Below are 144,179 nucleotides of genomic sequence, written 5' to 3'. Positions count from 1 at the left end.
AAATATAATTAATGTAGTTTTTGATAGTTTATTTACAGTATATATAACACATATTTGGTGTACTTTTTGATATTTTATGTACAGTATGTAATATATATTTACTGTAATTTTTGATATTTTATTTACATTATATAAAATGTATTTGGTTTACTTTTGGTTAATATTATATGTTCAATATATGAAATATATTTACTGTAATTTTTGATATTTTATGTACAGTATAGAAGATATATTTGGTGTCCTTTTGATATTTTATGTAAGTTATATAATATATATTTGGTGTAGATTGTGATATTTTACATAGGGTGTGTAAGATATATTTACTGTACTTTTTGATATTTTATTTACAGTAAATAATATGCATTTGGTGTAATTTTTGATATTTTATGTACAGTATATTAAATATAATTACTGTAGTATTTTATAGTTAATTTACAGTATATATAACACATATTTGGTGTACTTTTTGATATTTTATGTACAGTATGTAATATATATTTACTGTACTTTTTGATATTTTATTTACAGTATATAAAATGTATTTGGTGTACTTTTAGTTAATATTATATGTACAATATATGAAATATATTTACTGAACATTTTGATATTTTATGTACAGTATATAAGATATATTTTTGTCCTTTTGATATTTTATGTAAATTATATAATATATATTTGGCGTAGATTGTGATATTTTACTTAGGGTGTGTAAGATATATTTACTGTACTTTTTGATATATTATTTACAGTAAATAATATACATTTTGTGTAATTTTTGATATTTTATGTACAGTATATTAAATATAATTACTGCAGTTTTTGATAGTTTATTTACAGTACATATAACACATATTTGGTGTACTTTTTGATATTTTATGTACAGAATGTAATATATATTTACTGTACTTTTTGATATTTTATTTACAGTATATAAAATGTATTTGGTGTACTTTTAGTTAATATTATATGTACAATATATGAAATATATTCACGGTACTTTTTGATATTTTATGTACAGTATAGAAGATATATTTGGTGTCCTTTTGATATTTTATGTAAATTATATAATATATATTTGGTGTAGTTTGTGATATTTTACATAGGGTGTGTAATATATATTTACTGTACTTTTTGATATTTTATTTACAGTATATAATATACATTTGGTGTAATTTTTGATATTTTATGTACAGTATAGTAAATATAATTACTGTAGTTTTTGATAGTTTATTTACAGTATATATTACACATATTTGGAGTACTTTTTGATATTTTATGTACACTATGTAATATATATTTACTGTACTTTTTGATGTTTTATTTACAGTATATAAAATGTATTTGGTGTACTTTTAGTTAATATTACATGTACAATATATGAAATATATTTACTGTACTTTTTGATATTTTATGTACAGTGTATAATATATATTTGGTGTCCTTTTGATATTTTTTGTGAATTTTATAACATATATTTGATGTAATTTTTGATATTTTCCATAGGGTGTGTAATATATATTTACTGTAATTTTTGATATTTTATTTACAGTAAATAATATACATTTGGTGTAATTTTTGATATTTTATGCACAGTATATTAAATAAAATTACTGTAGTTTTTGATTGTTTATTTACAGTATATATAACACATATTTGGTGTACTTTTTGATATTTTATGTACAGTATGTAATATATATTTACTGTAATTTTTGATAATTTATTAACAGTATATAAAATGTATTTGGTGTACTTTTAGTTAATATTACATATACAATATATGAAATATCTTTACTGTACTTTTTGATATTTTATGTACAGTATAGAAGATATATTTGGTGTCCTTTTGATATTTTATGTAAATTATATAATATATATTTGGTGTAGTTTGTGATATTTCATAGGGTGTGTAATGTGTACTTACTGTACTTTTTGATATTTTATTTACAGTATATAATATACATTTGGTGTAATTTTTGATATTTTATGTACAGTATGTTAAATATAATTACTGTAGTTTTTGATAGTTTATTTACAGAATATATAACACATATTTGGTGTACTTTTTGATATTTTCTGTACAGTATGTAATATATATTTACTGTACTTTTTGATATTTTATTTTCAGTATACAAAATGTATTTGGTGTACTTTTAGTTAATAATATATATACAATGTATGAAATATATATACTGTACTTTTTGGTATTTTATGTACCATATATAAGATATATTTGGTGTCCTTTTTATATTCTATGTAAATTATATAATATATATTTGGTGTAATTTTTGATATTTTACATATGGTGTGTAGTATATATTTACTGTCCTTTTTGATATTTTATTTACAGTATTTAATTTATATTTGGTGTAATTTTTGATATTTTATATACATTACATTGAATATGATTACTGTAGTTTTTTATATTTACAGTATATATAACACATATTTGGTGTACTTTTTGATATTTTATGTACAGTATGTAATATATATTTACTGTATTTTTGATATTTAATTTACAGTATATAAAATGTATTTGGTGTACTTTTAGTTAATATTATATGTACAATATAGGAAATATATTTACTGTACATTTTGATATTTTATGTACACTATATAAGATATATTTGGTGTCCTTTTGATATTTTATGTAAATTACATAATATATATTTGGTGTAGATTGTGATATTTTACATAGGGTGTGTAAGATATATTTACTGTACTTTTTGATATTTTATTTACAGTAAATAATATATCTTTGGTGTAATTTTTGATATTTTATGTACAGTATATTAAATATAATTAGTGTAGTTTTGATAGTTTCTTTACAGTATATATAACACATATTTGGTGTACTTTTTGATATTTTATGTACAGTATGTAATATATATTTAGTGTAATTTTTGATAATTTATTTACAGTATATAAAATGTATTTGGTGTACTTTTAGTTAATATTATACGTGCAATATATGAAATATATTTACTGTATATTTTGATATTTCATGTTCAGTATATAAGATATATTTTGTGTCCTTTTGATATTTTATGTAAATTATAAAATATATATTTGGTGTAGTTTGTGATATTTTACAAAGGGTGTGTAATATATATTTACTGTACTTTTTGGTATTTTCTTTACAGTAAATAATATATATTTGGTGTAATTTTTGATATTTTATGTACAGTATATTAAATATAATTAGTGTAGTTTTGATAGTTTATTTACAGTATATATAACACATATTTGGTGTACTTTTTGATATTTTATGTACAGTATGTAATATATATTCACTGTAATTTTTGATATTTTATTTACACTATATAAAATGTATTTGGTGTACTTTTAGTTAATATTATATATACAATATATGAAATATATTTACTGTACCTTTTGATATATTATGTACAGTATATAAGATATATTTGGTGTCCTTTTGATATCTTATGAAAATTATATAATATATATTTGGTGTAGATTGTGATATTTTACATAGGGTGTGTAATATATATTTACTGTACTTTTTGACATTTTATTTACAGTAAATAATATACATTTGGTGTAATTTTTGATATTTTATGTACAGTATATTATATATAATTACTGTGGATTTGACAGTTTATTTACAGTATATATTACACATATTTTGTGTACTTTTTGATATTTTATGTACAGTATGTAATATATATTTACTCTACTATTTGATATTTTATTTACAGTATATAAAATGTATTTGGTGTACTTTTAGTTAATATTATATGTACAATATATGAAATATATTTATGGTACATTTTGATATTTTATGTTCAGCATATAAGGTATATATGGTGTCCTTTTGATATTTTATGTAAATTACATAATATAAATTTGGTGTAGATTGTGATATTTTACATAGGGTGTGTAATATATATTTACTGTACATTTTGATATTTTATTTACACTATATAAAATATATTTGGTGTACTTTTAGTTAACATTATATGTACAATATATGAAATATATTTACTGTAATTTTGATATCTTATGTACAGTATATAAGATATATTTGGTGTCCTTTTGATATTTTATGTAAATTATATAATATATATTTGGTGTAGATTGTGATATTTTACATAGGGTGTGTAAGATATATTTACTGTACTTTTTGATATTTTATTTACAGTAAATAATATACATTTGATTTAATTTTTGATATTTTATGTACAGTATATTAAATGTAATTACTGCAGTTTTTGATAGTTTATTTACAGTATATAAAACACAAATTTGGTGTACTTTTTGATATTTTATGTACAGAATGTAATATATATTTACTGTACATTTTGATATTTTATTTACAGTATATAAAATGTATTTGGTGTACTTTTAGTTAATGTTATATATACAATATATGAAATATATTTACTGTACATTTTGATATTTTATGTACAGTATAGAAGATATATTTTGTGTCCTTTTGATATTTTATGTAAATTATATAATATATATCTGGTGTAGTTTGTGATATTTTACATAGGGTGTGTAATGTATATTTACTGTACTTTTTGATATTTTATTTACAGTATATAATATACATTTGGTGTAATATTTGATATTTTATGTACAGTATATTAAATATAATTAATGTAGTTTTTGATAGTTTATTTACAGTATATATAACACATATTTGGTGTACTTTTTGATATTTTATGTACAGTATGTAATATATATTTACTGTAATTTTTGATATTTTATTTACATTATATAAAATGTATTTGGTTTACTTTTGGTTAATATTATATGTTCAATATATGAAATATATTTACTGTACTTTTTGATATTTTATGTACAGTATAGAAGATATATTTGGTGTCCTTTTGATATTTTATGTAAGTTATATAATATATATTTGGTGTAGATTGTGATATTTTACATAGGGTGTGTAAGATATATTTACTGTACTTTTTGATATTTTATTTACAGTAAATAATATGCATTTGGTGTAATTTTTGATATTTTATGTACAGTATATTAAATATAATTACTGCAGTGTTTGATAGTTTATTTACAGTATATAAAACACAAATTTGGTGTACTTTTTGATATTTTATGTACAGAATGTAATATATATTTATTGTACATTTTGATATTTTATTTACAGTATATAAAATGTATTTGGTGTACTTTTAGTTAATATTATATGTACAATATATGAAATATATTTACTGTACATTTTGATATTTCATGTTCAGTATATAAGATATATTTGGTGTCCTTTTGATATTTTATGTAAATGAAATAATATATATTTGGTGTAGTTTGTGATATTTTACATAGGGTGTGTAATATACATTTACTGTACTTTTTGGTATTTTCTTTACAGTAAATAATATATATTTGGTGTAATTTTTGATATTTTATGTACAGTATATTAAATATAATTAGTGTAGTTTTGATAGTTTATATACAGTATATATAACACGTATTTGGTGTACTTTTTGATATTTTATGTACAGTATGTAATATATATTCACTGTAATTTTTGATATTTTATTTACACTATATAAAATGTATTTGGTGTACTTTTAGTTAATATTATATGTACAATATATGAAATATATTTACTGTACCTTTTGATATTTTATGTACACTATATAAGATATATTTGGTGTCCTTTTGATATTTTATGTAAATTATATAATATATATTTGGTGTAGATTGTGATATTTTACATAGGGTGTGTAAGATATATTTACTGTACTTTTTGATATTTTATTTACAGTAAATAATATACATTTGGTGTAATTTTTGATATTTTATGTACAGTATATTTAATATAATTACTGCAGTTTTTGATAGTTAATTTACAGTATATATAACGCATATTTGGTGTACTTTTTGATATTTTATGTACAGTATGTAATATATATTTACTGTACTTTTGATATTTTATTTACAGTATATAAAATGTATTTGGTGTGCTTTTAGTTAATATTATAAGTATAATATATGAAATATATTTACTGTACATTTTGATATTTTATGTTCAGTACATAAAGTTTATTTGGTGTCCTTTTGATATTTTATGTAAATTACATAATATATATTTGGTGTAGTTTCTGATATTTTACATAGGGTGTGTAATATATATTTTCTGTACTTTTTGGTATTTTCTTTACAGTAAATAATATATATTTGGTGTAATTTTTGATATTTTATGTACAGTATATTAAATATAATTACTGTAGTTTTGATAGTTTATTTACAGTATATATAACACATATTTGATGTACTTTTTGATATTTTATGTACAGTATGTAATATATCTTCACTGTAATTTTTGATATTTTATTTACCCTATATAAAATGTATTTGGTGTACTTTTAGTTAATATTATATGTACAATATATGAAATATATTTACTGTACTTTTTAATATTTTATGTACAGTATATACGATATATTTGGTGTCCTTTTGATATTTTAGGTAAATTATATAATATATATTTGGTGTAGATTGTGATATTTTACATAGGGTGTGTAATATATATTTACTGTATTTTTGATATTGTATTTACACTATATAAAATGGGTTTGGTGTACTTTTAGTTAATATTATATGTACAATATATGAAATATATTTACTGTACTTTTTGATAATTTATGTTCAGTATATAAGATATATTTGGTGTCCTTTTGATATTTTATGTAAATTATATAATATATATTTGGTGTAGTTTTTGATATTTTACATAGGGTGTGTCATATATATTTACTGTACTTTTTGATATTTTATTTACAGTAAATAATATACATTTGGTGTAATATTTGGTATTTTATGTACAGTATATTAAATATAATTACTGTAGTTTTTGATAGTTTATTTACAGTATATATAACACATATTTGGTGTACTTTTTGATATTTTATGTACAGTATGTAATATATATTTACTGTAATTTTTATAATTTATTTACAGTATATAAAATATATTTGGCGTACTTTTAGTTAATATTATATATACAATATATGAAATATATTTACTGTAAATTTTGATATTTTATGTACAGTATAGAAGATATATTTGGTGTCCTTTTGACATTTTATGTAAATTATATAATATATATTTGGTGAAGTTTGTGATATTTTACATAGGGTGTGTAATATATATTTACTGTACTTTTTGATATTATATTTACAGTATATAATATACATTTGGTTTAATTTTTGATATTTTATGAACAGTATATTAAAAATAATTACTGCAGTTTTTGATAGTTTATTTACAGTATATATTACACATATTTGGTGTACTTATTGATATTTTATGTACAGTATGTAATATATATTTACTGTACTTTTTGATATTTTATTTACAGTATATAAAATGTATTTGGTGTACTTTTAGTTACTATTATATGTACAATATATGAAATATATTTACTGTAGATTATGGTATTTTATGTACACTATATAAGATATATTTGGTGTCCTTTTGATATTTTATGTAAATTATATAATATATATTTTGTGTAGATTGTGATATTTTACATAGGGTGTGTAAGATATATTTACTGTACTTTTTGATATTTTATTTACAGTAAATAATATACATTTGGTGTAATTTTTGGTATTTTATGTACAGTATATTAAATATAATTACTGCAGTTTTTGATAGTTTATTTACAGTGTATATAACACATATTTGGTGTACTTTTTGATATTTTATGAACAGAATGTAATATATATTTACTGTACGTTTTGATATTTTATTTACAGTATATAAAATGTATTTGGTGTACTTTTAGTTAATATTATATGTACAATCTATGAAATATATTTACTGTACATTTTGATATTTCATGTTCAGTATATAAGGTATATTTGGTGTCCTTTTGAAATTTTATGTAAATTATATAATATATATTTGGTGTAGTTTGTGATATTTTACATAGGGTGTGTAATATATATTTACTGTACTTTTTGGTATTTTCTTTACAGTAAATAATATATATTTGTTGTAATTTTTGATATTTTATGTACAGTATATTAAATATAATTAGTGTAGTTTTGATAGTTTATTTACAGTATATATAACACATATTTGGTGTACTTTTTGATATTTTGTGTACAGTATGTAATATATATTCACTGTAATTTTTGATATTTTATTAACACTATGTAAAATGTTTTTGGTGTACTTTTAGTTAATATTATATGTACAATATATTACAGCATATAATATATATTTGGTGTCCTCTTGATATTTTATGTGAATTTTATAATATATATTTGGTGTAGTTTTTGATATTTTACATAGGGTGTGTAACATATATTTACTGTAATTTTTGATATTTCATTTACAGTAAATAATATGCATTTGGTGTAGTTTTTGATATTTTATGTACAGTATATTAAATATAATTACTGTAGTTTTTGATAGTTTATTTACAGTATATATAACACATATTTGGTGTACTTTTTGATATTTTATGTACAGTATGTAATGTATATTCACTGTAATTTTTGATATTTTATTTACACTATATAAAATGTATTTGGTGTACTTTTAGTTAATATTATATTTACAATATATGAAATATATTTACTGTACATTTTGATATTTTATGTACAGTATATAAGATATATTTGGTGTCCTTTTGACATTTTATGTAAATTATATAATATATATTTGGTGTAGATTGTGATATTTTACATAGGGTGTGTAAGATATATTTACTGTACTTTTTGATATTTTATTTACAGTAAATAATATACATTTGGTGTAATTTATGATATTTTATGTACTGTATATTAAATATAATTACGGCAGTTTTTGATAGTTTATTTACAGTATATATAACACATATTTGGTGTACTTTTTGATATTTTCTGTACAGAATGTAATATATATTTACTGTAATTTTTGATATTTTATTTACAGTATATAAAATGTATTTGGTGTACCTTTAGTTAATATTATATGTACAATATGTGAAATATATTTACGGTACATTTTGATATTTTATGTTCAGTATATAAGGTATATTTGGTGTCCTTTTGATATTTTATGTAAATTACATAATATATACTTGGTGTAGACTGTGATATTTTACATAGGGTGTGTAATATATATTTACTGTACATTTTGATATTTTATTTACACTATATAAAATGTATTTGGTGTACTTTTAGTTAACATTATATGTACAATATATGAAATATATTTACTGTAATTTTGATATTTTATGTACAGTATAAAAGATATATTTGGTGTCCTTTTGATATTTTTTGTAAGTTATATAATATATATTTGGTGTAGATTGTGATATATTTCATAGGGTGTGTAATATATATTTACTGTTCTTTTTGATGTTTTATTTACAGTAAATAATATACATTTGGTGTAATTTTTGATATTTTATGTACAGTATATTAAATATAATTACTGCAGTTTTTGATAGTTTATTTACAGTATATATAACACATATTTGGTGTACTTTTTGATATTTTATGTACAGAATGTTATATATATTTACTGTAATTTTTGATATTTTATTTACAGTATATAAAATGTATTTGGTGTGCTTTTAGTGAATATTATATGTACAATATATGAAATATATTTACTGCACATTTTGATATTTCATGTTCAGTATATAAGGTATATTTGGTGTCCTTTTGATATGTCATGTAAATTATATAGTATATATTTGGTGTAGTTTGTGATATTTTACATAGGGTGTGCAATATATATTTACTGTACTTTTTGGTTTTTTCTTTACAGTAAATAATATATATTTGGTGTAATTTTTGATATTTTATGTACAGTATATTAAATATAATTAGTGAAGTTTGATAGTTTATTTACAGTATATTGAACACATATTAGGTGTACTTTTTGATATTTTATGTACAGTATGTAATATATATTCACTGTAATTTTTGATATTTTATTTACACAATATAAAATGTATTTGTTTTACTTTTAGTTAATATTATAGGTGCAATATATGAAATATATTTACTGTAATTTTTGATATTTTATGTACAGTATATAAGATATATTTAGTGTCCTTTTGATATTTTATGTAAATTATATAATATATATTTGTTGTAGATTGTGATATTTTACATATGGTATGTAATACATATTTACTGTATTTTTGATACTTTATTTACAGTATATAAAATGTATTTGGTGTACTTTTAGTTAATATTATATGTACAATATATGAAATATATTTACTGTACATTTGGATATCTTTTGTACAGTATAGAAGATATATTTGGTGTCCTTTTGATATTTTATGTAAATTGTATAATATATATTTGGTGTAGTTTTTGACATTTTACATAGTGTGTGTCACATATATTTACTGTACTTTTTGGTATTTTATTTACAGTATATAATATACATTTTGTGAAATTTTTGATATTATATGTACAGTATATTAAATATAATTACTGTAGTTTTTGATAGTTTATTTACAGTATATATAACACATATTTGGTGTACCTTTTGATATTTTATGTACAGTATGTAATATATATTTACTGAAATTTTTGATAATTTATTTACAGTATATAAAATGTATTTGGTGTACTTTTAGTTAATATTATATATACAATATAAGAAATATATTTACTGTACATTTGGATATTTTTTGTACAGTATAGAAGATATATTTGGTGTCCTTTTCATATTTTATGTAAATTATATAATATATATTTGGTGTAGTTTTTGATATTTTACATAGGGTGTGTCATATATATTTACTGTACTTTTTGATATTTTATTTACAGTATATAATATACATTTGGTGTAATTTTTGATATTTTATGTACAGTATATTATATATAATTACTGTAGATTTGATAGTTTCTTTACACTATATATAACACATATTTGGTGTACTTTTTGATATTTTATGTACAGTATGTAATATATATTTACTGTAATTTTTGATAATTTATTTACAGTATATAAAATGTATTTGGTGTACTTTTAGTTAATATTATATGTACAATATATGAAATATATTTACTGTACTTTTTGATATTTTATGTATAGTATAGAAGATATATTTGGTGTCCTTTTGATATTTTATGTAAAGTATATAATATATATTTGGTGTAGATTGTGATATTTTACATATGGTGTGCAATATATATTTACTGTACTTTTTGATATTTTATTTACAGTAAATAATATACATTTGGTGTAATTTTTGATATTTTATGAACAGTATATTAAATATAATTACTGTAGTATTTCATAGTTTATTTACAGTATATATAACACATATTTGGTGTACTTTTTGATATTTTATGTACAGTATGTAATATATATTTACTGTTCTTTTTGATATTTTATTTACAGTATATAAAATGTATTTGGTGCATTTTTATTTAATATTATATGTACCATATATGAAATATATTTACTGTACATTTTGATATTTTATGTACAGTATATAAGATATATTTCGTGTCCTTTTGATATTTTATGTAAGTTATATAATATATATTTGGTGTAGATTGTGATATTTTACATAGGGTGTGTAAGATATATTTACTGTACTTTTTGATATTTTATTTACAGTAAATAATATACATTTGGTGTAATTTTTGATATTTTATGTACAGTATATTAAATATAATTACTGCAGTTTTTGATAGTTTATTTATAGTGTATATAACACATATTTGGTGTACTTTCTGATATTTTATGTACACTATTTAATATATATTTACTGAAATTTTTGATATTTTATTTACAGTATATAAAACGTATTTGGTGTACTTTTAGTTAATATTACATGTACAATATATGAAATATATTTACTGTACGTTTTGATATTTTATGTACAGTATAGAAGATATATTTGGTGTCCTTTTGTTATTTTATGTAAATTATATAATATATATTTGGTGTAGTTTGTGATATTTTACGTAGGGTGTGTAATGTATATTTACTGTACTTTTTGATATTCTATTTACAGTATATAATATACATTTGGTGTAATATTTGATATTTTATGTACAGTATATTAAATATAATTACTGTAGTTTTTGATACTTTATTTACAGTATATATAACACATATTTGGTGTAGTTTTTGATATTTTATGTACAGTATGTAATATATATTTACTGTACTTTTTGATATTTTATTTTCAGTAAACAAAATGTATTTGTTGTAATTTTAGTTAATAATATATGTACAATGTATGAAATATATACTGTACTTTTTGATATTTTATGTACAATACATAAGATATATTTGGTGTCCTTTTTATATTCTAAGTAAATTATATAATATATATTTGGTGTAATTTTTGACATTTTACATAGGGTGTGTAGTATATATTTACTGACCTATTTGATATTATATTTACAGTATTTAATTTATATTTGGTGTAATTTTTGATATTTTATATACAGTACATTGAATATGATTACTGTAGTTTTTGATATTTACAGTATATATAACACATATTTGGTGTACTTTTTGATATTTTATGTACAGTATGTAATATATATTTACTGTACTTTTTGATATTTTATTTACAGTATATAAAATGTATTTGGTGTACTTTTAGTTCATATTATATGTACAATATATGAAATATATTTACTGTACTTTTGATATTTTGTGTACTGTATAGAAGATATATTTGGTGTCCTTTTGATATTTTATGTAAATTACATAATATATATTTGGTGTCGTTTTTGATATTTTACATAGGGTGTGTCATATATATTTACTGTACTTTTTGATATTTTATTTACAGTATATAATATACATTTGTTGTAATTTTTGATATTTTATGAACAGTATAGTAATTATAAATACTGTAGTTTTTGATAGATTATTTACAGTATATATAACACATATTTGGTGTACTTTTTGATATTTTATGTACAGTATGTAATATATATTTACTGTAATTTTTGATAATTTATTTACAGTATGTAAAATGTATTTGGTGTACTTTTAGTTTATATTATATATACAATATATGAAATATATTTACTGTATTTTTCATATTTTTTGTACAGTATAGAAGATATATTTGGTGTCCTTTTGATATTTTATGTAAAGTATATAATATATATTTGGTGTAGTTTTTGATATTTTACATAGTGTATGTCATATATATTTACTGTAATTTTTGATATTTTATTTACACTATATAAAATGTATTTGGTGTACTTTTAGTTAACATTATATGTACAATATATGAAATATATTTACTGTAATTTTGATATTTTATGTACAGTATATAAGATATATTTGGTGTCCTTTTGATATTTTATGTAAATTATATAATATATATTTGGTGTAGATTGTGATATTTTACATAGGGTGTGTAAGATATATTTACTGTACTTTTTGATATTTTATTTACAGTAAATAATATACATTTGGTGTAATTTTTGATATTTTATGTACAGTATATTAAATATAATTACTGCAGTTTTTGATAGTTTATTTACAGTATATATAACACATATTTGGTGTACTTTTTGATATTTTATGTACAGAATGTAATATATATGTACTGTACTTTTGATATTTTATTCACAGTATATAAAATGTATATGGTGTACTTTTAGTTAATATTATATGTACAATATATGAAATATATTTACTGTACTTTTTGATATTTTATGTACAGTACATAAGATATATTTGGCGTCCTTTTGATATTTTATGTAAATTATATAATATATATTTGGTGTAGATTGTGATATTTTACATAGGGTGTGTCATATATATTTACTGTAATTTTTGATATTTTATTTACAGTATATAATATACATTTGGTGTAATTTTTGATATTTTATGTTCAGTATTTTAAATATAATTACTGTAGTTTTTTATAGTTTATATACAGTATATATAACACATATTTGGTGTACTTTTTCATATTTTATGTACAGTATGTAATATATATTTACTGTAATTTTTGATAATTTATTTACAGTATATAAAATGTATTTGGTGTACTTTTAGTTAATATTATATGTACAATATATGAAATATATTTACTGTACATTTTGATATTTTATGTACAGTACAGAAGATATATTTGGTGTCCTTTTGATATTTTATGTAAATTATATAATATATATTTGGTGTAGATTGTGATATTTTACATATGGTGTGCAATATATATTTACTGTACTTTTTGATATTTTATTTACAGTAAATAATATACATTTGGTGTAATTTTTGATATTTTATGTACAGTATATTAAATATAATTACTGTAGTATTTCATAGTTTATTTACAGTATATATAACACATATTTGCTGTACTTTTTGATATTTTATGTACAGTATGTAGTATATATTTACTGTACTTTTTGATATTTTATTTACAGTATATAAAATGTATTTGGTGTATTTTTATTTAATATTTTATGTACCATATATGATATATATTTACTGTACATTTTGATATTTTATGTACAGTATATAAGATATATTTCGTGTCCTTTTGCTATTTTATGTAAGTTATATAATATATATTTGGTGTAGATTGTGATATATTACATAGGGTGTGTAAGATATATTTACTGTACTTTTTGATATTTTATTTACAGTAAATAATATACATTTGGTGTAATTTTTGATATTTTATGTACAGTATATTAAACATAATTACTGCAGTTTTTGATAGTTTATTTACAGTATATATAACACATATTTGGTGTACTTTTTGATATTTTATGTACAGAATGTAATATATATTTACTGTATTTTTGATATTTTATTTTCAGTGTACAAAATGTATTTGGTGTACTTTTAGTTAATAATATATGTAGAAGGTATGAAATATATATACTGTACTTTTTGATATTTTATGTACAATACATAAGATATATTTGGTGTCCTTTTTATATTCTAAGTAAATTATATAATATATATTTGGTGTAATTTTTGATATTTTACGTAGGGTGTGTAGTATATATTTACTGTCTTTTTGATATTTAATTTACAGTATTTAATTTATATTTGATGTACTTTTTGATATTTTACTTACAGTACATTGAATATGATTACTGTAGTTTTTGATATTTACAGTATATATAACACATATTTGGTGTACTTTTTGATATTTTATGTACAGTATGTAATATATATTTACTGTAATATTTGATAATTTATTTACAGTATATAAAATGTATTTGGTGTACTTTTAGTTAATATTATATGTACAATATATGAAATATATTTACTGTACTTTTTGATATTTTATGTACAGTATAGAAGATATATTTGGTGTCCTTTTGATATTTTATGTAAATTATATAATATATATTTGGTGTAGATTGTGATATTTTACGTATGGTGTGCAATATATATTTACTGTACTTTTTGATATTTTATTTACAGTAAATAATATACATTTGTTGTAATTTTTGATATTTTATGTACAGTATATTAAATATAATTACTGTAGTATTTCATAGTTTATTTACAGTATATATAACACATATTTGCTGTACTTTTTGATATTTTATGTACAGTATGTAATATATATTTACTGTACTTTTTGATATTTTATTTACAGTACATAAAATGTATTTGGTGTATTTTTATTTAATATTATATGTACCATATATGAAATAAATTTACTGTACATTTTGATATTTTATGTACAGTATATAAGATATATTTCGTGTCCTTTTGATATTTTATGTAATTTATATAATATATATTTGGTGTAGATTGTGATATTTTACATAGGGTGTGTAAGATATATTTACTGTACTTTTTGATATTTTATTTACAGTAAATAATATACATTTGGTGTAATTTTTGATATTTTATGTACAGCATATTAAATATAATTACTGCAGTTTTTGATAGTTTATTTACAGTATATACAACACATATTTGGTGTACTTTTTGATATTTTATGTACACTATGTAATATATATTTACTGTAATTTTTGATATTTTATTTACAGTATATAAAATGTATTTGGGGTACTTTTAGTTAATATTACATGTACAATATATGAAATATATTTACTGTACTTTTTGATATTTTATGTACAGTATAGAAGATATATTTGGTGTCCTTTTGTTATTTTATGTAAATTATATAATATATATTTGGTGTAGTTTGTGATATTTTACATAGGGTGTGTAATGTATATTTACTGTACTTTTTGATATTCTATTTACAGTATATAATATACATTTCGTGTAATATTTGATATTTTATGTACAGTATATTAAATATAATCATTGTAGTTTTTGACAGTTTATTTACAGTATATATAACACATATTTGGTGTACTTTTTGATATTTTATGTACAGTATGTAATATATATTTACTGTACTTTTTGATATTTTAGTTTCAGTATACAAAATGTATTTGGTGTACTTTTAGTTAATAATATATGTACAATGTATGAAATATATACTGTATTTTTGATATTTTATGTACAACACATAAGATATATTTGGTGTCCTTTTTATATTCTAAGTAAATTATATAATATATATTTGGTGTAATTTTTGATATTTTACATAGGGTGTGTAGTATATATTTACTGACCTTTTTGATATTATATTTACAGTATTTAATTTATATTTGGTGTAATTTTTGATATTTTATATACAGTACATTGAATATGATTACTGTAGTTTTTGTTATTTACAGTATTTATAACACATATTTGGTGTACTTTTTGATATTTTATGTACAGTATGTAATATATCTTTACGGTACTTTTTGATATTTTATTTACAGTATATAAAATGTATTTGCTGTACTTTTAGTTCATATTATATGTACAATATATGAAATATATTTACAGTACTTTTGATATTTTGTGTACAGTATAGAAGATATATTTGGTGTCCTTTTGATATTTTATGTAAGTTACATAATATATATTTGGTGTCGTTTTTTATATTTTATATAGGGTGTGTCATATATATTTACTGTACTTTTTGATATTTTATTTACAGTATATAATATACATTTGTTGTAATTTTTGATATTTTATGAACAGTATAGTAAATATAAATACTGTAGTTTTTGATAGATTATTTACAGTATATATAACACATATTTGGTGTACTTTTTGATATTTTATGTACAGTATGTAATATATATTTACTGTAATTTTTGATAATTTATTTACAGTATGTAAAATGTATTTGGTGTACTTTTAGTTTATATTATATATACAATATATGAAATATATTTACTGTATTTTTCATATTTTTTGTACAGTATAGAAGATATATTTGGTGTCCTTTTGATATTTTATGTAAAGTATATAATATATATTTGGTGTAGATTGTGATATTTTACATAGGGAGTGTAAGATATATTTACTGTACTTTTTGATATTTTATTTACAGTAAATAATATACATTTGGTGTAATTTTTGATATTTTATGTACAGTATATTATATATAATTACTGTAGATTTGATAGTTTATTTACAGTATATATAACACATATTTGGTGTACTTTTTGATATTTTATGTACAGTATGTAATATATATTTACTGTACTTTTTGATATTTTATTTACAGTATATGAAATGTATTTGGTGTACTTTTAGTTAATATTATATGTACAATATATGAAATATATTTACTGTACTTTTTGATATTTTCTGTACAGTATATAATATATTTGGTGTCCTTTTGATATTTTATGTGAATTTTATAATATATATTTAGTGTAGTTTATGATATTTTCCATAGGGTGTGTAATGTATATTTACTATAATTTTTGATATTTTATTTACAGTAAATAATATACATTTGGTGTAATTTTTGATATTTTAGGTTCAGTGTATTAAATATAATTACTGTAGTTTTTGATTGTGCATTTACAGTTTATATAACTCATATTTGGTGTACTTTTTGGTATTTTATGTACAGTATGTAATATATATTTACTGTAATTTTTGAAAATTTATTTACAGTATATAAAATGTATTTGGTGTACTTTTAGTTAATGTTATATATACAATATATGAAATATATTTACTGTACATTTTGATATTTTATGTACAGTATAGAAGATATGTTTGGTGTCCTTTTGATATTTTATGTAAATTATATAATATATATTTCGTGTAGTTTGTGATATTTTACATAGGGTGTGTAAGATATATTTACTGTACTTTTTGATAATTTATTTACAGTAAATAATATACATTTGGTGTAATTTTTGATATTTTATGTACAGTATATTAAATATAATTACTGCAGTTTTTGATAGTTTATTTACAGTATATAAAACACAAATTTGGTGTACTTTTTGATGTTTTATGTACAGAATGTAATATATATTTTGTGTACATTTTGATATTTTATTTACAGTATATAAAATGTATTTGGTGTACTTTTAGTTAATATTATATGTACAATATATGAAATATATTTACTGTACATTTTAATATTTCATGTTCAGTATATAAGATATATTTGGTGTCCTTTTGATATTTTATGTAAATTATATAATATATATTTGGTGTAGTTTGTGATATTTTACATAGGGTGTGTAATATATATTTACTGTACTTTTTGGTATTTTCTTTACAGTAAATAATATATATTTGGTGTAATTTTTGATATTTTATGTACAGTATATTAAATATAGTTAGTGTAGTTTTGATAGTTTATTTAGAGTATATATAACACATATTTGGTGTACTTTTTGATATTTTATGTACAGTATGTAATATATATTCACTGTAATTTTTGATATTTTATTTACAGTATATAAAATGTATTTGGTGAACTTTTAGTTAATAGTATATGTACAATATATGAAATATATTTACTGTACATTTTGATATTTCATGTTCAGTATATAAGATATATTTGGTGTCCTTTTGATATTTTATGTAAATTAAATAATATATATTTGGTGTAGTTTGTGATACTTTACATAGGGTGTGTAATATACATTTACTGTACTTTTTGGTATTTTCTTTACAGTAAATACTATATATTTGGTGTAATTTTTGATATTTTATGTACAGTATATTAAATATAATTAGTGTAGTTTTGATAGTTTATTTACAGTATATATAACACATATTTGGTGTACTTTTTGATATTTTATGAACAGTATGTAATATATATTCACTGTAATTTTTGATATTTTATTTACACTATATAAAATGTATTTGGTGTACTTTTAGTTAATATTATATGTACAATATATGAAATATATTTACTGTACATTTTGATATTTTATGTACAGTATATAAGATATATTTGGTGTCCTTTTGATATTTTATGTAAATTATATAATATATATTTGGTGTAGATTGTGATATTTTACATAGGGTGTGTAATATATATTTACTGTACTTTTTGATATATTATTTACAGTAAATAATATACATTTGGTGTAATTTTTGATATTTTATGTACAGTATATTAAATATAATTACTGCAGTTTTTGATAGTTTATTTACAGTATATAAAACACAAATTTGGTGTACTTTTTGATATTTTATGTACAGAATATAATATATATTTACTGTACTTTTGATATTTTATTTACAGTATATAAAATATATTTGGTGTACTTTTAGTTAATATTATATGTACAATATATGAAATATATTTACTGTACATTTTGATATTTCATATTCAGCTTATAAGGTATATTTGGTGTCCTTTTGATATTTTATGTAAATTATATAATATATATTTCGTGCAGTTTGTGATATTTTACATAGGGTGTGTAAGATATATTTACTGTACTTTTTGATAATTTATTTACAGTAAATAATATACATTTGGTGTAATTTTTGATATTTTATGTACAGTATATTAAATATAATTACTGCAGTTTTTGATAGTTTATTTACAGTATATAAAACACAAATTTGGTGTACTTTTTGATGTTTTATGTACAGAATGTAATATATATTTAGTGTACATTTTGATATTTTATTTACAGTATATAAAATGTATTTGGTGTACTTTTAGTTAATATTATATGTACAATATATGAAATATATTTACTGTACATTTTAATATTTCATGTTCAGTATATAAGATATATTTGGTGTCCTTTTGATATTTTATGTAAATTATATAATATATATTTGGTGTAGTTTGTGATATTTTACATAGGGTGTGTAATATATATTTACTGTACTTTTTGGTATTTTCTTTACAGTAAATAATATATATTTGGTGTAATTTTTGATATTTTATGTACAGTATATTAAATATAGTTAGTGTAGTTTTGATAGTTTACTTACAGTATATATAACACATATTTGGTGTACTTTTTGATATTTTATGTACAGTATGTAATATATATTTACTGTAATTTTTGATAATTTATTTACAGTATATAAAATGTATTTGGTGTACTTTTAGTTAATATGTATACAATATACGAAATATATTTACTATAATTTTTGATATTTTTTGTAATGTATAGGAGATATATTTGGTGTTCTTTTGATATTTTATGTAAATTATATAATATATATTTGGTGTAGTTTTTGATATTTTACATAGGGTGTGTCATATACATTTACTGTACTTTTTGATATTTTATTTACAGTATATAATATACATTTGGTGTAATTTTTGATACTTTATGTACAGTAAATTATATATAATTAGTGGAGTTTTGATAGTTTATTTATAGTATATATAACACATATTTGGTGTACTTTTTGATATTTTATGTACAGTATGTAATATATATTTACTGTACTTTTTGATATTTTATTTACAGTATATAAAATGTATTTGGTGTACTTTTAGTTAATATTATATATACAATATATGAAATATATTTACTGTATTTTTCATATTTTTTGTACAGTATAGAAGATATATTTGGTGTCCTTTTGATATTTTATGTAAAGTATATAATATATATTTGGTGTAGTATTTGATATTTTACATAGTGTATGTCATATATATTTACTGTACTTTTTGATATTTTATTTACACTATATAAAATGTATTTGGTGTACTTTTAGTTAACATTATATGTACAATATATGAAATATATTTACTGTAATTTTGATATTTTATGTACAGTATATAAGATATATTTGGTGTCCTTTTGATATTTTATGTAAATTATATAATATATATTTGGTGTAGATTGTGATATTTTACATAGGGTGTGTAAGATATATTTACTGTACTTTTTGATATTTTATTTACAGTAAATAATATACATTTGGTGTAATTTTTGATATTTTATGTACAGTATATTAAATATAATTACTGCAGTTTTTGATAGTTTATTTACAGTATATATAACACATATTTGGTGTACTTTTTGATATTTTATGTACAGAATGTAATATATATTTACTGTATTTTTGATATTTTATTTACAGTATATAAAATGTATTTGGTGTACTTTTAGTTAATATTATATGTACAATATATGAAATATATTTACTGTACTTTTTGATATTTTATGTACAGTACATAAGATATATTTGGTGTCTTTTTGATATTTTATGTAAATTATATAATATATATTTGGTGTAGATTGTGATATTTTACATAGGGTGTGTCATATATATTTACTGTACTTTTTGATATTTTATTTACAGTATATAATATACATTTGGTGTAATTTTTGATATTTTATGTACAGTATTTTAAATATAATTACTGTAGATTTTTATAGTTTATATACAGTATATATAACACATATTTGGTGTACTTTTTCATATTTTATGTACAGTATGTAATATATATTTACTGTAGTTTTTGATATTTTATTTACACTACATAAAATGTATTTGGTGTACTTTTAGTTAACATTATATGTACAATATATGAAGTATATTTACTGTACTTTTTGATATTTTATGTACAGTATATAATATATATTTGGTGTCCTTTTGATATTTTATGTGAATTTTATAATATATATTTAGTGTAGTTTTTGATATTTTCCACAGGGTGTGTAATATATATTTACTGTAATTTTTGATATTTTATTTACAGTAAATAATATACATTTGGTGTAATTTTTGATATTTTATGTACAGTATATTAACTATAATTACTGTAGTTTTTCATTGTTTATTTACAGTATATATTACACATATTTGGTGTACTTTTTGATATTTTATGTACAGTATGCAATATATATTTACTGTAATTTTTGATAATTTATTTGCAGTATATAAAATGTATTTGGTGTACTTTTAGTTAATATTATATATACAATATATGAAATATATTTACTGTACCTTTTGATATTTTATGTACAGTATAGAAGATATATTTGGTGTCCTTTTGATATTTTATGTAAATTATATAGTATATATTTGGTGTAGTTTGTGATATTTTACATAGGGTGTGTAATGTATATTTACTGTACTTTTTGATATTTTATTTACAGTATATAATATATATTTGGTGTAATATTTGATATTATATGTACAGTATATTAAATAAAAATTACTGTAGTTTTTGATAATTTATTTACAGTATATATAACGCATATTTGGTGTACTTTTTGATATTTTATGTACAGTATGTAATATATATTTACTGTAATTTTTGATAATTTATTTACAGTATATAAAATGTATTTGGTGTACTTTTAGTTAATATTATATGTACAATATATGAAATGTATTTACTGTACATTTTGATATTTTATGTACACTATATAAGATATATTTGGTGTCCTTTTGATATTTTATGTAAATTATATAATATATATTTGGTGTAGATTGTGATATTTTACATATGGTGTGCAATATATATTTACTGTACTTTTTGATATTTTATTTACAGTAAATAATATACATTTGGTGTAATTTTTGATATTTTATGTACAGTATATTAAATATAATTACTGTAGTATTTCATAGTTTATTTACAGTATATATAACACATATTTGCTGTACTTTTTGATATTTTATGTACAGTATGTAGTATATATTTACTGTACATTTTGATATTTTATTTACAGTATATAAAATGTATTTGATGTATTTTTATTTAACATTATATGTACCATATATGATATATATTTACTGTACATTTTGATATTTTATGTACAGTATATAAGATATATTTCGTGTCCTTTTGCTATTTTATGTAGGTTATATAATATATATTTGGTGTAGATTGTGATATTTTACATAGGGTGTGTAAGATATATTTACTGTACTTTTTGATATTTTATTTACAGTAAATAATATACATTTGGTGTAATTTTTGATATTTTAGGTACAGTATATTAAATATAATTACTGCAGTGTTTGATAGTTTATTTACAGTATATATAACACATATTTGGTGTACTTTTTGATATTTTATGTACAGAATGTAATATATATTTACTGTATTTTTGATATTTTATTTTCAGTGTACAAAATGTATTTGGTGTACTTTTAGTTAATAATATATGTACAATGTATGAAATATATATACTGTACTTTTTGATATTTTATGTACAATACATAAGATATATTTGGTGTCCTTTTTATATTCTAAGTAAATTATATAATATATATTTGGTGTAATTTTTGATATTTTACATAGGGTGTGTAGTATATATTTACTGACCTTTTTGATATTATATTTACAGTATTTAATTTATATTTGGTGTAATTTTTGATATTTTATGTACAGTATATTAAATATAATTAATGTAGTTTTTGATAGTTTATTTACAGTATATATAACACATATTTGGTGTACTTTTTGATATTTTATGTACACTATGTAATATATATTTACTGTAATTTTTGATAATTTATTTACAGTATATAAAATGTATTTGGTGTACTTTTAGTTAATATTATATGTACAATATATGAAATATATTTACTGTACTTTTTGATATTTTATGTAGAGTATAGAAGATATATTTGGTGTCCTTTTGATATTTTATGTAAATTATATAATATATATTTGGTGTAGATTGTGATATTTTACGTATGGTGTGCAATATATATTTACTGTACTTTTTGATATTTTATTTACAGTAAATAATATACATTTGGTGTAATTTTTGATATTTTATGTACAGTATATTAAATATAATTACTGTAGTATTTCATAGTTTATTTACAGTATATATAACACATATTTGGTGTACTTTTTGATATTTTATGTACAGTATGTAATATATATTTACTGTAATTTTTGATATTTTATTTACAGTACATAAAATGTATTTGGTGTATTTTTATTTAATATTATATGTACCATATATGAAATAAATTTACTGTACATTTTGATATTTTATGTACAGTATATAAGATATATTTCGTGTCCTTTTGTTATTTTATGTAAGTTATATAATATATATTTGGTGTAGATTGTGATATTTTACATAGGGTGTGTAAGATATATTTACTGTACTTTTTGATATTTTATTTACAGTAAATAATATACATTTGGTGTAATTTTTGATATTTTATGTACAGCATATTAAATATAATTACTGCAGTTTTTGATAGTTTATTTACAGTATATATAACACATATTTGGTGTACTTTTTGATATTTTATGTACACTATGTAATATATATTTACTGTAATTTTTGATATTTTATTTACAGTATATAAAATGTATTTGGGGTACTTTTAGTTAACATTACATGTACAATATATGAAATATATTTACTGTACATTTTGATATTTTATGTACAGTATAGAAGATATATTTGGTGTCCTTTTGTTATTTTATGTAAATTATATAATATATATTTGGTGTAGTTTGTGATATTTTACACAGGGTGTGTAAGGTATATTTACTGTACTTTTTGATATTCTATTTACAGTATATAATATACATTTGGTGTAATATTTGATATTTTATGTACAGTATATTAAATATAATCACTGTAGTTTTTGATAGTTTATTTACAGTATATATAACACATATTTGGTGTACTTTTTGATATTTTATGTACAGTATGTAATATATATTTACTGTACTTTTTGATATTTTAGTTTCAGTATACAAAATGTATTTGGTGTACTTTTAGTTAATAATATATGTACAATGTATGAAATATATACTGTACTTTTTGATATTTTATGTACAATACATAAGATATATTTGGTGTCCTTTTTATATTCTAAGTAAATTATATAATATATATTTGGTGTAATTTTTGATATTTTACATAGGGTGTGTAGTATATATTTACTGACCTTTTTGATATTATATTTACAGTATTTAATTTATATTTGGTGTAATTTTTGATATTTTATATACAGTACATTGAATATGATTACTGTAGTTTTTGATATTTACAGTATATATAACACATATTTGGTGTACTTTTTGATATTTTATGTACAGTATGTAATATATATTTACTGTACTTTTTGATATTTTATTTACAGTACATAAAATGTATTTGGTGTATTTTTATTTAATATTATATGTACCATATATGAAATAAATTTACTGTACATTTTGATATTTTATGTACAGTATATAAGATATATTTCGTGTCCTTTTGATATTTTATGTAAGTTATATAATATATATTTGGTGTAGATTGTGATATTTTACATAGGGTGTGTAAGATATATTTACTGTACTTTTTGATATTTTATTTACAGTAAATAATATACATTTGGTGTAATTTTTGATATTTTATGTACAGCATATTAAATATAATTACTGCAGTTTTTGATAGTTTATTTACAGTATATATAACACATATTTGTTGTACTTTTTGATATTTTATGTACACTATGTAATATATATTTACTGTAATTTTTGATATTTTATTTACAGTATATAAAATGTATTTGGGGTACTTTTAGTTAATATTACATGTACAATATATGAAATATATTTACTGTACTTTTTGATATTTTATGTACAGTATAGAAGATATATTTGGTCTCCTTTTGTTATTTTATGTAAATTATATAATATATATTTGGTGTAGTTTGTGATATTTTACATAGGGTGTGTAATGTATATTTACTGTACTTTTTGATATTCTATTTACAGTATATAATATACATTTGGTGTAATATGTGATATTTTATGTACAGTATATTAAATATAATCACTGTAGTTTTTGATAGTTTATTTACAGTATATATAACACATATTTGGTGTACTTTTTGATATTTTATGTACAGTATGTAATATATATTTACTGTACTTTTTGATATTTTAGTTTCAGTATACAAAATGTATTTGGTGTACTTTTAGTTAATAATATATGTACAATGTATGCAATATATACTGTACTTTTTGATATTTTATGTACAATACATAAGATATATTTGGTGTCCTTTTTATATTCTAAGTAAATTATATAATATATATTTGGTGTAATTTTTGATATTTTACATAGGGTGTGTAGTATATATTTACTGACCTTTTTGATATTATATTTACAGTATTTAATTTATATTTGGTGTAATTTTTGATATTTTATATACAGTACATTGAATATGATTACTGTAGTTTTTGATATTTACAGTATATATAACACATATTTGGTGTACTTTTTGATATTTTATGTACAGTATGTAATATATCTTTACGGAACTTTTTGATATTTTATTTACAGTATATAAAATGTATTTGCTGTACTTTTAGTTCATATTATATGTACAATATATGAAATATATTTACTGTACTTTTGATATTTTGTGTACAGTATAGAAGATATATTTGGTGTCCTTTTGATATTTTATGTAAATTACATAATATATATTTGGTGTCGTTTTTGATATTTTACATAGGGTGTGTCATATATATTTACTGTACTTTTTGATATTTTATTTACAGTATATAATATACATTTGTTGTAATTTTTGATATTTTATGAACAGTATAGTAAATATAAATACTGTAGTTTTTGATAGATTATTTACAGTATATATAACACATATTTGGTGTACTTTTTGATATTTTATGTACAGTATGTAATATATATTTACTGTAATTTTTGATAATTTATTTACAGTATGTAAAATGTATTTGGTGTACTTTTAGTTTATATTATATATACAATATATGAAATATATTTACTGTATTTTTCATATTTTTTGTACAGTATAGAAGATATATTTGGTGTCCTTTTGATATTTTATGTAAAGTATATAATATATATTTGGTGTAGATTGTGATATTTTACATAGGGAGTGTAAGATATATTTACTGTACTTTTTGATATTTTATTTACAGTAAATAATATACATTTGGTGTAATTTTTGATATTTTATGTACAGTATATTATATATAATTACTGTAGATGTGATAGTTTATTTACAGTATATATAACACATATTTGGTGTACTTTTTGATATTTTATGTACAGTATGTAATATATATTTACTGTACTTTTTGATATTTTATTTACAGTATATGAAATGTATTTGGTGTTCTTTTAGTTCATATTATATGTACAATATATGAAATATATTTACTGTACTTTTTGATATTTTATGTACAGTATATAATATATTTGGTGTCCTTTTGATATTTTATGTGAATTTTATAATATATATTTAGTGTAGTTTATGATATTTTCCATAGGGTGTGTAATGTATATTTACTGTAATTTTTGATATTTTATTTACAGTAAATAATATACATTTGGTGTAATTTTTGATATTTTAGGTACAGTGTATTAAATATAATTACTGTAGTTTTTGATTGTGCATTTACAGTTTATATAACACATATTTGGTGTACTTTTTGATATTTTATGTACAGTATGTAATATATATTTACTGTAATTTTTGAAAATTTATTTACAGTATATAAAATGTATTTGGTGTACTTTTAGTTAATGTTATATATACAATATATGAAATATATTTACTGTACATTTTGATATTTTATGTACAGTATAGAAGATATATTTTGTGTCCTTTTGATATTTTATGTAAATTATATAATATATATCTGGTGTAGTTTGTGATATTTTACATAGGGTGTGTAATGTATATTTACTGTACTTTTTGATATATTATTTACAGTATATAATATACATTTGGTGTAATATTTGATATTTTATGTACAGTATATTAAATATAATTAATGTAGTTTTTGATAGTTTATTTACAGTATATATAACACATATTTGGTGTACTTTTTGATATTTTATGTACAGTATGTAATATATATTTACTGTAATTTTTGATATTTTATTTACATTATTTAAAATGTATTTGGTTTACTTTTGGTTAATATTATGTGTACAATATATGAAATATATTTACTGTAATTTTTGATATTTTATGTACAGTATAGAAGATATATTTGGTGTCCTTTTGATATTTTATGTAAGTTATATAATATATATTTGGTGTAGATTGTGATATTTTACATAGGGTGTGTAAGATATATTTACTGTACTTTTTGATATTTTATTTACAGTAAATAATAAGCATTTGGAGTAATTTTTGATATTTTATGTACAGTATATTAAATATAATTACTGTAGTATTTTATAGTTTATTTACAGTATATATAACACATATTTGGTGTACTTTTTGATATTTTATGTACAGTATGTAATATATATTTACTGTACTTTTTGATATTTTATTTACAGTATATAAAATGTATTTGGTGTACTTTTAGTTAATATTATATGTACAATATATGAAATATATTTACTGTACATTTTGATATTTTATGTACAGTATATAAGATATATTTGTTGTCCTTTTGATATTTTATGTAAATTATATAATATATATTTGGCGTAGATTGTGATATTTTACTTAGGGTGTGTAAGATATATTTACTGTACTTTTTGATATTTTATTTACAGTAAATAATATACATTTGGTGTAATTTTTGATATTTTATGTACAGTATATTAAATATAATTACTGCAGTTTTTGATAGTTTATTTACAGTACATATAACACATATTTGGTGTACTTTTTGATATTTTATGTACAGAATGTAATATATATTTACTGTACTTTTTGATATTTTATTTACAGTATATAAAATGTATTTGGTGTACTTTTAGTTAATATTATATGTACAATATATCAAATATATTCACTGTACTTTTTGATATTTTATGTACAGTATAGAAGATATATTTGGTGTCCTTTTGATATTTTATGTAAATTATATAGTATATATTTGGTGTAGTTTGTGATATTTTACATAGGGTGTGTAATATATATTTACTGTACTTTTTGATATTTTATTTACAGTATATAATATACATTTGGTGTAATTTTTGATATTTTATGTACAGTATAGTAAATATAATTACTGTAGTTTTTGATAGTTTATTTACAGTATATATTACACATATTTGGAGTACTTTTTGATATTTTATGTACACTATGTAATATATATTTACTGTACTTTTTGATATTTTATTTACAGTACATAAAATGTATTTGGTGTACTTTTAGTTAATATTACATGTACAATATATGAAATATATTTACTGTACTTTTTGATATTTTATGTACAGTGTATAATATATATTTGGTGTCCTTTTGATATTTTTTGTGAATTTTATAATATATATTTGATGTAGTTTTTGATATTTTCCATAGGGTGTGTAATATATATTTACTGTAATTTTTGATATTTTATTTACAGTAAATAATATACATTTGGTGTAATTTTTGATATTTTATGCACAGTATATTAAATAAAATTACTGTAGTTTTTGATTGTTTATTTACAGTATATATAACACATATTTGGTGTACTTTTTGATATTTTATGTACAGTATGTAATATATATTTACTGTAATTTTTGATAACTTATTAACAGTATATAAAATGTATTTGGTGTACTTTTAGTTAATATTACATATACAATATATGAAATATCTTTACTGTACTTTTTGATATTTTATGTACAGTATAGAAGATATATTTGGTGTCCTTTTGATATTTTATGTAAATTATATAATATATATTTGGTGTAGTTTGTGATATTTCATAGGGTGTGTAATGTGTACTTACTGTACTTTTTGATATTTTATTTACAGTATATAATACACATTTGGTGTAATTTTTGATATTTTATGTACAGTATATTAAATATAATTACTGTAGTTTTTGATAGTTTATTTACAGTATATATAACACATATTTGGTGTACTTTTTGATATTTTCTGTACAGTATGTAATATATATTTACTGTACTTTTTGATATTTTATTTTCAGTATACAAAATGTATTTGGTGTACTTTTAGTGAATAATATATATACAATGTATGAAATATATATACTCTACTTTTTGATATTTTATGTACCATATATAAGATATATTTGGTGTCCTTTTTATATTCTATGTAAATTATATAATATATATTTGGTGTAATTTTTGATATTTTACATAGGGTGTGTAGTATATATTTACTGTCCTTTTTGATATTTTATTTACAGTATTTAATTTATATTTGGTGTAATTTTTGATATTTTATATACAGTACATTGAATATGATTACTGTAGTTTTTTATATTTACAGTATATATAACACATATTTGGTGTACTTTTTGATATTTTAGGTACAGTATGTAATATATATTTACTGTATTTTTGATATTTAATTTACAGTATATAAAATGTATTTGGTGTCCTTTTAGTTAATATTATATGTACAATATAGGAAATATATTTACTGTACTTTTTGATATTTTATGTACACTATATAAGATATATTTGGTGTCCTTTTGATATTTTATGTAAATTACATAATATATATTTGGTGTAGATTGTGATATTTTACATAGGGTGTGTAAGATATATTTACTGTACTTTTTGATATTTTATTTACAGTAAATAATATATCTTTGGTGTAATTTTTGATATTTTATGTACAGTATATTAAATATAATTAGTGTAGTTTTGATAGTTTATTTACAGTATATATAACACATATTTGGTGTACTTTTTGATATTTTATGTACAGTATGTAATATATATTTAGTGTAATTTTTGATAATTTATTTACAGTATATAAAATGTATTTGGTGTACTTTTAGTTAATATTATATGTGCAATATATGAAATATATTTACTGTACATTTTGATATTTCATGTTCAGTATATAAGATATATTTTGTGTCCTTTTGATATTTTATGTAAATTATATAATATATATTTGGTGTAGTTTGTGATATTTTACATAGGGTGTGTAATATATATTTACTGTACTTTTTGATATTTTCTTTACAGTAAATAATATATATTTGGTGTAATTTTTGATATTTTATGTACAGTATATTAAATATAATTAGTGTAGATTTGATAGTTTATTTACAGTATATATAACACATATTTGGTGTACTTTTTGATATTTTATGTACAGTATGTAATATATATTCACTGTAATTTTTGATATTTTATTTACACTATATAAAATGTATTTGGTGTACTTTTAGTTAATATTATATATACAATATATGAAATATATTTACTGTACCATTTGATATATTATGTACAGTATATAAGATATATTTGGTGTCCTTTTGATATCTTATGAAAATTATATAATATATATTTGGTGTAGATTGTGATATTTTACATAGGGTGTGTAATATATATTTACTGTACTTTTTGACATTTTATTTACAGTAAATAATATACATTTGGTGTAATTTTTGATATTTTATGTACAGTATATTAAATATAATTACTGTAGTTTTGATTGTTTATTTACAGTATATATAACATATTTGTTGTACTTTTTGATATTTTATATACAGTATGTAATATATATTTACTGTAATTTTTGATAATTTATTTACAGTATATAAAATGTATTTGGTGTTCTTTTAGTTAATATTATATATACAATATATGAAATATATTTACTGTACATTTTGATATTTTATGTACGGTATAGAAGATATATTTGGTGTCCTTTTGATATTTTATGTAAATTATATAATATATATTTGGTGAAGTTTGTGATATTTTACATAGGGTGTGTAATATATATTTACTGTACTTTTTGATATTTTATTTACAGTAAATAATATACATTTGGTTTAATTTTTGATATTGTATATACAGTATATTAAATATAATTACTGCAGTTTTTGATAGTTTATTTACAGTATATAAAACACAAATTTGGTGTACTTTTTGATATTTTATGTACAGAATGTAATATATATACTGTAATTTTTGATATTTTATTTACAGTATATAAAATTTATTTGGTGTACTTTTAGTTAATATTATATATACAATATATGAAATATATTTACTGTACATTTTGATATTTCATGTTCAGTATATAAGGTATATTTGGTGTCCTTTTGATATTTTATGTAAATTATATAATATATATTTGGTGTAGTTTGTGATATTTTACATAGGGTGTGTAAGATATATTTACTGTATTTTTGATATTTTATTTACAGTAAATAATATACATTTGGTGTAATTTTTGATATTTTATGTACAGTATATTAAATATAATTACTGCAGTCTTTGATAGTTTATTTACAGTATATAAAACACAAATTTGGTGTACTTTTTGATATTTTATGTACAGAATGTAATATATATTTATTGTACATTTTGATATTTTATTTACAGTATATAAAATGTATTTGGTGTACTTTTAGTTAATATTATATGTACAATATATGAAATCTATTTACTGTATATTTTGATACTTCATGTTCAGTATATAAGATATATTTGGTGTCCTTTTGATATTTTATGTAAATGAAATAATATATATTTGGTGTAGTTTGTGATATTTTACATAGGGTGTGTAATATACATTTACCGTACTTTTTGGTATTTTCTTTACAGTAAATAATATATATTTGGTGTAATTTTTGATATTTTATGTACAGTATATTAAATATAATTAGTGTAGTTTTGATAGTTTATTTACAGTATATTGAACACATATTTGGTGTACTTTTTGATATTTTATGTACAGTATGTAATATATATTCACTGTAATTTTTGATATTTTATTTACACTATATAAAATGTATTTGGTGTACTTTTAGTTAATATTATATGTACAATATATGAAATATATTTACTGTACCTTTTGATATTTTATGTACAGTATATAAGATATATTTGGTGTCCTTTTGATATTTTATGTAAATTATATAATATATATTTGGTGTAGATTGTGATATTTTACATAGGGTGTGTAATATATATTTACTGTAGTTTTTGATATATTATTTACAGTAAATAATATACATTTGGTGTAATTTTTGATATTTTATGTACAGTATATTAAATATAATTACTGCAGTTTTTGATAGTTTATTTACAGTTTATGAAACACAACTTTGGTGTACTTTTTGATATTTTATGTACAGAATATAATCTATATTTACTGTACTTTTGATATTTTATTTACAGTATATAAAATATATTTGGTGTACTTTTAGTTAATATTATATGTACAATATATGAAATATATTTACTGTACATTTTGATATTTCATGTTCAGTATATAAGGTGTATTTGGTGTCCTTTTGATATTTTATGTAAATTATATAATATATATTTCGTGTAGTTTGTGATATTTTACATAGGGTGTGTAAGATATATTTACTGTACTTTTTGATAATTTATTTACAGTAAATAATATACATTTGGTGTAATTTTTGATATTTTATATACAGTATATTAAATATAATTACTACAGTTTTTGATAGTTTATTTACAGTATATAAAACACAAATTTGGTGTACTTTTTGATGTTTTATGTACAGAATGTAATATATATTTACTGTACATTTTGATATTTTATTAACAGTATATAAAATGTATTTGGTGTACTTTTAGTTAATATTATATGTACAATATATGAAATATATTTACTGTACATTTTAATATTTCATGTTCAGTATATAAGATATATTTGGTGTCCTTTTAATATTTTATGTAAATTATATAATATATATTTTGTGTAGTTTGTGATATTTTACATAGGGTGTGTAATATGTATTTACTGTACTTTTTGGTATTTTCTTTACAGTAAATAATATATATTTGGTGTAATTTTTGATATTTTATGTACAGTATATTAAATATAATTACTGTAGTTTTTGATAGTTTATTTACAGTGTATATTACACATATTTGGTGTACTTTTTGATATTTTATGTACAGTATGTAATATATATTTACTGTAATTTTTGATATTTTATTTACAGTATATAAAATGTATTTGGTGTACTTTTAGTTAATATTATATGTACCATATATGAAATATATTTACTGTACATTTTGATATTTTATGTACAGTATATAAGATATATTTTGTGTCCTTTTGAAATTTTATGTAAATTATATAATATATATTTGGTGTAGATTGTGATATTTTACATAGGGTGTGTAAGATATATTTACTGTACTTTTTGATATTTTATTTACAGTAAATAATATATATTTGGTGTAATTTTTGATATTTTATGTACAGTATATTAAATATAATTAGTGTAGTTTTTGATAGTTTATTTACAGTATATATAACACATATTCGGTGTACTTTTTCATATTTTATGTACAGTATGTAATACATATTTACTGTAATTTTTGATATTTTATTTACAGTATATAAAATGTATTTGGTGTACTTTTAGTTAATATTATATGTACAATATATGAAATATATTTACTGTAGATTTTGATATTTTATGTACACTATATAAGATATATTTGGTGTCCTTTTGATATTTTATGTAAATTATATAATATATATTTGGTGTAGATTGTGATATTTTACATAGGGTGTGTAAGATATATTTACTGTACTTTTTGATATTTTATTTACAGTAAATAATATATCTTTGGTGTAATTTTTGATATTTTATGTACAGTATATTAAATATAATTACTGTAGTTTTTGATAGTTTATTTACAGTATATATTACACATATTTGGAGTACTTTTTGATATTTTATGTACACTATGTAATATATATTTACTGTACTTTTTGATATTTTATTTACAGTATATAAAATGTATTTGGTGTACTTTTAGTTAATATTACATGTACAATATATGAAATATATTTACTGTACTTTTTGATATTTTATGTACAGTGTATAATATATATTTGGTGTCCTTTTGATATTTTTTGTGAATTTTATAATATATATTTGATGTAGTTTTTGATATTTTCCATAGGGTGTGTAATATATATTTACTGTAATTTTTGATATTTTATTTACAGTAAATAATATACATTTGGTGTAATTTTTGATATTTTATGCACAGTATATTAAATAAAATTACTGTAGTTTTTGATTGTTTATTTACAGTATATATAACACATATTTGGTGTACTTTTTGATATTTTATGTACAGTATGTAATATATATTTACTGTAATTTTTGATAATTTATTAACAGTATATAAAATGTATTTGGTGTACTTTTAGTTAATATTACATATACAATATATGAAATATCTTTACTGTACTTTTTGATATTTTATGTACAGTATTGAAGATATATTTGGTGTCCTTTTGATATTTTATGTAAATTATATAATATATATTTGGTGTAGTTTGTGATATTTCATAGGGTGTGTAATGTGTACTTACTGTACTTTTTGATATTTTATTTACAGTATATAATACACATTTGGTGTAATTTTTGATATTTTATGTATAGTATATTAAATATAATTACTGTAGTTTTTGATAGTTTATTTACAGTATATATAACACATATTTGGTGTACTTTTTGATATTTTCTGTACAGTATGTAATATATATTTACTGTACTTTTTGATATTTTATTTTCAGTATACAAAATGTATTTGGTGTACTTTTAGTGAATAATATATATACAATGTATGAAATATATATACTGTACTTTTTGATATTTTATATACCATATATAAGATATATTTGGTGTCCTTTTGATATTCTATGTAAATTATATAATATATATTTGGTGTAGTTTGTGATATTTTACATAGGGTGTGTAATATATATTTACTGTACTTTTTGATATTTTCTTTACAGTAAATAATATATATTTGGTGTAATTTTTGATATTTTATGTACAGTATATTAAATATAATTAGTGTAGATTTGATAGTTTATTTACAGTATATATAACACATATTTGGTGTACTTTTTGATATTTTATGTACAGTATGTAATATATATTTACTGTACTTTTTGATATTTTATTTACAGTATATAAAATGTATTTGGTGTATTTTTATTTAATATTTTATGTACCATATATGATATATATTTACTATACATTTTGATATTTTATGTACAGTATATAAGATATATTTCGTGTCCTTTTGCTATTTTATGTAAGTTATATAATATATATTTGGTGTAGATTGTGATATTTTACATAGGGTGTGTAAGATATATTTACTGTACTTTTTGATATTTTTTTTACAGTAAATAATATACATTTGGTGTAATTTTTGGTATTTTATGTACAGTATATTAAATATAATTACTGCAGTTTTTGATAGTTTATTTACAGTGTATATAAAACATATTTGGTGTACTTTTTGATATTTTATGAACAGAATGTAATATATATTTACTGTACATTTTGATATTTTATTTACAGTATATAAAATGTATTTGGTGTACTTTTAGTTAATATTATATGTACAATCTATGAAATATATTTACTGTACATTTTGATATTTCATGTTCAGTATATAAGGTATATTTGGTGTCCTTTTGAAATTTTATGTAAATTATATAATATATATTTGGTGTAGTTTGTGATATTTTACATAGGGTGTGTAATATATATTTACTGTACTTTTTGGTATTTTCTTTACAGTAAATAATATATATTTGGTGTAATTTTTGATATTTTATGTACAGTATATTAAATATAATTAGTGTAGTTTTGATAGTTTATTTACAGTATATATAACACATATTTGGTGTACTTTTTGATATTTTATGTACAGTATGTAATATATATTCACTGTAATTTTTGATATTTTATTTACAGTATATAAAATGTATTTGGTGTACTTTTAGTTAATATTTTATATAGAATATATGAAATATATCTACTGAACTTTTTGATGTTTCATGTTCAGTATATAAGGTATATTTGGTGTCCTTTGGATATACTATGTAAATTGTATAATTATATATATGGTGTAGTTTCTGATATTTTACATAGGGTGCGTAATATATATTTACTGTACTTTTTAATATTTTATTTACAGTAAATAATATATATTTGGTTTAATTTTTGATATTTTATGTACAGTATATTAAATATAATTAGTGTAGTTTTGATAGTTTATTTACAGTATATATAACACATATTTGGTGTACTTTTTCATATTTTATGTACAGTATGTAATATATATTTACTGTACTATTTGATATTTTATTTACAGTATATAAAATGTATTTGGTGTACTTTTAGTTAATATTATATGTACAATATATGAAATATATTTACTGTACATTTTGATATTTTATGTTCAGTATATAAGGTATATTTGGTGGCCTTTTGATATTTTATGTAAATTATATAATATATATTTGGTGTAGTTTGTGATATTTTACATAGGGTGTGTAATATATATTTACTGTACTATTTGGTATTTTATTTACAGTAAATAATATACATTTGGTGTAATTTTTGATATTTTATGTACAGTATATTAAATATAATTACTGTAGTTTTTGATAGTTTATTTACAGTATATATAACACATATTTGGTGTACTTTTTGATATTTTTTGTACAGTATGTAATATAGATTTACTGTAATTTTTGATAATTTATTTACAGTATATAAAATGTATTTGGTGTACTTTCAGTTAATATTATATGTACAATATATGAAATATATTTACTGTACATTTTGATATTTTATGTACAGTACATAACATATATTTGGTGTCCTTTTGATAATTTATGTAAATTATATAATATATATTTGGCGTAGTTTGTGATATTTTACATAGGGTGTGTCATATATATTTACTGTACTTTTTGATATTTTATTTACAGTATATAATATACATTTGGTGTAATTTTTGATATTTTATGTACAGTATATTATATATAATTACTGTAGTTTTGATAGTTTATTTACAGTTTATATAACACATATTTGGTGCACTTTTTGATATTTTATGTACAGTATGTAATATATATTTACTGTAATTTTTGATAATTTATTTACAGTATATAAAATGTATTTGGTGTACTTTTAGTTAATATTATATATACAACATAAGAAATATATTTACTGTTCTTTTTGATATTTTTTGTACAGTATAGAAGATATATTTGGTGTCCTTTTGATATTTTATGTAAATTATATAATATATATTTGGTGTAGTTTTTGATATTTTACATAGGGTGTGTCATATACATTTACTGTACTTTTTGATATTTTATTTTCAGTATATAATATACATTTGGTGTAATTTTTGATATATTATGTACAGTATATTATATATAATTAGTGTAGTTTTGATAATTTATTTATAGTATATATAACACATATTTGGTGTACTTTTTGATATTTTATGTACAGTATGTAATATATATTTATTGTACTTTTTGATATTTTATTTACAGTATATAAAATGTATTTGGTGTACTTTTAGTTAATATTTTATATAGAATATATGAAATATATCTACTGAACTTTTTGATGTTTCATGTTCAGTATATAAGGTATATTTGGTGTCCTTTGGATATACTATGTAAATTGTATAATTATATATATGGTGTAGTTTCTGATATTTTACATAGGGTGCGTAATATATATTTACTGTACTTTTTAATATTTTATTTACAGTAAATAATATATATTTGGTTTAATTTTTGATATTTTATGTACAGTATATTAAATATAATTAGTGTAGTTTTGATAGTTTATTTACAGTATATATAACACATATTTGGTGTACTTTTTCATATTTTATGTACAGTATGTAATATATATTTACTGTACTATTTGATATTTTATTTACAGTATATAAAATGTATTTGGTGTACTTTTAGTTAATATTATATGTACAATATATGAAATATATTTACTGTACATTTTGATATTTTATGTTCAGTATATAAGGTATATTTGGTGGCCTTTTGATATTTTATGTAAATTATATAATATATATTTGGTGTAGTTTGTGATATTTTACATAGGGTGTGTAATATATATTTACTGTACTATTTGGTATTTTATTTACAGTAAATAATATACATTTGGTGTAATTTTTGATATTTTATGTACAGTATATTAAATATAATTACTGTAGTTTTTGATAGTTTATTTACAGTATATATAACACATATTTGGTGTACTTTTTGATATTTTTTGTACAGTATGTAATATAGATTTACTGTAATTTTTGATAATTTATTTACAGTATATAAAATGTATTTGGTGTACTTTCAGTTAATATTATATGTACAATATATGAAATATATTTACTGTACATTTTGATATTTTATGTACAGTACATAACATATATTTGGTGTCCTTTTGATAATTTATGTAAATTATATAATATATATTTGGCGTAGTTTGTGATATTTTACATAGGGTGTGTCATATATATTTACTGTACTTTTTGATATTTTATTTACAGTATATAATATACATTTGGTGTAATTTTTGATATTTTATGTACAGTATATTATATATAATTACTGTAGTTTTGATAGTTTATTTACAGTTTATATAACACATATTTGGTGCACTTTTTGATATTTTATGTACAGTATGTAATATATATTTACTGTAATTTTTGATAATTTATTTACAGTATATAAAATGTATTTGGTGTACTTTTAGTTAATATTATATATACAACATAAGAAATATATTTACTGTTCTTTTTGATATTTTTTGTACAGTATAGAAGATATATTTGGTGTCCTTTTGATATTTTATGTAAATTATATAATATATATTTGGTGTAGTTTTTGATATTTTACATAGGGTGTGTCATATACATTTACTGTACTTTTTGATATTTTATTTTCAGTATATAATATACATTTGGTGTAATTTTTGATATATTATGTACAGTATATTATATATAATTAGTGTAGTTTTGATAATTTATTTATAGTATATATAACACATATTTGGTGTACTTTTTGATATTTTATGTACAGTATGTAATATATATTTATTGTACTTTTTGATATTTTATTTACAGTATATAAAATGTATTTGGTGTACTTTTAGTTAATATTTTATATAGAATATATGAAATATATCTACTGAACTTTTTGATGTTTCATGTTCAGTATATAAGGTATATTTGGTGTCCTTTGGATATACTATGTAAATTGTATAATTATATATATGGTGTAGTTTCTGATATTTTACATAGGGTGCGTAATATATATTTACTGTACTTTTTAATATTTTATTTACAGTAAATAATATATATTTGGTTTAATTTTTGATATTTTATGTACAGTATATTAAATATAATTAGTGTAGTTTTGATAGTTTATTTACAGTATATATAACACATATTTGGTGTACTTTTTCATATTTTATGTACAGTATGTAATATATATTTACTGTACTATTTGATATTTTATTTACAGTATATAAAATGTATTTGGTGTACTTTTAGTTAATATTATATGTACAATATATGAAATATATTTACTGTACATTTTGATATTTTATGTTCAGTATATAAGGTATATTTGGTGGCCTTTTGATATTTTATGTAAATTATATAATATATATTTGGTGTAGTTTGTGATATTTTACATAGGGTGTGTAATATATATTTACTGTACTATTTGGTATTTTATTTACAGTAAATAATATACATTTGGTGTAATTTTTGATATTTTATGTACAGTATATTAAATATAATTACTGTAGTTTTTGATAGTTTATTTACAGTATATATAACACATATTTGGTGTACTTTTTGATATTTTTTGTACAGTATGTAATATAGATTTACTGTAATTTTTGATAATTTATTTACAGTATATAAAATGTATTTGGTGTACTTTCAGTTAATATTATATGTACAATATATGAAATATATTTACTGTACATTTTGATATTTTATGTACAGTACATAACATATATTTGGTGTCCTTTTGATAATTTATGTAAATTATATAATATATATTTGGCGTAGTTTGTGATATTTTACATAGGGTGTGTCATATATATTTACTGTACTTTTTGATATTTTATTTACAGTATATAATATACATTTGGTGTAATTTTTGATATTTTATGTACAGTATATTATATATAATTACTGTAGTTTTGATAGTTTATTTACAGTTTATATAACACATATTTGGTGCACTTTTTGATATTTTATGTACAGTATGTAATATATATTTTCTGTAATTTTTGATAATTTATTTACAGTATATAAAATGTATTTGGTGTACTTTTAGTTAATATTATATATACAACATAAGAAATATATTTACTGTTCTTTTTGATATTTTTTGTACAGTATAGAAGATATATTTGGTGTCCTTTTGATATTTTATGTAAATTATATAATATATATTTGGTGTAGTTTTTGATATTTTACATAGGGTGTGTCATATACATTTACTGTACTTTTTGATATTTTATTTTCAGTATATAATATACATTTGGTGTAATTTTTGATATATTATGTACAGTATATTATATATAATTAGTGTAGTTTTGATAATTTATTTATAGTATATATAACACATATTTGGTGTACTTTTTGATATTTTATGTACAGTATGTAATATATATTTATTGTACTTTTTGATATTTTATTTACAGTATATACAATGTATTTGGTGTACTTTTAGTTAATATTTTATATAGAATATATGAAATATATCTACTGAACTTTTTGATGTTTCATGTTCAGTATATAAGGTATATTTGGTGTCCTTTGGATATACTATGTAAATTGTATAATTATATATATGGTGTAGTTTCTGATATTTTACATAGGGTGCGTAATATATATTTACTGTACTTTTTAATATTTTATTTACAGTAAATAATATATATTTGGTTTAATTTTTGATATTTTATGTACAGTATATTAAATATAATTAGTGTAGTTTTGATAGTTTATTTACAGTATATATAACACATATTTGGTGTACTTTTTCATATTTTATGTACAGTATGTAATATATATTTACTGTACTATTTGATATTTTATTTACAGTATATAAAATGTATTTGGTGTACTTTTAGTTAATATTATATGTACAATATATGAAATATATTTACTGTACATTTTGATATTTTATGTTCAGTATATAAGGTATATTTGGTGGCCTTTTGATATTTTATGTAAATTATATAATATATATTTGGTGTAGTTTGTGATATTTTACATAGGGTGTGTAATATATATTTACTGTACTATTTGGTATTTTATTTACAGTAAATAATATACATTTGGTGTAATTTTTGATATTTTATGTACAGTATATTAAATATAATTACTGTAGTTTTTGATAGTTTATTTACAGTATATATAACACATATTTGGTGTACTTTTTGATATTTTTTGTACAGTATGTAATATAGATTTACTGTAATTTTTGATAATTTATTTACAGTATATAAAATGTATTTGGTGTACTTTCAGTTAATATTATATGTACAATATATGAAATATATTTACTGTACATTTTGATATTTTATGTACAGTACATAACATATATTTGGTGTCCTTTTGATAATTTATGTAAATTATATAATATATATTTGGCGTAGTTTGTGATATTTTACATAGGGTGTGTCATATATATTTACTGTACTTTTTGATATTTTATTTACAGTATATAATATACATTTGGTGTAATTTTTGATATTTTATGTACAGTATATTATATATAATTACTGTAGTTTTGATAGTTTATTTACAGTTTATATAACACATATTTGGTGCACTTTTTGATATTTTATGTACAGTATGTAATATATATTTTCTGTAATTTTTGATAATTTATTTACAGTATATAAAATGTATTTGGTGTACTTTTAGTTAATATTATATATACAACATAAGAAATATATTTACTGTTCTTTTTGATATTTTTTGTACAGTATAGAAGATATATTTGGTGTCCTTTTGATATTTTATGTAAATTATATAATATATATTTGGTGTAGTTTTTGATATTTTACATAGGGTGTGTCATATACATTTACTGTACTTTTTGATATTTTATTTTCAGTATATAATATACATTTGGTGTAATTTTTGATATATTATGTACAGTATATTATATATAATTAGTGTAGTTTTGATAATTTATTTATAGTATATATAACACATATTTGGTGTACTTTTTGATATTTTATGTACAGTATGTAATATATATTTATTGTACTTTTTGATATTTTATTTACAGTATATAAAATGTATTTGGTGTACTTTTAGTTAATATTTTATATAGAATATATGAAATATATCTACTGAACTTTTTGATGTTTCATGTTCAGTATATAAGGTATATTTGGTGTCCTTTGGATATACTATGTAAATTGTATAATTATATATATGGTGTAGTTTCTGATATTTTACATAGGGTGCGTAATATATATTTACTGTACTTTTTAATATTTTATTTACAGTAAATAATATACATTTGGTGTAATTTTTGATATTTTATGTACAGTATGTTAAATATAATTACTGCAGTTTTTGATAGTTTATTTAGAGTATATAAAACACAAATTTGGTGTACTTTTTGATATTTTATGTACAGAATGTAATATATATTTACTGTACATTTTGATATTTTATTTACAGTATATAAAATGTATTTGGTGTACTTTTAGTTAATATTATATGTACAATACATGAAATATATTTACTGTACATTTTGATATTTCATGTTCAGTATATAAGATATATTTGGTGTCCTTTTGATATTTTATGTAAATTATATAATATATATTTGGTGTAGTTTGTGATATTTTACCTAGGGTGTGTAATATATATTTACTGTACTTTTTGGTATTTTCTTTACAGTAAATAATATATATTTGGTGTAATTTTTGATATTTTATGTACAGTATATTAAATATAATTATTGTAGTTTTGATAGTTTATTTACAGTATATATAACACATATTTGGTGTACTTTTTGATATTTTATGTACAGTATGCAATATATATTTACTGTAACTTTTGATAATTTATTTACTGTATATAAAATGTATTTGGTGTACTTTTAATTAATATTATATGTACAATATATGAAATATATTTACTGTACATTTTGATATTTTATGTACAGTATATAATATATATTTGGTGTCCTTTTGATATTTTATGTAAATTATATAATATATATTTGTTGTAGATTGTGATATTTTACATAGTGTGTGTAATATATATTTACTGTACTTTTTGATATTTTATTCACAGTAAATAATATACATTTGGTTTAATTTTTGATATTTTATGTACGGTATATTAAATATAATTACTGCAGTTTTTGATAGTTTATTTACAGTATATAAAACACAAATTTGGTGTACTTTTTGATATTTTATATACAGAATGTAATATATATTTACTGTACTTTTGATATTTTATTTACAGTATATAAAATGTATTTGGTGTAGTTTTAGTTAATATTATATGTACAATATATGAAATATATTTACTGTACATTTTGATATTTCATGTGCAGTATATAAGATATGTTTGGTGTCCTTTTGATATTTTATGTAAATTATATAATATATATTTGGTGTAGTTTGTGATATTTTACCTAGGGTGTGTAATATATATTTACTGTACTTTTTGGTATTTTCTGTAGAGTAAATAATATATACTTGGTGTAATTTTTGATATTTTATGTACAGTATATTAAATATAATTAGTGTAGTTTTGATAGTTTATTTACAGTATATATAACACATATTTGGTGTATTTTTGATATTTTATGTACAATATGTAATATATATTTACTGTAATTTTTGATAATTTATTTACAGTATATAAAATGTATTTGGTGTACTTTTAGTTAATATTATATATACAATATATGAAATATATTTACTGTACATTTTGATATTTTATGTACAGTATAGAAGATATATTTGGTGTCCTTTTGATATTTTATGTAAATTATATAATATATATTTGGTGAAGATTGTGATATTTTACATAGGGTGTGTAATATATATTTACTGTACTTTTTGATATTTTATTTACAGTATATAATATACATTTGGTGTAATTTTTGATATTTTATGTACAGTATATTAAATATAATTACTGTAGTTTTTGATAGTTTATTTACAGTATATATTACACACATTTGGTGTACTTTTTGATATTTTATGTACAGTATGTAATATATATTTACTGTATTTTTGATATTTTATTTACAGTATATAAAATGTATTTGGTGTACTTTTAGTTAATATTATATGTACAATATTGGAAATATATTTACTGTAAATTTTGATATTTTATGTACACTATATAAGATATATTTGGTGTCCTTTTGATATTTTATGTAAATTATATAATATATATTTGGTGTAGATTGTGATATTTTACATAGGGTGTGTAAGATATATTTACTGTACTTTTTGATATTTTATTTACAGTAAATAATATACATTTGGTTTAATTTTTGATATTTTATGTACAGTATACTAAATATAATTACTGCAGTTTTTGATAGTTTATTTACAGTATATAAAACACAAATTTGGTGTACTTTTTGATATTTTATGTACAGAATGTAATATATATTTACTGTACATTTTGATATTTTATTTACAGTATATAAAATGTATTTGGTGTACTTTTAGTTAATATTATATGCACAATATATGAAATATATTTACTGTACATTTTGATATTTCATGTTCAGTATATAAGATATATTTGGTGTCCTTTTGATATTTTATGTAAATTATATAATATATATTTGGTGTAGATTGTGATATTTTACATAGGGTGTGTAATATATATTTACTGTACTTTTTGATATTTTATTTACAGTAAATAATATACATTTGGTTTAATTTTTGATATTTTATGTACAGTATATTAAATATAATTACTGCAGTTTTTGATAGTTTATTTACAGTATATAAAACACAAATTTGGTGTACTTTTTGATATTTTATGTACAGAATGTAATATATATTTACTGTACATTTTGATATTTTATTTACAGTATATAAAATGTATTTGGTGTACTTTTAGTTAATATTATATGTACAATATATGAAATCTATTTACTGTACATTTTGATATTTCATGTTCAGTATATAAGATATATTTGGTGTCCTTTTGATATTTTATGTAAATTACACAATATATATTTGGTGTAGTTTGTGATATTTTACATAGGGTGTGTAATATATATTTACTGTACTTTTTGGTATTTTCTTTACAGTAAATAATATATATTTGGTGTAATTTTTGATATTTTATGTACAGTATATTAAATATAATTAGTGTAGTTTTGATAGTTTATTTACAGTATATATAACACATATTTGGTGTACTTTTTGATATTTTATGTACAGTATGTAATATATATTTACTGTAATTTTTGATAATTCATTTACAGTATATAAAAGGTATTTGGTGTACTTTTAGTTAATATTATATATACAATATATGAAATATATTTACTGTACATTTTGATATTTTATGTACAGTATAGAAGATATATTTGGTGTCCTTTTGATATTTTATGTAAATTATATAATATATATTTGGTGAAGATTGTGATATTTTACATAGGGTGTGTAATATATATTTACTGTACTTTTTGATATTTTATTTACAGTATATAATATACATTTGGTGTAATTTTTGATATTTTATGTACAGTATGTTAAATATAATTACTGCAGTTTTTGATAGTTTATTTAGAGTATATAAAACACAAATTTGGTGTACTTTTTGATATTTTATGTACAGAATGTAATATATATTTACTGTACATTTTGATATTTTATTTACAGTATATAAAATGTATTTGGTGTACTTTTAGTTAATATTATATGTACAATACATGAAATATATTTACTGTACATTTTGATATTTCATGTTCAGTATATAAGATATATTTGGTGTCCTTTTGATATTTTATGTAAATTATATAATATATATTTGGTGTAGTTTGTGATATTTTACCTAGGGTGTGTAATATATATTTACTGTACTTTTTGGTATTTTCTTTACAGTAAATAATATATATTTGGTGTAATTTTTGATATTTTATGTACAGTATATTAAATATAATTATTGTAGTTTTGATAGTTTATTTACAGTATATATAACACATATTTGGTGTACTTTTTGATATTTTATGTACAGTATGCAATATATATTTACTGTAACTTTTGATAATTTATTTACTGTATATAAAATGTATTTGGTGTACTTTTAATTAATATTATATGTACAATATATGAAATATATTTACTGTACATTTTGATATTTTATGTACAGTATATAATATATATTTGGTGTCCTTTTGATATTTTATGTAAATTATATAATATATATTTGTTGTAGATTGTGATATTTTACATAGTGTGTGTAATATATATTTACTGTACTTTTTGATATTTTATTCACAGTAAATAATATACATTTGGTTTAATTTTTGATATTTTATGTACGGTATATTAAATATAATTACTGCAGTTTTTGATAGTTTATTTACAGTATATAAAACACAAATTTGGTGTACTTTTTGATATTTTATGTACAGAATGTAATATATATTTACTGTACTTTTGATATTTTATTTACAGTATATAAAATGTATTTGGTGTACTTTTAGTTAATATTATATGTACAATATATGAAATATATTTACTGTACATTTTGATATTTCATGTGCAGTATATAAGATATGTTTGGTGTCCCTTTGATATTTTATGTAAATTATATAATATATATTTGGTGTAGTTTGTGATATTTTACCTAGGGTGTGTAATATATATTTACTGTACTTTTTGGTATTTTCTGTACAGTAAATAATATATATTTGGTGTAATTTTTGATATTTTATGTACAGTATATTAAATATAATTAGTGTAGTTTTGATAGTTTATTTACAGTATATATAACACATATTTGGTGTACTTTTTCATATTTTATGTGCAGTATGTAATATATATTTACTGTGATTTTTGATAATTTATTTACAGTATATAAAATGTATTTGGTGTACTTTTAGTTAATATTATATGTACAGTATATGAAATATATTTACTGTACATTTTGATATTTTATGTACAGTATATAATCTATATTTGGTGTCCTTTTGATATTTTATGTAAATTATATAATATATATTTGGTGTAGATTGTGATATTTTACATAGGGTGTGTAATATATATTTACTGTACTTTTTGGTATTTTCTTGACAGTAAATAATATATATTTGGTGTAATTTTTGATATTTTATGTACAGTATATTAAATATAATTAGTGTAGTTTTGATACTTTATTTACAGTATATATAACACATATTTGGTGTACTTTTTGATATTTTATGTACAGTATGTAATATATATTTACTGTAATTTTTGATAATTTATTTACAGTATATAAAATGTATTTGGTGTACTTTTAGTTAATATTATATATACAATATATGAAATATATTTACTGTACATTTTGATATTTTATGTACAGTATAGAAGATATATTTGGTGTCCTTTTGATATTTTATGTAAATTATATAATATATATTTGGTGAAGTTTGTGATATTTTACATAGGGTGTGTAATATATATTTACTGTACTTTTTGATATTTTATTTACAGTATATAAAATGTATTTTGTGTACTTTTAGTTAACATTATATGCACAATATCTGAAATATATTTACTGTAATTTTGTTATTTTATGTACAGTATATAAGATATATTTGGTGTCCTTTTGATATTTTATGTAAATTACATAATATATATTTGGTGTAGATTGTGATATTTTACATAGGGTGTGTAATATATATTTACTGTACTTTTTGATATTTTATTTACAGTAAATAATATACATTTGGTTTAATTTTTGATATTTTATGTACAGTATATTAAATATAATTACTGCAGTTTTTGATAGTTTATTTACAGTATATAAAACACAAATTTGGTGTACTTTTTGATATTTTATGTACAGAATGTAATATATATTTACTGTACATTTTGATATTTTATTTACAGTATATAAAATGTATTTGGTGTACTTTTAGTTAATATTATATGTACAATATATGAAATCTATTTACTGTACATTTTGATATTTCATGTTCAGTATATAAGATATATTTGGTGTCCTTTTGATATTTTATGTAAATTACACAATATATATTTGGTGTAGTTTGTGATATTTTACATAGGGTGTGTAATATATATTTACTGTACTTTTTGGTATTTTCTTTACAGTAAATAATATATATTTGGTGTAATTTTTGATATTTTATGTACAGTATATTAAATATAATTAGTGTAGTTTTGATAGTTTATTTACAGTATATATAACACATATTTGGTGTACTTTTTGATATTTTATGTACAGTATGTAATATATATTTACTGTAATTTTTGATAATTCATTTACAGTATATAAAAGGTATTTGGTGTACTTTTAGTTAATATTATATATACAATATATGAAATATATTTACTGTACATTTTGATATTTTATGTACAGTATAGAAGATATATTTGGTGTCCTTTTGATATTTTATGTAAATTATATAATATATATTTGGTGAAGATTGTGATATTTTACATAGGGTGTGTAATATATATTTACTGTACTTTTTGATATTTTATTTACAGTATATAATATACATTTGGTGTAATTTTTGATATTTTATGTACAGTATGTTAAATATAATTACTGCAGTTTTTGATAGTTTATTTAGAGTATATAAAACACAAATTTGGTGTACTTTTTGATATTTTATGTACAGAATGTAATATATATTTACTGTACATTTTGATATTTTATTTACAGTATATAAAATGTATTTGGTGTACTTTTAGTTAATATTATATGTACAATACATGAAATATATTTACTGTACATTTTGATATTTCATGTTCAGTATATAAGATATATTTGGTGTCCTTTTGATATTTTATGTAAATTATATAATATATATTTGGTGTAGTTTGTGATATTTTACCTAGGGTGTGTAATATATATTTACTGTACTTTTTGGTATTTTCTTTACAGTAAATAATATATATTTGGTGTAATTTTTGATATTTTATGTACAGTATATTAAATATAATTATTGTAGTTTTGATAGTTTATTTACAGTATATATAACACATATTTGGTGTACTTTTTGATATTTTATGTACAGTATGCAATATATATTTACTGTAACTTTTGATAATTTATTTACTGTATATAAAATGTATTTGGTGTACTTTTAATTAATATTATATGTACAATATATGAAATCTATTTACTGTACATTTTGATATTTTATGTACAGTATATAATCTATATTTGGTGTCCTTTTGATATTTTATGTAAATTATATAATATATATTTGGTGAAGTTTGTGATATTTTACATAGGGTGTGTAATATATATTTACTGAACTTTTTGATATTTTATTTACAGTATATAATATACGTTTGGTGTAATTTTTGACATTTTATGTACAGTATATTAAATATAATTAGTGTAGTTTTGATAGTTTATTTACAGTATATATAACACATATTTGGTGTACTTTTTGATATTTTATGTACAGTATGTAATATATGTTTACTGTAATTTTTGATAATGTATTTACAGTATATAAAATGTATTTGGTGTACTTTTAGTTAATATTATATGTACAATATATGAAATATATTTACTGTACATTTTGATATTTTATGTACAGTATATAATATATATTTGGTGTCCTTTTGATATTTTATGTAAATTATATAGTATATATTTGTTGTAGATTGTGACATTTTACATAGGGTGTGTAATATATATTTACTGTACTTTTTGATATTTTATTCACAGTAAATAATATACATTTGGTTTAATTTTTGATATTTTATGTACAGTATATTAAATATAATTACTGCAGTTTTTGATAGTTTATTTACAGTATATAAAACACAAATTTGGTGTACTTTTTGATATTTTATGTACAGAATGTAATATATATTTACTGTACATTTTGATATTTTATTTACAGTATATAAAATGTATTTGGTGTACTTTTAGTTAATATTATATGCACAATATATGAAATATATTTACTGTACATTTTGATATTTCATGTTCAGTATATAAGATATATTTGGTGTCCTTTTGATATTTTATGTAAATTATATAATATATATTTGGTGTAGTTTGTGATATTTTACATAGGGTGTGTAATATATATTTACTGTACTTTTTGGTATTTTCCTGACAGTAAATAATATATATTTGGTGTAATTTTTGATATTTTATGTACAGTATATTAAATATAATTAGTGTAGTTTTGATAGTTTATTTACAGTATATATAACACATATTTGGTGTACTTTTTGATATTTTATGTACAGTATGCAATATATATTTACTGTAATTTTTGATAATTTATTTACAGTATATAAAATATATTTGGTGTACTTTTAGTTAATATTATATGTACAATATATGAAATATATTTACTGTACATTTTGATATTTTATGTACAGTATATAATATATATTTGGTGTCCTTTTGATATTTTATGTAAATTATATAATATATATTTGTTGTAGATTGTGATATTTTACATAGGGTGTGTAGTATATATTTACTGTACTTTTTGATATTTTATTCACAGTAAATAATATACATTTGGTTTAATTTTTGATATTTTATGTACGGTATATTAAATATAATTACTGCAGTTTTTGATAGTTTATTTACAGTATATATAACACATATTTGGTGTACTTTTTGATATTTTATGTACAGAATGTAATATATATTTACTGTAATTTTTGATATTTTATTTACAGTATATAAAATGTATTTGGTGTACTTTTAGTTAATATTATATATACAATATATGAAATATATTTACTGTACATTTTCATATTTTATGTACAGTATAGAAGATATGTTTGGTGTCCTTTAGATATTTTATGTAAATTATATAATATATATTTGGTGAAGTTTGTGATATTTTACATAGGGTGTGTAATATATATTTACTGTACTTTTTGATATTTTATTTACAGTATATAATATACATTTGGTGTAATTTTTGATATTTTATGTACAGTATATTAAATATAATTAGTGTAGTTTTGATAGTTTATTTACAGTATATATAACACATATTTGGTGTACTTTTTGAGATTTTATGTACAGTATGTAATATATGTTTACTGTAATTTTTGATAATGTATTTACAGTATATAAAATGTATTTGGTGTACTTTTAGTTAATATTATATGTACAATATATGAAATATATTTACTGTAATTTTTGATATTTTATGTACAGAATATAAGATATATTTGGTGTCCTTTTGATATTTTATGTAAATTAGATGATATATATTTGGTGTAGATTGTGATATTTTACATAGGGTGTGTAATATATATTTACTGTACTTTTTGGTATTTTCTTGACAGTAAATAATATACATTTGGTTTAATTTTTGATATTTTATGTACAGTATATTAAATATAATTACTGCAGTTTTTGATAGTTTATTTACAGTATATAAAACACAAATTTGGTGTACTTTTTGATATTTTATGTACAGAATGTAATATATATTTACTGTACATTTTGATAATTTATTTAAAGTATATGAAATGTATTTGGTGTACTTTTAGTTAATATTATATGTACAATATATGAAATATATTTACTGTACATTTTGATATTTCATGTTCAGTATATAAGATATATTTGGTGTCCTTTTGATATTTTATGTAAATTATATAATACATATTTGGTGTAGTTTGTGATATTTTACCTAGGGTGTGTAATATATATTTACTGTACTTTTTGGTATTTTCTTTACAGTAAATAATATATGTTTGGTGTAATTTTTGATATTTTATGTACAGTATATTAAATATAATTAGTATAGTTTTGATAATTTATTTACAGTATATATAAAATATATTTGGTGTACTTTTTGATATTTTATGTACAATATGCAATATATATTTACTTTAATTTTTGATAATTTATTTACTGTATATAAAATGTATTTGGTGTACTTTTAGTTAATATTATATGTACAATATATGAAATATATTTACTGTACATTTTGATATTTTATATACAGTATATAATATATATTTGGTGTCCTTTTGATATTTTATGTAAATTATATAATATATATTTGTTGTAGATTGTGATATTTTACATAGGGTGTGTAATATATATTTACTGTACTTTTGATATTTTATTCACAGTAAATAATATACATTTGGTTTAATTTTTGATATTTTATGTACAGTATATTAAATATAATTACTGCAGTTTTTGATAGTTTATTTACAGTATATAAAACACAAATTTGGTGTACTTTTTGATATTTTATGTACAGAATGTAATATATATTTACTGTACTTTTGATATTTTATTTACAGTATATAAAATGTATTTGGTGTACTTTTAGTTAATATTATATGTACAATATAGGAAATATATTTACTGTACATTTTGATATTTTATGTACACTATATAAGATATATTGTGTGTCCTTTTGAAATTTTATGTAAATTATATAATATATATTTGGTGTAGATTGTGATATTTTACATAGGGTGTGTAAGATATATTTACTGTACTTTTTGATATTTTATTTACAGTAAATAATATACATTTGGTTTAATTTTTGATATTTTATGTACAGTATATTAAATATAATTAGTGTAGTTTTGATAGTTTATTTACAGTATATATAACACATATTTGGTGTACTTTTTGATATTTTATGTACAGAATGTAATATATATTTACTGTACGTTTTGATATTTTATTTACAGTATATAAAATGTATTTGGTGTACTTTTAGTTAATATTATATGTACAATCTATGAAATATATTTACTGTACATTTTGATATTTCATGTTCAGTATAGAAGATATATTTGGTGTCCTTTTGATATTTTATGTAAATTATATAATATATATTTGGTGTAGATTGTTATATTTTACATAGGGTGTGTAATATATATTTACTGTACTTTTTGGTATTTTCTTTACAGTAAATAATATATATTTGGTGTAATTTTTGATATTTTATGTACAGTATATTAAATATAATTAGTGTAGCTTTGATAGTTTATTTAGAGTATATAAAACACAAATTTGGTGTACTTTTTGATATTTTATGTACAGAATGTAATATATATTTACTGTACATTTTGATATTTTATTTACAGTATATAAAATGTATTTGGTGTACTTTTAGTTAATATTATATGTACAATATATGAAATCTATTTACTGTACATTTTGATATTTCATGTTCAGTATATAAGATATATTTGGTGTCCTTTTGATATTTTATGTAAATTACACAATATATATTTGGTGTAGTTTGTGATATTTTACATAGGGTGTGTAATATATATTTACTGTACTTTTTGGTATTTTCTTTACAGTAAATAATATATATTTGGTGTAATTTTTGATATTTTATGTACAGTATATTAAATATAATTAGTGTAGTTTTGATAGTTTATTTACAGTATATATAACACATATTTGGTGTACTTTTTGATATTTTATGTACAGTATGTAATATATATTTACTGTAATTTTTGATAATTCATTTACAGTATATAAAAGGTATTTGGTGTACTTTTAGTTAATATTATATATACAATATATGAAATATATTTACTGTACATTTTGATATTTTATGTACAGTATAGAAGATATATTTGGTGTCCTTTTGATATTTTATGTAAATTATATAATATATATTTGGTGAAGATTGTGATATTTTACATAGGGTGTGTAATATATATTTACTGTACTTTTTGATATTTTATTTACAGTATATAATATACATTTGGTGTAATTTTTGATATTTTATGTACAGTATGTTAAATATAATTACTGCAGTTTTTGATAGTTTATTTAGAGTATATAAAACACAAATTTGGTGTACTTTTTGATATTTTATGTACAGAATGTAATATATATTTACTGTACATTTTGATATTTTATTTACAGTATATAAAATGTATTTGGTGTACTTTTAGTTAATATTATATGTACAATACATGAAATATATTTACTGTACATTTTGATATTTCATGTTCAGTATATAAGATATATTTGGTGTCCTTTTGATATTTTATGTAAATTATATAATATATATTTGGTGTAGTTTGTGATATTTTACCTAGGGTGTGTAATATATATTTACTGTACTTTTTGGTATTTTCTTTACAGTAAATAATATATATTTGGTGTAATTTTTGATATTTTATGTACAGTATATTAAATATAATTATTGTAGTTTTGATAGTTTATTTACAGTATATATAACACATATTTGGTGTACTTTTTGATATTTTATGTACAGTATGCAATATATATTTACTGTAACTTTTGATAATTTATTTACTGTATATAAAATGTATTTGGTGTACTTTTAATTAATATTATATGTACAATATATGAAATATATTTACTGTACATTTTGATATTTTATGTACAGTATATAATATATATTTGGTGTCCTTTTGATATTTTATGTAAATTATATAATATATATTTGTTGTAGATTGTGATATTTTACATAGTGTGTGTAATATATATTTACTGTACTTTTTGATATTTTATTCACAGTAAATAATATACATTTGGTTTAATTTTTGATATTTTATGTACGGTATATTAAATATAATTACTGCAGTTTTTGATAGTTTATTTACAGTATATAAAACACAAATTTGGTGTACTTTTTGATATTTTATGTACAGAATGTAATATATATTTACTGTACTTTTGATATTTTATTTACAGTATATAAAATGTATTTGGTGTACTTTTAGTTAATATTATATGTACAATATATGAAATATATTTACTGTACATTTTGATATTTCATGTGCAGTATATAAGATATGTTTGGTGTCCCTTTGATATTTTATGTAAATTATATAATATATATTTGGTGTAGTTTGTGATATTTTACCTAGGGTGTGTAATATATATTTACTGTACTTTTTGGTATTTTCTGTACAGTAAATAATATATATTTGGTGTAATTTTTGATATTTTATGTACAGTATATTAAATATAATTAGTGTAGTTTTGATAGTTTATTTACAGTATATATAACACATATTTGGTGTACTTTTTCATATTTTATGTGCAGTATGTAATATATATTTACTGTGATTTTTGATAATTTATTTACAGTATATAAAATGTATTTGGTGTACTTTTAGTTAATATTATATGTACAGTATATGAAATATATTTACTGTACATTTTGATATTTTATGTACAGTATATAATCTATATTTGGTGTCCTTTTGATATTTTATGTAAATTATATAATATATATTTGGTGTAGATTGTGATATTTTACATAGGGTGTGTAATATATATTTACTGTACTTTTTGGTATTTTCTTGACAGTAAATAATATATATTTGGTGTAATTTTTGATATTTTATGTACAGTATATTAAATATAATTAGTGTAGTTTTGATACTTTATTTACAGTATATATAACACATATTTGGTGTACTTTTTGATATTTTATGTACAGTATGTAATATATATTTACTGTAATTTTTGATAATTTATTTACAGTATATAAAATGTATTTGGTGTACTTTTAGTTAATATTATATATACAATATATGAAATATATTTACTGTACATTTTGATATTTTATGTACAGTATAGAAGATATATTTGGTGTCCTTTTGATATTTTATGTAAATTATATAATATATATTTGGTGAAGTTTGTGATATTTTACATAGGGTGTGTAATATATATTTACTGTACTTTTTGATATTTTATTTACAGTATATAAAATGTATTTTGTGTACTTTTAGTTAACATTATATGCACAATATCTGAAATATATTTACTGTAATTTTGTTATTTTATGTACAGTATATAAGATATATTTGGTGTCCTTTTGATATTTTATGTAAATTACATAATATATATTTGGTGTAGATTGTGATATTTTACATAGGGTGTGTAATATATATTTACTGTACTTTTTGATATTTTATTTACAGTAAATAATATACATTTGGTTTAATTTTTGATATTTTATGTACAGTATATTAAATATAATTACTGCAGTTTTTGATAGTTTATTTACAGTATATAAAACACAAATTTGGTGTACTTTTTGATATTTTATGTACAGAATGTAATATATATTTACTGTACATTTTGATATTTTATTTACAGTATATAAAATGTATTTGGTGTACTTTTAGTTAATATTATATGTACAATATATGAAATCTATTTACTGTACATTTTGATATTTCATGTTCAGTATATAAGATATATTTGGTGTCCTTTTGATATTTTATGTAAATTACACAATATATATTTGGTGTAGTTTGTGATATTTTACATAGGGTGTGTAATATATATTTACTGTACTTTTTGGTATTTTCTTTACAGTAAATAATATATATTTGGTGTAATTTTTGATATTTTATGTACAGTATATTAAATATAATTAGTGTAGTTTTGATAGTTTATTTACAGTATATATAACACATATTTGGTGTACTTTTTGATATTTTATGTACAGTATGTAATATATATTTACTGTAATTTTTGATAATTCATTTACAGTATATAAAAGGTATTTGGTGTACTTTTAGTTAATATTATATATACAATATATGAAATATATTTACTGTACATTTTGATATTTTATGTACAGTATAGAAGATATATTTGGTGTCCTTTTGATATTTTATGTAAATTATATAATATATATTTGGTGAAGATTGTGATATTTTACATAGGGTGTGTAATATATATTTACTGTACTTTTTGATATTTTATTTACAGTATATAATATACATTTGGTGTAATTTTTGATATTTTATGTACAGTATGTTAAATATAATTACTGCAGTTTTTGATAGTTTATTTAGAGTATATAAAACACAAATTTGGTGTACTTTTTGATATTTTATGTACAGAATGTAATATATATTTACTGTACATTTTGATATTTTATTTACAGTATATAAAATGTATTTGGTGTACTTTTAGTTAATATTATATGTACAATACATGAAATATATTTACTGTACATTTTGATATTTCATGTTCAGTATATAAGATATATTTGGTGTCCTTTTGATATTTTATGTAAATTATATAATATATATTTGGTGTAGTTTGTGATATTTTACCTAGGGTGTGTAATATATATTTACTGTACTTTTTGGTATTTTCTTTACAGTAAATAATATATATTTGGTGTAATTTTTGATATTTTATGTACAGTATATTAAATATAATTATTGTAGTTTTGATAGTTTATTTACAGTATATATAACACATATTTGGTGTACTTTTTGATATTTTATGTACAGTATGCAATATATATTTACTGTAACTTTTGATAATTTATTTACTGTATATAAAATGTATTTGGTGTACTTTTAATTAATATTATATGTACAATATATGAAATCTATTTACTGTACATTTTGATATTTTATGTACAGTATATAATCTATATTTGGTGTCCTTTTGATATTTTATGTAAATTATATAATATATATTTGGTGAAGTTTGTGATATTTTACATAGGGTGTGTAATATATATTTACTGAACTTTTTGATATTTTATTTACAGTATATAATATACGTTTGGTGTAATTTTTGACATTTTATGTACAGTATATTAAATATAATTAGTGTAGTTTTGATAGTTTATTTACAGTATATATAACACATATTTGGTGTACTTTTTGATATTTTATGTACAGTATGTAATATATGTTTACTGTAATTTTTGATAATGTATTTACAGTATATAAAATGTATTTGGTGTACTTTTAGTTAATATTATATGTACAATATATGAAATATATTTACTGTACATTTTGATATTTTATGTACAGTATATAATATATATTTGGTGTCCTTTTGATATTTTATGTAAATTATATAGTATATATTTGTTGTAGATTGTGACATTTTACATAGGGTGTGTAATATATATTTACTGTACTTTTTGATATTTTATTCACAGTAAATAATATACATTTGGTTTAATTTTTGATATTTTATGTACAGTATATTAAATATAATTACTGCAGTTTTTGATAGTTTATTTACAGTATATAAAACACAAATTTGGTGTACTTTTTGATATTTTATGTACAGAATGTAATATATATTTACTGTACATTTTGATATTTTATTTACAGTATATAAAATGTATTTGGTGTACTTTTAGTTAATATTATATGCACAATATATGAAATATATTTACTGTACATTTTGATATTTCATGTTCAGTATATAAGATATATTTGGTGTCCTTTTGATATTTTATGTAAATTATATAATATATATTTGGTGTAGTTTGTGATATTTTACATAGGGTGTGTAATATATATTTACTGTACTTTTTGGTATTTTCCTGACAGTAAATAATATATATTTGGTGTAATTTTTGATATTTTATGTACAGTATATTAAATATAATTAGTGTAGTTTTGATAGTTTATTTACAGTATATATAACACATATTTGGTGTACTTTTTGATATTTTATGTACAGTATGCAATATATATTTACTGTAATTTTTGATAATTTATTTACAGTATATAAAATATATTTGGTGTACTTTTAGTTAATATTATATGTACAATATATGAAATATATTTACTGTACATTTTGATATTTTATGTACAGTATATAATATATATTTGGTGTCCTTTTGATATTTTATGTAAATTATATAATATATATTTGTTGTAGATTGTGATATTTTACATAGGGTGTGTAGTATATATTTACTGTACTTTTTGATATTTTATTCACAGTAAATAATATACATTTGGTTTAATTTTTGATATTTTATGTACGGTATATTAAATATAATTACTGCAGTTTTTGATAGTTTATTTACAGTATATATAACACATATTTGGTGTACTTTTTGATATTTTATGTACAGAATGTAATATATATTTACTGTAATTTTTGATATTTTATTTACAGTATATAAAATGTATTTGGTGTACTTTTAGTTAATATTATATATACAATATATGAAATATATTTACTGTACATTTTCATATTTTATGTACAGTATAGAAGATATGTTTGGTGTCCTTTAGATATTTTATGTAAATTATATAATATATATTTGGTGAAGTTTGTGATATTTTACATAGGGTGTGTAATATATATTTACTGTACTTTTTGATATTTTATTTACAGTATATAATATACATTTGGTGTAATTTTTGATATTTTATGTACAGTATATTAAATATAATTAGTGTAGTTTTGATAGTTTATTTACAGTATATATAACACATATTTGGTGTACTTTTTGAGATTTTATGTACAGTATGTAATATATGTTTACTGTAATTTTTGATAATGTATTTACAGTATATAAAATGTATTTGGTGTACTTTTAGTTAATATTATATGTACAATATATGAAATATATTTACTGTAATTTTTGATATTTTATGTACAGAATATAAGATATATTTGGTGTCCTTTTGATATTTTATGTAAATTAGATGATATATATTTGGTGTAGATTGTGATATTTTACATAGGGTGTGTAATATATATTTACTGTACTTTTTGGTATTTTCTTGACAGTAAATAATATACATTTGGTTTAATTTTTGATATTTTATGTACAGTATATTAAATATAATTACTGCAGTTTTTGATAGTTTATTTACAGTATATAAAACACAAATTTGGTGTACTTTTTGATATTTTATGTACAGAATGTAATATATATTTACTGTACATTTTGATAATTTATTTAAAGTATATGAAATGTATTTGGTGTACTTTTAGTTAATATTATATGTACAATATATGAAATATATTTACTGTACATTTTGATATTTCATGTTCAGTATATAAGATATATTTGGTGTCCTTTTGATATTTTATGTAAATTATATAATACATATTTGGTGTAGTTTGTGATATTTTACCTAGGGTGTGTAATATATATTTACTGTACTTTTTGGTATTTTCTTTACAGTAAATAATATATGTTTGGTGTAATTTTTGATATTTTATGTACAGTATATTAAATATAATTAGTATAGTTTTGATAATTTATTTACAGTATATATAAAATATATTTGGTGTACTTTTTGATATTTTATGTACAATATGCAATATATATTTACTTTAATTTTTGATAATTTATTTACTGTATATAAAATGTATTTGGTGTACTTTTAGTTAATATTATATGTACAATATATGAAATATATTTACTGTACATTTTGATATTTTATATACAGTATATAATATATATTTGGTGTCCTTTTGATATTTTATGTAAATTATATAATATATATTTGTTGTAGATTGTGATATTTTACATAGGGTGTGTAATATATATTTACTGTACTTTTGATATTTTATTCACAGTAAATAATATACATTTGGTTTAATTTTTGATATTTTATGTACAGTATATTAAATATAATTACTGCAGTTTTTGATAGTTTATTTACAGTATATAAAACACAAATTTGGTGTACTTTTTGATATTTTATGTACAGAATGTAATATATATTTACTGTACTTTTGATATTTTATTTACAGTATATAAAATGTATTTGGTGTACTTTTAGTTAATATTATATGTACAATATAGGAAATATATTTACTGTACATTTTGATATTTTATGTACACTATATAAGATATATTGTGTGTCCTTTTGAAATTTTATGTAAATTATATAATATATATTTGGTGTAGATTGTGATATTTTACATAGGGTGTGTAAGATATATTTACTGTACTTTTTGATATTTTATTTACAGTAAATAATATACATTTGGTTTAATTTTTGATATTTTATGTACAGTATATTAAATATAATTAGTGTAGTTTTGATAGTTTATTTACAGTATATATAACACATATTTGGTGTACTTTTTGATATTTTATGTACAGAATGTAATATATATTTACTGTACGTTTTGATATTTTATTTACAGTATATAAAATGTATTTGGTGTACTTTTAGTTAATATTATATGTACAATCTATGAAATATATTTACTGTACATTTTGATATTTCATGTTCAGTATAGAAGATATATTTGGTGTCCTTTTGATATTTTATGTAAATTATATAATATATATTTGGTGTAGATTGTTATATTTTACATAGGGTGTGTAATATATATTTACTGTACTTTTTGGTATTTTCTTTACAGTAAATAATATATATTTGGTGTAATTTTTGATATTTTATGTACAGTATATTAAATATAATTAGTGTAGCTTTGATAGTTTATTTAGAGTATATAAAACACAAATTTGGTGTACTTTTTGATATTTTATGTACAGAATGTAATATATATTTACTGTACATTTTGATATTTTATTTACAGTATATAAAATGTATTTGGTGTACTTTTAGTTAATATTATATGTACAATACATGAAATATATTTACTGTACATTTTGATATTTCATGTACAGTATATAAGATATATTTGGTGTCCTTTTGATATTTTATGTAAATTATATAATATATATTTGGTGTAGATTGTGATATTTTACATAGTGTGTGTAATATATATTTACTGTACTTTTTGATATTTTATTTACAGTAAATAATATACATTTGGTGTAATTTTTGATATTTTATGTACAGTATATTAAATATAATTACTGCAGTTTTTGATAGTTTATTTACAGTATATATAACACATATTTGGTGTACTTTTTGATATTTTATGTACAGAATGTAATATATATTTACTGTACATTTTGATATTTTATTTACTGTATATAAAATGTATTTGGTGTACTTTTAGTTAATATTATATGTACAATATATGAAATATATTTACTGTACATTTTGATATTTTATGTACAGTATATAATATATATTTGGTGTCCTTTTGATATTTTATGTAAATTATATAATATATATTTGTTGTAGATTGTGATATTTTACATAGTGTGTGTAATATATATTTACTGTACTTTTTGGTATTTTCTTTACAGTAAATAATATACATTTGGTTTAATTTTTGATATTTTATGTACAGTATATTGAATATAATTAGTGTAGTTTTGATAGTTTATTTACAGTATATATAAAATATATTTGGTGTACTTTTTGATATTTTATGTACAGTATGCAATATATATTTACTCTAATTTTTGATAATTTATTTACTGTATATAAAATGTATTTGGTGTACTTTTAGTTAATATTATATGTACAATATATGAAATATATTTACTGTACATTTTGATATTTTATGTACAGTATATAATATATATTTGGTGTCCTTTGGTATTTTGTGTAAATTATATAATATATATTTGTTGTAGATTGTGATATTTTACACAGGGTGTGTAATATATATTTACTGTACTTTTTGATATTTTATTCACAGTAAATAATATACATTTGGTTTAATTTTTGATATTTTATGTACAGTATATTAAATATAATTACTGTAGTTTTTGATAGTTTATTTACAGTATATAAAACACTAATTTGGTGTACTTTTTGATATTTTATGTACAGCATGTAATATATATTTACTGTACTTTTGATATTTTATTTACAGTATATAAAATGTATTTGGTGTACTTTTAGTTAATATTATATGTACAATATATGAAATATATTTACTGTACATTTTGATATTTCATGTGCAGTATATAAGATATATTTGGTGTCCTTTTGATATTTTATGTAAATTATATAATATATATTTGGTGTAGTTTGTGATATTTTACCTAGGGTGTGTAATATATATTTACTGTACTTTTTGGTATTTTCTGTACAGTAAATAATATATATTTGGTGTAATTTTTGATATTTTATGTACAGTATATTAAATATAATTAGTGTAGTTTTGATAGTTTATTTACAGTATATATAACACATATTTGGTGTACTTTTTGATATTTTATGTACAATATGTAATATATATTTACTGTAATTTTTGATAATTTATTTACAGTATATAAAATGTATTTGGTGTACTTTTAGTTAATATTATATATACAATATATGAAATATATTTACTGTACATTTTGATATTTTATGTACAGTATAGAAGATATATTTGGTGTCCTTTTGATATTTTATGTAAATTATATAATATATATTTGGTGAAGTTTGTGATATTTTACATAGGGTGTGTAATATATATTTACTGTACTTTTTGATATTTTATTTACAGTATATAATATACATTTGGTGTAATTTTTGATATTTTATGTACAGTATATTAAATATAATTACTGTAGTTTTTGATACTTTATTTACAGTATATATTACACATATTTGGTGTACTTTTTGATAATTTATGTACAGTATGTAATTTATATTTACTGTATTTTTGATAGTTTATTTACAGTACATAAAATGTATTTGGTGTACTTTTAGTTAATGATATATGTACAATATAGGAAATATATTTACTGTACATTTTGATATTTTATGTACACTATATAAGATATATTTGGTGTCCTTTTGATATTTTATGTAAATTATATAATATATATTTGGTGTAGATTGTGATATTTTACATAGGGTGTGTAAGATATATTTACTGTTCTTTTTGATATTTTATTTACAGTAAATAATATACATTTGGTGTAATTTTTGATATTTTATGTACAGTATATTAAACATAATTACTGCAGTTTTTGATAGTTTATTTACAGTATATATAACACATATTTGGTGTACTTTTTGATATTTTATGTACCGAATGTAATATATATTTACTGTATTTTGATATATTATTTACATTATATAAAATGTATTTGGTGTACTTTTAGTTAATATTATATGTACAATATATGAAATATATTTACTGTACATTTTGATATTTCATGTTCAGTATATAAGGTATATTTGGTGTCCTTTTGATATTTTATGTAAATTATATAATATATATTTGGTGTAGTTTGTGATATTTTACATAGGGTGTGTAAGATATATTTACTATACTTTTTGATATTTTATTTACAGTAAATAATATACATTTGGTGTAATTTTTGATATTTTACGTACAGTATATTAAATATAATTACTGCAGTTTTTGATAGTTTATTTACAGTATATATAACACATATTTGGTGTACTTTTTGATATTTTATGTACAGAATGTAATACATATTTACTGTACTTTTGATATTTTATTTACAGTATATAAAATGTATTTGGTGTACTTTTAGTTAATATTATATGTTCAATATATGAAATATATTTACTGTACATTTTGATATTTCATGTTCAGTATATAAGGTATATTTGGTGTCCTTTTGATATTTTATGTAAATTATATAATATATATTTGGTGAAATTTGTGATATTTTACATAGAGTGTGTAATATATATTTACTGTACTTTTTGGTATTTTCTTTACAGTAAATAATATATATTTGGTGTAATTTTTGATATTTTATGTACAGTATATTAAATATAATTAGTGTAGTTTTGATAGTTTATTTACAGTATATATTACACATATTTGGTGTAATTTTTGATATTTTATGGACAGTATGTAATATATATTTACTGTATGTTTGATATTTTATTTACAGTATATAAAATGTATTTGGTGTACTTTTAGTTAATATTATATGTACTATATAGGAAATATATTTACTGTACATTTTGATATTTTATGTACACTATATAAGATATATTTGTTGTCCTTTTGATATTTTATGTAAATTATATAATATATATTTGGTGTAGATTGTGATATTTTACATAGGGAGTGTAAGATATATTTACTGTACTTTTTGATATTTTATTTACAGTAAATAATATACATTTGGTGTAATTTTTGATATTTTATGTACAGTATATTATATATAATTACTGTGGATTTGATAGTTTATTTACAGTATATATAAAACATATTTGGTGTACTTTTTGATATTTAATCTACAGTATGTAATATATATTTACTCTACTATTTGATATTTTATTTAGAGTATATAAAATGTATTTGGTGTACTTTTAGTTAATATTATATGTACAATATATGAAATATATTTACGGTACATTTTGATATTTTATGTTCAGCATATAAGGTATATATGGTGTCCTTTTGATATTTTATGTAAATTACATAATATAAATTTGGTGTAGATTGTGATATTTTACATAGGGTGTGTAATATATATTTACTGTACATTTTGATATTTTATTTACAATATATAATATATATTTGGTGTACTTTTAGTTAACATTATATGTACAATATATGAAATATATTTACTGTAATTTCGATATTTTATGTACAGTATATAAGATATATTTGGTGTCCTTTTGATATTTTATGTAAATTATATAATATATATTTGGTGTAGATTGTGATATTTTACATAGGGTGTGTAAGATATATTTACTGTACTTTTTGATATTTTATTTACAGTAAAAAATATACATTTGGTTTAATTTTTGATATTTTATGTACAGTATATTAAATATAATTACTTCAGTTTTTGATAGTTTATTTACAGTATAGAAAACACAAATTTCGTGTACTTTTTGATATTTTATGAACAGAATGTAATATATATTTACTGTACATTTTGATATTTTATTTACAGTATATAAAATGTATTTGGTGTACTTTTAGTTAATATTATATGTACAATCTATGAAATATATTTACTGTACATTTTGATATTTCATGTTCAGTATATAAGATATATTTGGTGTCCTTTTGATATTTTATGTAAATTATATAATATATATTTGGTGTAGTTTGTGATATTTTACATAGGGTGTGTAATATATATTTACTGTACTTTTTGGTATTATCTTTACAGTAAATAATATATATTTGGTGTAATTTTTGATATTTTATGTACAGTATATTAAATATAATTAGTGTAGTTTTGATACTTTATTTACAGTATATATAACACATATTTGGTGTACTTTTTGATATTTTATGTACAGTATGTAATATATATTTACTGTAATTTTTGATAATTTATTTACAGTATATAAAATGTATTTGGTGTACTTTTAGTTAATATTATATATACAATATATGAAATATATTTACTGTACATTTTGATATTTTATGTACAGTATAGAAGATATATTTGGTGTCCTTTTGATATTTTATGTAAATTATATAATATATATTTGGTGAAGTTTGTGATATTTTACATAGGGTGTGTAATATATATTTACTGTACTTTTTGATATTTTATTTACAGTATATAAAATGTATTTGGTGTACTTTTAGTTAACATTATATGCACAATATATGAAATATATTTACTGTAATTTTGATATTTTATGTACAGTATATAAGATATATTTGGTGTCCTTTTGATATTTTATGTAAATTATATAATATATATTTGGTGTAGATTGTGATGTTTTACATAGGGTGTGTAAGATATATTTACTGTACTTTTTGATATTTTATTTACAGTAAATAATATACATTTGGTGTAATTTTTCATATTTTATGTACAGTATATTAAATATAATTACTGCAGTTTTTGATAGTTTATTTACAGTATATAAAACACAAATTTGGTGTACTTTTTGATATATTATGTACAGAATGTAATATATATTTACTGTGCATTTTGATATTTTATTTACAGTATATAAAATGTATTTGGTGTAGTTTTAGTTAATATTATATGTACAATATATGAAATCTATTTACTGTACTTTTTGATATTTTATGTACAGTATATAAGATATATTTGGTGTCCTTTTGATATTTTATGTAAATTATATAATATATATTTGGTGTAGATTGTGATATTTTACATAGGGTGTGTAATATATATTTACTGTATTTTTGATATTTTATTTACAGTAAATAATATACATTTGGTTTAATTTTTGATATTTTTTGTACAGTATATTAAATATAATTACTGCAGTTTTTGATAGTTTATTTACAGTATATAAAACACAAATTTGGTGTACTTTTTGATATTTTATGTACAGAATGTAATATATATTTACTGTACATTTTGATATTTTATTTACAGTATATAAAATGTATTTGGTGTACTTTTAGTTAATATTATATGTACAATATATGAAATCTATTTACTGTACATTTTGATATTTCATGTTCAGTATATAAGATATATTTGGTGTCCTTTTGATATTTTATGTAAATTATACAATATATATTTGGTGTAGTTTGTGATATTTTACATAGGGTGTGTAATATATATTTACTGTACTTTTTGGTATTTTCTTTACAGTAAATAATATATATTTGGTGTAATTTTTGATATTTTATGTACAGTATATTAAATATAATTAGTGTAGTTTTGATAGTTTATTTACAGTATATATAACACATATTTGGTGTACTTTTTGATATTTTATGTACAGTATGTAGTATATATTTACTGTAATTTTTGATAATTCATTTACAATATATAAAAGGTATTTGGTGTACTTTTAGTTAATATTATATATACAATATATGAAATATATTTACTGTACATTTTGATATTTTATGTACAGTATAGAAGATATATTTGGTGTCCTTTTGATATTTTATGTAAATTATATAATATATATTTGGTGAAGATTGTGATATTTTACATAGGGTGTGTAATATATATTTACTGTACTTTTTGATATTTTATTTACAGTATATAATATACATTTGGTGTAATTTTTGATATTTTATGTACAGTATATTAAATATAATTACTGTAGTTTTTGATAGTTTATTTACAGTATATATTACACACATTTGGTGTACTTTTTGATATTTTATGTACAGTATGTAATATATATTTACTGTATTTTTGATATTTCATTTACAGTATATAAAATGTATTTGGTGTACTTTTAGTTAATATTATATGTACAATATTGGAAATATATTTACTGTAAATTTTGATATTTTATGTACACTATATAAGATATATTTGGTGTCCTTTTGATATTTTATGTAAATTATACAATATATATTTGGTGTAGTTTGTGATATTTTACATAGGGTGTGTAATATATATTTACTGTACTTTTTGGTATTTTCTTTACAGTAAATAATATATATTTGGTGTAATTTTTGATATTTTATGTACAGTATATTAAATATAATTAGTGTAGTTTTGATACTTTATTTACAGTATATATAACACATATTTGGTGTACTTTTTGATATTTTATGTACAGTATGTAATATATATTTACTGTAATTTTTGATAATTTATTTACAGTATATAAAATGTATTTGGTGTACTTTTAGTTAATATTATATATACAATATATGAAATATATTTACTGTACATTTTGATATTTTATGTACAGTATAGAAGATATATTTGGGGTCCTTTTGATATTTTATGTAAATTATATAATATATATTTGGTGAAGTTTGTGATATTTTACATAAGGTGTGTAATATATATTTACTGTACTTTTTGATATTTTATTTACAGTATATAAAATGTATTTGGTGTACTTTTAGTTAACATTATATGCACAATATATGAAATATATTTACTGTAATTTTGATATTTTATGTACGGTATATAAGATATATTTGGTGTCCTTTTGATATTTTATGTAAATTATATAATATATATTTGGTGTAGATTGTGATGTTTTACATAGGGTGTGTAAGATATATTTACTGTAATTTTTGATATTTTATTTACAGTAAATAATATACATTTGGTGTAATTTTTGATATTTTATGTACAGTATATTAAATATAATTACTGCAGTTTTTGATAGTTTATTTACAATATCTATAACACATATTTGGTGTACTTTTTGATATTTTATGTACAGAATGTAATATATATTTACTGTACTTTTGATATTTTATTTACAGTATATAAAATGTATTTGGTGTACTTTTAGTTAATATTATATGTACAATATATGAAATATATTTACTGTACATTTTGATATTTCATGTTAAGTATATAAGGTATATATGGTGTCCTTTTGATATTTTATGTAAATTATATAATGTATATTTGGTGTAGTTTGTGATATTTTACATAGGGTGTGTAAGATATATTTACTGTACTTTTTGATATTTTATTTACAGTAAATAATATACATTTGGTGTAATTTTCGATATTTTATGTACAGTATATTAAATATAATTACTGCAGTTTTTGATAGTTTATTTACAGTATATATAACACATATTTGGTGTACTTTTTGATATTTTATGTACAGAATGTAATATATATTTACTGTACTTTTGATATTTTATTTACAGTATATAAAATGTATTTGGTGTACTTTTAGTTAATATTATAAGTACAATATTTGAAATATATTTACTGTACTTTTTGATATTTCATGTTCAGTATATAAGATATATTTGGTGTCCTTTGGATATTTTATGTAAATTATATAATATATATTTGGTGTAGTTTGTGATATTTTACATAGGGTGTGTAATATATATTTACTGTACTTTTTGGTATTTTCTTTACAGTAAATAATATATATTTGGTGTAATTTTTGATATTTTATGTACAGTATATTAAATATAATTAGTGCAGTTTTGATAGTTTATTTACAGTACATATAACAAATATTTGGTGTACTTTTTGATATTTTATGTACAGTATGTAATATATATTTACTGTAATTTTTGATAATTTATTTACAGTATATAAAATTTATTTGGTGTACTTTTAGTTAATATTATATATACAATATATGAAATATATTTACTGTACATTTTGATATTTTATGCACAGTATAGAAGTTATATTTGGTGTCCTTTTGATATTTTATGTAAATTATATAATATATATTTGGTGAAGTTTGTGATATTTTACATAGGGTGTGTAATATATATTTACTGTATTTTTGATATTTTATTTACAGTATATAAAATGTATTTGGTGTCCTTTTAGTTAATATTATATGTACAATATATGAAATATATTTACTGTACATTTTGATATTTCAGGTTAAGTATATAAGGTATATTTGGTGTCCTTTTCATATTTTATGTAAATTTTATAATGTATATTTGGTGTAGTTTGTGATATTTTACATAGGGTGTGTAAGATATATTTACTGTACTTTTTGATATTTTATTTACAGTAAATAATATACATTTGGTGTAATTTTTGGTATTTTATGTACAGTACATTAAATATAATTACTGCAGTTTTTGATAGTTTATTTACAGTATATATAACACATATTTGGTGTACTTTTTGATATTTTATGTACAGAATGTAATATATATTTACTGTACTTTTGATATTTTATTTACAGTATATAAAATGTATTTGGTGTAGTTTTAGTTAATATTATATGTACAATATATGAAATCTATTTACTGTACTTTTTGATATTTTATGTACAGTATATAAGATATATTTGGTGTCCTTTTGATATTTTATGTAAATTATATAATATATATTTGGTGTAGATTGTGATATTTTACATAGGGTGTGTAATATATATTTACTGTACTTTTTGATATTTTATTTACAGTAAATAATATACATTTGGTTTAATTTTTGATATTTTTTGTACAGTATATTAAATATAATTACTGCAGTTTTTGATAGTTTATTTACAGTATATAAAACACAAATTTGGTGTACTTTTTGATATTTTATGTACAGAATGTAATATATATTTACTGTACATTTTGATATTTTATTTACAGTATATAAAATGTATTTGGTGTACTTTTAGTTAATATTATATGTACAATATATGAAATCTATTTACTGTACATTTTGATATTTCATGTTCAGTATATAAGATATATTTGGTGTCCTTTTGATATTTTATGTAAATTATACAATATATATTTGGTGTAGTTTGTGATATTTTACATTGGGTGTGTAATATATATTTACTGTACTTTTTGGTATTTTCTTTACAGTAAATAATATATATTTGGTGTAATTTTTGATATTTTATGTACAGTATATTAAATATAATTAGTGTAGTTTTGATAGTTTATTTACAGTATATATAACACATATTTGGTGTACTTTTTGATATTTTATGTACAGTATGTAATATATGTTTACTGTAATTTTTGATAATGTATTTACAGTATATAAAATGTATTTGGTGTACTTTTAGTTAATATTATATGTACAATATATGAAATACATTTACTGTACATTTTGATATTTTATGTACAGTATATAATCTATATTTGGTGTCCTTTTGATATTTTATGTAAATTATATGATATATATTTGGTGTAGATTGTGATATTTTACATAGTGTGTGTAATATATATTTACTGTACTTTTTGATATTTTATTTACAGTAAATAATATACATTTGGTTTAATTTTTGATATTTTATGTACAGTATATTAAATATAATTACTGCAGTTTTTGATAGTTTATTTAGAGTATATAAAACACAAATTTGGTGTACTTTTTGATATTTTATGTACAGAATGTAATATATATTTACTGTACATTTTGATATTTTATTTACAGTATATAAAATGTATTTGGTGTACTTTTAGTTAATATTGTATGTACAATATATGAAATATATTTACTGTACATTTTGATATTTCATGTTCAGTATATAAGATATATTTGGTGTCCTTTTGATATTTTATATAAATTATATAATATATATTTGGTGTAGTTTGTGATATTTTACCTAGGGTGTGTAATATATATTTACTGTACTTTTTGGTATTTTCTTTACAGTAAATAATATATATTTGGTGTAATTTTTGATATTTTATGTACAGTATATTAAATATAATTATTGTAGTTTTGATAGTTTATTTACAGTATATATAACACATATTTGGTGTACTTTTTGATATTTTATGTACAGTATGCAATATATATTTACTGTAATTTTTGATAATTTATTTACTGTATATAAAATGTATTTGGTGTACTTTTAGTTAATATTATATGTACAATATATGAAATATATTTACTGTACATTTTGATATTTTATATACAGTATATAATATATATTTGGTGTCCTTTTGATATTTTATGTAAATTATATAATATATATTTGTTGTAGATTGTGATATTTTACATAGGGTGTGTAATATATATTTACTGTACTTTTGATATTTTATTCACAGTAAATAATATACATTTGGTTTAATTTTTGATATTTTATGTACAGTATATTAAATATAATTACTGCAGTTTTTGATAGTTTATTTACAGTATATAAAACACAAATTTGGTGTACTTTTTGATATTTTATGTACAGAATGTAATATATATTTACTGTACTTTTGATATTTTATTTACAGTATATAAAATGTATTTGGTGTAGTTTTAGTTAATATTATATGTACAATATATGAAATATATTTACTGTACATTTTGATATTTCATGTGCAGTATATAAGATATGTTTGGTGTCCTTTTGATATTTTATGTAAATTATATAATATATATTTGGTGTAGTTTGTGATATTTTACCTAGGGTGTGTAATATATATTTACTGTACTTTTTGGTATTTTCTGTAGAGTAAATAAAATATACTTGGTGTAATTTTTGATATTTTATGTACAGTATATTAAATATAATTAGTGTAGTTTTGATAGTTTATTTACAGTATATATAACACATATTTGGTGTATTTTTGATATTTTATGTACAATATGTAATATATATTTACTGTAATTTTTGATAATTTATTTACAGTATATAAAATGTATTTGGTGTACTTTTAGTTAATATTATATATACAATATATGAAATATATTTACTGTACATTTTGATATTTTATGTACAGTATAGAAGATATATTTGGTGTCCTTTTGATATTTTATGTAAATTATATAATATATATTTGGTGAAGATTGTGATATTTTACATAGGGTGTGTAATATATATTTACTGTACTTTTTGATATTTTATTTACAGTATATAATATACATTTGGTGTAATTTTTGATATTTTATGTACAGTATATTAAATATAATTACTGTAGTTTTTGATAGTTTATTTACAGTATATATTACACACATTTGGTGTACTTTTTGATATTTTATGTACAGTATGTAATATATATTTACTGTATTTTTGATATTTTATTTACAGTATATAAAATGTATTTGGTGTACTTTTAGTTAATATTATATGTACAATATTGGAAATATATTTACTGTAAATTTTGATATTTTATGTACACTATATAAGATATATTTGGTGTCCTTTTGATATTTTATGTAAATTATATAATATATATTTGGTGTAGATTGTGATATTTTACATAGTGTGTGTAATATATATTTACTGTACTTTTTGATATTTTATTCACAGTAAATAATATACATTTGGTTTAATTTTTGATATTTTATGTACGGTATATTAAATATAATTACTGCAGTTTTTGATAGTTTATTTACAGTATATAAAACACAAATTTGGTGTACTTTTTGATATTTTATGTACAGAATGTAATATATATTTACTGTACTTTTGATATTTTATTTACAGTATATAAAATGTATTTGGTGTACTTTTAGTTAATATTATATGTACAATATATGAAATATATTTACTGTACATTTTGATATTTCATGTGCAGTATATAAGATATGTTTGGTGTCCTTTTGATATTTTATGTAAATTATATAATATATATTTGGTGTAGTTTGTGATATTTTACCTAGGGTGTGTAATATATATTTACTGTACTTTTTGGTATTTTCTGTACAGTAAATAATATATATTTGGTGTAATTTTTGATATTTTATGTACAGTATATTAAATATAATTAGTGTAGTTTTGATAGTTTATTTACAGTATATATAACACATATTTGGTGTACTTTTTGATATTTTATGTGCAGTATGTAATATATATTTACTGTGATTTTTGATAATTTATTTACAGTATATAAAATATATTTGGTGTACTTTTAGTTAATATTATATGTACAGTATATGAAATATATTTACTGTACATTTTGATATTTTATGTACAGTATATAATCTATATTTGGTGTCCTTTTGATATTTTATGTAAATTATATAATATATATTTGGTGTAGATTGTGATATTTTACATAGGGTGTGTAATATATATTTACTGTACTTTTTGGTATTTTCTTGACAGTAAATATTATATATTTGGTGTAATTTTTGATATTTTATGTACAGTATATTAAATATAATTAGTGTAGTTTTGATAGTTTATTTACAGTATATATAACACATATTTGGTGTACTTTTTGATATTTTATGTACAGTATGTAATATATATTTACTGTAATATTTGATAATTTATTTACAGTATATAAAATGAATTTGGTGTACTTTTAGTTAATATTATATATACAATATATGAAATATATTTACTGTACATTTTGATATTTTATGTACAGTATAGAAGATATATTTGGTGTCCTTTTGATATTTTATGTAAATTATATAATATATATTTGGTGAAGTTTGTGATATTTTACATAGGGTGTGTAATATATATTTACTGAACTTTTTGATATTTTATTTACAGTATATAATATACATTTGGTGTAATTTTTGACATTTTATGTACAGTATATTAAATATAATTAGTGTAGTTTTGATAGTTTATTTACAGTATATATAACACATATTTGGTGTACTTTTTGATATTTTATGTACAGTATGTAATATATGTTTACTGTAATTTTTGATAATGTATTTACAGTATATAAAATGTATTTGGTGTACTTTTAGTTAATATTATATGTACAATATATGAAATATATTTACTGTACATTTTGATATTTTATGTACAGTATATAATATATATTTGGTGTCCTTTTGATATTTTATGTAAATTATATAGTATATATTTGTTGTAGATTGTGACATTTTACATAGGGTGTGTAATATATATTTACTGTACTTTTTGATATTTTATTCACAGTAAATAATATACATTTGGTTTAATTTTTGATATTTTATGTACAGTATATTAAATATAATTACTGCAGTTTTTGATAGTTTATTTACAGTATATAAAACACAAATTTGGTGTACTTTTTGATATTTTATGTACAGAATGTAATATATATTTACTGTACATTTTGATATTTTTTTACAGTATATAAAATGTATTTGGTGTACTTTTAGTTAATATTATATGCACAATATATGAAATATATTTACTGTACATTTTGATATTTCATGTTCAGTATATAAGATATATTTGGTGTCCTTTTGATATTTTATGTAAATTATATAATATATATTTGGTGTAGTTTGTGATATTTTACATAGGGTGTGTAATATATATTTACTGTACTTTTTGGTATTTTCCTGACAGTAAATAATATATATTTGGTGTAATTTTTGATATTTTATGTACAGTATATTAAATATAATTAGTGTAGTTTTGATAGTTTATTTAGAGTATATATAACACATATTTGGTGTACTTTTTGATATTTTATGTACAGTATGTAATATATATTTACTGTAATTTTTGATAATTTATTTACTGTATATAAAATATATTTGGTGTACTTTTAGTTAATATTATATGTACAATATATGAAATATATTTACTGTACATTTTGATATTTTATGTACAGTATATAATCTATATTTGGTGTCCTTTTGATATTTTATGTAAATTATATAATATATATTTGGTGTAGATTGTGATATTTTACATAGGGTGTGTAGTATATATTTACTGTACTTTTTGGTATTTTCTTTACAGTAAATATTATATATTTGGTGTAATTTTTGATATTTTATGTACAGTATATTAAATATAATTAGTGTAGTTTTGATAGTTTATTTACAGTATATATAACACATATTTGGTGTACTTTTTGATATTTTATGTACAGTATGTAATATATATTTACTGTAATTTTTGATAATTTATTTACAGTATATAAAATGAATTTGGTGTACTTTTAGTTAATATTATATATACAATATATGAAATATATTTACTGTACATTTTGATATTTTATGTACAGTATAGAAGATATATTTGGTGTCCTTTAGATATTTTATGTAAATTATATAATATATATTTGGTGAAGTTTGTGATATTTTACATAGGGTGTGTAATATATATTTACTGTACTTTTTGATATTTTATTTACAGTATATAATATACATTTGGTGTAATTTTTGATATTTTATGTACAGTATATTAAATATAATTAGTGTAGTTTTGATAGTTTATTTACAGTATATATAACACATATTTGGTGTACTTTTTGAGATTTTATGTACAGTATGTAATATATGTTTACTGTAATTTTTGATAATGTATTTACAGTATATAAAATGTATTTGGTGTACTTTTAGTTAATATTATATGTACAATATATGAAATATATTTACTGTAATTTTTGATATTTTATGTACAGAATATAAGATATATTTGGTGTCCTTTTGATATTTTATGTAAATTAGATGATATATATTTGGTGTAGATTGTGATATTTTACATAGGGTGTGTAATATATATTTACTGTACTTTTTGATATTTTATTTACAGTAAATAATATACATTTGGTTTAATTTTTGATATTTTATGTACAGTATATTAAATATAATTACTGCAGTTTTTGATAGTTTATTTACAGTATATAAAACACAAATTTGGTGTACTTTTTGATATTTTATGTACAGAATGTAATATATATTTACTGTACATTTTGATAATTTATTTAAAGTATATGAAATGTATTTGGTGTACTTTTAGTTAATATTATATGTACAATATATGAAATATATTTACTGTACATTTTGATATTTCATGTTCAGTATATAAGATATATTTGGTGTCCTTTTGATATTTTATGTAAATTATATAATACATATTTGGTGTAGTTTGTGATATTTTACCTAGGGTGTGTAATATATATTTACTGTACTTTTTGGTATTTTCTTTACAGTAAATAATATATGTTTGGTGTAATTTTTGATATTTTATGTACAGTATATTAAATATAATTAGTATAGTTTTGATAATTTATTTACAGTATATATAAAATATATTTGGTGTACTTTTTGATATTTTATGTACAATATGCAATATATATTTACTTTAATTTTTGATAATTTATTTACTGTATATAAAATGTATTTGGTGTACTTTTAGTTAATATTATATGTACAATATATGAAATATATTTACTGTACATTTTGATATTTTATGTACAGTATATAATATATATTTGGTGTCCTTTTGATATTTTATGTAAATTATATAATATATATTTGTTGTAGATTGTGATATTTTACATAGGGTGTGTAATATATATTTACTGTACTTTTTGATATTTTATTCACAGTAAATAATATACATTTGGTTTAATTTTTGATATTTTATGTACAGTATATTAAATATAATTACTGCAGTTTTTGATAGTTTATTTACAGTATATAAAACACAAATTTGGTGTACTTTTTGATATTTTATGTACAGAATGTAATATATATTTACTGTACCTTTGATATTTTATTTACAGTATATAAAATGTATTTGGTGTACTTTTAGTTAATATTATATGTACAATATAGGAAATATATTTACTGTACATTTTGATATTTTATGTACACTATATATGATATATTGTGTGTCCTTTTGAAATTTTATGTAAATTATATAATATATATTTGGTGTAGATTGTGATATTTTACATAGGGTGTGTAAGATATATTTACTGTACTTTTTGATATTTTATTTACAGTAAATAATATACATTTGGTTTAATTTTTGATATTTTATGTACAGTATATTAAATATAATTACTGCAGTTTTTGATAGTTTATTTACAGTATATAAAACACAAATTTGGAGTACTTTTTGATATTTTATGTACAGAATGTAATATATATTTACTGTACGTTTTGATATTTTATTTACAGTATATAAAATGTATTTGGTGTACTTTTAGTTAATATTATATGTACAATCTATGAAATATATTTACTGTACATTTTGATATTTCATGTTCAGTATATAAGATATATTTGGTGTCCTTTTGATATTTTACGTAAATTATATAATATATATTTGGTGTAGATTGTGATATTTTACATAGGGTGTGTAATATATATTTACTGTACTTTTTGGTATTTTCTTTACAGTAAATAATATATATTTGGTGTAATTTTTGATATTTTATGTACAGTATATTAAATATAATTAGTGTAGCTTTGATAGTTTATTTACAGTATATATAACACATATTTGGTGTACTTTTTGATATTTTATGTACAGTATGTAATATATATTCACTGTAATTTTTGATATTTTATTTACACTATATAAAATGTATTTGGTGTACTTTTAGTTAATATTATATGTACAATATATGAAATATATTTACTGTACATTTTGATATTTTATGTAGAGTATATAAGATATATTTGCTGTCCTTTTGATATTTTATGTAAATTATATTATATATATTTGGTGTAGATTGTGATATTTTACATAGTGTGTGTAATATATATTTACTGTACTTTTTGATATTTTATTTACAGTAAATAATATACATTTGGTGTAATTTTTGATATTTTATGTACAGTATATTAAATATAATTACTGCAGTTTTTGATAGTTTATTTACAGTATATAAAACACAAATTTGGTGTACTTTTTGATATTTTATGTACAGAATGTAATATATATTTACTGTACATTTTGATATTTTATTTACAGTATATAAAATGTATTTGGTGTACTTTTAGTTAATATTATATGTACAATATATGAAATCTATTTACTGTACATTTTGATATTTCATGTTCAGTATATAAGATATATTTGGTGTCCTTTTGATATTTTATGTAAATTATATAATATATATTTGGTGTAGTTTGTGATATTTTACCTAGGGTGTGTAATATATATTTACTGTACTTTTTGGTATTTTCTTTACAGTAAATAATATATGTTTGGTGTATTTTTTGATATTTTATGTACAGTATATTGAATATAATTAGTGTAGTTTTGATAGTTTATTTACAGTATATATAAAATATATTTGGTGTACTTTTTGATATTTTATGTACAGTATGCAATATATATTTACTCTAATTTTTGATAATTTATTTACTGTATATAAAATGTATTTGGTGTACTTTTAGTTAATATTATATGTACAATATATGAAATATATTTACTGTACATTTTGATATTTTATGTACAGTATATAATATATATTTTGTGTCCTTTGGTATTTTGTGTAAATTATATAATATATATTTGTTGTAGATTGTGATATTTTACATAGGGTGTGTAATATATATTTACTGTACTTTTTGATATTTTATTCACAGTAAATAATATACATTTGGTTTAATTTTTGATATTTTATGTACAGTATATTAAATATAATTACTGCAGTTTTTGATAGTTTATTTACAGTATATAAAACACAAATTTGGTGTACTTTTTGATATTTTATGTACAGCATGTAATATATATTTACTGTACTTTTGATATTTTATTTACAGTATATAAAATGTGTTTGGTGTACTTTTAGTTAATATTATATGTACAATCTATGAAATATATTTACTGTACATTTTGATATTTCATGTTCAGTATATAAGATATATTTGGTGTCCTTTTGATATTTTATGTAAATTATATAATATATATTTGGTGTAGTTTGTGATATTTTACATAGGGTGTTTAATATATATTTACTGTACTTTTTGGTATTTTCTTTACAGTAAATAATATATATTTGGTGTAATTTTTGATATTTTATGTACAGTATATTAAATATAATTAGTGTAGTTTTGATAGTTTATTTACAGTATATATAACACATATTTGGTGTACTTTTTGATATTTTATGTACAGTATGTAATATATATTTACTGTAATATTTGATAATTTATTTACAGTATATAAAATGAATTTGGTGTACTTTTAGTTAATATTATATATACAATATATGAAATATATTTACTGTACATTTTGATATTTTATGTACAGTATAGAAGATATATTTGGTGTCCTTTTGATATTTTATGTAAATTATATAATATATATTTGGTGAAGTTTGTGATATTTTACATAGGGTGTGTAATATATATTTACTGTACTTTTTGATATTTTATTTACAGTATATAATATACATTTGGTGTAATTTTCGACATTTTATGTACAGTATATTAAATATAATTAGTGTAGTTTTGATAGTTTATTTACAGTATATATAACACATATTTGGTGTACTTTTTGATATTTTATGTACAGTATGTAATATATGTTTACTGTAATTTTTGATAATGTATTTACAGTATATAAAATGTATTTGGTGTACTTTTAGTTAATATTATATGTACAATATATGAAATAAATTTACTGTACATTTTGATATTTTATGTACAGTATATAATATATATTTGGTGTCCTTTTGATATTTTATGTAAATTATATAGTATATATTTGTTGTAGATTGTGACATTTTACATAGGGTGTGTAATATATATTTACTGTACTTTTTGATATTTTATTCACAGTAAATAATATACATTTGGTTTAATTTTTGATATTTTATGTACAGTATATTAAATATAATTACTGCAGTTTTTGATAGTTTATTTACAGTATATAAAACACAAATTTGGTGTACTTTTTGATATTTTATGTACAGAATGTAATATATATTTACTGTACATTTTGATATTTTATTTACAGTATATAAAATGTATTTGGTGTACTTTTAGTTAATATTATATGCACAATATATGAAATATATTTACTGTACATTTTGATATTTCATGTTCAGTATATAAGATATATTTGGTGTCCTTTTGATATTTTATGTAAATTATATAATATATATTTGGTGTAGTTTGTGATATTTTACATAGGGTGTGTAATATATATTTACTGTACTTTTTGGTATTTTCCTGACAGTAAATAATATATATTTGGTGTAATTTTTGATATTTTATGTACAGTATATTAAATATAATTAGTGTAGTTTTGATAGTTTATTTAGAGTATATATAACACATATTTGGTGTACTTTTTGATATTTTATGTACAGTATGTAATATATATTTACTGTAATTTTTGATAATTTATTTACAGTATATAAAATATATTTGGTGTACTTTTAGTTAATATTATATGTACAATATATGAAATATATTTACTGTATATTTTGATATTTTATGTACAGTATATAATCTATATTTGGTGTCCTTTTGATATTTTATGTAAATTATATAATATATATTTGGTGTAGATTGTGATATTTTACATAGGGTGTGTAGTATATATTTACTGTACTTTTTGGTATTTTCTTTACAGTAAATATTATATATTTGGTGTAATTTTTGATATTTTATGTACAGTATATTAAATATAATTAGTGTAGTTTTGATAGTTTATTTACAGTATATATAACACATATTTGGTGTACTTTTTGATATTTTATGTACAGTATGTAATATATATTTACTGTAATTTTTGATAATTTATTTACAGTATATAAAATGAATTTGGTGTACTTTTAGTTAATATTATATATACAATATATGAAATATATTTACTGTATATTTTGATATTTTATGTACAGTATAGAAGATATATTTGGTGTCCTTTAGATATTTTATGTAAATTATATAATATATATTTGGTGAAGTTTGTGATATTTTACATAGGGTGTGTAATATATATTTACTGTACTTTTTGATATTTTATTTACAGTATATAATATACATTTGGTGTAATTTTTGATATTTTATGTACAGTATATTAAATATAATTAGTGTAGTTTTGATAGTTTATTTACAGTATATATAACACATATTTGGTGTACTTTTTGAGATTTTATGTACAGTATGTAATATATGTTTACTGTAATTTTTGATAATGTATTTACAGTATATAAAATGTATTTGGTGTACTTTTAGTTAATATTATATGTACAATATATGAAATATATTTACTGTAATTTTTGATATTTTATGTACAGAATATAAGATATATTTGGTGTCCTTTTGATATTTTATGTAAATTAGATGATATATATTTGGTGTAGATTGTGATATTTTACATAGGGTGTGTAATATATATTTACTGTACTTTTTGATATTTTATTTATAGTAAATAATATACATTTGGTTTAATTTTTGATATTTTATGTACAGTATATTAAATATAATTACTGCAGTTTTTGATAGTTTATTTACAGTATATAAAACACAAATTTGGTGTACTTTTTGATATTTTATGTACAGAATGTAATATATATTTACTGTACATTTTGATAATTTATTTAAAGTATATGAAATGTATTTGGTGTACTTTTAGTTAATATTATATGTACAATATATGAAATATATTTACTGTACATTTTGATATTTCATGTTCAGTATATAAGATATATTTGGTGTCCTTTTGATATTTTATGTAAATTATATAATACATATTTGGTGTAGTTTGTGATATTTTACCTAGGGTGTGTAATATATATTTACTGTACTTTTTGGTATTTTCTTTACAGTAAATAATATATGTTTGGTGTAATTTTTGATATTTTATGTACAGTATATTAAATATAATTAGTATAGTTTTGATAATTTATTTACAGTATATATAAAATATATTTGGTGTACTTTTTGATATTTTATGTACAGTATGCAATATATATTTACTTTAATTTTTGATAATTTATTTACTGTATATAAAATGTATTTGGTGTACTTTTAGTTAATATTATATGTACAATATATGAAATATATTTACTGTACATTTTGATATTTTATGTACAGTATATAATATATATTTGGTGTCCTTTTGATATTTTATGTAAATTATATAATATATATTTGTTGTAGATTGTGATATTTTACATAGGGTGTGTAATATATATTTACTGTACTTTTTGATATTTTATTCACAGTAAATAATATACATTTGGTTTAATTTTTGATATTTTATGTACAGTATATTAAATATAATTACTGCAGTTTTTGATAGTTTATTTACAGTATATAAAACACAAATTTGGTGTACTTTTTGATATTTTATGTACAGAATGTAATATATATTTACTGTACTTTTGATATTTTATTTACAGTATATAAAATGTATTTGGTGTACTTTTAGTTAATATTATATGTACAATATAGGAAATATATTTACTGTACATTTTGATATTTTATGTACACTATATAAGATATATTGTGTGTCCTTTTGAAATTTTATGTAAATTATATAATATATATTTGGTGTAGATTGTGATATTTTACATAGGGTGTGTAAGATATATTTACTGTACTTTTTGATATTTTATTTACAGTAAATAATATACATTTGGTTTAATTTTTGATATTTTATGTACAGTATATTAAATATAATTACTGCAGTTTTTGATAGTTTATTTACAGTATATAAAACACAAATTTGGAGTACTTTTTGATATTTTATGTACAGAATGTAATATATATTTACTGTACGTTTTGATATTTTATTTACAGTATATAAAATGTATTTGGTGTACTTTTAGTTAATATTATATGTACAATCTATGAAATATATTTACTGTACATTTTGATATTTCATGTTCAGTATATAAGATATATTTGGTGTCCTTTTGATATTTTACGTAAATTATATAATATATATTTGGTGTAGATTGTGATATTTTACATAGGGTGTGTAATATATATTTACTGTACTTTTTGGTATTTTCTTTACAGTAAATAATATATATTTGGTGTAATTTTTGATATTTTATGTACAGTATATTAAATATAATTAGTGTAGCTTTGATAGTTTATTTACAGTATATATAACACATATTTGGTGTACTTTTTGATATTTTATGTACAGTATGTAATATATATTCACTGTAATTTTTGATATTTTATTTACACTATATAAAATGTATTTGGTGTACTTTTAGTTAATATTATATGTACAATATATGAAATATATTTACTGTACATTTTGATATTTTATGTACAGTATATAAGATATATTTGCTGTCCTTTTGATATTTTATGTAAATTATATGATATATATTTGGTGTAGATTGTGATATTTTACATAGTGTGTGTAATATATATTTACTGTACTTTTTGATATTTTATTTACAGTAAATAATATACATTTGGTGTAATTTTTGATATTTTATGTACAGTATATTAAATATAATTACTGCAGTTTTTGATAGTTTATTTACAGTATATAAAACACAAATTTGGTGTACTTTTTGATATTTTATGTACAGAATGTAATATATATTTACTGTACATTTTGATATTTTATTTACAGTATATAAAATGTATTTGGTGTACTTTTAGTTAATATTATATGTACAATATATGAAATCTATTTACTGTACATTTTGATATTTCATGTTCAGTATATAAGATATATTTGGTGTCCTTTTGATATTTTATGTAAATTATATAATATATATTTGGTGTAGTTTGTGATATTTTACCTAGGGTGTGTAATATATATTTACTGTACTTTTTGGTATTTTCTTTACAGTAAATAATATATGTTTGGTGTATTTTTTGATATTTTATGTACAGTATATTGAATATAATTAGTGTAGTTTTGATAGTTTATTTACAGTATATATAAAATATATTTGGTGTACTTTTTGATATTTTATGTACAGTATGCAATATATATTTACTCTAATTTTTGATAATTTATTTACTGTATATAAAATGTATTTGGTGTACTTTTAGTTAATATTATATGTACAATATATGAAATATATTTACTGTACATTTTGATATTTTATGTACAGTATATAATATATATTTGGTGTCCTTTGGTATTTTGTGTAAATTATATAATATATATTTGTTGTAGATTGTGATATGTTACATAGGGTGTGTAATATATATTTACTGTACTTTTTGATATTTTATTCACAGTAAATAATATACATTTGGTTTAATTTTTGATATTTTATGTACAGTATATTAAATATAATTACTGCAGTTTTTGATAGTTTATTTACAGTATATAAAACACAAATTTGGTGTACTTTTTGATATTTTATGTACAGCATGTAATATATATTTACTGTACTTTTGATATTTTATTTACAGTATATAAAATGTGTTTGGTGTACTTTTAGTTAATATTATATGTACAATCTATGAAATATATTTACTGTACATTTTGATATTTCATGTTCAGTATATAAGATATATTTGGTGTCCTTTTGATATTTTATGTAAATTATATAATATATATTTGGTGTAGTTTGTGATATTTTACATAGGGTGTTTAATATATATTTACTGTACTTTTTGGTATTTTCTTTACAGTAAATAATATATATTTGGTGTAATTTTTGATATTTTATGTACAGTATATTAAATATAATTAGTGTAGTTTTGATAGTTTATTTACAGTATATATAACACATATTTGGTGTACTTTTTGATATTTTATGTACAGTATGTAATATATATTTACTGTAATATTTGATAATTTATTTACAGTATATAAAATGAATTTGGTGTACTTTTAGTTAATATTATATATACAATATATGAAATATATTTACTGTACATTTTGATATTTTATGTACAGTATAGAAGATATATTTGGTGTCCTTTTGATATTTTATGTAAATTATATAATATATATTTGGTGAAGTTTGTGATATTTTACATAGGGTGTGTAATATATATTTACTGTACTTTTTGATATTTTATTTACAGTATATAATATACATTTGGTGTAATTTTTGACATTTTATGTACAGTATATTAAATATAATTAGTGTAGTTTTGATAGTTTATTTACAGTATATATAACACATATTTGGTGTACTTTTTGATATTTTATGTACAGTATGTAATATATGTTTACTGTAATTTTTGATAATGTATTTACAGTATATAAAATGTATTTGGTGTACTTTTAGTTAATATTATATGTACAATATATGAAATATATTTACTGTACATTTTGATATTTTATGTACAGTATATAATATATATTTGGTGTCCTTTTGATATTTTATGTAAATTATATAGTATATATTTGTTGTAGATTGTGACATTTTACATAGGGTGTGTAATATATATTTACTGTACTTTTTGATATTTTATTCACAGTAAATAATATACATTTGGTTTAATTTTTGATATTTTATGTACAGTATATTAAATATAATTACTGCAGTTTTTGATAGTTTATTTACAGTATATAAAACACAAATTTGGTGTACTTTTTGATATTTTATGTACACAATGTAATATATATTTACTGTACATTTTGATATTTTATTTACAGTATATAAAATGTATTTGGTGTACTTTTAGTTAATATTATATGCACAATATATGAAATATATTTACTGTACATTTTGATATTTCATGTTCAGTATATAAGATATATTTGGTGTCCTTTTGATATTTTATGTAAATTATATAATATATATTTGGTGTAGTTTGTGATATTTTACATGGGGTGTGTAATATATATTTACTGTACTTTTTGGTATTTTCCTGACAGTAAATAATATATATTTGGTGTAATTTTTGATATTTTATGTACAGTATATTAAATATAATTAGTGTAGTTTTGATAGTTTATTTAGAGTATATATAACACATATTTGGTGTACTTTTTGATATTTTATGTACAGTATGTAATATATATTTACTGTAATTTTTGATATTTTATTTACAGTATATAAAATATATTTGGTGTACTTTTAGTTAATATTATATGTACAATATATGAAATATATTTACTGTACATTTTGATATTTTATGTACAGTATATAATCTATATTTGGTGTCCTTTTGATATTTTATGTAAATTATATAATATATATTTGGTGTAGATTGTGATATTTTACATAGGGTGTGTAATATATATTTACTGTACTTTTTGGTATTTTCTTTACAGTAAATATTATATATTTGGTGTAATTTTTGATATTTTATGTACAGTATATTAAATATAATTAGTGTAGTTTTGATAGTTTATTTACAGTATATATAACACATATTTGGTGTACTTTTTGATATTTTATGTACAGTATGTAATATATATTTACTGTAATTTTTGATAATTTATTTACAGTATATAAAATGAATTTGGTGTACTTTTAGTTAATATTATATATACAATATATGAAATATATTTACTGTACATTTTGATATTTTATGTACAGTATAGAAGATATATTTGGTGTCCTTTAGATATTTTATGTAAATTATATAATATATATTTGGTGAAGTTTGTGATATTTTACATAGGGTGTGTAATATATATTTACTGTACTTTTTGATATTTTATTTACAGTATATAATATACATTTGGTGTAATTTTTGATATTTTATGTACAGTATATTAAATATAATTAGTGTAGTTTTGATAGTTTGTTTACAGTATATATAACACATATTTGGTGTACTTTTTGAGATTTTATGTACAGTATGTAATATATGTTTACTGTAATTTTTGATAATGTATTTACAGTATATAAAATGTATTTGGTGTACTTTTAGTTAATATTATATGTACAATATATGAAATATATTTACTGTAATTTTTGATATTTTATGTACAGAATATAAGATATATTTGGTGTCCTTTTGATATTTTACGTAAATTAGATGATATATATTTGGTGTAGATTGTGATATTTTACATAGGGTGTGTAATATATATTTACTGTACTTTTTGATATTTTATTTACAGTAAATAATATACATTTGGTTTAATTTTTGATATTTTATGTACAGTATATTAAATATAATTACTGCAGTTTTTGATAGTTTATTTACAGTATATAAAACACAAATTTGGTGTACTTTTTGATATTTTATGTACAGAATGTAATATATATTTACTGTACTTTTGATATTTTATTTACAGTATATAAAATGTATTTGGTGTACTTTTAGTTAATATTATATGTACAATATAGGAAATATATTTACTGTACATTTTGATATTTTATGTACACTATATAAGATATATTGTGTGTCCTTTTGAAATTTTATGTAAATTGTATAATATATATTTGGTGTAGATTGTGATATTTTACATAGGGTGTGTAAGATATATTTACTGTACTTTTTGATATTTTATTTACAGTAAATAATATACATTTGGTTTAATTTTTGATATTTTATGTACAGTATATTAAATATAATTACTGCAGTTTTTGATAGTTTATTTACAGTATATAAAACACAAATTTGGAGTACTTTTTCATATTTTATGTACAGAATGTAATATATATTTACTGTACGTTTTGATATTTTATTTACAGTATATAAAATGTATTTGGTGTACTTTTAGTTAATATTATATGTACAATCTATGAAATATATTTACTGTACATTTTGATATTTCATGTTCAGTATATAAGATATATTTGGTGTCCTTTTGATATTTTACGTAAATTATATAATATATATTTGGTGTAGATTGTGATATTTTACATAGGGTGTGTAATATATATTTACTGTACTTTTTGGTATTTTCTTTACAGTAAATAATATATATTTGGTGTAATTTTTGATATTTTATATACAGTATATTAAATATAATTAGTGTAGCTTTGATAGTTTATTTACAGTATATATAACACATATTTGGTGTACTTTTTGATATTTTATGTACAGTATGTAATATATATTCACTGTAATTTTTGATATTTTATTTACACTATATAAAATGTATTTGGTGTACTTTTAGTTAATATTATATGTACAATATATGAAATATATTTACTGTACATTTTGATATTTTATGTACAGTTTATAAGATATATTTGCTGTCCTTTTGATATTTTATGTAAATTATATGATATATATTTGGTGTAGATTGTGATATTTTACATAGTGTGTGTAATATATATTTACTGTACTTTTTGATATTTTATTTACAGTAAATAATATACATTTGGTGTAATTTTTGATATTTTATGTACAGTATATTAAATATAATTACTGCAGTTTTTGATAGTTTATTTACAGTATATAAAACACAAATTTGGTGTACTTTTTGATATTTTATGTACAGAATGTAATATATATTTACTGTACATTTTGATATTTTATTTACAGTATATAAAATGTATTTGGTGTACTTTTAGTTAATATTATATGTACAATATATGAAATCTATTTAGTGTACATTTTGATATTTCATGTTCAGTATATAAGATATATTTGGTGTCCTTTTGATATTTTATGTAAATTATATAATATATATTTGGTGTAGTTTGTGATATTTTACCTAGGGTGTGTAATATATATTTACTGTACTTTTTGTTATTTTCTTTACAGTAAATAATATACATTTGGTGTAATTTTTGATATTTTATGTACAGTATATTAAATATAATTAGTGTAGTTTTGATAGTTTATTTACAGTATATATAACACATATTTGGTGTACTTTTTGATATTTTATGTACAGTATGTAATATATATTTTCTGTAATTTTTGATAATTTATTTACTGTATATAAAATGTATTTGGTGTACTTTTAGTTAATATTATATGTACAATATATGAAATATATTTACTGTACTTTTTGATATTTTATGTACAGTATAGAAGATATATTTGGTGTCCTTTTGATATTTTATGTAAATTATATAATATATATTTGGTGAAGTTTGTGATATTTTACATAGGGTGTGTAATATATATTTACTGTACTTTTTGATATTTTATTTACAGTATATAAAATGTATTTGGTGTACTTTTAGTTAATATTATATATACAATATATGAAATATATTTACTGTACATTTTGATATTTTATGCACAGTATAGAAGATATATTTGGTGTCCTTTTGATATTTTATGTAAATTATATAATATATATTTGGTGAAGTTTGTGATATTTTACATAGGGTGTGTAATATATATTTACTGTAATTTTTGATATTTTATTTACAGTATATAAAATGTATCTGGTGTACTTTTAGTTAACATTATATGTACAATATATGAAATATATTTACTGTAATTTTGATATATTATGTACAGTATATAAGATATATTTGCTGTCCTTTTGATATTTTATATAAATTATATAATATATATTTGGTGTAGATTGTGATATTTTACATAGGGTGTGTAAGATATATTTACTGTACTTTTTCATATTTTATTTACAGTAAATAATATACATTTGGTGTAATTTTTGATATTTTATGTACAGTATATTAAATATAATTACTGCAGTTTTTGATAGTTTATTTACAGTATATATAACACATATTTGGTGTACTTTTTGATATTTTATGTACAGAATGTAATATATATTTACTGTACTTTTGATATTTTATTTACAGTATATAAAATGTATTTGGTGTACTTTTAGTTAATATTATATGTACAATATATGAAATATATTTACTGTACATTTTGATATTTCATGTTCAGCATATAAGGTATATTTGGTGTCCTTTGGATATTTTATGTAAATTTTATAATATATATTTGGTGTAGGTTGTGATATTTTACATAGGGTGTGTAAGATATATTTACTGTACTTTTTGATATTTTATTTACAGTAAATAATATACATTTGGTGTAATTTTTGATATTTTATGTACAGTATATTATAGATAATTACTGTGGATTTGATAGTTTATTTACAGTATATATTACAGATATTTGGTGTACTTTTTGATATTTTATGTACGGTATGTAATATATATTTACTCTACTATTTGATATTTTATTTACCATATATAAAATGTATTTGGTGTACTTTTAGTTAATATTATATGTACAATATATGAAATATATTTACGGTACATTTTGATATTTTATGTTCAGCATATAAGATATATATGGTGTCCTTTTGATATTTTATGTAAATTACATAATATAAATTTGGTGTAGATTGTGATATTTTACATAGGGTGTGTAATATATATTTACTGTACATTTTGATATTTTATTTACACTATATAAAATATATTTGGTTTACTTTTAGTTAACATTATATGTACAATATATGAAATATATTTACGGTACATTTTGATATTTTATGTTCAGCATATAAGGTATATATGGTGTCCTTTTGATATTTTATGTAAATTACATAATATAAATTTGGTGTAGATTGTGATATTTTACATAGGGTGTGTAATATATATTTACTGTACATTTTGATATTTTATTTACACTATATAAAATATATTTGGTTTACTTTTAGTTAACATTATATGTACAATATATGAAATATATTTACTGTAATTCTGATATTTTATGTACAGTATATAAGATATATTTCGTGTCCTTTTGATATTTTATGTAAATTATATAATATATATTTGGTGTAGATTGTGATATTTTACATAGGGTGTGTAAGATTTATTTACTGTACTTTTTGATATTTTATTTACAGTAAATAATATACATTTGGTTTAATTTTTGATATTTTATGTACAGTATATTAAACATAATTACTGCAGTTTTTGATAGTTTATTTACAGTATATATAACACATATTTGGTGTACTTTTTGATATTTTATGTACAGAATGTAATATATATTTACTGTACATTTTGATATTTTATTTACAGTATATAAAATGTATTTGGTGTACTTTTAGTTAATATTATATGTACAATATATGAAATCTATTTACTGTACATTTTGATATTTCATGTTCAGTATATAAGATATATTTGGTGTCCTTTTGATATTTTATGTAAATTATAAAATATATATTTGGTGTAGTTTGTGATATTTTACATAGGGTGTGTAATATATATTTACTGTCCTTTTTGGTATTTTCTTTACAGTAAATAATATATATTTGGTGTAATTTTTGATATTTTATGTACAGTATATTAAATATAATTAGTGTAGTTTTGATAGTTTATTTAGAGTATATATAACACATATTTGGTGTACTTTTTGATATTTTATGTACAGTATGTAATATATATTTACTGTAATTTTTAATAATTTATTTACAATATATAAAATGTATTTGGTGTACTTTTAGTTAATATTATATATACAATATATGAAATATATTTACTGTACATTTTGATATTTTATGTACAGTATAGAAGATATATTTGGTGTCCTTTTGATATTTTATGTAAATTATAAAATATATATTTGGTGAAGTTTGTGATATTTTACATAGGGTGTGTAATATATATTTACTGTACTTTTTGATATTTTATTTACAGTATATAAAATGTATTTGGTGTACTTTTAGTTAACATTATATGTACAATATTTGAAATATAATTACTGTAATTTTGATATTTTATGTACAGTATATAAGATATATTTGGTGTCCTTTTGATATTTTATGTAAATTATATAATATATATTTGGTGTAGATTGTGATATTTTACATAAGGTGTGTAAGATATATTTACTGTACTTTTTGATATTTTATTTACAGTAAATAATATACATTTGGTTTAATTTTTGATATTTTATGTACAGTATATTAAACATAATTACTGCAGTTTTTGATAGTTTATTTACAGTATATAAAACACATATTTGGTGTACTTTTTGATATTTTATGTACAGAATGTAATATATATTTACTGTACTTTTGATATTTTATTTACAGTATATAAAATGTATTTGGTGTACTTTTAGTTAATATTATATGTACAATATATGAAATATATTTACTGTACATTTTGATATTTCATGTTCAGCATATAAGGTATATTTGGTGTCCTTTGGATATTTTATGTAAATTATATAATATATATTTGGTGTAGGTTGTGATATTTTACATAGGGTGTGTAAGATATATTTACTGTACATTTGATATTTTATTTACAGTAAATAATATACATTTGGTGTAATTTTTGATATTTTATGTACAGTATATTATAGATAATTACTGTGGATTTGATAGTTTATTTACAGTATATATTACAGATATTTGGTGTACTTTTTGATATTTTATGTACGGTATGTAATATATATTTACTCTACTATTTGATATTTTATTTACCATATATAAAATGTATTTGGTGTACTTTTAGTTAATATTATATGTACAATATATGAAATATATTTACGGTACATTTTGATATTTTATGTTCAGCATATAAGGTATATATGGTGTCCTTTTGATATTTTATGTAAATTACATAATATAAATTTGGTGTAGATTGTGATATTTTACATAGGGTGTGTAATATATATTTACTGTACATTTTGATATTTTATTTACACTATATAAAATATATTTGGTTTACTTTTAGTTAACATTATATGTACAATATATGAAATATATTTACGGTACATTTTGATATTTTATGTTCAGCATATAAGGTATATATGGTGTCCTTTTGATATTTTATGTAAATTACATAATATAAATTTGGTGTAGATTGTGATATTTTACATAGGGTGTGTAATATATATTTACTGTACATTTTGATATTTTATTTACACTATATAACATATATTTGGTTTACTTTTAGTTAACATTATATGTACAATATATAAAATATATTTACTGTAATTCTGATATTTTATGTACAGTATATAAGATATATTTCGTGTCCTTTTGATATTTTATGTAAATTATATAATATATATTTGGTGTAGATTGTGATATTTTACATAGGGTGTGTAAGATTTATTTACTGTACTTTTTGATATTTTATTTACAGTAAATAATATACATTTGGTTTAATTTTTGATATTTTATGTACAGTATATTAAACATAATTACTGCAGTTTTTGATAGTTTATTTACAGTATATATAACACATATTTGGTGTACTTTTTGATATTTTATGTACAGAATGTAATATATATTTACTGTACATTTTGATATTTTATTTACAGTATATAAAATGTATTTGGTGTACTTTTAGTTAATATTATATGTACAATATATGAAATCTATTTACTGTACATTTTGATATTTCATGTTCAGTATATAAGATATATTTGGTGTCCTTTTGATATTTTATGTAAATTATAAAATATATATTTGTTGTAGTTTGTGATATTTTACATAGGGTGTGTAATATATATTTACTGTCCTTTTTGGTATTTTCTTTACAGTAAATAATATATATTTGGTGTAATTTTTGATATTTTATGTACAGTATATTAAATATAATTACTGCAGTTTTTGATAGTTTATTTACAGTATATATAACACATATTTGGTGTACTCTTTGATATTTTATGTACAGAATGTAATATATATTTACTGTACTTTTGATATTTTATTTAGAGTATATAAAATGTATTTGGTGTACTTTTAGTTAACATTATATGTACAATATATGAAATATATTTACTGTAATTTTGATAATTTATGTACAGTATATAAGATATATTTGGTGTCCTTTTGATATTTTATGTAAATTATATAATATATATTTGGTGTAGATTGCGATATTTTACATAGGGTGTGTAAGATTTATTTACTGTACATTTTGATATTTTATTTACAGTAAATAATATACATTTGGTGTAATTTTTGATATTTTATGTACAGTATATTAAACATAATTACTGCAGTTTTTGATAGTTTATTTACAGTATATATAACACACATTTGGTGTACTTTTTGATATTTTATGTACAGAATGTAATATATATTTACTGTACTTTTGATATTTTATTTACAGTATATAAAATGTATTTGGTGTACTTTTAGTTAATATTATATGTACAATATATGAAATATATTTACTGTATATTTTGATATTTCATGTTCAGTATATAAGGTATATTTGGTGTCCTTTTGATATTTTATGTAAATTATATAATATATATTTGGTGTAGATTGTGATATTTTACATAGGGTGTGTAAGATATATTTACTGTACTTTTTGATATTTTATTTACAGTAAATAATATACATTTGGTGTAATTTTTGATATTTTATGTACAGTATATTAAATATAATTACTGCAGTTTTTGATAGTTTATTTACAGTATATAAAACACAAATTTGGTGTACTTTTTGATATATTATGTACGGAATGTAATATATATTTACTGTATATTTTGATATTTTATTTACAGTATATAAAATGTATTTGGTGTACTTTTAGTTAATATTATATGTACAATATATGAAATATATTTACTGTACATTTTGATATTTCATGTTCAGTATATAAGATATATTTGGTGTCCTTTTGATATTTTATGTAAATTATATAATATATATTTGGTGTAGTTTGTGATATTTTACATAGGGTGTGTAATATATATTTACTGTACTTTTTGGTATTTTCTTTACAGTAAATAATATATATTTGGTGTAATTTTTGATATTTTATGTACAGTATATTAAATATAATTAGTGTAGTTTTGATACTTTATTTACAGTATATATAACACATATTTGGTGTACTTTTTGATATTTTATGTACAGTATGTCATATATATTTACTATAATTTTTGATAATTTATTTACAGTATATAAAATGTATTTGGTGTACTTTTAGTTAATATTATATATACAATATATGAAATATATTTACTGTACATTTTGATATTTTATGTACAGTATAGAAGATATATTTGGTGTCCTTTTTATATTTTATGTAAATTATATAATATATATTTGGTGAAGTTTGTGATATTTTACATAGGGTGTGTAATATATATTTACTGTATTTTTGATATTTTATTTACAGTATATAAAATGTATTTGGTGTACTTTTAGTTAACATTATATGTACAATACATGAAATATATTTACTGTAATTTTGATATTTTATGTACAGTATATAAGATATATTTTGTGTCCTTTTGATATTTATGTAAATTATATAATATATATTTGGTGTAGATTGGGATATTTTACATACGGTGTGTAAGATATATTTACTGTACTTTTTGATATTTTATTTACAGTCAATAATATACATTTGGTGTAATTTTTGATATTTTATGTACAGTATATTAAACATAATTACTGCAGTTTTTGATAGTTTATTTACAGTATATATAACACATATTTGGTGTACTTTTTGATATTTTATGTACAGAATGTAATATATTTACTGTACATTTGATATTTTATTTACAGTATATAAAATGTATTTGGTGTACTTTTAGTTAATATTATATGTACAATATATGAAATCTATTTACTGTACATTTTGATATTTCATGTTCAGTATATAAGGTATATTTGGTGTCCTTTTGATATTTTATGTAAATTATATAATATATATTTGGTGTAGATTGTGATATTTTACATAGGGTGTGTAAGATATATTTACTGTACTTTTTGATATTTTATTTACAGTAAATAATATATATTTGGTGTAATTTTTGATATTTTATGTACAGTATATTATATATAATTACTGTGGATTTGATAGTTTATTTACAGTATATATTACACATATTTTGTGTACTTTTTGATATTTTATGTACAGTATGTAATATATATTTACTCTACAATTTGATATTTTATTTACAGTATATAAAATGTATTTGGTGTACTTTTAGTTAATATTATATGTACAATATATGAAATATATTTATGGTACATTTTGATATTTTATGTTCAGCATATAAGGTATATATGGTGTCCTTTTGATATTTTATGTAAATTACATAATATAAATTTGGTGTAGATTGTGATATTTTACATAGGGTGTGTAATATATATTTACTGTACATTTTGATATTTTATTTACACTATATAAAATATATTTGGTGTACTTTTAGTTAACATTATATGTACAATATATGAAATATATTTACTGTAATTTTGATATTTTATGTACAGTATATAAGATATATTTGGTGTCCTTTTGATATTTTATGTAAATTATATAATATATATTTGGTGTAGATTGTGATATTTTACATAGGGTGTGTAAGATATATTTACTGTACTTTTTGATATTTTATTTACAGTAAATAATATACATTTGATTTAATTTTTGATATTTTATGTACAGTATATTAAATATAATTACTGCAGTTTTTGATAGTTTATTTACAGTATATAAAACACAAATTTGGTGTACTTTTTGATATTTTATGTACAGAATGTAATATATATTTACTGTACATTTTGATATTTTATTTACAGTATATAAAATGTATTTGGTGTACTTTTAGTTAATGTTATATATACAATATATGAAATATATTTAGTGTACATTTTGATATTTTATGTACAGTATAGAAGATATATTTTGTGTCCTTTTGATATTTTATGTAAATTATATAATATATATCTGGTGTAGTTTGTGATATTTTACATAGGGTGTGTAATGTATATTTACTGTACTTTTTGATATTTTATTTACAGTATATAATATACATTTGGTGTAATATTTGATATTTTATGTACAGTATATTAAATATAATTAATGTAGTTTTTGATAGTTTATTTACAGTATATATAACACATATTTGGTGTACTTTTTGATATTTTATGTACAGTATGTAATATATATTTACTGTAATTTTTGATATTTTATTTACATTATATAAAATGTATTTGGTTTACTTTTGGTTAATATTATATGTTCAATATATGAAATATATTTACTGTAATTTTTGATATTTTATGTACAGTATAGAAGATATATTTGGTGTCCTTTTGATATTTTATGTAAGTTATATAATATATATTTGGTGTAGATTGTGATATTTTACATAGGGTGTGTAAGATATATTTACTGTACTTTTTGATATTTTATTTACAGTAAATAATATGCATTTGGTGTAATTTTTGATATTTTATGTACAGTATATTAAATATAATTACTGTAGTATTTTATAGTTAATTTACAGTATATATAACACATATTTGGTGTACTTTTTGATATTTTATGTACAGTATGTAATATATATTTACTGTACTTTTTGATATTTTATTTACAGTATATAAAATGTATTTGGTGTACTTTTAGTTAATATTATATGTACAATATATGAAATATATTTACTGAACATTTTGATATTTTATGTACAGTATATAAGATATATTTTTGTCCTTTTGATATTTTATGTAAATTATATAATATATATTTGGCGTAGATTGTGATATTTTACTTAGGGTGTGTAAGATATATTTACTGTACTTTTTGATATATTATTTACAGTAAATAATATACATTTTGTGTAATTTTTGATATTTTATGTACAGTATATTAAATATAATTACTGCAGTTTTTGATAGTTTATTTACAGTACATATAACACATATTTGGTGTACTTTTTGATATTTTATGTACAGAATGTAATATATATTTACTGTACTTTTTGATATTTTATTTACAGTATATAAAATGTATTTGGTGTACTTTTAGTTAATATTATATGTACAATATATGAAATATATTCACGGTACTTTTTGATATTTTATGTACAGTATAGAAGATATATTTGGTGTCCTTTTGATATTTTATGTAAATTATATAATATATATTTGGTGTAGTTTGTGATATTTTACATAGGGTGTGTAATATATATTTACTGTACTTTTTGATATTTTATTTACAGTATATAATATACATTTGGTGTAATTTTTGATATTTTATGTACAGTATAGTAAATATAATTACTGTAGTTTTTGATAGTTTATTTACAGTATATATTACACATATTTGGAGTACTTTTTGATATTTTATGTACACTATGTAATATATATTTACTGTACTTTTTGATGTTTTATTTACAGTATATAAAATGTATTTGGTGTACTTTTAGTTAATATTACATGTACAATATATGAAATATATTTACTGTACTTTTTGATATTTTATGTACAGTGTATAATATATATTTGGTGTCCTTTTGATATTTTTTGTGAATTTTATAACATATATTTGATGTAATTTTTGATATTTTCCATAGGGTGTGTAATATATATTTACTGTAATTTTTGATATTTTATTTACAGTAAATAATATACATTTGGTGTAATTTTTGATATTTTATGCACAGTATATTAAATAAAATTACTGTAGTTTTTGATTGTTTATTTACAGTATATATAACACATATTTGGTGTACTTTTTGATATTTTATGTACAGTATGTAATATATATTTACTGTAATTTTTGATAATTTATTAACAGTATATAAAATGTATTTGGTGTACTTTTAGTTAATATTACATATACAATATATGAAATATCTTTACTGTACTTTTTGATATTTTATGTACAGTATAGAAGATATATTTGGTGTCCTTTTGATATTTTATGTAAATTATATAATATATATTTGGTGTAGTTTGTGATATTTCATAGGGTGTGTAATGTGTACTTACTGTACTTTTTGATATTTTATTTACAGTATATAATATACATTTGGTGTAATTTTTGATATTTTATGTACAGTATGTTAAATATAATTACTGTAGTTTTTGATAGTTTATTTACAGAATATATAACACATATTTGGTGTACTTTTTGATATTTTCTGTACAGTATGTAATATATATTTACTGTACTTTTTGATATTTTATTTTCAGTATACAAAATGTATTTGGTGTACTTTTAGTTAATAATATATATACAATGTATGAAATATATATACTGTACTTTTTGGTATTTTATGTACCATATATAAGATATATTTGGTGTCCTTTTTATATTCTATGTAAATTATATAATATATATTTGGTGTAATTTTTGATATTTTACATATGGTGTGTAGTATATATTTACTGTCCTTTTTGATATTTTATTTACAGTATTTAATTTATATTTGGTGTAATTTTTGATATTTTATATACATTACATTGAATATGATTACTGTAGTTTTTTATATTTACAGTATATATAACACATATTTGGTGTACTTTTTGATATTTTATGTACAGTATGTAATATATATTTACTGTATTTTTGATATTTAATTTACAGTATATAAAATGTATTTGGTGTACTTTTAGTTAATATTATATGTACAATATAGGAAATATATTTACTGTACATTTTGATATTTTATGTACACTATATAAGATATATTTGGTGTCCTTTTGATATTTTATGTAAATTACATAATATATATTTGGTGTAGATTGTGATATTTTACATAGGGTGTGTAAGATATATTTACTGTACTTTTTGATATTTTATTTACAGTAAATAATATATCTTTGGTGTAATTTTTGATATTTTATGTACAGTATATTAAATATAATTAGTGTAGTTTTGATAGTTTCTTTACAGTATATATAACACATATTTGGTGTACTTTTTGATATTTTATGTACAGTATGTAATATATATTTAGTGTAATTTTTGATAATTTATTTACAGTATATAAAATGTATTTGGTGTACTTTTAGTTAATATTATACGTGCAATATATGAAATATATTTACTGTATATTTTGATATTTCATGTTCAGTATATAAGATATATTTTGTGTCCTTTTGATATTTTATGTAAATTATATAATATATATTTGGTGTAGTTTGTGATATTTTACAAAGGGTGTGTAATATATATTTACTGTACTTTTTGGTATTTTCTTTACAGTAAATAATATATATTTGGTGTAATTTTTGATATTTTATGTACAGTATATTAAATATAATTAGTGTAGTTTTGATAGTTTATTTACAGTATATATAACACATATTTGGTGTACTTTTTGATATTTTATGTACAGTATGTAATATATATTCACTGTAATTTTTGATATTTTATTTACACTATATAAAATGTATTTGGTGTACTTTTAGTTAATATTACATATACAATATATGAAATATATTTACTGTACCTTTTGATATATTATGTACAGTATATAAGATATATTTGGTGTCCTTTTGATATCTTATGAAAATTATATAATATATATTTGGTGTAGATTGTGATATTTTACATAGGGTGTGTAATATATATTTACTGTACTTTTTGACATTTTATTTACAGTAAATAATATACATTTGGTGTAATTTTTGATATTTTATGTACAGTATATTATATATAATTACTGTGGATTTGACAGTTTATTTACAGTATATATTACACATATTTTGTGTACTTTTTGATATTTTATGTACAGTATGTAATATATATTTACTGTACTATTTGATATTTTATTTACAGTATATAAAATGTATTTGGTGTACTTTTAGTTAATATTATATGTACAATATATGAAATATATTTATGGTACATTTTGATATTTTATGTTCAGCATATAAGGTATATATGGTGTCCTTTTGATATTTTATGTAAATTACATAATATAAATTTGGTGTAGATTGTGATATTTTACATAGGGTGTGTAATATATATTTACTGTACATTTTGATATTTTATTTACACTATATAAAATATATTTGGTGTACTTTTAGTTAACATTATATGTACAATATATGAAATATATTTACTGTAATTTTGATATCTTATGTACAGTATATAAGATATATTTGGTGTCCTTTTGATATTTTATGTAAATTATATAATATATATTTGGTGTAGATTGTGATATTTTACATAGGGTGTGTAAGATATATTTACTGTACTTTTTGATATTTTATTTACAGTAAATAATATACATTTGATTTAATTTTTGATATTTTATGTACAGTATATTAAATGTAATTACTGCAGTTTTTGATAGTTTATTTACAGTATATAAAACACAAATTTGGTGTACTTTTTGATATTTTATGTACAGAATGTAATATATATTTACTGTACATTTTGATATTTTATTTACAGTATATAAAATGTATTTGGTGTACTTTTAGTTAATGTTATATATACAATATATGAAATATATTTACTGTACATTTTGATATTTTATGTACAGTATAGAAGATATATTTTGTGTCCTTTTGATATTTTATGTAAATTATATAATATATATCTGGTGTAGTTTGTGATATTTTACATAGGGTGTGTAATGTATATTTACTGTACTTTTTGATATTTTATTTACAGTATATAATATACATTTGGTGTAATATTTGATATTTTATGTACAGTATATTAAATATAATTAATGTAGTTTTTGATAGTTTATTTACAGTATATATAACACATATTTGGTGTACTTTTTGATATTTTATGTACAGTATGTAATATATATTTACTGTAATTTTTGATATTTTATTTACATTATATAAAATGTATTTGGTTTACTTTTGGTTAATATTATATGTTCAATATATGAAATATATTTACTGTACTTTTTGATATTTTATGTACAGTATAGAAGATATATTTGGTGTCCTTTTGATATTTTATGTAAGTTATATAATATATATTTGGTGTAGATTGTGATATTTTACATAGGGTGTGTAAGATATATTTACTGTACTTTTTGATATTTTATTTACAGTAAATAATATGCATTTGGTGTAATTTTTGATATTTTATGTACAGTATATTAAATATAATTACTGCAGTGTTTGATAGTTTATTTACAGTATATAAAACACAAATTTGGTGTACTTTTTGATATTTTATGTACAGAATGTAATATATATTTATTGTACATTTTGATATTTTATTTACAGTATATAAAATGTATTTGGTGTACTTTTAGTTAATATTATATGTACAATATATGAAATATATTTACTGTACATTTTGATATTTCATGTTCAGTATATAAGATATATTTGGTGTCCTTTTGATATTTTATGTAAATGAAATAATATATATTTGGTGTAGTTTGTGATATTTTACATAGGGTGTGTAATATACATTTACTGTACTTTTTGGTATTTTCTTTACAGTAAATAATATATATTTGGTGTAATTTTTGATATTTTATGTACAGTATATTAAATATAATTAGTGTAGTTTTGATAGTTTATATACAGTATATATAACACGTATTTGGTGTACTTTTTGATATTTTATGTACAGTATGTAATATATATTCACTGTAATTTTTGATATTTTATTTACACTATATAAAATGTATTTGGTGTACTTTTAGTTAATATTATATGTACAATATATGAAATATATTTACTGTACCTTTTGATATTTTATGTACACTATATAAGATATATTTGGTGTCCTTTTGATATTTTATGTAAATTATATAATATATATTTGGTGTAGATTGTGATATTTTACATAGGGTGTGTAAGATATATTTACTGTACTTTTTGATATTTTATTTACAGTAAATAATATACATTTGGTGTAATTTTTGATATTTTATGTACAGTATATTTAATATAATTACTGCAGTTTTTGATAGTTAATTTACAGTATATATAACGCATATTTGGTGTACTTTTTGATATTTTATGTACAGTATGTAATATATATTTACTGTACTTTTGATATTTTATTTACAGTATATAAAATGTATTTGGTGTGCTTTTAGTTAATATTATAAGTATAATATATGAAATATATTTACTGTACATTTTGATATTTTATGTTCAGTACATAAAGTTTATTTGGTGTCCTTTTGATATTTTATGTAAATTACATAATATATATTTGGTGTAGTTTCTGATATTTTACATAGGGTGTGTAATATATATTTTCTGTACTTTTTGGTATTTTCTTTACAGTAAATAATATATATTTGGTGTAATTTTTGATATTTTATGTACAGTATATTAAATATAATTACTGTAGTTTTGATAGTTTATTTACAGTATATATAACACATATTTGATGTACTTTTTGATATTTTATGTACAGTATGTAATATATCTTCACTGTAATTTTTGATATTTTATTTACCCTATATAAAATGTATTTGGTGTACTTTTAGTTAATATTATATTTACAATATATGAAATATATTTACTGTACATTTTGATATTTTATGTACAGTATATAAGATATATTTGGTGTCCTTTTGACATTTTATGTAAATTATATAATATATATTTGGTGTAGATTGTGATATTTTACATAGGGTGTGTAAGATATATTTACTGTACTTTTTGATATTTTATTTACAGTAAATAATATACATTTGGTGTAATTTATGATATTTTATGTACTGTATATTAAATATAATTACGGCAGTTTTTGATAGTTTATTTACAGTATATATAACACATATTTGGTGTACTTTTTGATATTTTCTGTACAGAATGTAATATATATTTACTGTAATTTTTGATATTTTATTTACAGTATATAAAATGTATTTGGTGTACCTTTAGTTAATATTATATGTACAATATGTGAAATATATTTACGGTACATTTTGATATTTTATGTTCAGTATATAAGGTATATTTGGTGTCCTTTTGATATTTTATGTAAATTACATAATATATACTTGGTGTAGACTGTGATATTTTACATAGGGTGTGTAATATATATTTACTGTACATTTTGATATTTTATTTACACTATATAAAATGTATTTGGTGTACTTTTAGTTAACATTATATGTACAATATATGAAATATATTTACTGTAATTTTGATATTTTATGTACAGTATAAAATATATATTTGGTGTCCTTTTGATATTTTTTGTAAGTTATATAATATATATTTGGTGTAGATTGTGATATATTTCATAGGGTGTGTAATATATATTTACTGTTCTTTTTGATGTTTTATTTACAGTAAATAATATACATTTGGTGTAATTTTTGATATTTTATGTACAGTATATTAAATATAATTACTGCAGTTTTTGATAGTTTATTTACAGTATATATAACACATATTTGGTGTACTTTTTGATATTTTATGTACAGAATGTTATATATATTTACTGTAATTTTTGATATTTTATTTACAGTATATAAAATGTATTTGGTGTGCTTTTAGTGAATATTATATGTACAATATATGAAATATATTTACTGCACATTTTGATATTTCATGTTCAGTATATAAGGTATATTTGGTGTCCTTTTGATATGTCATGTAAATTATATAGTATATATTTGGTGTAGTTTGTGATATTTTACATAGGGTGTGCAATATATATTTACTGTACTTTTTGGTTTTTTCTTTACAGTAAATAATATATATTTGGTGTAATTTTTGATATTTTATGTACAGTATATTAAATATAATTAGTGAAGTTTGATAGTTTATTTACAGTATATTGAACACATATTAGGTGTACTTTTTGATATTTTATGTACAGTATGTAATATATATTCCCTGTAATTTTTGATATTTTATTTACACAATATAAAATGTATTTGTTTTACTTTTAGTTAATATTATAGGTGCAATATATGAAATATATTTACTGTAATTTTTGATATTTTATGTACAGTATATAAGATATATTTAGTGTCCTTTTGATATTTTATGTAAATTATATAATATATATTTGTTGTAGATTGTGATATTTTACATATGGTATGTAATACATATTTACTGTATTTTTGATACTTTATTTACAGTATATAAAATGTATTTGGTGTACTTTTAGTTAATATTATATGTACAATATATGAAATATATTTACTGTACATTTGGATATCTTTTGTACAGTATAGAAGATATATTTGGTGTCCTTTTGATATTTTATGTAAATTATATAATATATATTTGGTGTAGTTTTTGACATTTTACATAGTGTGTGTCACATATATTTACTGTACTTTTTGGTATTTTATTTACAGTATATAATATACATTTTGTGAAATTTTTGATATTATATGTACAGTATATTAAATATAATTACTGTAGTTTTTGATAGTTTATTTACAGTATATATAACACATATTTGGTGTACCTTTTGATATTTTATGTACAGTATGTAATATATATTTACTGAAATTTTTGATAATTTATTTACAGTATATAAAATGTATTTGGTGTACTTTTAGTTAATATTATATATACAATATAAGAAATATATTTACTGTACATTTGGATATTTTTTGTACAGTATAGAAGATATATTTGGTGTCCTTTTCATATTTTATGTAAATTATATAATATATATTTGGTGTAGTTTTTGATATTTTACATAGGGTGTGTCATATATATTTACTGTACTTTTTGATATTTTATTTACAGTATATAATATACATTTGGTGTAATTTTTGATATTTTATGTACAGTATATTATATATAATTACTGTAGATTTGATAGTTTATTTACACTATATATAACACATATTTGGTGTACTTTTTGATATTTTATGTACAGTATGTAATATATATTTACTGTAATTTTTGATAATTTATTTACAGTATATAAAATGTATTTGGTGTACTTTTAGTTAATATTATATGTACAATATATGAAATATATTCACTGTACTTTTTGATATTTTATGTATAGTATAGAAGATATATTTGGTGTCCTTTTGATATTTTATGTAAAGTATATAATATATATTTGGTGTAGATTGTGATATTTTACATATGGTGTGCAATATATATTTACTGTACTTTTTGATATTTTATTTACAGTAAATAATATACATTTGGTGTAATTTTTGATATTTTATGAACAGTATATTAAATATAATTACTGTAGTATTTCATAGTTTATTTACAGTATATATAACACATATTTGGTGTACTTTTTGATATTTTATGTACAGTATGTAATATATATTTACTGTTCTTTTTGATATTTTATTTACAGTATATAAAATGTATTTGGTGCATTTTTATTTAATATTATATGTACCATATATGAAATATATTTACTGTACATTTTGATATTTTATGTACAGTATATAAGATATATTTCGTGTCCTTTTGATATTTTATGTAAGTTATATAATATATATTTGGTGTAGATTGTGATATTTTACATAGGGTGTGTAAGATATATTTACTGTACTTTTTGATATTTTATTTACAGTAAATAATATACATTTGGTGTAATTTTTGATATTTTATGTACAGTATATTAAATATAATTACTGCAGTTTTTGATAGTTTATTTATAGTGTATATAACACATATTTGGTGTACTTTCTGATATTTTATGTACACTATTTAATATATATTTACTGAAATTTTTGATATTTTATTTACAGTATATAAAACGTATTTGGTGTACTTTTAGTTAATATTACATGTACAATATATGAAATATATTTACTGTACGTTTTGATATTTTATGTACAGTATAGAAGATATATTTGGTGTCCTTTTGTTATTTTATGTAAATTATATAATATATATTTGGTGTAGTTTGTGATATTTTACGTAGGGTGTGTAATGTATATTTACTGTACTTTTTGATATTCTATTTACAGTATATAATATACATTTGGTGTAATATTTGATATTTTATGTACAGTATATTAAATATAATTACTGTAGTTTTTGATACTTTATTTACAGTATATATAACACATATTTGGTGTAGTTTTTGATATTTTATGTACAGTATGTAATATATATTTACTGTACTTTTTGATATTTTATTTTCAGTAAACAAAATGTATTTGTTGTAATTTTAGTTAATAATATATGTACAATGTATGAAATATATACTGTACTTTTTGATATTTTATGTACAATACATAAGATATATTTGGTGTCCTTTTTATATTCTAAGTAAATTATATAATATATATTTGGGGTAATTTTTGACATTTTACATAGGGTGTGTAGTATATATTTACTGACCTATTTGATATTATATTTACAGTATTTAATTTATATTTGGTGTAATTTTTGATATTTTATATACAGTACATTGAATATGATTACTGTAGTTTTTGATATTTACAGTATATATAACACATATTTGGTGTACTTTTTGATATTTTATGTACAGTATGTAATATATATTTACTGTACTTTTTGATATTTTATTTACAGTATATAAAATGTATTTGGTGTACTTTTAGTTCATATTATATGTACAATATATGAAATATATTTACTGTACTTTTGATATTTTGTGTACTGTATAGAAGATATATTTGGTGTCCTTTTGATATTTTATGTAAATTACATAATATATATTTGGTGTCGTTTTTGATATTTTACATAGGGTGTGTCATATATATTTACTGTACTTTTTGATATTTTATTTACAGTATATAATATACATTTGTTGTAATTTTTGATATTTTATGAACAGTATAGTAATTATAAATACTGTAGTTTTTGATAGATTATTTACAGTATATATAACACATATTTGGTGTACTTTTTGATATTTTATGTACAGTATGTAATATATATTTACTGTAATTTTTGATAATTTATTTACAGTATGTAAAATGTATTTGGTGTACTTTTAGTTTATATTATATATACAATATATGAAATATATTTACTGTATTTTTCATATTTTTTGTACAGTATAGAAGATATATTTGGTGTCCTTTTGATATTTTATGTAAAGTATATAATATATATTTGGTGTAGTTTTTGATATTTTACATAGTGTATGTCATATATATTTACTGTAATTTTTGATATTTTATTTACACTATATAAAATGTATTTGGTGTACTTTTAGTTAACATTATATGTACAATATATGAAATATATTTACTGTAATTTTGATATTTTATGTACAGTATATAAGATATATTTGGTGTCCTTTTGATATTTTATGTAAATTATATAATATATATTTGGTGTAGATTGTGATATTTTACATAGGGTGTGTAAGATATATTTACTGTACTTTTTGATATTTTATTTACAGTAAATAATATACATTTGGTGTAATTTTTGATATTTTATGTACAGTATATTAAATATAATTACTGCAGTTTTTGATAGTTTATTTACAGTATATATAACACATATTTGGTGTACTTTTTGATATTTTATGTACAGAATGTAATATATATGTACTGTACTTTTGATATTTTATTCACAGTATATAAAATGTATATGGTGTACTTTTAGTTAATATTATATGTACAATATATGAAATATATTTACTGTACTTTTTGATATTTTATGTACAGTACATAAGATATATTTGGCGTCCTTTTGATATTTTATGTAAATTATATAATATATATTTGGTGTAGATTGTGATATTTTACATAGGGTGTGTCATATATATTTACTGTAATTTTTGATATTTTATTTACAGTATATAATATACATTTGGTGTAATTTTTGATATTTTATGTTCAGTATTTTAAATATAATTACTGTAGTTTTTTATAGTTTATATACAGTATATATAACACATATTTGGTGTACTTTTTCATATTTTATGTACAGTATGTAATATATATTTACTGTAATTTTTGATAATTTATTTACAGTATATAAAATGTATTTGGTGTACTTTTAGTTAATATTATATGTACAATATATGAAATATATTTACTGTACATTTTGATATTTTATGTACAGTACAGAAGATATATTTGGTGTCCTTTTGATATTTTATGTAAATTATATAATATATATTTGGTGTAGATTGTGATATTTTACATATGGTGTGCAATATATATTTACTGTACTTTTTGATATTTTATTTACAGTAAATAATATACATTTGGTGTAATTTTTGATATTTTATGTACAGTATATTAAATATAATTACTGTAGTATTTCATAGTTTATTTACAGTATATATAACACATATTTGCTGTACTTTTTGATATTTTATGTACAGTATGTAGTATATATTTACTGTACTTTTTGATATTTTATTTACAGTATATAAAATGTATTTGGTGTATTTTTATTTAATATTTTATGTACCATATATGATATATATTTACTGTACATTTTGATATTTTATGTACAGTATATAAGATATATTTCGTGTCCTTTTGCTATTTTATGTAAGTTATATAATATATATTTGGTGTAGATTGTGATATATTACATAGGGTGTGTAAGATATATTTACTGTACTTTTTGATATTTTATTTACAGTAAATAATATACATTTGGTGTAATTTTTGATATTTTATGTACAGTATATTAAACATAATTACTGCAGTTTTTGATAGTTTATTTACAGTATATATAACACATATTTGGTGTACTTTTTGATATTTTATGTACAGAATGTAATATATATTTACTGTATTTTTGATATTTTATTTTCAGTGTACAAAATGTATTTGGTGTACTTTTAGTTAATAATATATGTAGAAGGTATGAAATATATATACTGTACTTTTTGATATTTTATGTACAATACATAAGATATATTTGGTGTCCTTTTTATATTCTAAGTAAATTATATAATATATATTTGGTGTAATTTTTGATATTTTACGTAGGGTGTGTAGTATATATTTACTGTCTTTTTGATATTTAATTTACAGTATTTAATTTATATTTGATGTACTTTTTGATATTTTACTTACAGTACATTGAATATGATTACTGTAGTTTTTGATATTTACAGTATATATAACACATATTTGGTGTACTTTTTGATATTTTATGTACAGTATGTAATATATATTTACTGTAATATTTGATAATTTATTTACAGTATATAAAATGTATTTGGTGTACTTTTAGTTAATATTATATGTACAATATATGAAATATATTTACTGTACTTTTTGATATTTTATGTACAGTATAGAAGATATATTTGGTGTCCTTTTGATATTTTATGTAAATTATATAATATATATTTGGTGTAGATTGTGATATTTTACGTATGGTGTGCAATATATATTTACTGTACTTTTTGATATTTTATTTACAGTAAATAATATACATTTGTTGTAATTTTTGATATTTTATGTACAGTATATTAAATATAATTACTGTAGTATTTCATAGTTTATTTACAGTATATATAACACATATTTGCTGTACTTTTTGATATTTTATGTACAGTATGTAATATATATTTACTGTACTTTTTGATATTTTATTTACAGTACATAAAATGTATTTGGTGTATTTTTATTTAATATTATATGTACCATATATGAAATAAATTTACTGTACATTTTGATATTTTATGTACAGTATATAAGATATATTTCGTGTCCTTTTGATATTTTATGTAATTTATATAATATATATTTGGTGTAGATTGTGATATTTTACATAGGGTGTGTAAGATATATTTACTGTACTTTTTGATATTTTATTTACAGTAAATAATATACATTTGGTGTAATTTTTGATATTTTATGTACAGCATATTAAATATAATTACTGCAGTTTTTGATAGTTTATTTACAGTATATACAACACATATTTGGTGTACTTTTTGATATTTTATGTACACTATGTAATATATATTTACTGTAATTTTTGATATTTTATTTACAGTATATAAAATGTATTTGGGGTACTTTTAGTTAATATTACATGTACAATATATGAAATATATTTACTGTACTTTTTGATATTTTATGTACAGTATAGAAGATATATTTGGTGTCCTTTTGTTATTTTATGTAAATTATATAATATATATTTGGTGTAGTTTGTGATATTTTACATAGGGTGTGTAATGTATATTTACTGTACTTTTTGATATTCTATTTACAGTATATAATATACATTTCGTGTAATATTTGATATTTTATGTACAGTATATTAAATATAATCATTGTAGTTTTTGACAGTTTATTTACAGTATATATAACACATATTTGGTGTACTTTTTGATATTTTATGTACAGTATGTAATATATATTTACTGTACTTTTTGATATTTTAGTTTCAGTATACAAAATGTATTTGGTGTACTTTTAGTTAATAATATATGTACAATGTATGAAATATATACTGTACTTTTTGATATTTTATGTACAACACATAAGATATATTTGGTGTCCTTTTTATATTCTAAGTAAATTATATAATATATATTTGGTGTAATTTTTGATATTTTACATAGGGTGTGTAGTATATATTTACTGACCTTTTTGATATTATATTTACAGTATTTAATTTATATTTGGTGTAATTTTTGATATTTTATATACAGTACATTGAATATGATTACTGTAGTTTTTGTTATTTACAGTATTTATAACACATATTTGGTGTACTTTTTGATATTTTATGTACAGTATGTAATATATCTTTACGGTACTTTTTGATATTTTATTTACAGTATATAAAATGTATTTGCTGTACTTTTAGTTCATATTATATGTACAATATATGAAATATATTTACAGTACTTTTGATATTTTGTGTACAGTATAGAAGATATATTTGGTGTCCTTTTGATATTTTATGTAAGTTACATAATATATATTTGGTGTCGTTTTTTATATTTTATATAGGGTGTGTCATATATATTTACTGTACTTTTTGATATTTTATTTACAGTATATAATATACATTTGTTGTAATTTTTGATATTTTATGAACAGTATAGTAAATATAAATACTGTAGTTTTTGATAGATTATTTACAGTATATATAACACATATTTGGTGTACTTTTTGATATTTTATGTACAGTATGTAATATATATTTACTGTAATTTTTGATAATTTATTTACAGTATGTAAAATGTATTTGGTGTACTTTTAGTTTATATTATATATACAATATATGAAATATATTTACTGTATTTTTCATATTTTTTGTACAGTATAGAAGATATATTTGGTGTCCTTTTGATATTTTATGTAAAGTATATAATATATATTTGGTGTAGATTGTGATATTTTACATAGGGAGTGTAAGATATATTTACTGTACTTTTTGATATTTTATTTACAGTAAATAATATACATTTGGTGTAATTTTTGATATTTTATGTACAGTATATTATATATAATTACTGTAGATTTGATAGTTTATTTACAGTATATATAACACATATTTGGTGTACTTTTTGATATTTTATGTACAGTATGTAATATATATTTACTGTACTTTTTGATATTTTATTTACAGTATATGAAATGTATTTGGTGTACTTTTAGTTAATATTATATGTACAATATATGAAATATATTTACTGTACTTTTTGATATTTTCTGTACAGTATATAATATATTTGGTGTCCTTTTGATATTTTATGTGAATTTTATAATATATATTTAGTGTAGTTTATGATATTTTCCATAGGGTGTGTAATGTATATTTACTATAATTTTTGATATTTTATTTACAGTAAATAATATACATTTGGTGTAATTTTTGATATTTTAGGTTCAGTGTATTAAATATAATTACTGTAGTTTTTGATTGTGCATTTACAGTTTATATAACTCATATTTGGTGTACTTTTTGGTATTTTATGTACAGTATGTAATATATATTTACTGTAATTTTTGAAAATTTATTTACAGTATATAAAATGTATTTGGTGTACTTTTAGTTAATGTTATATATACAATATATGAAATATATTTACTGTACATTTTGATATTTTATGTACAGTATAGAAGATATGTTTGGTGTCCTTTTGATATTTTATGTAAATTATATAATATATATTTCGTGTAGTTTGTGATATTTTACATAGGGTGTGTAAGATATATTTACTGTACTTTTTGATAATTTATTTACAGTAAATAATATACATTTGGTGTAATTTTTGATATTTTATGTACAGTATATTAAATATAATTACTGCAGTTTTTGATAGTTTATTTACAGTATATAAAACACAAATTTGGTGTACTTTTTGATGTTTTATGTACAGAATGTAATATATATTTTGTGTACATTTTGATATTTTATTTACAGTATATAAAATGTATTTGGTGTACTTTTAGTTAATATTATATGTACAATATATGAAATATATTTACTGTACATTTTAATATTTCATGTTCAGTATATAAGATATATTTGGTGTCCTTTTGATATTTTATGTAAATTATATAATATATATTTGGTGTAGTTTGTGATATTTTACATAGGGTGTGTAATATATATTTACTGTACTTTTTGGTATTTTCTTTACAGTAAATAATATATATTTGGTGTAATTTTTGATATTTTATGTACAGTATATTAAATATAGTTAGTGTAGTTTTGATAGTTTATTTAGAGTATATATAACACATATTTGGTGTACTTTTTGATATTTTATGTACAGTATGTAATATATATTCACTGTAATTTTTGATATTTTATTTACAGTATATAAAATGTATTTGGTGAACTTTTAGTTAATAGTATATGTACAATATATGAAATATATTTACTGTACATTTTGATATTTCATGTTCAGTATATAAGATATATTTGGTGTCCTTTTGATATTTTATGTAAATTAAATAATATATATTTGGTGTAGTTTGTGATACTTTACATAGGGTGTGTAATATACATTTACTGTACTTTTTGGTATTTTCTTTACAGTAAATACTATATATTTGGTGTAATTTTTGATATTTTATGTACAGTATATTAAATATAATTAGTGTAGTTTTGATAGTTTATTTACAGTATATATAACACATATTTGGTGTACTTTTTGATATTTTATGAACAGTATGTAATATATATTCACTGTAATTTTTGATATTTTATTTACACTATATAAAATGTATTTGGTGTACTTTTAGTTAATATTATATGTACAATATATGAAATATATTTACTGTACATTTTGATATTTTATGTACAGTATATAAGATATATTTGGTGTCCTTTTGATATTTTATGTAAATTATATAATATATATTTGGTGTAGATTGTGATATTTTACATAGGGTGTGTAATATATATTTACTGTACTTTTTGATATATTATTTACAGTAAATAATATACATTTGGTGTAATTTTTGATATTTTATGTACAGTATATTAAATATAATTACTGCAGTTTTTGATAGTTTATTTACAGTATATAAAACACAAATTTGGTGTACTTTTTGATATTTTATGTACAGAATATAATATATATTTACTGTACTTTTGATATTTTATTTACAGTATATAAAATATATTTGGTGTACTTTTAGTTAATATTATATGTACAATATATGAAATATATTTACTGTACATTTTGATATTTCATATTCAGCTTATAAGGTATATTTGGTGTCCTTTTGATATTTTATGTAAATTATATAATATATATTTCGTGCAGTTTGTGATATTTTACATAGGGTGTGTAAGATATATTTACTGTACTTTTTGATAATTTATTTACAGTAAATAATATACATTTGGTGTAATTTTTGATATTTTATGTACAGTATATTAAATATAATTACTGCAGTTTTTGATAGTTTATTTACAGTATATAAAACACAAATTTGGTGTACTTTTTGATGTTTTATGTACAGAATGTAATATATATTTAGTGTACATTTTGATATTTTATTTACAGTATATAAAATGTATTTGGTGTACTTTTAGTTAATATTATATGTACAATATATGAAATATATTTACTGTACATTTTAATATTTCATGTTCAGTATATAAGATATATTTGGTGTCCTTTTGATATTTTATGTAAATTATATAATATATATTTGGTGTAGTTTGTGATATTTTACATAGGGTGTGTAATATATATTTACTGTACTTTTTGGTATTTTCTTTACAGTAAATAATATATATTTGGTGTAATTTTTGATATTTTATGTACAGTATATTAAATATAGTTAGTGTAGTTTTGATAGTTTACTTACAGTATATATAACACATATTTGGTGTACTTTTTGATATTTTATGTACAGTATGTAATATATATTTACTGTAATTTTTGATAATTTATTTACAGTATATAAAATGTATTTGGTGTACTTTTAGTTAATATGTATACAATATACGAAATATATTTACTATAATTTTTGATATTTTTTGTAATGTATAGGAGATATATTTGGTGTTCTTTTGATATTTTATGTAAATTATATAATATATATTTGGTGTAGTTTTTGATATTTTACATAGGGTGTGTCATATACATTTACTGTACTTTTTGATATTTTATTTACAGTATATAATATACATTTGGTGTAATTTTTGATACTTTATGTACAGTAAATTATATATAATTAGTGGAGTTTTGATAGTTTATTTATAGTATATATAACACATATTTGGTGTACTTTTTGATATTTTATGTACAGTATGTAATATATATTTACTGTACTTTTTGATATTTTATTTACAGTATATAAAATGTATTTGGTGTACTTTTAGTTAATATTATATATACAATATATGAAATATATTTACTGTATTTTTCATATTTTTTGTACAGTATAGAAGATATATTTGGTGTCCTTTTGATATTTTATGTAAAGTATATAATATATATTTGGTGTAGTATTTGATATTTTACATAGTGTATGTCATATATATTTACTGTACTTTTTGATATTTTATTTACACTATATAAAATGTATTTGGTGTACTTTTAGTTAACATTATATGTACAATATATGAAATATATTTACTGTAATTTTGATATTTTATGTACAGTATATAAGATATATTTGGTGTCCTTTTGATATTTTATGTAAATTATATAATATATATTTGGTGTAGATTGTGATATTTTACATAGGGTGTGTAAGATATATTTACTGTACTTTTTGATATTTTATTTACAGTAAATAATATACATTTGGTGTAATTTTTGATATTTTATGTACAGTATATTAAATATAATTACTGCAGTTTTTGATAGTTTATTTACAGTATATATAACACATATTTGGTGTACTTTTTGATATTTTATGTACAGAATGTAATATATATTTACTGTATTTTTGATATTTTATTTACAGTATATAAAATGTATTTGGTGTACTTTTAGTTAATATTATATGTACAATATATGAAATATATTTACTGTACTTTTTGATATTTTATGTACAGTACATAAGATATATTTGGTGTCTTTTTGATATTTTATGTAAATTATATAATATATATTTGGTGTAGATTGTGATATTTTACATAGGGTGTGTCATATATATTTACTGTACTTTTTGATATTTTATTTACAGTATATAATATACATTTGGTGTAATTTTTGATATTTTATGTACAGTATTTTAAATATAATTACTGTAGATTTTTATAGTTTATATACAGTATATATAACACATATTTGGTGTACTTTTTCATATTTTATGTACAGTATGTAATATATATTTACTGTAGTTTTTGATATTTTATTTACACTACATAAAATGTATTTGGTGTACTTTTAGTTAACATTATATGTACAATATATGAAGTATATTTACTGTACTTTTTGATATTTTATGTACAGTATATAATATATATTTGGTGTCCTTTTGATATTTTATGTGAATTTTATAATATATATTTAGTGTAGTTTTTGATATTTTCCACAGGGTGTGTAATATATATTTACTGTAATTTTTGATATTTTATTTACAGTAAATAATATACATTTGGTGTAATTTTTGATATTTTATGTACAGTATATTAACTATAATTACTGTAGTTTTTCATTGTTTATTTACAGTATATATTACACATATTTGGTGTACTTTTTGATATTTTATGTACAGTATGCAATATATATTTACTGTAATTTTTGATAATTTATTTGCAGTATATAAAATGTATTTGGTGTACTTTTAGTTAATATTATATATACAATATATGAAATATATTTACTGTACATTTTGATATTTTATGTACAGTATAGAAGATATATTTGGTGTCCTTTTGATATTTTATGTAAATTATATAGTATATATTTGGTGTAGTTTGTGATATTTTACATAGGGTGTGTAATGTATATTTACTGTACTTTTTGATATTTTATTTACAGTATATAATATATATTTGGTGTAATATTTGATATTATATGTACAGTATATTAAATAAAAATTACTGTAGTTTTTGATAATTTATTTACAGTATATATAACGCATATTTGGTGTACTTTTTGATATTTTATGTACAGTATGTAATATATATTTACTGTAATTTTTGATAATTTATTTACAGTATATAAAATGTATTTGGTGTACTTTTAGTTAATATTATATGTACAATATATGAAATATATTTACTGTACATTTTGATATTTTATGTACACTATATAAGATATATTTGGTGTCCTTTTGATATTTTATGTAAATTATATAATATATATTTGGTGTAGATTGTGATATTTTACATATGGTGTGCAATATATATTTACTGTACTTTTTGATATTTTATTTACAGTAAATAATATACATTTGGTGTAATTTTTGATATTTTATGTACAGTATATTAAATATAATTACTGTAGTATTTCATAGTTTATTTACAGTATATATAACACATATTTGCTGTACTTTTTGATATTTTATGTACAGTATGTAGTATATATTTACTGTACATTTTGATATTTTATTTACAGTATATAAAATGTATTTGGTGTATTTTTATTTAATATTATATGTACCATATATGATATATATTTACTGAACATTTTGATATTTTATGTACAGTATATAAGATATATTTCGTGTCCTTTTGCTATTTTATGTAGGTTATATAATATATATTTGGTGTAGATTGTGATATTTTACATAGGGTGTGTAAGATATATTTACTGTACTTTTTGATATTTTATTTACAGTAAATAATATACATTTGGTGTAATTTTTGATATTTTAGGTACAGTATATTAAATATAATTACTGCAGTGTTTGATAGTTTATTTACAGTATATATAACACATATTTGGTGTACTTTTTGATATTTTATGTACAGAATGTAATATATATTTACTGTATTTTTGATATTTTATTTTCAGTGTACAAAATGTATTTGGTGTACTTTTAGTTAATAATATATGTACAATGTATGAAATATATATACTGTACTTTTTGATATTTTATGTACAATACATAAGATATATTTGGTGTCCTTTTTATATTCTAAGTAAATTATATAATATATATTTGGTGTAATTTTTGATATTTTACGTAGGGTGTGTAGTATATATTTACTGTCTTTTTGATATTTAATTTACAGTATTTAATTTATATTTGATGTACTTTTTGATATTTTATATACAGTACATTGAATATGATTACTGTAGTTTTTGATATTTACAGTATATATAACACATATTTGGTGTACTTTTTGATATTTTATGTACACTATGTAATATATATTTACTGTAATTTTTGATAATTTATTTACAGTATATAAAATGTATTTGGTGTACTTTTAGTTAATATTATATGTACAATATATGAAATATATTTACTGTACTTTTTGATATTTTATGTAGAGTATAGAAGATATATTTGGTGTCCTTTTGATATTTTATGTAAATTATATAATATATATTTGGTGTAGATTGTGATATTTTACGTATGGTGTGCAATATATATTTACTGTACTTTTTGATATTTTATTTACAGTAAATAATATACATTTGGTGTAATTTTTGATATTTTATGTACAGTATATTAAATATAATTACTGTAGTATTTCATACTTTATTTACAGTATATATAACACATATTTGGTGTACTTTTTGATATTTTATGTACAGTATGTAATATATATTTACTGTAATTTTTGATATTTTATTTACAGTACATAAAATGTATTTGGTGTATTTTTATTTAATATTATATGTACCATATATGAAATAAATTTACTGTACATTTTGATATTTTATGTACAGTATATAAGATATATTTCGTGTCCTTTTGATATTTTATGTAAGTTATATAATATATATTTGGTGTAGATTGTGATATTTTACATACGGTGTGTAAGATATATTTACTGTACTTTTTGATATTTTATTTACAGTAAATAATATACATTTGGTGTAATTTTTGATATTTTATGTACAGCATATTAAATATAATTACTGCAGTTTTTGATAGTTTATTTACAGTATATATAACACATATTTGGTGTACTTTTTGATATTTTATGTACACTATGTAATATATATTTACTGTAATTTTTGATATTTTATTTACAGTATATAAAATGTATTTGGGGTACTTTTAGTTAACATTACATGTACAATATATGAAATATATTTACTGTACATTTTGATATTTTATGTACAGTATAGAAGATATATTTGGTGTCCTTTTGTTATTTTATGTAAATTATATAATATATATTTGGTGTAGTTTGTGATATTTTACATAGGGTGTGTAAGGTATATTTACTGTACTTTTTGATATTCTATTTACAGTATATAATATACATTTGGTGTAATATTTGATATTTTATGTACAGTATATTAAATATAATCACTGTAGTTTTTGATAGTTTATTTACAGTATATATAACACATATTTGGTGTACTTTTTGATATTTTATGTACAGTATGTAATATATATTTACTGTACTTTTTGATATTTTAGTTTCAGTATACAAAATGTATTTGGTGTACTTTTAGTTAATAATATATGTACAATGTATGAAATATATACTGTACTTTTTGATATTTTATGTACAATACATAAGATATATTTGGTGTCCTTTTTATATTCTAAGTAAATTATATAATATATATTTGGTGTAATTTTTGATATTTTACATAGTGTGTGTAGTATATATTTACTGACCTTTTTGATATTATATTTACAGTATTTAATTTATATTTGGTGTAATTTTTGATATTTTATATACAGTACATTGAATATGATTACTGTAGTTTTTGATATTTACAGTATATATAACACATATTTGGTGTACTTTTTGATATTTTATGTACAGTATGTAATATATATTTACTGTACTTTTTGATATTTTATTTACAGTACATAAAATGTATTTGGTGTATTTTTATTTAATATTATATGTACCATATATGAAATAAATTTACTGTACATTTTGATATTTTATGTACAGTATATAAGATATATTTCGTGTCCTTTTGATATTTTATGTAAGTTATATAATATATATTTGGTGTAGATTGTGATATTTTACATAGGGTGTGTAAGATATATTTACTGTACTTTTTGATATTTTATTTACACTAAATAATATACATTTGGTGTAATTTTTGATATTTTATGTACAGCATATTAAATATAATTACTGCAGTTTTTGATAGTTTATTTACAGTATATATAACACATATTTGGTGTACTTTTTGATATTTTATGTACACTATGTAATATATATTTACTGTAATTTTTGATATTTTATTTACAGTATATAAAATGTATTTGGGGTACTTTTAGTTAATATTACATGTACAATATATGAAATATATTTACTGTACTTTTTGATATTTTATGTACAGTATAGAAGATATATTTGGTCTCCTTTTGTTATTTTATGTAAATTATATAATATATATTTGGTGTAGTTTGTGATATTTTACATAGGGTGTGTAATGTATATTTACTGTACTTTTTGATATTCTATTTACAGTATATAATATACATTTGGTGTAATATTTGATATTTTATGTACAGTATATTAAATATAATCACTGTAGTTTTTGATAGTTTATTTACAGTATATATAACACATATTTGGTGTACTTTTTGATATTTTATGTACAGTATGTAATATATATTTACTGTACTTTTTGATATTTTAGTTTCAGTATACAAAATGTATTTGGTGTACTTTTAGTTAATAATATATGTACAATGTATGCAATATATACTGTACTTTTTGATATTTTATGTACAATACATAAGATATATTTGGTGTCCTTTTTATATTCTAAGTAAATTATATAATATATATTTGGTGTAATTTTTGATATTTTACATAGGGTGTGTAGTATATATTTACTGACCTTTTTGATATTATATTTACAGTATTTAATTTATATTTGGTGTAATTTTTGATATTTTATATACAGTACATTGAATATGATTACTGTAGATTTTGATATTTACAGTATATATAACACATATTTGGTGTACTTTTTGATATTTTATGTACAGTATGTAATATATCTTTACGGAACTTTTTGATATTTTATTTACAGTATATAAAATGTATTTGCTGTACTTTTAGTTCATATTATATGTACAATATATGAAATATATTTACTGTACTTTTGATATTTTGTGTACAGTATAGAAGATATATTTGGTGTCCTTTTGATATTTTATGTAAATTACATAATATATATTTGGTGTCGTTTTTGATATTTTACATAGGGTGTGTCATATATATTTACTGTACTTTTTGATATTTTATTTACAGTATATAATATACATTTGTTGTAATTTTTGATATTTTATGAACAGTATAGTAAATATAAATACTGTAGTTTTTGATAGATTATTTACAGTATATATAACACATATTTGGTGTACTTTTTGATATTTTATGTACAGTATGTAATATATATTTACTGTAATTTTTGATAATTTATTTACAGTATGTAAAATGTATTTGGTGTACTTTTAGTTTATATTATATATACAATATATGAAATATATTTACTGTATTTTTCATATTTTTTGTACAGTATAGAAGATATATTTGGTGTCCTTTTGATATTTTATGTAAAGTATATAATATATATTTGGTGTAGATTGTGATATTTTACATAGGGAGTGTAAGATACATTTACTGTACTTTTTGATATTTTATTTACAGTAAATAATATACATTTGGTGTAATTTTTGATATTTTATGTACAGTATATTATATATAATTACTGTAGATTTGATAGTTTATTTACAGTATATATAACACATATTTGGTGTACTTTTTGATATTTTATGTACAGTATGTAATATATATTTACTGTACTTTTTGATATTTTATTTACAGTATATGAAATGTATTTGGTGTTCTTTTAGTTAATATTATATGTACAATATATGAAATATATTTACTGTACTTTTTGATATTTTATGTACAGTATATAATATATTTGGTGTCCTTTTGATATTTTATGTGAATTTTATAATATATATTTAGTGTAGTTTATGATATTTTACATAGGGTGTGTCATATATATTTACTGTACTTTTTGATATTTTATTTACAGTATATAATATACATTTGTTGTAATTTTTGATATTTTATGAACAGTATAGTAAATATAAATACTGTAGTTTTTGATAGATTATTTACAGTATATATAACACATATTTGGTGTACTTTTTGATATTTTATGTACAGTATGTAATATATATTCACTGTAATTTTTGATATTTTATTTACACTATATAAAATGTATTTGGTGTACTTTTAGTTAATATTATATGTACAATATATGATATATATTTACTGTACCTTTTGATATTTTATGTACAGTATATAAGATATATTTGGTGTCCTTTTGATATTTTATGTAAATTATATAATATATATTTGGTGTAGATTGTGATATTTTACATAGGGTGTGTAATATATATTTACTGTACTTTTTGATATATTATTTACAGTAAATAATATACATTTGGTGTAATTTTTGATATTTTATGTACAGTATATTAAATATAATTACTGCAGTTTTTGATAGTTTATTTAAAGTATATAAAACACAAATTTGGTGTACTTTTTGATATTTTATGTACAGAATATAATATATATTTACTGTACTTTTGATATTTTATTTACAGTGTATAAAATATATTTGGTGTACTTTTAGTTAATATTATATGTACAATATATGAAATATATTTACTGTACATTTTGATATTTCATGTTCAGTATATAAGGTATATTTGGTGTCCTTTTGATATTTTATGTAAATTATATAATATATATTTCGTGTAGTTTGTGATATTTTACATAGGATGTGTAAGATATATTTACTGTACTTTTTGATAATTTATTTACAGTAAATAATGTACATTTGGTGTAATTTTTGATATTTTATGTACAGAATATTAAATATAATTACTGCAGTTTTTGATAGTTTATTTACAGTATATAAAACACAAATTTGGTATACTTTTTGATGTTTTATGTACAGAATGTAATATATATTTACTGTACATTTTGATATTTTATTTACAGTATATAAAATGTATTTGGTGTACTTTTAGTTAATATTATATGTACAATATATGAAATATATTTACTGTACATTTTAATATTTCATGTTCAGTATATAAGATATATTTGGTGTCCTTTTGATATTTTATGTAAATTATATAATATATATTTGGTGTAGTTTGTGATATTTTACATAGGGTGTGTAATATATATTTACTGTACTTTTTGGTATTTTCTTTACAGTAAATAATATATATTTGGTGTAATTTTTGATATTTTATGTACAGTATATTAAATATAATTACTGTAGTTTTTGATAGTTTATTTAGAGTATATATTACACATATTTGGTGTACTTTTTGATATTTTATGTACAGTATGTAATATATATTTACTGTAATTTTTGATATTTTATTTACAGTATATAAAATGTATTTGGTGTACTTTTAGTTAATATTATATGTACAAAATATGAAATATATTTACTGTACATTTTGATATTTTATGTACAGTATATAAGATATATTTGGTGTCCTTTTGAAATTTTATGTAAATTATATAATATATATTTGGTGTAGATTGTGATATTTTACATAGGGTGTGTAAGATATATTTACTGTACTTTTTGATATTTTATTTACAGTAAATAATATACATTTGGTGTAATTTTTGATATTTTATGTACAGTATATTAAATATAATTACTGCAGTTTTTGATAGTTTATTTATAGTGTATATAACAAATATTTGGTGTACTTTCTGATATTTTATGTACAGTATGTAATATATATTTACTGAAATTTTTGATAATTTATTTACAGTATATAAAATGTATTTGGTGTACTTTTAGTTAATATTATATGTACAATATATGAAATATATATACTGTACTTTTTGATATTTTATGTACAGTATAGAAGATATATTTGGTGTCCTTTTGATATTTTATGTAAATTATATAATATATATTTGGTGTAGATTGTGATATTTTACATATGGTGTGCAATATATATTTACTGTACATTTTGATATTTTATTTACAGTAAATAATATACATTTGGTGTAATTTTTGATATTTTATGAACAGTATATTAAATATAATTACTGTAGTATTTCATAGTTTATTTACAGTATATATAACACATATTTGGTGTACTTTTTGATATTTTATGTACAGTATGTAATATATATTTACTGTACTTTTTGATATTTTATTTACAGTATATAAAATGTATTTGGTGGATTTTTATTTAATATTATATGTAGCATATATGAAATATATTTCCTGTACATTTTGATATTTTATGTAGAGTATATAAGATATATTTCGTGTCCTTTTGATATTTTATGTAAGTTATATAATATATATTTGGTGTAGATTGTGATATTTTACATAGGGTGTGTAAGATATATTTACTGTACTTTTTGATATTTTATTTACAGTAAATAATATACATTTGGTGTAATTTTTGATATTTTATGTACAGTATATTAAATATAATTACTGCAGTTTTTGATAGTTTATTTATAGTGTATATAACAAATATTTGGTGTACTTTCTGATATTTTATGTACACTATTTAATATATATTTACTGAAATTTTTGATATTTTATTTACAGTATATAAAATGTATTTGGTGTACTTTTAGTTAATATTACATGTACAATATATGAAATATATTTACTGTACGTTTTGATATTTTATGTACAGTATAGAATATATATTTGGTGTCCTTTTGTTATTTTATGTAAATTATATAATATATATTTGTTGTAGTTTGTGATATTTTACGTAGGGTGTGTAATGTATATTTACTGTACTTTTTGATATTCTATTTACATTATATAATATACATTTGGTGTAATATTTGATATTTTATGTACAGTATATTAAATATAATCACTGTAGTTTTTGATAGTTTATTTACAGTATATATAACACATATTTGGTGTACTTTTTGATATTTTATGTACAGTATGTAATATATATTTACTGTACTTTTTGATATTTTATTTTCAGTAAACAAAATGTATTTGGTGTACTTTTAGTTAATAATATATGTACAATGTATGAAATATATACTGTACTTTTTGATATTTTATGTACAATACATAAGATATATTTGGTGTCCTTTTTATATTCTAAGTAAATTATATAATATATATTTGGTGTAATTTTTGATATTTTACATAGGGTGTGTAGTATATATTTACTGACCTTTTTGATATTATATTTACAGTATTTAATTTATATTTGGTGTAATTTTTGATATTTTATATACAGTACATTGAATATGATTACTGTAGTTTTTGATATTTACAGTATATATAACACATATTTGGTGTACTTTTTGATATTTTATGTACAGTATGTAATATATATTTACTGTACTTTTTGATATTTTATTTACAGTATATAAAATGTATTTGGTGTACTTTTAGTTCATATTATATGTACAATATATGAAATATATTTACTGTACTTTTGATATTTTGTGTACAGTATAGAAGATATATTTGGTGTCCTTTTGATATTTTATGTAAATTACATAATATATATTTGGTGTCGTTTTTGATATTTTACATAGGGTGTGTCATATATATTTACTGTACTTTTTGATATTTTATTTACAGTATATAATATACATTTGTTGTAATTTTTGATATTTTATGAACAGTATAGTAAATATAAATACTGTAGTTTTTGATAGATTATTTACAGTATATATAACACATATTTGGTGTACTTTTTGATATTTTATATACAGTATGTAATATATATTTACTGTAATTTTTGATTATTTACAGTATGTAAATGTATTTGGTGTACTTTTAGTTTATATTATATATACAATATATGAAATATATTTACTGTATTTTTCATATTTTTTGTACAGTATAGAAGATATATTTGGTGTCCTTTTGATATTTTATGTAAAGTATATAATATATATTTGGTGTAATTTTTGATATTTTACATAGTGTATGTCATATATATTTACTGTACTTTTTGATATTTTATTTACACTATATAAAATGTATTTGGTGTACTTTTAGTTAACATTATATGTACAATATATGAAATACATTTACTGTAATTTTCATATTTTATGTACAGTATATAAGATATATTTGGTGTCCTTTTGATATTTTATGTAAATTATATAATATATATTTGGTGTAGATTGTGATATTTTACATAGGGTGTGTAAGATATATTTACTGTACTTTTTGATATTTTATTTACAGTAAATAATATACATTTGGTGTAATTTTTGATATTTTATGTACAGTATATTAAATACAATTACTGCAGTTTTTGATAGTTTATTTACAGTATATATAACACATATTTGGTGTACTTTTTGATATTTTATGCACATAATGTAATATATATTTACTGTACTTTTGATATTTTATTCCCAGTATATAAAATGTATTTGGTGTACTTTTAGTTAATATTATATGTACAATATATGAAATATATTTACTGTACTTTTTGATATTTTATGTACAGTACATAAGATATATTTGGTGTCCTTTTGATATTTTATGTAAATTATATAATATATATTTGGTGTAGATTGTGATATTTTACATAGGGTGTGTCATATATATTTACTGTACTTTTTGATATTTTATTTACAGTATATAATATACATTTGGTGTAATTTTTGATATTTTATGTACAGTATTTTAAATATAATTACTGTAGATTTTTATAGTTTATATACAGTATATATAACACATATTTGGTGTACTTTTTCATATTTTATGTACAGTATGTAATATAAATTTACTGTAGTTTTTGATATTTTATTTACAGTACATAAAATGTATTTGGTGTACTTTTAGTTAACATTATATGTACAATATATGAAGTATATTTACTGTACTTTTTGATATTTTATGTACAGTATATAATATATATTTGGTGTCCTTTTGATATTTTATGTGAATTTTATAATATATATTTAGTGTAGTTTTTGATATTTTCCACAGGGTGTGTAATATATATTTACTGTAATTTTTGATATTTTATTTACAGTAAATAATATACATTTGGTGTAATTTTTGATATTTTATGTACAGTATATTAACTATAATTACTGTAGTTTTTCATTGTTTATTTACAGTATATTTTACACATATTTGGTGTACTTTTTGATATTTTATGTACAGTATGTAATATATATTTACTGTAATTTTTGATAATTTATTTGCAGTATATAAAATGTATTTGGTGTACTTTTAGTTAATATTATATATACAATATATGAAATATATTTACTGTAATTTTGATATTTTATGTACAGTATAGAAGATATATTTGGTGTCCTTTTGATATTTTATGTAAATTATATAGTATATATTTGGTGTAGTTTGTGATATTTTACATAGGGTGTGTAATGTATATTTACTGTACTTTTTGATATTTTATTTACAGTATATAATATACATTTGGTGTAATATTTGATATTTTATGTACAGTATATTAAATAAAAATTACTGTAGTTTTTGATAGTTTATTTACAGTATATATAACACATATTTGGTGTACTTTTTGATATTTTATGTACAGTATGTAATATATATTTACTGTAATTTTTGATAATTTATTTACAGTATGTAAAATGTATTTGGTGTACTATTAGTTTATATTATATATACAATATATGAAATATATTTACTGTATTTTTCATATTTTTTGTACAGTATAGAAGATATATTTGGTGTCCTTTTGATATTTTATGTAAAGTATATAATATATATTTGGTGTAGTATATGATATTTTACATAGTGTATGTCATATATATTTACTGTACTTTTTGATATTTTATTTACACTATATAAAATGTATTTGGTGTACTTTTAGTTAACATTATATGTACAATATATGAAATATATTTACTGTAATTTTGATATTTTATGTACAGTATATAAGATATATTTGGTGTAGATTGTGATATTTTACATAGGGTGTGTAAGATATATTTACTGTACTTTTTGATATTTTATTTACAGTAAATAATATACATTTGGTGTAATTTTTGATATTTTATGTACAGTATATTAAATATAATTACTGCAGTTTTTGATAGTTTATTTACAGTATATATAACACATATTTGGTGTACTTTTTGATATTTTATGTACAGAATGTAATATATATTTACTGTACTTTTGATATTTTATTTACAGTATATAAAATGTATTTGGTGTACTTTTAGTTAATATTATATGTACAATATATGAAATATATTTACTGTACTTTTTGATATTTTATGTACAGTACATAAGATATATTTGGTGTCCTTTTGATATTTTATGTAAATTATATAATATATATTTGGTGTAGATTGTGATATTTTACATAGGGTGTGTCATATATATTTACTGTACTTTTTGATATTTTATTTACAGTATATAATATACATTTGGTGTAATTTTTGATATTTTATGTACAGTATTTTAAATATAATTACTGTAGATTTTTATAGTTTATATACAGTATATATAACACATATTTGGTGTACTTTTTCATATTTTATGTACAGTATGTAATATATATTTACTGTAGTTTTTGATATTTTATTTACACTACATAAAATGTATTTGGTGTACTTTTAGTTAACATTATATGTACAATATATGAAGTATATTTACTGTACTTTTTGATATTTTATGTACAGTATATAATATATATTTGGTGTCCTTTTGATATTTTATGTGAATTTTATAATATATATTTAGTGTAGTTTTTGATATTTTCCACAGGGTGTGTAATATATATTTACTGTAATTTTTGATATTTTATTTACAGTAAATAATATACATTTGGTGTAATTTTTGATATTTTATGTACAGTATATTAACTATAATTACTGTAGTTTTTCATTGTTTATTTACAGTATATATTACACATATTTGGTGTACTTTTTGATATTTTATGTACAGTATGCAATATATATTTACTGTAATTTTTGATAATTTATTTGCAGTATATAAAATGTATTTGGTGTACTTTTAGTTAATATTATATATACAATATATGAAATATATTTACTGTACTTTCTGATATTTTATGTACAGAATAGAAGATATATTTGGTGTCCTTTTGATATTTTATGTAAATTATATAGTATATATTTGGTGTAGTTTGTGATATTTTACATAGGGTGTGTAATGTATATTTACTGTACTTTTTGATATTTTATTTACAGTATATAATATACATTTGGTGTAATATTTGATATTTTATGTACAGTATATTAAATAAAAATTACTGTAGATTTTGATAGTTTATTTACAGTATATATAACACATATTTGGTGTACTTTTTGATATTTTATGTACAGTATGTAATATATATTTACTGTAATTTTTGATAATTTATTTACAGTATGTAAAATGTATTTGGTGTACTTTTAGTTTATATTATATATACAATATATGAAATATATTTACTGTATTTTTCATATTTTTTGTACAGTATAGAAGATATATTTGGTGTCCTTTTGATATTTTATGTAAAGTATATAATATATATTTGGTGTAGTATTTGATATTTTACATAGTGTATGTCATATATATTTACTGTACTTTTTGATATTTTATTTACACTATATAAAATGTATTTGGTGTACTTTTAGTTAACATTATATGTACAATATATGAAATATATTTACTGTAATTTTGATATTTTATGTACAGTATATAAGATATATTTGGTGTCCTTTTGATATTTTATGTAAATTATATAATATATATTTGGTGTAGATTGTGATATTTTACATAGGGTGTGTAAGATATATTTACTGTACTTTTTGATATTTTATTTACAGTAAATAATATACATTTGGTGTAATTTTTGATATTTTATGTACAGTATATTAAATATAATTACTGCAGTTTTTGATAGTTTATTTACAGTATATATAACACATATTTGGTGTACTTTTTGATATTTTATGTACAGAATGTAATATATATTTACTGTACTTTTGATATTTTATTTACAGTATATAAAATGTATTTGGTGTACTTTTAGTTAATATTATATGTACAATATATGAAATATATTTACTGTACTTTTTGATATTTTATGTACAGTACATAAGATATATTTGGTGTCCTTTTGATATTTTATGTAAATTATATAATATATATTTGGTGTAGATTGTGATATTTTACATAGGGTGTGTCATATATATTTACTGTACTTTTTGATATTTTATTTAAAGTATATAATATACATTTGGTGTAATTTTTGATATTTTATGTACAGTATTTTAAATATAATTACTGTAGATTTTCATAGTTTATATACAGTATATATAACACATATTTGGTGTACTTTTTCATATTTTATGTACAGTATGTAATATATATTTACTGTAGTTTTTGATATTTTATTTACACTACATAAAATGTATTTGGTGTACTTTTAGTTAACATTATATGTACAATATATGAAGTATATTTACTGTAATTTTTGATATTTTATGTACAGTATATAATATATATTTGGTGTCCTTTTGATATTTTATGTGAATTTTATAATATATATTTAGTGTAGTTTTTGATATTTTCCACAGGGTGTGTAATATATATTTACTGTAATTTTTGATATTTTATTTACAGTAAATAATATACATTTGGTGTAATTTTTGATATTTTATGTACAGTATATTAACTATAATTACTGTAGTTTTTCATTGTTTATTTACAGTATATATTACACATATTTGGTGTACTTTTTGATATTTTATGTACAGTATGCAATATATATTTACTGTAATTTTTGATAATTTATTTGCAGTATATAAAATGTATTTGGTGTACTTTTAGTTAATATTATATATACAATATATGAAATATATTTACTGTACTTTTTGATATTTTATGTACAGTATAGAAGATATATTTGGTGTCCTTTTGATATTTTATGTAAATTATATAGTATATATTTGGTGTAGTTTGTGATATTTTACATAGGGTGTGTAATGTATATTTACTGTACTTTTTGATATTTTATTTACAGTATATAATATATATTTGGTGTAATATTTGATATTATATGTACAGTATATTAAATAAAAATTACTGTAGTTTTTGATAATTTATTTACAGTATATATAACGCATATTTGGTGTACTTTTTGATATTTTATGTACAGTATGTAATATATATTTACTGTAATTTTTGATAATTTATTTACAGTATATAAAATGTATTTGGTGTACTTTTAGTTAATATTATATGTACAATATATGAAATATATTTACTGTACATTTTGATATTTTATGTACACTATATAAGATATATTTGGTGTCCTTTTGATATTTTATGTAAATTATATAATATATATTTGGTGTAGATTGTGATATTTTACATATGGTGTGCAATATATATTTACTGTACTTTTTGATATTTTATTTACAGTAAATAATATACATTTGGTGTAATTTTTGATATTTTATGTACAGTATATTAAATATAATTACTGTAGTATTTCATAGTTTATTTACAGTATATATAACACATATTTGCTGTACTTTTTGATATTTTATGTACAGTATGTAGTATATATTTACTGTACTTTTTGATATTTTATTTACAGTATATAAAATGTATTTGATGTATTTTTATTTAACATTATATGTACCATATATGATATATATTTACTGTACATTTTGATATTTTATGTACAGTATATAAGATATATTTCGTGTCCTTTTGCTATTTTATGTAGGTTATATAATATATATTTGGTGTAGATTGTGATATTTTACATAGGGTGTGTAAGATATATTTACTGTACTTTTTGATATTTTATTTACAGTAAATAATATACATTTGGTGTAATTTTTGATATTTTAGGTACAGTATATTAAATATAATTACTGCAGTGTTTGATAGTTTATTTACAGTATATATAACACATATTTGGTGTACTTTTTGATATTTTATGTACAGAATGTAATATATATTTACTGTATTTTTGATATTTTATTTTCAGTGTACAAAATGTATTTGGTGTACTTTTAGTTAATAATATATGTACAATGTATGAAATATATATACTGTACTTTTTGATATTTTATGTACAATACATAAGATATATTTGGTGTCCTTTTTATATTCTAAGTAAATTATATAATATATATTTGGTGTAATTTTTGATATTTTACATAGGGTGTGTAGTATATATTTACTGACCTTTTTGATATTATATTTACAGTATTTAATTTATATTTGGTGTAATTTTTGATATTTTATGTACAGTATATTAAATATAATTAATGTAGTTTTTGATAGTTTATTTACAGTATATATAACACATATTTGGTGTACTTTTTGATATTTTATGTACAATATGTAATAGATATTTACTGTAATTTTTGATAATTTATTTACAGTATATAAAATGTATTTGGTGTACTTTTAGTTAATATTATATGTACAATATATGAAATATATTTACTGTACTTTTTGATATTTTATGTAGAGTATAGAAGATATATTTGGTGTCCTTTTGATATTTTATGTAAATTATATAATATATATTTGGTGTAGATTGTGATATTTTACGTATGGTGTGCAATATATATTTACTGTACTTTTTGATATTTTATTTACAGTAAATAATATACATTTGGTGTAATTTTTGATATTTTATGTACAGTATATTAAATATAATTACTGTAGTATTTCATAGTTTATTTACAGTATATATAACACATATTTGGTGTACTTTTTGATATTTTATGTACAGTATGTAATATATATTTACTGTAATTTTTGATATTTTATTTACAGTACATAAAATGTATTTGGTGTATTTTTATTTAATATTATATGTACCATATATGAAATAAATTTACTGTACATTTTGATATTTTATGTACAGTATATAAGATATATTTCGTGTCCTTTTGATATTTTATGTAAGTTATATAATATATATTTGGTGTAGATTGTGATATTTTACATAGGGTGTGTAAGATATATTTACTGTACTTTTTGATATTTTATTTACAGTAAATAATATACATTTGGTGTAATTTTTGATATTTTATGTACAGCATATTAAATATAATTACTGCAGTTTTTGATAGTTTATTTACAGTATATATAACACATATTTGGTGTACTTTTTGATATTTTATGTACACTATGTAATATATATTTACTGTAATTTTTGATATTTTATTTACAGTATATAAAATGTATTTGGGGTACTTTTAGTTAACATTACATGTACAATATATGAAATATATTTACTGTACATTTTGATATTTTATGTACAGTATAGAAGATATATTTGGTGTCCTTTTGTTATTTTATGTAAATTATATAATATATATTTGGTGTAGTTTGTGATATTTTACACAGGGTGTGTAAGGTATATTTACTGTACTTTTTGATATTCTATTTACAGTATATAATATACATTTGGTGTAATATTTGATATTTTATGTACAGTATATTAAATATAATCACTGTAGTTTTTGATAGTTTATTTACAGTATATATAACACATATTTGGTGTACTTTTTGATATTTTATGTACAGTATGTAATATATATTTACTGTACTTTTTGATATTTTAGTTTCAGTATACAAAATGTATTTGGTGTACTTTTAGTTAATAATATATGTACAATGTATGAAATATATACTGTACTTTTTGATATTTTATGTACAATACATAAGATATATTTGGTGTCCTTTTTATATTCTAAGTAAATTATATAATATATATTTGGTGTAATTTTTGATATTTTACATAGGGTGTGTAGTATATATTTACTGACCTTTTTGATATTATATTTACAGTATTTAATTTATATTTGGTGTAATTTTTGATATTTTATATACAGTACATTGAATATGATTACTGTAGTTTTTGATATTTACAGTATATATAACACATATTTGGTGTACTTTTTGATATTTTATGTACAGTATGTAATATATATTTACTGTACTTTTTGATATTTTATTTACAGTACATAAAATGTATTTGGTGTATTTTTATTTAATATTATATGTACCATATATGAAATAAATTTACTGTACATTTTGATATTTTATGTACAGTATATAAGATATATTTCGTGTCCTTTTGATATTTTATGTAAGTTATATAATATATATTTGGTGTAGATTGTGATATTTTACATAGGGTGTGTAAGATATATTTACTGTACTTTTTGATATTTTATTTACAGTAAATAATATACATTTGGTGTAATTTTTGATATTTTATGTACAGCATATTAAATATAATTACTGCAGTTTTTGATAGTTTATTTACAGTATATATAACACATATTTGTTGTACTTTTTGATATTTTATGTACACTATGTAATATATATTTACTGTAATTTTTGATATTTTATTTACAGTATATAAAATGTATTTGGGGTACTTTTAGTTAATATTACATGTACAATATATGAAATATATTTACTGTACTTTTTGATATTTTATGTACAGTATAGAAGATATATTTGGTCTCCTTTTGTTATTTTATGTAAATTATATAATATATATTTGGTGTAGTTTGTGATATTTTACATAGGGTGTGTAATGTATATTTACTGTACTTTTTGATATTCTATTTACAGTATATAATATACATTTGGTGTAATATGTGATATTTTATGTACAGTATATTAAATATAATCACTGTAGTTTTTGATAGTTTATTTACAGTATATATAACACATATTTGGTGTACTTTTTGATATTTTATGTACAGTATGTAATATATATTTACTGTACTTTTTGATATTTTAGTTTCAGTATACAAAATGTATTTGGTGTACTTTTAGTTAATAATATATGTACAATGTATGCAATATATACTGTACTTTTTGATATTTTATGTACAATACATAAGATATATTTGGTGTCCTTTTTATATTCTAAGTAAATTATATAATATATATTTGGTGTAATTTTTGATATTTTACATAGGGTGTGTAGTATATATTTACTGACCTTTTTGATATTATATTTACAGTATTTAATTTATATTTGGTGTAATTTTTGATATTTTATATACAGTACATTGAATATGATTACTGTAGTTTTTGATATTTACAGTATATATAACACATATTTGGTGTACTTTTTGATATTTTATGTACAGTATGTAATATATCTTTACGGAACTTTTTGATATTTTATTTACAGTATATAAAATGTATTTGCTGTACTTTTAGTTCATATTATATGTACAATATATGAAATATATTTACTGTACTTTTGATATTTTGTGTACAGTATAGAAGATATATTTGGTGTCCTTTTGATATTTTATGTAAATTACATAATATATATTTGGTGTCGTTTTTGATATTTTACATAGGGTGTGTCATATATATTTACTGTACTTTTTGATATTTTATTTACAGTATATAATATACATTTGTTGTAATTTTTGATATTTTATGAACAGTATAGTAAATATAAATACTGTAGTTTTTGATAGATTATTTACAGTATATATAACACATATTTGGTGTACTTTTTGATATTTTATGTACAGTATGTAATATATATTTACTGTAATTTTTGATAATTTATTTACAGTATGTAAAATGTATTTGGTGTACTTTTAGTTTATATTATATATACAATATATGAAATATATTTACTGTATTTTTCATATTTTTTGTACAGTATAGAAGATATATTTGGTGTCCTTTTGATATTTTATGTAAAGTATATAATATATATTTGGTGTAGATTGTGATATTTTACATAGGGTGTGTAAGATATATTTACTGTACTTTTTGATATTTTATTTACAGTAAATAATATACATTTGGTGTAATTTTTGATATTTTATGTACAGTATATTATATATAATTACTGTAGATGTGATAGTTTATTTACAGTATATATAACACATATTTGGTGTACTTTTTGATATTTTATGTACAGTATGTAATATATATTTACTGTACTTTTTGATATTTTATTTACAGTATATGAAATGTATTTGGTGTTCTTTTAGTTCATATTATATGTACAATATATGAAATATATTTACTGTACTTTTTGATATTTTATGTACAGTATATAATATATTTGGTGTCCTTTTGATATTTTATGTGAATTTTATAATATATAGTTAGTGTAGTTTATGATATTTTCCATAGGGTGTGTAATGTATATTTACTGTAATTTTTGATATTTTATTTACAGTAAATAATATACATTTGGTGTAATTTTTGATATTTTAGGTACAGTGTATTAAATATAATTACTGTAGTTTTTGATTGTGCATTTACAGTTTATATAACACATATTTGGTGTACTTTTTGATATTTTATGTACAGTATGTAATATATATTTACTGTAATTTTTGAAAATTTATTTACAGTATATAAAATGTATTTGGTGTACTTTTAGTTAATGTTATATATACAATATATGAAATATATTTACTGTACATTTTGATATTTTATGTACAGTATAGAAGATATATTTTGTGTCCTTTTGATATTTTATGTAAATTATATAATATATATCTGGTGTAGTTTGTGATATTTTACATAGGGTGTGTAATGTATATTTACTGTACTTTTTGATATATTATTTACAGTATATAATATACATTTGGTGTAATATTTGATATTTTATGTACAGTATATTAAATATAATTAATGTAGTTTTTGATAGTTTATTTACAGTATATATAACACATATTTGGTGTACTTTTTGATATTTTATGTACAGTATGTAATATATATTTACTGTAATTTTTGATATTTTATTTACATTATTTAAAATGTATTTGGTTTACTTTTGGTTAATATTATGTGTACAATATATGAAATATATTTACTGTAATTTTTGATATTTTATGTACAGTATAGAAGATATATTTGGTGTCCTTTTGATATTTTATGTAAGTTATATAATATATATTTGGTGTAGATTGTGATATTTTACATAGGGTGTGTAAGATATATTTACTGTACTTTTTGATATTTTATTTACAGTAAATAATAAGCATTTGGAGTAATTTTTGATATTTTATGTACAGTATATTAAATATAATTACTGTAGTATTTTATAGTTTATTTACAGTATATATAACACATATTTGGTGTACTTTTTGATATTTTATGTACAGTATGTAATATATATTTACTGTACTTTTTGATATTTTATTTACAGTATATAAAATGTATTTGGTGTACTTTTAGTTAATATTATATGTACAATATATGAAATATATTTACTGTACATTTTGATATTTTATGTACAGTATATAAGATATATTTGTTGTCCTTTTGATATTTTATGTAAATTATATAATATATATTTGGCGTAGATTGTGATATTTTACTTAGGGTGTGTAAGATATATTTACTGTACTTTTTGATATTTTATTTACAGTAAATAATATACATTTTGTGTAATTTTTGATATTTTATGTACAGTATATTAAATATAATTACTGCAGTTTTTGATAGTTTATTTACAGTACATATAACACATATTTGGTGTACTTTTTGATATTTTATGTACAGAATGTAATATATATTTACTGTACTTTTTGATATTTTATTTACAGTATATAAAATGTATTTGGTGTACTTTTAGTTAATATTATATGTACAATATATCAAATATATTCACTGTACTTTTTGATATTTTATGTACAGTATAGAAGATATATTTGGTGTCCTTTTGATATTTTATGTAAATTATATAGTATATATTTGGTGTAGTTTGTGATATTTTACATAGGGTGTGTAATATATATTTACTGTACTTTTTGATATTTTATTTACAGTATATAATATACATTTGGTGTAATTTTTGATATTTTATGTACAGTATAGTAAATATAATTACTGTAGTTTTTGATAGTTTATTTACAGTATATATTACACATATTTGGAGTACTTTTTGATATTTTATGTACACTATGTAATATATATTTACTGTACTTTTTGATATTTTATTTACAGTACATAAAATGTATTTGGTGTACTTTTAGTTAATATTACATGTACAATATATGAAATATATTTACTGTACTTTTTGATATTTTATGTACAGTGTATAATATATATTTGGTGTCCTTTTGATATTTTTTGTGAATTTTATAATATATATTTGATGTAGTTTTTGATATTTTCCATAGGGTCTGTAATATATATTTACTGTAATTTTTGATATTTTATTTACAGTAAATAATATACATTTGGTGTAATTTTTGATATTTTATGCACAGTATATTAAATAAAATTACTGTAGTTTTTGATTGTTTATTTACAGTATATATAACACATATTTGGTGTACTTTTTGATATTTTATGTACAGTATGTAATATATATTTACTGTAATTTTTGATAACTTATTAACAGTATATAAAATGTATTTGGTGTACTTTTAGTTAATATTACATATACAATATATGAAATATCTTTACTGTACTTTTTGATATTTTATGTACAGTATAGAAGATATATTTGGTGTCCTTTTGATATTTTATGTAAATTATATAATATATATTTGGTGTAGTTTGTGATATTTCATAGGGTGTGTAATGTGTACTTACTGTACTTTTTGATATTTTATTTACAGTATATAATACACATTTGGTGTAATTTTTGATATTTTATGTACAGTATATTAAATATAATTACTGTAGTTTTTGATAGTTTATTTACAGTATATATAACACATATTTGGTGTACTTTTTGATATTTTCTGTACAGTATGTAATATATATTTACTGTACTTTTTGATATTTTATTTTCAGTATACAAAATGTATTTGGTGTACTTTTAGTGAATAATATATATACAATGTATGAAATATATATACTCTACTTTTTGATATTTTATGTACCATATATAAGATATATTTGGTGTCCTTTTTATATTCTATGTAAATTATATAATATATATTTGGTGTAATTTTTGATATTTTACATAGGGTGTGTAGTATATATTTACTGTCCTTTTTGATATTTTATTTACAGTATTTAATTTATATTTGGTGTAATTTTTGATATTTTATATACAGTACATTGAATATGATTACTGTAGTTTTTTATATTTACAGTATATATAACACATATTTGGTGTACTTTTTGATATTTTAGGTACAGTATGTAATATATATTTACTGTATTTTTGATATTTAATTTACAGTATATAAAATGTATTTGGTGTCCTTTTAGTTAATATTATATGTACAATATAGGAAATATATTTACTGTACTTTTTGATATTTTATGTACACTATATAAGATATATTTGGTGTCCTTTTGATATTTTATGTAAATTACATAATATATATTTGGTGTAGATTGTGATATTTTACATAGGGTGTGTAAGATATATTTACTGTACTTTTTGATATTTTATTTACAGTAAATAATATATCTTTGGTGTAATTTTTGATATTTTATGTACAGTATATTAAATATAATTAGTGTAGTTTTGATAGTTTATTTACAGTATATATAACACATATTTGGTGTACTTTTTGATATTTTGTGTACAGTATGTAATATATATTTAGTGTAATTTTTGATAATTTATTTACAGTATATAAAATGTATTTGGTGTACTTTTAGTTAATATTATATGTGCAATATATGAAATATATTTACTGTACATTTTGATATTTCATGTTCAGTATATAAGATATATTTTGTGTCCTTTTGATATTTTATGTAAATTATATAATATATATTTGGTGTAGTTTGTGATATTTTACATAGGGTGTGTAATATATATTTACTGTACTTTTTGATATTTTCTTTACAGTAAATAATATATATTTGGTGTAATTTTTGATATTTTATGTACAGTATATTAAATATAATTAGTGTAGATTTGATAGTTTATTTACAGTATATATAACACATATTTGGTGTACTTTTTGATATTTTATGTACAGTATGTAATATATATTCACTGTAATTTTTGATATTTTATTTACACTATATAAAATGTATTTGGTGTACTTTTAGTTAATATTATATATACAATATATGAAATATATTTACTGTACCATTTGATATATTATGTACAGTATATAAGATATATTTGGTGTCCTTTTGATATCTTATGAAAATTATATAATATATATTTGGTGTAGATTGTGATATTTTACATAGGGTGTGTAATATATATTTACTGTACTTTTTGACATTTTATTTACAGTAAATAATATACATTTGGTGTAATTTTTGATATTTTATGTACAGTATATTAAATATAATTACTGTAGTTTTGATTGTTTATTTACAGTATATATAACATATTTGTTGTACTTTTTGATATTTTATATACAGTATGTAATATATATTTACTGTAATTTTTGATAATTTATTTACAGTATATAAAATGTATTTGGTGTTCTTTTAGTTAATATTATATATACAATATATGAAATATATTTACTGTACATTTTGATATTTTATGTACGGTATAGAAGATATATTTGGTGTCCTTTTGATATTTTATGTAAATTATATAATATATATTTGGTGAAGTTTGTGATATTTTACATAGGGTGTGTAATATATATTTACTGTACTTTTTGATATTTTATTTACAGTAAATAATATACATTTGGTTTAATTTTTGATATTGTATATACAGTATATTAAATATAATTACTGCAGTTTTTGATAGTTTATTTACAGTATATAAAACACAAATTTGGTGTACTTTTTGATATTTTATGTACAGAATGTAATATATATACTGTAATTTTTGATATTTTATTTACAGTATATAAAATTTATTTGGTGTACTTTTAGTTAATATTATATATACAATATATGAAATATATTTACTGTACATTTTGATATTTCATGTTCAGTATATAAGGTATATTTGGTGTCCTTTTGATATTTTATGTAAATTATATAATATATATTTGGTGTAGTTTGTGATATTTTACATAGGGTGTGTAAGATATATTTACTGTATTTTTGATATTTTATTTACAGTAAATAATATACATTTGGTGTAATTTTTGATATTTTATGTACAGTATATTAAATATAATTACTGCAGTCTTTGATAGTTTATTTACAGTATATAAAACACAAATTTGGTGTACTTTTTGATATTTTATGTACAGAATGTAATATATATTTATTGTACATTTTGATATTTTATTTACAGTATATAAAATGTATTTGGTGTACTTTTAGTTAATATTATATGTACAATATATGAAATCTATTTACTGTATATTTTGATACTTCATGTTCAGTATATAAGATATATTTGGTGTCCTTTTGATATTTTATGTAAATGAAATAATATATATTTGGTGTAGTTTGTGATATTTTACATAGGGTGTGTAATATACATTTACCATACTTTTTGGTATTTTCTTTACAGTAAATAATATATATTTGGTGTAATTTTTGATATTTTATGTACAGTATATTAAATATAATTAGTGTAGTTTTGATAGTTTATTTACAGTATATTGAACACATATTTGGTGTACTTTTTGATATTTTATGTACAGTATGTAATATATATTCACTGTAATTTTTGATATTTTATTTACACTATATAAAATGTATTTGGTGTACTTTTAGTTAATATTATATGTACAATATATGAAATATATTTACTGTACCTTTTGATATTTTATGTACAGTATATAAGATATATTTGGTGTCCTTTTGATATTTTATGTAAATTATATAATATATATTTGGTGTAGATTGTGATATTTTACATAGGGTGTGTAATATATATTTACTGTAGTTTTTGATATATTATTTACAGTAAATAATATACATTTGGTGTAATTTTTGATATTTTATGTACAGTATATTAAATATAATTACTGCAGTTTTTGATAGTTTATTTACAGTTTATGAAACACAACTTTGGTGTACTTTTTGATATTTTATGTACAGAATATAATCTATATTTACTGTACTTTTGATATTTTATTTACAGTATATAAAATATATTTGGTGTACTTTTAGTTAATATTATATGTACAATATATGAAATATATTTACTGTACATTTTGATATTTCATGTTCAGTATATAAGGTATATTTGGTGTCCTTTTGATATTTTATGTAAATTATATAATATATATTTCGTGTAGTTTGTGATATTTTACATAGGGTGTGTAAGATATATTTACTGTACTTTTTGATAATTTATTTACAGTAAATAATATACATTTGGTGTAATTTTTGATATTTTATATACAGTATATTAAATATAATTACTACAGTTTTTGATAGTTTATTTACAGTATATAAAACACAAATTTGGTGTACTTTTTGATGTTTTATGTACAGAATGTAATATATATTTACTGTACATTTTGATATTTTATTAACAGTATATAAAATGTATTTGGTGTACTTTTAGTTAATATTATATGTACAATATATGAAATATATTTACTGTACATT

The sequence above is a fragment of the Pan paniscus genome, chromosome 15 (assembly GCF_029289425.2).
Source record: "Pan paniscus chromosome 15, NHGRI_mPanPan1-v2.0_pri, whole genome shotgun sequence".
In the NCBI taxonomy this organism is placed as follows: Eukaryota; Metazoa; Chordata; class Mammalia; order Primates; family Hominidae; genus Pan; species Pan paniscus.
This window is presented reverse-complemented; position numbering follows the sequence as displayed.